The sequence below is a fragment of the Corvus hawaiiensis genome, chromosome 4 (assembly GCF_020740725.1).
Source record: "Corvus hawaiiensis isolate bCorHaw1 chromosome 4, bCorHaw1.pri.cur, whole genome shotgun sequence".
NCBI classification, from domain to species: Eukaryota; Metazoa; Chordata; class Aves; order Passeriformes; family Corvidae; genus Corvus; species Corvus hawaiiensis.
The window spans coordinates 44,160,014-44,281,909 of record NC_063216.1 but is presented as its reverse complement, the minus strand read 5'-3'; the positions used below and the strand labels follow the sequence as shown (position 1 = coordinate 44,281,909).

At 40.0% G+C, this 121,896-nt stretch overlaps 2 protein-coding genes across 3 annotated transcripts; both read left to right on the top strand.

Moving 5' to 3' along the window:
• The first annotated feature begins 415 nt into the window (after positions 1-415).
• CNOT2 (CCR4-NOT transcription complex subunit 2) lies at positions 416-82,534 on the top strand. 2 transcript variants are annotated; one of them, XM_048301818.1, is made up of 15 exons: positions 416-520; positions 48,608-48,730; positions 59,785-59,851; positions 63,219-63,366; positions 63,973-64,155; positions 66,536-66,615; positions 67,780-67,905; positions 70,434-70,558; positions 72,086-72,206; positions 72,318-72,474; positions 74,279-74,340; positions 74,437-74,486; positions 75,287-75,387; positions 75,964-76,108; positions 81,394-82,534. In XM_048301818.1, the coding sequence occupies exons 2-15, from the start codon at positions 48,620-48,622 to the stop codon at positions 81,478-81,480; spliced, it is 1,563 nt and encodes a 520-aa protein (XP_048157775.1). In that variant the 5' UTR covers positions 416-520; positions 48,608-48,619; the 3' UTR covers positions 81,481-82,534. The 2 variants fall into 2 exon arrangements, with proteins under 2 accessions (XP_048157775.1, XP_048157774.1); XM_048301817.1 differs by lacking the exon at positions 416-520 and adding an exon at positions 1,189-1,396.
• Positions 82,535-88,586: 6,052 nt separating this feature from the next.
• KCNMB4 (potassium calcium-activated channel subfamily M regulatory beta subunit 4) lies at positions 88,587-109,193 on the top strand. The gene is made up of 3 exons (XM_048302302.1): positions 88,587-89,023; positions 100,966-101,093; positions 108,782-109,193. The coding sequence occupies exons 1-3, from the start codon at positions 88,685-88,687 to the stop codon at positions 108,948-108,950; spliced, it is 636 nt and encodes a 211-aa protein (XP_048158259.1). The 5' UTR covers positions 88,587-88,684; the 3' UTR covers positions 108,951-109,193.
• Positions 109,194-121,896: the final 12,703 nt, after the last annotated feature.

The window sequence follows — 121,896 nt, the reverse complement described above, 5'->3', positions numbered from 1 at the left end:
AGGCCCCCGGCAGCCCTGGGGGTGCAGGGGTGAGGGGAGGATCGGGGAGCCCTGCTGCGCCCTGACCCTGCTCACCCCCGCGCCCCGGTCTGGCCCGGCGCTCCAGGCCTGCGCGCCGCCCTCTCCCCTCACAGAACGGGATCTGAGCCGGGCGCGTCCCAGGCCAGCAGCGTCTCAGTGGAGCCGCCAGAGCGCGGCGAGATCCGGCAGCCCCGCGGCCTGCGGGCCCTGCCCCCAGCACTGGGCCGCGTCTCCCGCGGGAGGCGGAGGGAGCGCAGCCGAGGGAGCCTCGCTGCTCCTTCCTCCTCCCCTTCCTCCCCGTCCCCCTCAGCCCCTCCGCAGGGCTGGGCCGTTGCGGGCGGTGCGGCGGCGCTGCCCCCGCCCCTCGGCGCTGGCGGCCGGGCCGAGCGGCGGCGGGGTCACGGCGGCGGCCGGGTCAGAGGGTAAAGGTTGCTCCCCCAGCATCCTCCGTGCTGGATACTCAGCCATCTTGGATTCGCGGGACAAGAAAATTCATGCGGTGAGTCCGGCCCCGGCCGCCCCTCCCCGGCCCCGCCGCCGACCCGGGCCTCGCCGCCGTCCCGGCCGCGGCCCGATGTGGGAGGCCCGGGCGGTGGCGCGGCCCTCGGCGGGGCTCGGCGGGCCTAGGGCCGCCCCGCCGGGTTTCCGTTTGCTTTTGTCTCCGAGGGGGAGCGGGGGGGACGCGCGGCGCCCGAGCCGGGGGCGCAGCCGCAGGCCCGGCCCGGCCCGCCACCCCCCGCCCTGCTCCGCGGCCGCGGGCGGCGGCAGCCCCCGGGCGCCGCTCCCGGGCCAGGCGAGGCCGCGGCCCGGCGGTGCCCGGGCCCCGCATCCCTGCGGCCGCCGTTGGCAGCTCGCCCTGCGGCCCGCTCGGCCCGCCCGGCCCGCCCGAACGGCTCCTTCCCGCCGCCGCCCCGCCGGCTGTTCCCGGGCCTCCCCCGTCCCTCCGAACCCGGCCCCGCGGGGCCGCCCGGCCCCCGCCCGCCGCGTTCCCCGGGCCCGGCGCCGGGGCAGCGGAACCTGCCGCCCACGGCCGGGGCTGCGCCGGCCCCGCGCCTCGCCGAGCAGCCGTGCGGCCTGCGCCGCGGGCCCCGGGCGGAGAAAGGGGGTGAGACGGGGGTGCTGCTGGCTGGCTTTCGGTTGAATTTTTTTTTTTTTTTTTGCTCGCGCCTGTTTCACTCTCCTCCTGGCGGCAGTTAAGGCGGTGTGTAAACAGGTTCTGGCTTTCCTTCGGACGTGTGTGTAAAACAAACTTGAAAGGGACCGAGCGCGGTCGCCGGAGTAAGGAGCCAGCCTTCCCCGGCCAGTTTGGGCGGCGATGACAAGCTCTGGCGTGAACCTGACCCGTGCTGGGAGAGGAGGTGGCACAGGGTGACAGGTTAGGGATAAGAGGGGGACAGTAGGGCGGTGGGGAAAGATGCAAGGGTCAGTGTTAGCAGTCTAGTTGGTGTATGTGTGCTCCTGGTGAAAACAAGGTACCAACTAATGGATATTCTCGGTTTTAGGGTGGGTTTTTCTTGGTGAAATTACAAGTAACTTTGTTTTGAAGGCTCTGTAATGTGAGAAAATGAAAATATGTTTGTGTAAGGTGTTAGTTGTATTCTGCTGCTTATTCACATCTAAGACAAGCATATTTTCATTGCTGCTGTCTTTTTTTATCAGGCAAAAAGTTGTTTCCAACTTTGCGCTGTTTTATCCCCAGGCGAGGATAAGAACTTTCTGTGTATCTTTCATGAATGTATATATGTGTGTGTGCGTGTGACTTGAGTGTGTGAAGGAGACACTCCTGTGTGCCTGCACAGCAGCAACATCTTGTGCTGGTGACTGGCTGCTAGTTTTAACTCTTCAGCTGGGGAAAGATTAAGATGATCAAACCTGCTGTCATATCTGTTACTGGAAAACTTTATGTTTTGGGAAGCTTGGATTTGTTTCAGACTGATAAGACTTGTGATGACTTGTAAGAGCAAAATAATTGTTGAAGTTTATATTGCAAAGGCATCTTTCTTTCAACCTAGAAGAATTGTTGTGTACGTGTTGATGTACTTTAAGTTCTCTTATAATAACATATTAATAGAATACAACTCACAGGATCAGGTTTTGTGATCGTAAACACGATGTATCTGTCCCATGCCTTTTTTTCTCTTCTTTTTGCCCCCAACTTCCACTGTTGTTTATGTTGAGTATTCAGCTGGTATGCTAAACCTCAAGGCGTTGACTGCTTCTCATTTTAGAAAGGGATTTGAATACTCACTTATCAAGAGCTGACTGACTTGTCTTGCAAGTGTATTTCCCGTTTCATTTTCAGGAAGCTGTTGATAAAGCTAAGAGTGTAGTAGTAGATAAACCTTGTCTACACATCTCTTCTAGACACTTAATATTGCTGTCAAAGTAGTCATTGTTATTGCAACCTGTTTGTGTGTCAGTTCTATCAACAAATGAAAGAAAAGCCCTTGGCTAAAAAGTGAAAATAAAGAAACCCCAGAAATTTATACTAAAAAAATTGATTTGAATTCTCTGTAACAGGATCTAATTTTAGATAATTGTTATTTAGTGGAGAAAATAGGGTAGTTAGTGTGTCCTGAAGTTTGATGCTAAAAAATTGTCCCATAAATGGCTGTTTCCACCTGAAAATCTCTTGGTCTTTACCTCAGTCACTTCATATGAAAATTCTGTGTGCCCGCAGCAGACTGGTAGATCTCAGAAACTATTTCTGTTATATTTTTTTATATTTCTAAATGCATTTCTGTCTAGATAGAGATTCGCTTTGAAATCAGGAACATTATTGCTTTTTTAGCCTGTGCTGTAGCTTTCTTAAAAATTACCCTAATATTAGTGTTGGTGCAAGGTCTGTTGTGTAGTAATTGCTAAGTTGTAACCTCATTATGGCTTTAAAGGGGCCTTGTATCATAACTCCATTTATTCAAAAATATCTTCCACCTCCTTCTTTTTATGGATTCAAGAAGTGAATAGAACTTAAAAATACACCCTAGTTGAATTAAAATAGAGGTTTCTATCACCTGGCTTTCTGACTTTGTCTGGAAACTGAAGAGAAATATTGAATGGCTTGTTTTCCCATGAGGTAGGATAGAAAGTGCCCCAAGTACAGAATTTTGTTCTAATGGAAGTAGACCCCTGTATCTAACTTTTTAAAATTATGTCTTCTTAAAAGCTCTAATGTGCTTGAATACAGATTTAAAAGGCACCTGAAAAAAATATGTTCTTAAAATAGAAGAAAAATTATTAAATTCTTGGCAGAATATTTGCCACATTTGTTATGTGTGTTTATAAATGTTAGCTTAAATAAAAAGCCCTGTACCAGTTTCTATAGGAATACAGTACCTTAGGAAGTCAAACTAATATTTTTTACGACATATTTAAATGATTGCTCTGTAAATTATACAATTTTTCTCATTTTAAAAATTACTGTAAGTACAGTGTGTACGTAAATTTCAGGGACTGACAGAAGCATAGAAGTTGAAGTTAGGTTTACTTTGCTTTATTTGAGCTTTTGAGACATAAATAAGTAAAAAAATGTATGTGAGCATTCTGCTATACAACAGAAATCTGTTAAATTTCAAGCAAATACATTATGTCCCACATGCACTATACTGAACAATTCAATACAACTTGTTTTAGTTATCTTTCCTGAATAGAATTGGCCTTCCTCCCCCCCGCCCCTTTTTTCCCAGGTCTGCAGTAGCACATTAGATGCAGTGTTTGTGTGCATTTCGTTGGTCTCCTGACCCAGGTTCCTGGAAAAGCATATGAGCACCTGAAAGTTTGTGTGCAGTCTCATTGGCTTAAAAGCACCTGCTCACGTGTTGATGGTTAACTTTGTGCATGAGAGTTTTCAGCATGGATAGCGTATTTTGACAGTTAACTGTGCTTTTATTGAGCATTACAATAGCGTAGGAAGAATTGTGTCAAATGAAAATACTGCACAGTGGGATATTTTAAATTGTCCTTGTGGAATTATTTTGGTTTTGGAGCAGATGTGTGTATACCAGCCGTGGTCTGTGCTAATCAGCAAGAGATTCTTACATAGGATTGAAAATATTTTTGTTTGTATATGCAAAAATGAAAAAAAAAACAACCCAAGAGACCAAAAATCCAACCATAAAATGTTCATATTGCTTATAATTTATATTTTATCTTTCATTTTTAATATTCTTATAAAATAGAATTTTTTTTGTTGTGGTGGTGTGCACTAGCTCATCTTCTGGTCTGGTTGTATTATAGGCCCTAAGTCAAGGTGTGAGTGGCTCTTGCCCAAAGGGGTTACTGAGAGCCCCTAATCTGTCTTGCTGTAGCATTGGTTATCAGTAGCATTACAGAAAAGTGTGCATTTATTTTTCCCCCTGATTTGGTTACTCTGCCATCTGATTGCTTTTTGCACTGCTAGTATGTATAATTTCACAACTCTACATTTCCTAGGAGGATTCCTTTCAGATTATGCTGGTAGTTTAAAATTTGATTGTAATGAAGACTTTTTTCAGACACATCCTTCTCTTGTTAAATTGCAATGCAAGAATTGTTAATCAAAAATTCAGTAGTAAGTAAAACCATTGTTTCTTCCTGTTCTCCTTTTGATTTGGGATAATTTGTGGGAGGATATTTTTAACTATTATTTTTTTACCCCATGTCACTTGGGATTTTTTTCCTGGGTTTTTTTGCTTTATTGAGCTTCAGAAGCATTTTTAAATCCTGCTTCCAGATTTTTTTTATGTGCTTGAGATCGATCAGTGATGTTTGAATGTAGCTCGCTGAGGTCAAGTTGTTTGTCAAAAGGTGTAGTTTATTTAAACTGAAAACTGGTATAAATGCTGCTGTATTTGTGGTACATAAAATGGAAACTCTTACTTTGCATTGCTCTCGCTGAGCAGACAGTAATCCAATGGATTGAGTTGGACCATGCTTTCTATCTGAGTTACTTACTGAAGTGATGGGTTACTCTGGGTAAGTCATTTAACCAATTTATAGCCACGTTCTAGTCTGTGGTAGGAGGATAATTGTTTTCTGTGTTTTACTTGCCTGGTTCAAGACTTCTGTGGAACCACATACCAGTAGCAGTTAATACATATAGTTAGCAAAAACAATGTTAACTCCCCCCCAAAATGGCCCTGTACCAAGTTTGGTAGGTGGCAGTTGTATTGTTTATCCTTACGTGTTTCAGAATGGCACGTCCACAATATTTTCATTACAATCTAAATATGTGTGCATTTGGAAACAATAGCAGGGAGTTTTCAGGCATCAAAAAGAGGCAGCCGGACTCATTACAGCCAACTATTTTGAATTATAAAATGTTAACATTTAGATTTGTAGGCAATAGCTTGGCAAACAAGTTCTTCTAAGGCTGTCTTTGTAACACAGACAATGATAATGTAATATGATATATTATCTTTTCTGTCAAAGGGTTGTAGGAAGATGCCTGTCTTGGTGTAAAGTGAGCAGCTAATGCTTGTGTCAGTGGACTGTGTGTTTGTCTTGCAGTCTGTATGACTGTGTGAGTTTTTGCTTTGAGCTTCAATGGAATAGTATTTTTCCCCTTCCAACTTACAAAAACCTTGCATTGTTTGGGGCAGAATGACTATTCCTTGTAAGGATTCTTAATGCATTTTTTATTCGAATTATGAAAACTATTCTTGCAAAGGAAATGTTGCCAGAGAATTATGATGATGGAAAAAATGTCTGCCAACCTTGCTTCTGTTGCTCTGCTGTGTAGGGGACTTGTTTGGGTATGTGCTTCAAGTCTTTTACCATTCAGTAGTGATGAGGTTTGTGAGAAAGCACTTGTTGCATATAAATACTTACTTTTTGAAAAAGTTAAAATACAGGAAAATAGCTGTGAAGCAGGTATTTTATGTAATGACCAAGTAGGCTAAAAAAATGTATAGAAGAAGGTCATCTCTTGAATGTTTGTAACATGTGATGTGGAGAAGTGGAAATCTGAAAGGTTTTCAAAGAAATCAGCTGTAAGCTATGTCAGCTTTTGAAAGACTGACAAGATAATGAGCAATTCTGAATGTTAAAGTACCTTGCGATACCGTGTCCACCTGTAAAACTGCTGGATGCAAAAAATATTTTCAATGACATGTTTGATTATTTATTGCAATGTTGGTACTGGTCTTGATACTTTGCTGCATGATGTACCTTTTCTAACATGTCAAAAGCACCATTGTAAAGTAGAAAGGTACCTTATGTTGAAATCTTAATTTGTTGGCTTATTTTCTAGATGTGGATGCACATTTCTAGTAAGTTGATCAAGATCATATTGATTAAGTTCAGCATTACACATGAGAGTAAGTCAGTATCACTTTTTATTTTGTGGTGGAAGTTGAAGTAAATTCAGGTCCCTTTGCTACTGTGGTATGGATTTAATTTTTTTTTTAAATTTTTTGGGTTTTTTTTAGGAAACTTTGACATTTTCAGGATGATATGTTTTGGACAATAAATCCATGTGTTGTTTCCCCCAGTTTCCCAGAAGTTTAGTTAGGCAAGAACATAAATATTGTGAGACATCTGTGTTGGGACAGGGAATATCCAAATTTCTTGCAGGGATAAAATTTAGTTTTCAGGAGTTCGGTGCTCTTCTGAGCTTGCCTTAGGTCAGTGTATGTTGTGAATAGCAGCAGTATATGGTTGACGGCAAGTAGTATTTTCATTGGCATTAGCATTTTAATTAGTGTTTTGCGAACTCTTAATATTAGCTGTGATCCTAATCTTTTATTGTCTCTGAAAGATATGTAACTAGTTTAAATGATTTTTTTTTTTTAATGCAGCTGGCAGTTCTTTCAAGGTCCACAGGGTAGATTCAGTTTCACACTAGTCTGAATTAGGTTTTATAGCAAGAGTTCAGCAAGTCTTGAAAACTGGGATGGCCAAGTGTAGGTCTGGTTGGTAACCAGGGGTGACTCACTAAGAGCAGGCATCTTTAACTCCCACTTAACAAAGTATTCCAGTGTACAGCTGCTGGCCTTTTCTATACTAATGAATACCTGCATCTGCCAAGTCCAATCATTAAAACAAAACCATTTTGAGCAGTGTATTTTAAAACTTAGTAGACTAAAGGTGCTTCACAGGTCCTGGTGTTGATGTACTTAGGAGAGAGCCTGGAGAGGAGTAACAGAGGCTGCAAATGAATAAATGGTGGTAGTAAAATCTGTTGATAGTAGAATGTACTTCATGGATTATTTTATGTTTGTAACTGCAAGAAACATGAGCATTTAAAATATATCAAGTATATATAGGTAACCCAATTTGTGAGTTAACTCAAAAGTTAAGTATTTAACTGAATTTATATTTTATATAAATATGCTTCTAAAGGAGAAGTTAAGTTTGGAATTATGGTCCTACAGACCTCTTAAAATTGCATCAGGTGAAAGAAGGAATTTCAAATTAGTGCACCCTCTTGGAAAAGAAATAGTCAGATGTGGTCTGGTATGTATTCGGTAGGATGGCAGCTGGTCAGGCATCCTGTAAGCACATGCAGACTTTCAGAGTGTCTGCACCACAACACTTTTCCCTGAAGTGGGGGGGAAAGTCACAAAGAGATGTGGAAAAGGAGGTTGAGGGTTATCATGGTTTAAGTGTTAAGAAACAGAACAAATCTAAGAAACTAGTTTTTTATTAATTCTGCTGCTCATGACAAAGGTCTTTATGATTAGTAGGGTTTTTGTGGTTTGGTTTGTTTTTTCTTTATCTGCTGAATGTAAATTAAATTTTATAGTCTCAGATGGTTCAGTATTTTTTGGGACTGTCAGGAGAGAACTTCAGTCTGAATCGAATCTAATATTCTGCTCCAACTGAGCAATTGTTCTTTGTGCATATTGATGTAACTGTCCATGGCTCTGCAACAGATTCCAGTGCAGTACTTAATTTTGTAATGTGCTTCTAAAAATAAGTGCATAGTCTTATGTAACACATCTTGTATTGTTAACACCTAGAGGCTTCATCTCCACTGGTATGAAGTGGAACACATCCTACATAATTTTTGATTGTGGGTATTTACATCTGAAATATTTTCTCTGTCAGTGTCTATGGGCAAAGAGTAGCTGTGTTTTAGGAATGAGTAGTAGTTTTAGGAATATCAGGTGTCTCATTTGCATGGTGAAGTATGTTAATCCTCTGCATATCTGAGCAAAACAACAGTTGGAAAAGTACTATATAGTTCAGTAGACATTTGTTTCCCTGAAGAAGCTTCGTGGATTCCTGCTCACAGGTATGTGCACTTTCTAAGAGAGCTCTCCCTTAATTTGGCTCTGCACTGCAACTGTAAGATTTCTAAAAGTCTGTGGATGCTTCAGACGTGAAAACAAGATGTTAATCATATTAATGCAGCTTTGAGGGCAAACTCAAAATCTTCTTGAAAAGAAGGGTGACATTTATGATCAAATTACACTGTTCTGTTAGTTCTTGTACACTTCTTGCTTTAGTCTTAGCAATGTTTTGATCTCTTTAATGTGGCTTTTCTTGTGCTTGTTGAATTCAGGCTGCAAATAACATGTCAAATTAGATGATAAAATGCATCATGTCTTGCTGATAGGATGACACCTGTACAGAACAAACTTGTCATATGTAAATAATTTAAGGGACAGAAATCAAATTTATCAAGAATTACAGCTTTATCTGAGTAACTTGGTTCTCATTTTTCACCACTTCTTGAAGTAGGTGCTATACTTTTATGTTAGGGGCACAGCTGGAATTTCAGAGTAGAGGATTGGAAGTTCATCTCGAAGTCTGAGGCCAAAACAGAGGCAAGCATTCTTTATTCTATTGGTGGCATTCTAAAAGTGAATTTTCTATAGTGTTGTTTACTGACACCCCAAATGCTTCACTTTACAAGGTCCTTCTCTTTCCCTGACAGTTCTGGTGCTTCAGTGAAGAATTTATTCAAAGGGATCTGAAGAAATAGATACTTGTAAAACTAAACAAACAGGTTGTCTCTTGATTAGGTTGCATCTTTAACAATAAGTGAGATTTTTGTAGATGCTTTTAATGATTGTTTTATTTGAACAATTCAAATTATTTAATTTTCTAGCAATGTCTAGGTCAGGTATCCATAACTTTGTGGCAGGGGAAGCACTGTCAGCCCTCAGACTTTCTTGTCAGCTGTGGAGGTAATCTGGAAAGATTGAAAATGTAAAGCTTGGTATTATGGCACCAGAAGCCCAAGCTTCAGTGTTATGGCAAAGTATGGGTTACCTTTGTCCTTCCTGGGGCCAAACAGCACATATACATGTTTGGGTAGTTAGATACGTGCCATTTCTACATGTATAGGTTTTGTTCTTTGCATAGAGAGTCTCGAGACTGTGCCCTAGCCCTGGTGGCGCAGGCATGCATCTCTGATAGGCAAGGCATGGAGAAGGTGGGCAAGGGGGGAGAAGCATCCCAGAGGGGAAGAGCCTGTGCAGACTATGCCATGTTGTTCTGGTCCCCGTGTGTCAGCCCAGACCTAGCCTGTCACTTAATACTGTGCTCGTAGAGAAGAAATGCAATATTCTTATAGCAAATATGTTCTTCTGTTCTGTCTGCTATTATTTCCTCTTTTTCTTGAGTAAGAGTCCAGGGAGCGAAATGCAAGAATAATGCATTGCTTGTGTATTTCAGCATTTTTGTGCCCAGTCCTTTTTTTTTAAGAGCGTATCCCAGAGTTTGCTCACTTTAGCTGTCTGTCATGTGTTCGTTCACTGGTAAGAGAAGACTGCTAATGTGAAGTAGGTCCTGCAGTTGGTATTTTATCACCTTCTTGGCCTGGTTTGAGCAGGGCTGTGTCAGGAAAATGTTGGTATCACCAGGTTCATGGGGGGTTGTTAGATGAGGGGAATTTAGTGAAAATAATGTACCTTTTATTTTTGTGTGGAGAATCGGTAGACACTTCTTACTTTAAACACTTAATTGTCCTGTTAATACAATTCATCTTTATGAAGTTAGTGTGTTTATCCCGCACTCGTCATATAACTTGCTATTTATGAAAAGCTTTAGAGTTTTGTGGAAGATGGCACAACCTCCTTTTCCTGTCTAATTAAGCAAAACTTTGAAGTTTTATGTGAGGTTTATTCAATGTCTACCTTTTTGACTTGCAGCTTATAGAATGAATGGGTAGTAGTCTATTTTATTGATTAACACAGGGTCAGAATGAGCTCACATCCCTCTACTGTTGCCCTTGCCATGGCATGCTATAAAATTGTGTGGATATGTTTTAATCCTTCTGAGATATGGACATTTTGGAGGCAAACATGTTTTCTGTGAAAACTTTTAGTCACTAATAATTGTAGTGACACTCTAAAGTATCTGTTACTGTTTTTACTGGAAAAGCAAAAAGTGCGTAAGACTACAAGAGAATGACAGATTTTGCTTAGAAGGTAAGTTTCTGAATTAGTTATGCATGATGTTATTCAAAATAATCCAGTTGTCAGTGTTAAACTAACACTGAAACAGGAAAAAAAGTGAAAATGGTCTTGCTTAATCAGTTGCCCTCATGCTTTGTAGTGTCAAACCCGGAAGACATACCAAATTCTGCTTCATTTGCAAAAGAAAGTTCCCTTTGGTGGTGTGTTTCTTCCGTATGACTGCAACTGCCATGGTTCTGCCCACATTATACTTCTTTCTTTTCTTTTTTTTTTCCTCTCTCCTCTTTATTTTCCTCTCAGAGGTGAGAGTCCGGTGGTGGTGAGGGTAAGGATGCTATCTTGGAACAAGACAGACAGCTGCTAGTAGAATGGGTTCCACAGCAAGGCCTTGTTATTTGTGGGAAATGTCACCAGGTCCTGCTCCTGTCAGCTGTCTGACTTCTGTGGAAACTGCCAAACTGGCAAAGTAAAATCGGCAAAAAATCAGAATTATGAATTGCAAGATTAGTAATGAAAATGTGTCCCTTGAGTAAGAATGGGACTCCTGGTGGTAACTTGTAATTACACATCTGTTATGAGTATCTAATCTAAATTTGAGGTTGATGTTTGAAGTGATAGAAATCTGTGCCACACTGCTGAAATGGTCATATTCTTCACGTATTTGTACTTTAATATCAAATATGCTTTAAAATCTTAGCTATTAGAAGTTAAATTTTTTTTTCCACTTAGTGTGAGAAGCTTTGAGTTGGGTTAGTACATAAACCTGGGGAGGAGCAGCTGTGTTCCATCAAGTGATGAAGGCTTTTCAGTGTTAATATAGGCACAGGATGCTGAGAACGAAAGCTTTGTCTGAAGACAGAGGTCTTCATTCAGAGCCAGAAGCCTGTCTTTTTCTACCTTACATATTCTTATGATTTGTTGGTTTGTTTTGGGTTTTTTTTGTGCTTTTCTAACTCTTTCATCACTTCTTTTCACTGAGGTTCATTTCTTCCCCAACAATTTAAGAATGAAAAGTGAAGTTTTGGATCACCTCATTGTTCTTCCTGATGCTTTATATTGCAGTGTCAGACTTCTCTCATTTTCAGTTCATAAACCAAGAGGCATTTAGGTCACTGTTTAAATGAGTGTTTGAAGTTTTCTTGCAAACAAACCCCTCCATCAGTACATAAAACCCTGCTTCAGTGGCTACTAAAATTGCAAACTCAGGGGAATCTGAACTCAAGGAATGCTGGAATGAAGGTTTTCTTTCCCATCTTAAGTCAGGTTCCATCTGCATGTCACTGTTACACAGGGGTTTTTTTTTGATCAAATAGTGTTTTCCCCAGAGCACTCTGGTCTCATTGGTTAGAGAGGACTCATGGTGTTCTCATACTGAGGTTTTTCTTTTTTAATCCCGTTGTTCAGATCATGCTATCCAAAAGTATAGGTAAATACAGGATTAATATTTTCTCTCCAATTTCTTCATTACAGATTCATGGAAATGCTTTATAATATGTTTTTGAAAAGTTATATTTTTATATTGCCTCACTGAAGTGATAGCCATGCATTACAAATACAGAAACTGAGACACTGGCTTAGTATTTCATAACAGAAATACCTTCATTTAATTTGCAGCTGTGAATAGTTAATGCTTCTCCATAGACTAATGAAATATTTCAAGCAGAAGGCACTTGTGAAAATCTTTGTGTGGCTCCCTCAGCATTACTAAAAAAAAAAAAAAAATACAAACCTTAATAGACAGGCCTAAAATCAGTTTAGATATGTAGCATTTAAATATCTTAGCTAGACACATTTTCTTTCTATAGTCTCTGTGTCGTTAATTAGAAGAGGATAGAAGTACATCTTGACAGTGGTCCCTAGTCCATTGGCCAAAAGAATGAGAAAATCCAGAAAGGGTGGGTCCAGGATCTGAAGCTCTGCATTCTGTAGTGTCGGGGTATTTGGGACTCTGCTTTCCCATCAGTATCTTACTCATCTGTCTCTTTCTTTCTGCAATTTCTTTTTCTGTTCCTGTTCTGAACTCTTAATTCCTCTTCTGGTTTCCTCCTCCCTTGTGTTCTAGCTATTCTGATAGTACCCAACTGGTATTTAAGACAAAGACAAGTATTTCTCAGTCCTAGGATGATGGGTCCTTAGCTATCTCATGGCTAAGCTTACATCCATGCCATTGTACAGTGCTTGTGTACAAGAAGATGAAACATGTTGTAGATCAGCAGAGAGCTTGCACGATGCCAGCATAGCATGTGAGCAGGGTGGTGCAGAGCCTTTCAGCTGAAGCAGATTTGAGCGGGTCTTCATTGTGATGGTACACAGTGGCTTCCTAAGACAAGAACATACTGTACTTGTCACTGTTGCACAGCATTCAAGTACTAGAGCATCCCAACAGACTAGATTTTAAAATGTGTTCAGCTGGGGGAGGGTATTTTTCTGTTGAAAAACATCAAACTGTCTTAGCTGGTCTAAAAAAGAATAAATTTGATCAGTTTGGCCTGAAAGATGGTTAAGGGTTGTGTTTGGTCCTAATAGGCTTGTGCATTCTGTAATTTGGCCAAGTGAATGAATATGGGGTCTTAATGACTAAAATGATACAACACAGTATTACTTGCCTGTGCTTTCTGTAACAATTTAAGTTGGTCTTAATTTAGTAAAACTGAATCAGTATGTTTTCATAGCTTTTTCTTCTTCCAAAGTAGTGCATTTGAAGGCAGTTTTAAACAAGGCCCAGATTAAAGTGCACTGCATGTGCATGCAATTTATTGTGCTGTTCTGAACATAAAGTATAAGAAGAGCTGTAGAAAATTTCTTGAAAATCCTTAGTTTAGAAGTGTTGGATAAAATTCAAATTACAGGATTTTATTCAGAATTCCCAACTTTAAAATACAATACAGTTTTCAAAGGGAGCTATCTGCCCAAGATTTCTTTTGAAAATGGCTCTGGAATTACATGCTTAGAAAAAGTATTTTTGTGCTCTTGTTTTTAATTTTATTTCTGAATGGGAGTGTCACTTAAAGAGATAAGTTGTATCCGTAGGAAGATTATTGATGTTTTTAGAAATGGATTGGAAAGTGGCTAGCTGTAACTTCATTGTTAAAGAATGACTACCATTGTTTGTGTTGTTAATGAAGATACTTTACAAGTAAGGGTATAGGAGGATTGTCATGAGAAAAAGGGTGAACCAATTAAAAGTGAAAGTGTTACAAGAGGAGTGAATGTTCTCAGGTGAGATGAAGGTTTTAGTTTTATTTGCTGTGTTCACCTGCATTAAAACTACTGTGAAAATAGTAAAGATGTTTATTTAAAGAATAAATGACTCATTTTCTCCACTTCTTTGTGTTTTACAAGTGAGGCTTAATACCCAGGCTCAGCTGTAAGTCTTTGGGTGTCAGCTGTAAGATCCAGATTTATCCCACATATCTTTCTCAACTTAGTTTTATTGCTTGAGATGAAATGGCTGTTTTCTGACTTCAGCTGGCTAAGAGGTAGGCATGTAGGCCTCTGGAAGTCCAGGTAAAGAAAGGCAAGAACTTAGGTGTCTCTGAAAACGCATGCATACAGCAGAAATGAGCGTTTGCTCTCTGAATGAACAAGCGTAACTGAGAGAGTACGTGTGTTATGGCAATGTGTATAACAGGTCACAGAGACATTGTAAATGTTGCTGTACCCATGTCCTCCTTTTCAGACTGGGTTTATGGCAAAACATGTATAGCCAGTCTTTATGTTGTGCAGATATACTGCAAGTAATAATCAGGGGTTTTCACTAGGATGGACTTAAATGTGGGAATTGCTGACATTGTCAGTTGCTGAACTAAAACTTCCCCTCTTTATGCTTTGATTTTCAGATAGGGATATTTTTTCTTATTATGCAGATCTTTTTTTCTGTGTGTAACCTGAGGTTTTGGTAAAAATTTTCCAATGTAAGTAGGCAGTAGAGCTGCTAGACCTGTGTTAAAACATAAGAACCCTAATAAACCTGTTATCATTATGGCAATTACAGTATAATAATGATTGAGAAACCTTTGAATAATCTTAAAAATCCCCCACAAAAACCCAAAACCAAACCCCGTGCGATCTGTAGTCAGTAGGATCCCTGTGGGATTGTGCATTTTTTTGAAGACTGCCTCTATGTGCCTGTGTGAGTAGTGATTATCGAGATCTCAAATGGGAATATGGTTAGCATATTTTCCTGTTAGGGATCAGTTCTGGACTCATATTTTCTTCTCCCTCACTCTGTCCTCCCTGTGTTATGGTGCTTGCCCTTCTTGGTGAAGGGCCTGTATTGAATTATGGTTTGTTTACTGGCTCTTCACGGGCTCCTTACTGCCTGCTTTTTAGGCACAGTGCCTCTGGGATCTTTCCTCTTCAACCTTCTTTGTCTGGCAAAGCCAGAATTTGTAGTTCATAAAACTTACTTTGATTCTTTCGATTGAGAGATGTGATAATTTTTTAATGTATAATTTTACAAGGATGTGTAGTGTTGCTTTTGCAGTCTCAATGCGTGCTTCCCCTTTCAGATGCATAGTTACCAGTTCTGACTAAAAAATGTGTTTGTTTCATGCCTTGGTTTTTTTTTTTTTTCCTTTTTTTTTTTCAGTGAATCAGAACAGTATAAATTGGATTAGGAGTAGAACATTCAGAATAAAAAGTTTGCAAACTGTAATTTTTACTCAGTCAATGACTCAGTGTCCTCTCTAGTTGTGCATGTCTCTTGAGATCTATTGTGAGAAAGTTCCTACTGGGCCAGTAAGCTGACAGTATGAAGTTAACCCAAGGTACAGACTTGGCTTGCAAAAACCTCCTTAAAATATGAGCCGTAGTTCCTGTCACCAGTTTGTGTCCTAACAAAGTTCAAAATCAGGCTACATTTCTTTCCAGTTTTTTCAATTTTTTTAATTGAAATTTTTTTTTCTCAAGTATGTAACATACTCAAGAATCTCTGAGTTTTACCAGTGTTAAAATTTGTCTTTCTGGTGTTTTTGTTGTTTAAAATGTCTATTAGGCTTTGTAACTGTAGAAATGTGCTTGATGCTGATGGGCTTATGTAAACTGGTGGACTTGCTTATAAACAATTACTTGAATTTTTCTTTAAAAAAAGAAAGAGTTCTGGATAATTAAGAAATGTAATGGAAAGAAATCAGATTTTCTGAAAAGAGGGCAGCAGACATACATTACTCCCATATACATCACGTAACTGACACGTTAATCATGGTGTGCTTCAAAAGAGTAAACTACTGAAACAATTTCTTTCATTTAGGCCTTTATCTAACTAAGCCAATTAGAAAAGATCGTGACACTCTTTCATACTTTATTTAAAACTTTTAACTTATGTTTCAAGTGTTTTGAAGATTCTTGAAGGATCAATTCTTTTAAAAGGTGAAATTTCTGTTGTATTACTTGTCAGCTTTGCTGGACTTAGTTTATTTTTTCAGAAACCAATAGTTTCTCAATATTGCAATTAATAAATTTAATGGTGAAGGTTCCTTTTGTGTGTGTGTGTATGTGTCTTCATCCTCTTACAGAGAAGTGTTGAGATTTCTGGATTTATTTTTTTTTATTTTTGCTAATTCTTTAGTGAAGAGTATGTGTTTACTCTTAATTTGCAAACATGAGTTGCAATCTTCAAACTGATATGCCATCAGATATATATTCTAGAATTGGACAGTTGGGTTTTTTTACCTATAGATTTGTTTTGAGGGATGATATAACTTGAGATTGTGGATATGGCACATTTTTCTTTTTTCCAGAATTAAGTAAGCAATTCTCAAGTGAATGTCTTCCTTATAGAGCCTTCCTATGGGAAATACACCAAAATGAAAAGCATGATATCCATTTAAAAATATTGTTAGCTTGTGTCCAGATAGGAGACAGAGAGTACTGTCTTCTATTTGTTTCAGAGAACACCTTTGTTAAGCGAACACTTCGGATTATTGGGATGCTTAAAATAACCTGATGGACTTTCTAAGTAAGGTCTTGTCTTTGATGTCTCTATTAACCCTTTAAGTAAATAAGGTCTCTGTTAAGGGGTTAACACACACATTACTTAGGCATAAAGTCTAGCTTTCCTCAGTTAACTCCAAGGAACTTGCCATAGGGTTGTTGTGAAAAGTAAATGTCCAGATCCAGGGATTCCACTGCTGCAGCTAAATTAGGAGTGGGAGAACAGATTCTGCATCTCCTGTTTTGGCTTTCAGTGTCCTGGAAGGTACTAGTAGTTGATAAACAGATTAAAGACTGGAAGGAGGGTGTCCCCTGAAAGCTGTTTAAGGGTTTATAAAGTGGAAGTTATTATTATTAAGCTGTTCTTCATTTATGTGATTTCTCTGATTCCTTGCAGCTGGTCTTGTAGCTCACCATTCCAAGGGCAGAAAGGAATAAGCTCTGTCTCTTAGAATTATTTTTACTTACCTGTCATTTCTTGAGAATGCTGGTGTTACCGTTTACAGCCTGCAAAGGTGTTTTCTATAGGACGTTGCAGTGGGTTTGGCTGAGATGAATTCATTTTCCCACAGCAGCCCTCACAGTGCTGTGCTTTGCATCAGTGGCCAGAAAAGGATTGATAACACAACAGTGTTTTGGCTACAGCTGAGCAGCACTGGCACAGCATCAGTGCTGTATCTCCTGACATTTCCCCCACGTCAGTAGGCTGGGGGTGGGCCAAATCCTGGAAGGGGACACAACTAGGCCAGCTGACCCAAAATAACCAAAGGGATATTCTTCATATGAAGTCAGCTCAGATGTAAAAGCTAAGACAAAGAGGAGGAAGGGGGGGGTCATTTCTTATTTTACAGAGTTTGCCTTCTGCAGCAATTGTTACACATGCTGAAGCCTGCTTCCTGAGAAGTGGCTTGCTGATGGGAAGTGGAGAATAAACTTTTTTTTTCCCTGTTTACTTCTGCACATGCTGACTTTTGGTTTTGCTTTAATAAACTGACCTAACTCTAGAGTCATTTTCCCTTTTATTTTCTCTCCCCTGTGCACGTGGGAAGGGAGAGTGATAGAGCAGCTTGGTGGGCACCTGGTGTGCAGCCAAGGTCAAACCATCACAGAAGTGAAAAGCATTAGATGAAGAGATTTTAGAAAAATTGTGGGAATTAAGGTTTTGAACAGTGTGGACTGTTCAGAACAGTGTCATGTTTTTGTCTTTTGGAAGCAAGACACAGAAACCATCTATGCAAGGTGCCATGTCTGAGCAAGCTATTTATGATTATTACCACCACAAAAAGATTTGTGCTTCCTTTTCTCCCTGCCTTCATAAATGCTTCCTGGCAAACAATGGTTGGCCAGCACAGGTACCTGTGTGACAGGGAAGTGAGCAACTAAACAAGCCCAGGAGATCCTGCCAGACAAAAAACTGGCTGGAAAGTTGCTGTGAGAACCAATGGAGAAGTTGGTTGGCAGAGTCTGCTCTGATAAATGAGGAAAGTAATTTTTAAAACTGTTCCTTGCTAGACAGGCTTGCAAGCTCTGCCTAAGGCTCTAACAATTATCTCTGATTTCCGGCAAGGCAGCTGAATTAAAGAGAACTGCTACATCAGGAAAAGAGGAACAAGTTTCTGAACAGATATTTCAGGTAGTTTGCTGTGTTTTTCTCCAGTTTAAGCATGATCTAGGAGGCTATTGCTGTTCTTGGTTTTGGATTAGGTTTTGGAGATCATAGGTAGGAGTATTTCATAGATGGAGAAAGATCTTGGCTTGGCAATTAATTTAAACGTGTCATTGAACTAAGATGTTTTTGGTCTGTTCGTGGTGTCACTGATGTGATATTTCAGAGTATCCAATGGAAATTGGCTGAGTCGAGGTGAAGTCCAAGATTCTATATAGGATGCCTTTTTCTGTAACTGTCTGTAGCAGGTATACTTCTTTTATACAACATTTCCAGAATAAGTTCAGCTTTTTACAAACATCACTTAGTAAGCTACTAACCCAAAATAGAACAGTTCAGTTGGGATGAATTTGCAAAATGAGTTATGGTAAAATTAGGCTTTATGGCGGAAAATCTTCAAATCTGCCATCTTACATGCCTCTCAGTGGTTTTTTCGGTTTGGTTTGTTCAGTTTTTATCTGTATGCATGTCTTATCCAAAGGTGATTTTCTGATAGTTATCCTAACAGTCAAATTCATTTTTAAGTGTGTCTGTTTCCAGGAGCCAGACCCACCCTTGTCTGTAGTGGCAAATCCTAAGTCTAGCACTTGGCTGCTGTAGGCTGAGTATCCATCATAATAGACTTACAGAATTTATTTTGCTAAGAGTAGCAGATTTTATAGTAAGTTCTGTTTGTCTCACTTCTCAGACTTTAAATGGAGACAGAAGCTGCATTCTTTGCATTCTATCCATAGTGAGGAAATGAAGGAGGGAACTCATGCCTTTCAGTAAAGGGTATAAACCTGGGGTTTGCTCTTCTGCATAGTTGCATAATATGCAACTATGTAACTTTCGTTTGTGCTACGACTCTCAGGTGTTTAAGATCTGTCCAGTACTAAAAAAAAAATCAGTGCAAGATTTCAGCTTTAGAAACTCTTTGATAACATACAAAGGAAGAAAAAATAACTCCTATCATGTTAATTCTCATTGCCAGTGTTAGGGACATTGGGGCTCTCAGTATTACCAATCTGCTGCTTTTGGTGTTTAAATGGTACCATCTGAGGCCTTCGGGGCTTTTTCCCTGGTCTCAGTTGCTTTTTATGCTCTTGTCAGAAGTGAGCAAAGATGAATATAGGCATGTTCAATTCAGCTAAAAGCAAACTCTAAAAGAGACCTATTATTTAATCATATTCTTAACTAAACATGAACTGTTATGTTAAACGTTTTTCAAATCTTTTGATTTGTTCTGTTATGCTTTTTTGTTTTAAGAGTGTGTTGAACTTTCAAAAAACGTTTTGCGTATTGATATTGTAATTTAAAACATACTCAGAGTCCAGATATGTATGAGAACAGAGATTATAACAGCATTATGTTTTAACTGATTTGCCATGGAAGGTTTTTGAGTACTTGTTTTGTTATCGTATTGTTACAGGAGCTATTTTTAAGGGACAAAAGGGTGACAGGTAGCAAGAAGTATTGGAATACAAGGTAGCCGGGGATGAAACTGTTGGGAAAACTTAATAAAAATACTATATATTTTATGTTTAAATCTACATAAATATCATGATCTGTAGCCTTGTCTTTGGAGCATTTTTTGAATGCTTTTGGATGATAAATATCTTTTAATCTTAATTACATATAGTCAGTCAGGATAATCTCTGGGTGCTCATTTCTAGTGCTTAATTAAATATTGCAGGAGAAGGATTTAGCATACATAGTAACACTTGTAATAAAGAAATTTGACTTAGTCTTAAGTGTTCTAGTGTATCTTCCCTTAAAAGAATGGTTCTTAATATATTGTAAAATAATCAAAGCAGTGCTCAGTAGAGTGCCTGTGTAATGACACAGTTTTAATTACAAGGTCATTGTGCTTTCAGATGTGCTTACATTAGAAAGTTTTTTTCTCTTTAGCTGCCATCTGATTACTAGTACCTTATGAACTGGTGAGTGGAATTACTGTTCTGGTCCATCAAGAATTTGAGTGTGGGATAGCATAGACAATACTGAAGCAATAATTTGACCCAAAGAGTTCTTGTATTGTCACCTGCAATACGTCAAAAGAAAAGTTTGCCATTTAGCTATTCCAATTTAAAGAGCAAAAGGCTGAATGGTTCACTGACTTGAGAAGGTTTGAGAGATGAAGTGAATAAACTTCACGTTGTTTCTAGGTACTTTGGATTTGCCAATCAGGAATAAAAAGGTGTTTCCTAATCAAAGGCAAAATAACCTGGACACTGATCAGCTGGAACAGATGTGGAGTTTGATTAATTGTCAGTACTACCTTGCTCCTTCTTATTAAATGAGTTGTTTGTTGCTCTTGTACACTGGTTGGTCTGGGCAGGTGGGAGTGCCACGAAGGGCCTGTAAGAGTGAAACCGGTGATCTGCAAAGTGCTCTCGAACCAAACAAGCAAAGAGAGTAATGATATTTTGAATTAAGTTTCCTCAATGATTTGGCATTTGTTTGCTAGCAGAGCTGACAAGAGCATAAACCACTGTTTCATGGTTTAATTAAGTCCACAAGAGGTGTTTAGTGAAGTCAGCGTGCTTTTGATTCTCTACAGAGTATGTGTATATTAAGGGTGAAGGCATATCTCTTTACCTTTGTATTACAGAGTCCTACTTATGTAGCTGTTTATAATGAATTACACTTTTATTTTGCTCTGTTATTGTTGCTGCATTACTGTAAAATTGCTCTGCTGACAAATAAAGGCATTTGGGAGTTATCTAATATACACTTAAACATCAGTAAATAAAATTCCTGAAACATGCATGGGATAACGTACTGTGGTGTTGAGTTAAATGGAGTGATTGGAGAAAAAAAAAAAAAATACGTCCATGTCTGGGCTGTGTTGTTTGAATAACTTAAACAAAACAGATCTGCATCAGTGCCTGATTGGGCTAGACTAGCACAGGTGTGTGCTTATAGCTCTACATAAATATATGAAATATAAATAATGCTTGAAGAATTAAGCTGAAGAAAACTTGGAGAAGTCAGAATCTATTAGATGTAATGGAACGAAATTCAGTTTCAGTGTGTGTATTCATTTAGCTGCAATGGTGTATATTGATCAACTTCAAACAAAAAAGCAGGAATATTGCAGATGTGCTCAGATGAGTGGCGTTGATGCGCGCTGAACTGCCATTGTCCAGAGGCTGGGTTGTTGCTATTGGGACTGTCTGCATGTGCTCTACAGCTGGACCTTGAATCCTGCATAGAACGGTTGGACAAATACTTAGTTAACCTGTTCACTTATTTGCTCAATCTAATTGAATGTAATACTCCTTTAACTATACTAAACAAACAAACAAAGCCATTATTTTTTCAGGTTTTTAACAGATGTGAAGGTTGCTTTACCTTTGAGGCATGAGTTACATAGGTGTTCACACAGAGATCCGTGTATGCTCACAGCTGTTTCAGTTAGAGACCTCTTCTATTTGTAAGTGGTATTTAGCTGGAGTATTCTTGGTGCCCTCCCCTGTTTGCTGACAACACTTGGCTATTTTTGGTTTTTCCCGAGCTGTGCAGTTTTTTACTTGGAGTTTCTGGCCTTTAAATCTACTTGCCCTACTTGTCATTGGCATCTGTGATAGTGGCTTTGTGGTCTCTTCAAGGTGTGTGTATCGTAGGGCAGGGCCAAAAGATGGTGGCTAGGTGCAAAACAGCATATGAGATTGATGTTTGTTTATTTAACCTGTGCAGGCATGTGCTTCAGGCTACGGATTTGTGGGGTACGTTAATGAGTCTCTGTCTTCTTCACATCATTTGGGAATGAAATAACTTCATAAACAATACAGGTCTGCAGCCATCTTTGTCCATCAGAGAGAGCACCATCCCCAGGTGTTAGTAAGGCCCTTAGGTTTGTTTTCATAATGGCTTTCTCCTTACAATGTAAAGTTTAATTAGGATTAGTTTTACTTAATCCAGGATGGGATGCACAGGTCATACACTTTAGAGTTGTTCATCCCAGAGAAAATGAAATGTCACATCGTCTTTCTGTAGCTGGTCAGTGAAGTGAAGGGACTGAGAGGTCGCTGTCTTTGCGTGACAATGATTGTGTATATCACTACAGTATAGCAATATTGAAGAAAATGCTGTAAAGTCACATGATGTTCACCAAGACAAAATAATTTAAGATATTAGGGATTGAGTTTGCCTTTTAGTTGTTCTCTGGGTGTTGTGAGCACCTTAGCAAAAGTCTCAGTCACTTCATGCCTTGGATCCTGAGTGGGAGATTTGGACCTGTGAGGTAGACATCTATAGATAGATATGTCATCTCTATTATGCATTCAGAGAATAATTCTTGAAGTAGCAGTTTGGTTTATGATTGTGTTGAAGTGGTGTATGTTGTGATTTGAACACCTTAGCACACCAGGTTCAAAATTTCCCTCAGACCAATGAGAAAGTTTGTTGCTCTTGTAATATCCATGCTCCTTGTTTAGACTTGCTTCTGCTTATTGTTGGAAGCCTGAAGATACTTTCCATTTTCCTTTTTCCGGCAGTAATGTCTTCCAGTTTTTAGGATAATATTAATCCAATATTTCTTGAATTAAAATAGTGATCACCTACAATAGATATTTTGGAATATCCTTATTGAGAAGAAAAACATTGTAAAACAGCTTAATGGTTTGGGTAGCTGTAATTTCCAAGTAACAGAAGAGATATGAGACGATAAAAGCAGGTAGTATCAACATGAAATTGTGTAGTTTCACTGACATTGTAAACAGTTAGTTACACTGGCCCAAATCAGATTACTGCTACCAAACCAGTTACTACTTTTTTTTGGACCATATACGTATGTGAAGTTGCTTTCATCTGCATGTTTATTCTCATTTTGGGTTATTTCAGCACTGGAAATGACTCGATATTACAGTGATGTCAATTTAGCCACTTTTCACACTTTTCCCTGTTTAGCATGTTAAGATTTTTTTGCTAGCTTCTTGTCTAAAAAGACTACTGGTATTCATTCTTACCATCCCTCCTTGTAGGGAACCTCTGTTACATCTGTGCAATGTGGACCAAGTCAGTGTCTTTGGAATTCTGTATTTTTATGTGTTTTTGTGGTGACATTTACTTGCCCCTTTTTATCCATTTAGCAATCTGAAATCTAATTAAATGAACGTTTTGTAATTTTTAGTTATCTTTATTAAAAATAAGTAGTCTTTCCATTGGAAACTCAGTCCCCAGATGAAATCTTCGGTGTATATGCTCTCCCAGATACTGAGAAAGACATGAGTTTGTGCACAGATAACTGAAATCAACATCTCTTATCTTGTCAGAGATGCAATATGTGGAGGAATTAAAAGTGAAAGATGAGAAGGAGTTGTCAAGTTATACAGGCTAATGAAGAATTTTGAAAGAAGCAGTTGAGAAATGCAGTTGAATGTGAATATGGTTAGCCAGAAACTGAATATTGTCTTAGGTTTTAGGGGTTTGAATACTCTTCCATTGCTCTTTGTGATCTTTTCAGGGCAGGAGGGATAAAAGAAAGCTTGCATTATAAGGGTTTCGTATTAACAAATTTAAAAAAAAAAAATCCTACCAGTTGGTAAAGCTTTTGAAATCTGTAGTCTGTAGGGAGACCTTTTTATTGAGATCTGCATGAACACACATTCATGTGTTTGTGTGTATGGTTTATATCTTTATATCTTGATCTGTGGATTGTTATACCCCTGTCCCCTAAGTCTGGTGAAATGAGAATCTTTGTTCTGCTGGGATTGTTTAGGTTGTCTGTGTGAACAAGAATGTGGTTGTAAGGCTGGTGCCTGGCGTAGATAGGTTTATTTTTGTTTACAAGTATACTTGACAGAAAAGTATACAGAAATGTGAGTTTTAGGATTATCTCTCTGTTAATTTATTAAAGCTAGTAGTTCATAATCCTGCATTATTTTTCTTCATAATTATCAGATGGTGACTCTTTCTGAATGGAAACTGTTATTTTAATTTGGATTTATGTATGCAAAAAAAAGACGATGGTGATGTTATTTCATGAAGTGGTTAAAGGGGAAACTTACACTAAAACAAGCTCCAAGTATTCCTTTTTCCCTACTTAATTTTACCTGGATAGTTAGAAGATTAACTTTGATATTTCTGTGCATCTGTACTCACTAAATGTGACACTCAAGTCTTGAAGGTGAGCTTGTCTGCAAAGCAGTGGTGATTCTGCTTTGAGAGCTGTCTCCCACTCAAGTTAATAGTGGTAGTATCTGTAGTAAAAGATGATTCAAGATTACTGGTCTTTTGTGCATAATGTTTGTTTTCTGTTAACTGTCTTTTGTGTAGTTGTTCTGTGCTCTTGCCAAAGCTCTGCATGTTTGGGCAGTTTATAAATAATTTTGATTCTCCTAAGTGCAGTTCATTGGTGCCTGTTCTACTTTAGGCTTTAAGTGCTGTGTCCTGAGATACTAATGTCAATGTAGAGCTGTCTTAGGCTAGTGTAAGATGCAGTTGAAATAGAATATGTGAGAGAATGAGTAAATGAGCTGCAGATAAATACAGTAAGTGGTAAACTTTGTTTTAGTTTGTGGTTGTTTAGTTATTAATTTTAGATGCTGGTTGCATATCTGTGTGACAAATAAAATGATCATATTCTCTTTAGCATGAGCCATTAGAATTCTGGTGTGACAAATTTAGGATTATTGGCTTTGTTCCAAGATCAGAGGAAATGTGAAGTATGCTCAGTTAGATGCAGTGACTTGGTCTGCCTCACTTATATTTAAGTACTACTAACAGTTTGAAATCTGATTCACCTGCCTCTTCAGACATCTCTTTTATAGGCAGTGGCTTGAGATCACTCCAGAAGCGATTCCTTCCCTGACACTTCTCTTGCCTGTTGGTAAGGCAAGCCTAAGTGTTGATTTTGAAAACAGGATTCTTAATGCAGCTGTTTCTGAGTTCTTCAATTACTGGCAAAAAACCTGTACTGCAGAATTGGTTGGTTTGGTGGAGCATACAAAAGGGCCTTATTACCTAGAGAAACTTTTTTTTTTTTTCAATTTATGCATTAGTGCGCACAGGAGAACAGTGCTATTTCTCTGTAAGGGGAAAAAAAAAGTTGTCTGGACAGTTTGTTCCTGAAAATGACCTGAGGTGATTTGGATTAGGATCACTGATCAGATGGAAGTTTTTCAGGTGTGTGAAATCAAAGCAGTATTAGAATATTTGAATTTAAAGAACAATGCTGGAATAAAATTAATACTCAACTATGACAAATGCAAATCAAAATTAAAAATAATGAAATTGTCCATCAGTCAAGACTATAGAGTCTGAGGCTACAGAAAAAAGGTCTTTCAAAGTAATTCTTCTACAGGGAAAAATGCAGGCAGTATTCAAAATGCAAATATTAAACTAATATATCACAAATAGAAGCAGACTATAAAAAGCTGTATCTGAGTTTAGCGTCAAGGAAATTTTGCAAAATTACATGCATATTTTAATGTGCTTCAGTATAAACAGTTTTGACTGTAACTTTTACTGGAATTTGAAAATTAAATAATGAAATCTTTCCAATAGTAAAATACTTCCTGTTGTGTTTGCTCTATGTGGCCTGAGGTTTCAATGTCAGAAGCATCTTTGTTTTAGCCTTGCATTAATCTGTATTAAAGATTGGAATTCTTGAAGAAATATTTTTCAGTTTTTCTGGCCCTTATAATGTATCTTTTGGGGTTTTTTTAACTAGGATTTCTTTGTATGGAGACAGTTGTCCAAGCTGTATGGTCTGAAATTCAAAGTGGGACTTGTCAGTGTGAATACTGCATAGTTTTTCTGAAAATCAGAGGGAGGAGGGAGGAAAAGAAGCTGTTGTTTGAGAAAATATAGATATTTTTATTCTGTCAAAACTAATATTAATAGCCCTTTTTTTTTAAAAAAAAAATTATTTTTCTGTGACCTCTGCTCTTACTTTCTTCTAAAATAAGATAGTTCTTAGTGTATGTTGTGCTTTTTTTGTTGGTTTTTTTTTTTTGTTTCTTTGTTTCTTCTTATAATGTTATTGTTAAGATTTTTAAACACCTAGCAATGTTTTTTCTCAGTTCCTTAGAACGGAGGGTGAGTCTCTTGGTTAGGGCTTGTAAAGCTGAAGCCTAAACTTAGGTTGCAGATGGAGTCTGATTGGGTGTTATTCTTCAAGCTTATTTTGAAAGGTTTTATGCAAAACCAAACTGTGCTGAAACAATTGTGTTCTCCAGTGGTGAAGCAGAATGTTTGAGTAGAGAAGGAGGAGTAGATCCTGTATATTTCAACAAGAGCTTTTGGCACACACTGGTGTGGTCTATATAACTTAGTTAAGGAGGTGTGTCATAGGCTAAAGTTTCTCTAAGTGGTCTGGAAAACTAGTATGTGTATTTCACTGTGAAGTTGTAGGGGAAATTACGGGTTTCATATGCATTTTCTTGAGCCTAGTACTTGTCAATACTTTCCTGAATTATTAGCTGAGAGAACAGAAAGTAAATATATGCACTTTGCATAAAAAAGCAAGTACAGAAATGCCAGACAGTACAAATCTGTGATGAGGAGTACTGCTCAATTAGCAGGGAAGGAGGTAGTCCTTGTAGTGAACAGTAAGACATTCAAACCTGCAGTATGTTGTTGAGGGAAAGAGGGAAGCTGACACTGTTCTGGGATGTATTCATAGGACTGCATGTGTCCAAACACTAGGGAAATACAGTGGCTGCGTTCAACGATGTTAGGACCTCACCTGGAACACTGTACTTACAGAAGTCTATTAACTGTTATGAGGACTGAAAAGGAATGGTTCTAGCAATTTGGACCAGAAAAGCAGAGGGGAAGAACTGGAGCTGTTCTCTGCTGGGAACAAGTACAATACTTAGCCTCACAAGTGCAAAAGGAAAGTGAGAGGAAAAGGGAAGGGACAAGATTGTTACGATGCTTTGTATGAAAGGGTTTTCAGGAGGTTGGAGAGAATTTGGGTTAAGTGTGATCAGATGCTGGGGATAGGTTCCTCAGGGAGATTGTATAAGGGCTCTCATGGGTTCATGAGCCATTTAACGGTGTTGCCCAGTAGATACTGGCTTCTACCTTCTGGAGAACTGAAAGCTCAGGAGCCAGAAACTACCATGCAGAATATGATAGCAACTGCTCCTCTTGAGTATGAGGTATCTGTTTGCTAGGGAGAATCTGATGTTTCCTGCAAAATTTTTAATAAGTTAACATATGATTGGGAAAAAAAGAACTCAGTTTGGTGCACAGCCTTTTGGCTGAAGAATTCTAATTTCCCATAAAACATGGAAAATGAGCCCTGTAATAATAAAGTGATTTTTATGAGAATAGCGTTTGTGTTTGTATGGGTGAACTAGACTAATATTTGGATTAGCATGTTATCTTAATATAACGTTATATACATATGTAACAAAATAATGAAGATTGGCGTTTTCTCATTCAAAATGTATTTATTTACTATTTGGTTTGGCTATAGTCTTCTCAAGTCTTAAATATTTTGTACTTGAGTAGGGTCCCACTCATGTTTTATCAATTGCTGTCCTAGGGATTATGGGACTGGAGTGTTGTGGAATTTCAGCAATAGTGTTTTAATTGGTCTGGTGAAGTTCGCATTGTAATGGTGTGAGATGCCTTTCTTCCATTGGAACTGAACAAAAGGCTGCTTTGGTGTAGTTGGTTGTTGCTGTAAAGAGAGGAGAGGGAGGAGCTGAGTGAAACCCAGCTCTTTCTGCAACACTGCCTAGAGAGGCTTTGCAACCCAAGCCCTTTCCCTTCCTGCAAGGCAAAGGAGCAGTCTAGTTCTGTGTTGAAATTGTGAAGCTTTAGTCATTATACCCTAATACCAGTTGCTTATGCTGTGATTAAGTTTGTTCAGGTAAAGCATATAACCCTTTCTCTTCAATTTCTCTTATGACTTCATTATTATTTGCATGCCAGCTATGATGCCTGCTTCCATCAATAGGTATATAAGACTCGTTGACAAGAGCCATTCCGTGTGTAGCAAGTTTGAACTTACATAATAAAATAAATCTAATACAGTTTTAATGATTACAGTGTTAGAAGAAATACTTAATATTGTCAAGTATAGGGATGCTAGAATTGAAATCGTAACATTTTAAGGCAAGTAAAGAAAGCAGCATTAGTGAGTGTGAGGTGAATTCAGAATCTATCCAGAAGGGAGTTGTGGAAGCTGAAAAGTTTTATGTCCTACATGTTGTAGCTCCTGAAGGATCCAGTCCCTTTCCAGACAGAAGGATTGTTCCTGTAAGACTTAGGTGGTATGATTTGTATTTTTCTACAGGTTATGAAGTCATTATAGAAATCTCTTCCTCAAAAAAAGAAACCTATGGGTTTGCCGCAGTATTTGATACCACCTTCCTTTTGTCAGATGGAGAGCCAGCTGTCAGACACATCCTTGTATCCAACAGTGCCAAGTCCTACTTGCTTTGGGCAGCAGTACTGCTCTGTGCTGGTGAAGGAAGAGTGTCTGGATTATCTGGTTACCTGACTTGAGAGGCCAGGTTTGTTGACAGAACCAGGGACATCTGAAACTTCCTGTTGGCTTTTTGGTGGTGTGTGTTGACTTTGTAAGTGGAAGGAGGAAGACATTTGCCTGCTGTCCTGCTGTTTCTTTGCTGGATGTGATGGGGCTGGGTGTGCTGTACAGTTGTGTAGCAGCATTGGAGACAGCAGCCTGTCCTGCTTTTCTTCCTCCCATTGCCTCACCATTGCCAGACTGGGTTGTGTTGCATGGTACACTGAACCTGAGGCTGCACTTGAATTGCTCAGGGACCATAGGACTAACTGCTGTGGACTTGGGCAACTTGGTTGCTTTCTTCAGGCTTTCTTTTAGGCTGTGTTTGGTGGTAGCCTCCTTGAATAGGTCCTCTAAAGTGTCAGTGCTTCAGGAATAATTTCACTGAAGTGTTTCGGTTGAATGGCTTAAAATTTTTTTACGGAATAAGCATATCCAAATTAGTTAGCAAATCTACTTTGAAATGTTGCCACTTTTCTGAGGTAAGGAACCCTAGGAAAGCATTGTGAGAAGGGCTGATGCAAAATGCTTGGTGTAGTTCAACCATGCAACTGCAGGACCCCACAGCTGGTTGTATGATGCCTCTTCTGGGCATCACTGTTACAATGTGGATGTGCTCTTTGGCTTTTTGGTGAAAAAAAAATTACAACTTTGTGATTGTGTGCAACAGCAGGTTCCTTTTCGAGACTCTGAAAGGTCACCATCTGCTTTCCCAATTGCTTTTTGGTGTTCTTTTTGTTTTGGGTTTTTTTTGTTTGTTTTTAATTATTTTTTTATTTTTCGTTCCATTATTTTCTCAGTAAACTAAGTTTTCTGTTGGGGGTGGTTTATCTTTTCCCTCTTCTCCTTTGGATTTGGAAATAGGGATTCTGTGCTTTCAGCTTCTGGTTTTGTCCTTCCAGTCATCTCTGAAAACTGTTGGTTCATGAATTTGAAGTTATTCTTTTGTTGTCCCAAGCACTGGGTTTGGAAGCATTTCTGTCTTCTTTGTAAGGTGGAAAAGTTCCCTATAAGGTGGGTAACAGAAAGAGTTGTCAGTATTCAAGTTCTGTTGGGGTTAGCAGAGAATAAATTATACACAGTTAAAAATAACTTTGGGGGCATTTGTGATTTCTTATGTGGCTTTCTTATGAGGCAAATCTGTATTACTAGAATAACTTGTCTTTACAGGATCAAGGCATCTATGGCTTTCTGTTTGGAGAAAGGATCTCTAGATGCTGTAGATCTAGATCTCTACAGCCTTTAATTTTTTTTTCTGGAAAAAAAGACCCCAGCACTTAACTTGCTGATCCATCTTTTTCCTAAATCTTCAAGCAAGTAATAATTTTGTTTTTAAAATGAAATTTCTCTAGTAAATGACTCCTGCTTTAGTTTGAGTGTGATAATTGTTTTTTACTGCATTTAGGTTTTGCTTTAAAACTACTCAGAACCTTTTTATTGTAAGTTCGTTTTCATTTTATTTTCAGTATGGATTTTTTCCTGTTTATGGAACAGTAGGAATTGTAAGAAGGTTGGAAGATAACAATATATTTTACTAATAATGGTTTATCGATCCACTTCATTTACGGGAAGTGGTCATCAGTCAAAATTTGCTTACCTGAGCAGAGACAAAAAATTAATGAACAAAAGTACAGTGTGTAGGTAGGTTGTGATTTTCAGTGAGCTTAAGGTTCTTTGAGGACAACCTTATTCTAAGGGAGGGGGATTAGCTCTCAGAATGTTAAGATTTTGTTCTTTAAAATATTTAGGTAGTATATTCCACAATGAGGTGTTGAAGGAACTGGCTTTGAAGTATATTAATGTGCCCCCTACCTTTTTGACTTTTTATTAAAAAGTGGCGTGGAATGATGCATACGTGCATTTGAGTGGTCAAGAGAAATTAAAACAAGTCTGTTTATTTTTACATGTGCTTTAAATTTCTTTGCAAATACTTTTCTTTAAGATTTGTAAACACAGCGTTCCCAAAAGTGGTAGTCTTCCCAAATTTGAGCATAACTATATAAAGCGGTTTGGCACAGGCATCTTTATCTGTGTTTTACTGCATTCAGTGCATTGAAACATGGTGCAATAATTGTTACACTTCAGTATCATTTACTGCAGTCTGTAATCATAACGAAAGTTAGTCAAGGCTCTGTGATTGTAAATTTGCAGCAGCTGTATCATACAGTGAGTGGATGAGTTCTGCATTTTGGAATATGGATAAGAAACATGTTTTGTTTATCCCCTTAAAAAAAGAAATAAATACTTCGTATTAACAGTCTGCTTTACACATAAACATTCTTTGGAATCCCTAGTGTTCCTTCGGCTGAAATGACAAAGGCTAAAAAGATCCACAAAAAAACCCCTTGGTTTTTCTCGTACAGATATGTGTGTTGTTAATAATTATATTAAATACTTTGGGATAGCATTGCATTTAATTCAATAAAATCATCTTTGAAGATGAAAGTTTCAATTTCAGGACTGTTTTGGTTTTTATTTTAACATCAATAAGTAGAAATTCCGTGGCTTTGTTTTTTATTGCAAGTCTCAAACTGTGGTGCTATGCAGTGTAGCCAGTTTTCGTATTTATGGCCTGAACATAGAGTAGAAAGGAGGTGACACTTCTAAATGGGTATTATGGCACTTTAAATGTAAAATTTGTTACGTACTTGTGAATTAGGGAGGAATTTGAGTGGACTGCAGTTCGTGGGTTAGGAAAAGCCAACAAATTATTGGGGAAAAAAAGTGAATATGATAAAGCATTAAGTTAAAAACAGATGAATTAGCTTTGGGGTCTTGCCAAACCCCAAAATACTGGATTTGAAAGTAGCATGGTCACGTTCCCAGGAACATGTCTTGACATGCTTAGGATTCATTAAGTTAAGATGAGCAGAAGAGTCAGTAAACCTCAAGAATAGCTTGCTTTTGTGATTACTCTGTTTTACATTTTGGCAATATGTGTTTGAATTTAATGATACACTGTGGAAAGTCCCAGAAGTAATTTTGAAGAGTTTTTCCTTTCTGTTGTCATGTATTGTTTGTTATGCTCAGTTAGAATTCAGTTTGAGGATTTAAATGCGAATGTGAACTTTCTCCTATGGGCTCCTAGCTCATGTCCCAGAATCCCAAATGACTGGGAAAAGTTACGCTTGGCACAGTTTGGTTTCTTGTTCCTCAGGGTAATTTATCAGTGTTGCTTTTGCATCCCAGATAGTTTCCAGATTGTTTTGGCTTTCCTAGAGCAAGGCTGGGTAGGTAGTTTGCCACTAGAGACTGTGGCTTTCACCAGTAGTTTCTGAAAATTACTTTTGTGGCAAAGTGTGTCTCTCTTCAATCTCCCATGTAGTGCTTAAAAGAAGCTGAGACTGGAGAAGCCTGTGGTATGGAATTGCAGTTTCCTGTGCAGGTGAGAGCCAGTGTTTAAAGTACAGCAGTGGAGCATGCAGACTGGTAACCAGGATTTTGAGAAGTTGTAGTTCCAGATACCCTTGGTATCAGGACAACAAAAGTTGTCCTGATTTAATTGCAGTGATCAGGAAGGCAGATGAGTGTTCTCATTCATGAATTTATGTATTCTAAACCAGGCAATAGGATCCCTTTTTAAAACCAGTAATGCTTGAGACATGTGCAGGTACCAGGGTAGGAGGAATAAGGACTGGTAGAGCTTGAGAGCCCCATGGGATGTGATTCAGCTAATTTAAATTTGGACTAGATCTGATACTTCATAAAGCAGTACCAGACAGACCTGTTTTGAAAAACGGGATCCACACATGAAAAGTCATTCATTTATTGAGAGTAATCTTCAGCTTTGTTCTTTTTGAAGTATTAAAATAGGTTTGCCTTGTAAAAGAAACCTTCTTTGGTTGTGCACTTCTATATCTATGTTGTCTCTCATTTCCAGTTTAGCACTTTTTGTAGCAAGAAATTTTACAGAAGCCTTTCATGCAAGACTGTATGTTTTGCTTCCTTTAAAAGTAGGTATTTTAGAACAGGACTTAGAACTGAGGGAGGCTTTTGTAAGAATGTCTTCAGATGCAGATTTTTGTTTGTATTAAATCCTTGCAAACAGATTTGTTGATTTGAACAAGAATGAGAAAGTTGTATTTCAGAGCCCCTGATTCGGAAGATACATCTGTCCCTACGAACATATATGGGAAGAGGAAGCAAATGATAAAGTTCCACTTTATATTAAAGTGCAAGGCCAATTATAGAATTTAGTGATCTTTACGGAAGGGGACTGGAAAATTGCTATAGAGAACTGCATGCATACTTTGCTCTTGATGAGAAGACATTCAGAAACATCAATCCGGAGTAGAAGATCAGGTAAGTATTGGAAGTCACAAAGTTCCCAGAGGGGCTCCTGTCCTTCTAACTAAGCTAAGTCACAGCTTTCTTCCTTGTTTGTTGGATCACTGTATATAATTGATATTTGAAATAATTTTTCCTCTGAAATTTATCAGCGTTTTGAGAAACAAGGCTGTTAAATTGGAGCCATGGTATACTGAAAGTCTTCATAGAATTAATTCTTCTGTAAATAACCTGAAATGTAGAAACTTGTAAGTCCTTTTTAAAAGAAAATTTACAGCCCCTTAATTTTATCTGCTTAATTAGGGCTATGCATTCCCAAACTAGCTATCTAAGCATTTAATCTAAAGTTTAGCAAATTTATTAACAAAAAAGGTGCTTCTTTTCTCTGTATGTTCTTCATGGCTTGCTGACAGATTATTTTTCTGTAGTGTTTTTGAATCATTAATTAACAGGCATCGGTCAATATTTTGTTCTTTTCAATTGAAATTTTAGACGGGGGGTTAATATTTGACATTACATGAGAAGCATGAAGCTAACAATGATTAAGATCTTTTAGTTCCTGTGGGTTTATTAGGGTTTTGTTGTCAGTCTTCGCCAGTGAAAAGACAGTTGAGCAAATTAAGAAAACCGTACGACTGGCATCTGCGCAAGGGAAGTGGGGTGGTGCGTGTGGTTACTCTCCTTGGCTGTGCTCTTGCTCCTGTCCCAGAGGTGTCTGTACTTGCTGTAGGGATGGTTGGACAAGGTATTGTAGCAAATCCTGTATGAACTTCAATATAACCTATCAGAAGTAAATTGGTGGTACCTCAGTTGCTGCTTGTGTTTGCAGCTTGTCAGCAGCCCCTGTGAACAGGCATGATGGAAAAACCTAGGATGGCAACTTCACTGGTCACCCCAGTTCAATTTTACCACCACAGGTGATCAGTTACTTACTATACTTGCTTAACAGTGTTTTCCATCATACAAGAATCCATCCTTTTGATAAAGTGAATATGGACAGTAGGGTGCTTGCCTTGATCTTCAGATACAGTTTCTTGGCTGTTAAGATACTGTAAAATGGGGCTGTGGCTATTACATTGTCCCACCTGCTATGGCACAGTGTAACCACAGCTGTAACCACACAGCACAGCTGGACCAAGAACCCAGCTGGCTGAAAACTTAAGGAGCCAGCCAGGAGCAGGACTGTGACAGTAGACTTCACTGCTCTGAAACATTATGCCTTGTGAAAATCCTGCTCAGTGGTGATGCACACTGTAGTGACTCTTCCATGATAAAAAAAAAATTAAAAAAAATCTTCCTGTTCAAACCCTTAGTACATGAATTATATTCTTAATGTAAGAATTGTCTACTGAATGTGTAGAAGGTTTCTCTCTGTCACTTCAAAATCCAGAAAGCTTGCTTACCATTAAAATTTTCTAGCTGCAGCCTGTAGTGGATCATGGTTATGTGTTTGTATTCCACCTTCCCTGTAACTGATTTACTGTCATTTTAAAAATAATTTTAAAGTATCCTAAACAACCTTATTGTCAAAGAATGCTTTGAGACTTAAGTAAATTGCATTCTACCAACTATCTGTTGTATATATGGTTTTCCTTGTTCTGCTTTCAAAGCTTTTGTTAGGTGTTTAATTTATTGAATCATCTGGGCCTTTCTTTAAAAGTTGTTTAAAAAAAATTCAGGTCAATACTTCAGAAGTAGTGGATCCTCCTTTCCAGGAATCTCCAGTATTAGAGGCAAATGGTTTGTGTGCAATAGAATTTGTTTGATAACTATTTAAGTCCAAATTATTTTTAAAAAAATCATGTGATTGTGACTTTTTTTTCCCCTGCATTTCACTTAAATGTGGGTGATATAGTCTTGTCAAGGTTTTTTTTCTGTTAATAAGCAAAAAGCTTTTGATGTGTAGTATATATCCAGTCACTATATGAAATATATATTTTTGGCTCTTTTATACTTACCTGTATACATTAATAGTATTACTGTTTCTGAACTAGTGTGAAGATAAATGCTGGTCAGAGCTAGGAAAACATCTTTTTTTTGTGGGTGGCTAGGTTTTGGGAGTTAGAAATTGTGCACCATGCTTGCTCTGTAGGCTGTTCATGTATGCTGCCTCCGGGAACATTATTCTTCACAGCAATAAGCATTTGGGTAAATTCCCTTTTAAAAAGGGGGAAAGGGTTAAAAAAAGCTGCAAGGGAAATATTTGTTTACCAGAAAAAGCTTATGGCACCACAGAGATACATAAACGATATTTTAAAAAATGACAGTAGTGAAGATCAAACACAAAGAATACTTCAATATTTGTAAACGCTTTTGACATTTGCAGTTTTTGAGAGCTAGTTACTGTACACTTCAGTCACTTAAAGAGAGCTGCAGTATCTGAGCAGTATTTTGTTTAAGAATAACTATAAATTTATGCAACATGTAGCTGCCTCCAGTTATCCAGTATATAGGTCCATGATTAAATGTATCACCCTCCATATTCTTGCCAGCCTGATGCTAAGAGAAAGACATATTCGTGACTTCAGAATATTCATTTAGATTTTGAAAATATGGCAAAGAAATTAGTCTTTATCTTTCTTGAACAAGATTTAATTCTGGAACGATGTTTCTTTTTAAAAGCAAAACTTTTAAGATTCTGCTTCAAAATTGTGCAGGCCAGGGGTGGGCAGGAAAAGGATTTTATCACTCAAGAAGCAAGAACTTCTTTCTGGACTTGGCTGACCCTGAGAATACTTCAAAGAATACTGGTAAAATGAATTGAAACTAAAATTCATTTTAGTGTTTTGCTATTGCAAGTTCAGATGAAAGCGAAGTAATGCTGCTGGTCAGGATGACCTCTGAATCTTGTGAAATCAGAAGCAGGAACTGTGAGCAAAGTGTGTACATTAGCTAAAGATTAAGTAGTCCCAATTTCAGTAAAAGTACTCTTTTTTTTTTTTTTTTTTTTATGAGACCAGAATAACAGGAAGCAATGCTCTGTTGCTTGTTTTACCAGGCTGTTGAGACATTAAACATTGCTGTGCTGTTTTGGAACTCTAAATGCAACTGTTTTCTGAGAAACTGTGAGGAAGGTATGAGATGGAGGGGACCAGCCCATGTTTGGGGCTTGGGCCAGGTCTCGGCAACATTTGCAGTCTGAGCTTAGACTGCCAGTTTGAGGTAGCTCTGTTTTAAAATGTTGTGGCGTAAAGTCTGTCCCTTCCAAGAAGAGTTGCTTTTAATTTAAAACTGCTGTATTATTTCAGTTTCTGATATTTGGGCAAAGTTTACAGTGTAAAGCCGAAGTTTTTACAATATGGGAGTCTGACTAAAGTCCATGTGCATAAATGAGAGGGTGCATAGCTAGTCTAATTCATTTTTTGACAACTTTAATGGACAACAGAGTGATTGGAGAGGTTTAAAATAAACGTGTGGAAGATTAGTACAGTAGAAGGGCATGATAGGTGCATTTACCACTTCCTTAATTTTACTTGTTGATTGCATTTGTGATAGTGTAGTAGAGAGCTCAGTCTATAATTTATCGTTTTCCAGTGTGGAGTAGTATCATTTAACACTTAAATAATGAAAAATAATGAGGAATTGGGGTTCAGAAATTTAAAGTCTTAAATAATTCTGGTACTTTTCCATTATCTTTTTTAAAAAAATCAGCAAATTTTTTTTTTGAGACTGGTTTGGCCTTGTACTTCAGATACGATGTAAAAACATTCAAAGTTGTTTTGTCAAACTTTATTTTATGTCTGAGCCTGGTACAGCTGTAATCATAATGTAGCCTGGCTGTGTAATCAGAAGGTTACAAGAAACAGGCCCTGGAATATTTAAGAAACATCTTAAGAGTTTCATTTTAAAAAAAACCCCCAGTAAATAAATAACTAAAGGGTAAAAGTCTATAATTTTGACTTGGAGCTTTGTATTTGCCCCAAAGAGTCACAGACTCATATGTATATTTTAGGAGGACACTCTAAAAAGCCATAAGTGAATTTAACCTGTCTGTGCTCCTGGGAAATGTTTCTGCTTTTGCACACTTAGTCTGGAGAAGGAGAGTCACTGAGAGGCAGGTATGCTGCCAGGAGGTTGTGGCTGCTCGTAACTATTTCTTTTCCTTAAAGGATTCAATATATTAAACATACTTAATGTTTTGAATTTTCCCGTTGTATTTTAAGGTAAGACAAGATGTTTGATGTGCTGTGTGTGCAGAATAAATTTTTTGGCTAGAATAGTCTCAGCTGTTTCTATTTTTAGAATACCTCTGGGAGAAAAAAAAAAGCCCAAACGAAAGGGAAGCCTGTATTTCTTAAAATTCAACTTAAATTAAAAATACTGTTACTACCTCTTTCTTGAGGTGCTTCAAACAAATGGTTAGCAGCTTACATTAAATACTGTATGTGTGAATGTACTGATAGAAGATAAAAAGTAGCTGCTGTCGTACTCAGGTAAAAGATTTATCTACCTTGTGCTTCTGTACAAAAAGCCCCCCCCCAAAACACCAACAACATACCTTCCCCCACCCCCCGCCCTGGCAGAAGCTGGAGTAGAAATGGGTCTAGTACTGATTTATTTAATATCAACTCTATCACAGTAATGAAAGAAAAAAATATTCTGTTGTTACACTATCAGTCATGCTGTGTATCTGACCGTACAGTGCTTAGCTGCAGGAAATGCTCGGGAAACCAGAGCTTATTTAAAATACAGTATTTTAGATTAACCAAACATGAAAGTTTTGACTCTATCCAGTAAGAAATAGGTAGGCAATGCAGCTGTCTTAAAAAGTCAGTGGAATTGGTGCTGTGCTTACAAAAAACCAAACCAAAACAAAAAAAACCAACCAACCAAAAAACCAAACAAACCCAAACAAACAAACAAAAACCAACCTGCAGTATTCCTGGAAAGAAGAACCTGTTCAAAATCATCATGGAAATGTCCCTGCTGGAGCAATGGTTGCTGTTTTAGCTGAAGCACAGATGCAGAAATCTAGCTTCCTGGCTGAGAGTCTCAGCTGTAGGCAAATAAAAAGTCAAATGAGCCCTATTCTTTAATTTTTAATCTTTTATTCTTCTCATACAATAAGAGATTTGACATGATGGAAACACCTAAATCGTGTGATTATGAACCAAAATTGAATTCACGCTTCAGAATTTGTTTTTTCCATTTGGTTTGCAAGCTTTTATCTGCCTGTCTGATATATAGTGCGAAAGACTTTAAACGGTAAATGAACCAACCAGGACTGTGTCCAGTGAACAGATGCAGACTACCTAATAGATATGGTGACATACATCATCTAATAAAACTTAATATTTTACAGAAATACAGATCTTAAAAGCTTATCAATCGGCATTTTTGGTTTCAACTGATTTGGGTGTGTTGGAAGTATTAAATATTGCTTGAACAGTATGTAAGGTAATGACTCTACAGAGATAGCTGGAGGCACTTAGCAGATGAAACTGTGTCAGCTTGGCTTAGGTGTGATGTAAGGGACCACAATAAGATTAAGCGAAATGGGGAAAAAACCACTCCCAGCAATAGAGCAGGCCTGTGGTCATCTTACTTGCTTACTGACAAGCATATCAACACTGTCCTTGCAACCATCTTTCCTTGCCTGTGAGGCCCAGCTGACCTTCATGTTTCCAAGTCATCTGCTTCCATCCCTGTGCTACCAGCTTCTGCCCTGACAGTGTCCTTGGTGCAGGCCATTTTCACTTTCGCACCCCCTGGAGGGATACAGCCTCCCTAAAATCTGAGAGCGTTGTTTCCTCTTTCCTCACCACCAGCTTATTCTTGTGAAAATTTCTGATTTGGCAGGTTCTGATTTCAGTGTAAATGTTTGCATGTTACTCCAGGGGTTTTCTTCTGTTTGATAGCTTCTTAGAGGACTCATCAACATAAAGGTTTTTGAGATGCTCCTTATAATGAAACCTTTGTATCATTTCTTTGATACTGGGAGCAGTTATCTCTGCTTCAGAAGTCAGACTGTAGTGCTGACTTGGACTAGACGAGGCCCAGGTTTGTTTTTCAGTTTAAGCTGTGTTGGTCCATTTGTACATCATCTGAGTTGTCTGTTGTTTGTGGAAAAAATTATTGAGCAGCTGGGAGCGATACCAAACATCAGAGGTGGCAAAGTATGTCATGCTGATATCGAAACTGATAGAGAAGAAATAATTTAGCACTGCAGCGCTCTTAATTGTGAAGCTGGAGTCCAAATTACTTAATCTTACTTAGTTAACTTCTGTTATAATTGCTATTAAAAATGTCTTTTTTTGAATATGTGATGACTGTTAAATACCAGTGATGAGTGAAAAGTCTTAGAAGCGTTTTTCTTCTCCCAGAACTGTTCTAAGCTTTTTAGCAAAAGTCATGCTGTATTTATTTATATTTTTTAACATATTTAACCTGTCTGGGGTTTCAAAGAGTTAAGATGCTAGAATTCCAAACCTGGCTTATGGCCTGTCTGATTATCGCTTAACCTGCTTAGCTCTCTTCATAGGAGTACATTTATGTCCCTTAAGAATCTGTTCTCCGCTGCATGCTCATACACGTGTTGCGAAACATATATTAAACAGCTGCCCTGTTCTGGTGCATTCTGGAAGAGGGGCAGTACTACCTGAAGAAAGGACCAGTACTCTGAGGTCAGAATGGTATGTCCCTGTTAAAATCCCATTTTCTGTTGCCAGTACAAATGACAACAAATTTTTTCAGACTCAAGCTTCTTATTCCCTGTATCTGCTTTGCCTTGTCTTGGCACCCTTCTTTTGAGTTTTCAGCTGATTTTACTTATAACCAGTTCTATGACTTATTTCGTGCAGAAATTAGTTTTTAGTGTAGGAAGTGCAAACTTCTTTGAACTGTTGGCTTTTTTTGGTCACCATTTCCTTTTTTGCTTCCATGAGAAATTTATAGAATCTGTCACATTTCTGAGAACTTCAGAACAATGTGCACGTGCTTAATGTGATTTTACTTTATGGGTTCCTTTCTCCAGTTACCTGATCCAGCTTTCAGACTGCACATCATGTGAGTTTGGCCATATGCACAGTTTGCTACACCAGAATTTTGCTGAACATGGAAGTTCCATTTTTATCAATTTGCTCTGAGGATTGCAATGTTTAAGAAAATGTCAAGTTCCGACTTCTTTCTCTGGGGCTTGGAGGGAATGGTAGGATTTTGTTATTTCTGAAGAACTTAGTGTAACAGGGATTTTCTGATCTTTTAAAGCTGGGCTTTACAATTGTATATGCTCTATTAAGGAATTCTCCAGAGGGCATCTGATTAGATCTAGAATTTCCAATTGGTTAAAGTGTATTTTTATTTATTTTATTAAAAGAACATGCCACAAACCAACAGAAGAGGCATGAAACTGGAAATAAAATTCAAGTAGATGAAGTTGCTGAATAAGAGGTTATCTTATTCTAATTTGTTATAGAAGGGTAATTTCTGAAAAACAGTGAAACTTGTTGTGTCAACAGTGAAATACTCAAAAGTAGTAATGCAGTTCATATGGCAAACTGCAATGTTTTTCAATTACAAAATCAATTTTTAGTTTAAACTGCAAGTAGTTTTCAACCAGTATGGTCTGAATTACATAATGGGATGAGTCAAAGGTTATTAAGCAAAAGAAGGTAGGAAGTTGCCATTCTGATACGTTCCAATGGCAGTTTTTTATTATGGCTGAGGTGTAAAATACTGGTTGAGAGAAACTCGCAAAATAAATTTTTGAGGAGCCAGGAGAAGTGACACTGCACTAATAAGTTTATTATGAGAGTATTTGAAGACATTTCATTATCTTTCTGGAATGGAATTTTGAGTGTTTTTGTTTATTTATTTACAAACTTTACAGCTGAATTTCTCCTCTCTAAGACTGACTCATTCCTACATTAACCAAGTACCAGTTTTTATAGGGAAAGTTTATTTTTATAATAACATCAGACAAGTAGTCTTTGTTCCCAGTGGACAAAATTCCTAAACCACGTCCTTGACAGAAAATACAGCTGTGTGTTTTACACTGTGTGTGGGTGTGCAGATGTGTGCAGTAGTCAGGACTCGTGACTTCTTTGCCACATCTACAAAGGAGACACACTTCTCTTTGTCAGGTCATTCAGTGACTAAGGTGGAGTGCATGTCTCATCATCTTGATTTCTCCCCAAGCTGCTCTAGATAGAGCACAAGTTAGTTTGCCCTTGTCACTTCTGCAAATCTCTTGCTGTCTTTCTTGTATTTGAAAAGTCTTCCTCACAGGTGTTCAGATTTCGTTGAATGGTCTGTCAGAAGATTATTTTCCTAATGAGTATAACTCAGTGATCAGACCCATAAAAGGCATCCAGCTTAACGAAAAGTCAAGTCCGCAACTACTGTTGGTTTCTAATATATTCCAAGTGTTCTGCCTGTGATTAATAGGAGGAGAACCTGCAGGACTCGGCCCCAGGATGGGCATAGTGTCAACCATGTTATGAGACCAAATGGAGTGTCTTGTAATCACAATTTCAAGTTCAGCTTTAGCAATTTCAATGTTGGTTTTATTATTTTAATGTAGGATAGTTTTTCCTGCTCCTGCTATGGTGTTCTGTTTCAGGAGTGCTTTATAATGTTTATTTTGTAAGAGTTAAAGATGGTTAAAAACAGCATGTCGATCTTGTTCAGGAGAATTCCTGTGGCTTCTTTGATGTTAGGGACTGCATTGCTTGGATATAGTTTGCATATGGCATACATTCATGGTTTTAGTGTAGCTTTTGAAGGCATTATTATACTTCATAGAATACTTGTAAAACTTTACCCTGTAGATGATTGTTCTTGAGAATAGGAGTGGAGGGTAGTCTAAAATCATAACTATATGTCCTTTATTTCCTTGATGCTCAAAATTTTTGTGTGGCATTCCTGCATGTAGGTTGCAGTACATCTTGTTTGTCATAGTTACTTTTTGAAAGGAAAGACTATGCAGTGTTTCAAGGAGATCAGCTGCATCTTCAACTACTCGGAGACTTGATTTTTTTTTTTTGTAATTGCTGTTATTTTCTACAATGCCGTGTGAATTTGGAAAATAATCAATTTATGTGTCATAAAACACAAGTACTGGAGTTTATTCTAAAGGCTATCCAACTTAAAAATTTTTTGACAGATTTGTCACTCATGGTTTGGTGGTGTTTTAGTCTTCCATGTTTCTGAGATTGAAACTTAAAGACTTATGTAACTTAAAAGAATATGAAGCCAGTTGTTAAAGATCACAGAATCATTAGGGTTGGAAGGAGCTTCTGGAAATCATCTAGTCCAACCCCCTGCCAAGGCAGGGTCACCTAGAGCAGGTCACACAGAAACAAAAGATGAACAAAATACCTATTATACTACTGTATTCTTACAATGGGTGCAAAACTGTGCCAGTATTAAGCTAATCAAGGACAAAAACCTTTTAACAAAAAGAGAAATATAGTGAAAGATTCCATTTGCTGTGATGATGTTCTTTTGGTACTACAAAGTTGTTGTTTGAGGGACTATTGTAGCATAATCATACAGTGCTAGTGGAGGTTATCATTCACCTTGGAGAAGTGGACAGACTGTGATTGTGAAGTGAAATGGGAGAACAAAGGATCTCAACTTCTAGTTTTGTTTTGTCTTTCGTGTAGAAAATTAAATGTATCTATTCGTACCAGTGTACTTTTTTTAATAGCTTTAATTTATCAGTGAGGGTTTGGGATTTGAAATATTTTTTGCATTTAGCAACTTGGTAATATATATATTCTATTGTGTATCAGTTTCACTTTGGGCTAAATAGGAATTATCTTTGATGCTGAGAAACAGGACCATAAACAGTAGTACTTTTTACTATTAATTGAATTTATGCTAGCTAACCAACTGATGGAATTCCAAATTCTGTATTTTGACTTAAATTGCAGGCTGATTTGGTGGTTCACATGATTTTTGACAGGCATTTTGAGAGACACTTATTTCTCACTGAAAGGCTCTTTAAGGGTCACTTTTGCTGATACTTCAGATGTGCAAGTATATTATCTTACATGAAAACAGTGATTTGTGACAGAAAAGAAATAGAGTAAATTATTGCCTTTGCTTATTAAGACCTAGGCAGCAAGATCAGAAGCAATAGTATATAAATGGGTAGAAGCTCTGTAACATCAGACTGAGATTACAACTTTTAATTGCTTCCATGTAATGAAAGCATGCATGTTGACAAACACCCTAGTCACTGGAGAGGCCGGAAAGGGAAGATATTGCTGGAATTCCTGAAATGGTTTGGTTTTTTTTTTTTTAACTTGTATTACTATATATAGTTTTCAGCTCTCATGAAGATGAGTTCAGTTGTAGTTCAACGTTGCTTTTTCTTTTTTTTTTCTCTATGGAAATTTGAAAGTGTTCATTCTCCTGTGAGATTTATCATCTTAGTTTAGATTTGGCTGTGTTAGTGGTGTGAGTGAGCTCTCTTTGGGCACTGCCTATAGTAATATGGCAAAACAAAAAATATAATTAGTTTTCATTTTTTAATAGTATAATTTGCTTCAGGCTGTTAAACTAACATATTAATATACAATCATAGTACCACTTTATAAGTAAATTTTGAAGATTTTCTTGCAGCTTAAGACAAAATTTTTAATAGTTTTTCCATACAAATTCAGTTTCACAAAGATATTTTCAGTTATTGGTGACAGATTTTTTTGTGCTGAAATACAGTATACTGCAGTGTTCCTCACAAATAAAAATATTTCTCTTTAATTCTTTTTAAAATAAGTGTTGTTTATTGTTTTGTGTTATGTTCTCAGCTGAAGGATAAAGGTCAATGACCACAGCAAACTGGTTATTAGATCCTTAAAGTTCGTAACATTTGTACAGCTCTTCTAGTTCTCCTGTAGTGGTTGTTAGGAAATGTTCCACAGAAGAATTTAAAGGTCTTACCAGGTTTCTGACTGCATTTTGCTTAATTAATGTTAGCTTGAAATTGTGAGTTTTAAACATAGAATCATAGAGTGGTCTGGACTGGAAGGGACCTTAAAGATTATCTAGTTCCAAACCCCTGCCATGGCAGAGATACCTTCCACTAGACCAGGTTGCTCACAGCCCCATCCAACCTGAAAACTCTGGGGATGGGGCATCCACAACTTCTCTGGGCAGCCTATGCCAGTGCCTCATCACCCTCACAATAAGGAATTTCTTCCTAACATTAATTTAAACCTACTCGCTGTCAGTATAAAGCTGTTCCCTCTTGTCCTGTCACTATATGATCCATATTTTGTCTAGGTTCCCTTCAGGTACTGGAAGGCCACAATTAAATCACCCCCAAACCTTTTCCAGGCTGAATAATCCCATTTCTCTCAGCCTTTCCTCATAGGAGAGGTGTTCATCCCTGTAATCATCTTGGTGGCCTCCTGTGGATTCATTCCATTAAGGCAATGTCCTTCCCATGCTGGGGACCCCAGAGCTGGGTGCAGCTCTCCAGGTGGGGTCTCACCAGAGCAGAGCAGAGGGGCAGAATCCCCTCCCTCCTGGCCACGCTGCTTTGGATGCCCAAGATCCAGTTGGCTCTCTGGTCTATGAGTGCACATTGCTGGCAGGTGTCCAGCCTCTCATTCATCAACACACCCAAGTCCTTCTCAGCAGGGCTGCTCTCGAGCTGTTCACCTCCCAGCTTGTGTTGATACCAAGGCTTGCCCTGACCCAGGTGCAGCTCATGCTTTGAAAGAAGCACACTTGATCAGAAGTGGATGTGGTTTGTGGCCACGTGGCTGGTTAGTTCTCTTAACATCTAGTTCCTTCCCTTTCTTTCCTGTGTCACCATGAATATTTTCTAATAATATTTTGCATGGGTCTACCAGTGGGAGTTGCAAGTACTTACGCAATATTATGCTAAAGGATGAACTGACCTAAATGCACCGTTTTTACATTTTTAATGAATGGTTACACTGCCAGTGTGTCTTGTGCAACAGAGAGCTGAGTTCCCACAGTAGAATAGGAAGAGTAGTTAGAGGATTAGGAGAGAGATCTGTGTGACATTAGTCTGAGAGGCAAGAATTCTTCGCTTAATAAAATTGCCACGCAGTTACCATACCATTTCTGTCAGATTGTGTTGGCCTCTGTGTGTGTGTGCGTGTATATGTATGAATGAGGAACTTATATAAGAGCTGATTTCTACCTTTCTTCACCTCACCAGTATAGACCCTGTACCTGAAGGTCCAAAACCTCAGGTCACTGTTACTTTCCAAAGGGTTTAAAATTTATTTGTAAGTGCTTCATGAACTTTGCTGTATTTACTTTCATAGCTGATTGGGCAGTGATCTATCAGTCTGTGAAAAGGGAACTGTGTGAGGTTTCCTGGTGGCTTCTTGTCCTAGGAAATAAGCAGCTAAGTTCCATCTGCAGATCTGCCTGCATTTGGTGCCGACCCAGTTATTCTCACACCTTCTTACAAAGAGTACCACAGCAGTGTTTTTCCAATATCTGTGCATATGCTTGTAGCATGAATGACTAATGAGTATGTTCATGAATACCGGAACAAGTTGACATGGATTGGAAGGTGCCTGCTGCTAACCTGGCATCAATATGACACTGTCATTGCACAAACCTGCTGTAATATAAAAGTCTGCATGGGGATAAGTGCTCTGATTCAGAAGTCTGCCAGCCATTTACTGTCACCAGTGACTATTGGGAAGTAGATAAATTGTCTGCTGGTTTCAGCTTCAGAATGAGCACAAAGTAAGCAACCTGGCTACAGCAGCTGCAGCTGAAGTCTCTAATCCCAGTTCCTCCTCTTCCTGTTACTGGTTTTTAGCAGCTCACCTCATGTTATTCTGCTGTTAGTTTTGTGACAGGGCTGGATAGCAGTGTGAATTGTGCCACCGCATTTCTCTGTTGTGATCTGTGCTGTGGTTCACCCTAAGAGCAGGTGACAACTCTTTCTAGTGGAGTGGAATCCTGTTAGGGGTAGGGGTGTAGGCAGTTGCCAGAATGCCTTCCAGTGCCTGTACCACTTCCCTCAGTGGGAGTTTGGATAGCTTGAACATTGCATGCGACTGCTTCACTTGGCAGAGTTGAACAACACAAAATCACTTATAATAATGCTGCTGTGAGGAAGTGTCAGTCTTGGCAAAAAGTTTTTGGCAGTCTTCAGGGTAGTTGGGTGCAGTGATGCAGCTGGGTAGTAGACAAGAGCACTGCAGGCTCCTCAGCCTTCCTCTCTTCCCCTACAGCTGCAGCCTGCTCTGTTTTCTGGAGTTCATCAGCACAGTTCTGTTAGGTGTCTTGTAGAAATATGGATTTCCAATAAAAATATCAATATTTATCTAATTATTAAGTTTTCTTCATTTCTTTCTTAATAACCATGCTCTTGTCAGACTCCATATTAATACCATTGTACTTCATCTGTCTTCAGGGTATAGCCTTGATTAGTTTTTTAGGCCACTGTCATATATGATTATCAGTATAGAAAATAATCTTTTGGAAAGTTTGAATTTAGTAGAGAATTTAAAATATCTGTCAGCTTTTCAGTAGAAAGACTTTATATTTGGACATATGAACTTTCTTGCAGCAGCTATCGACATATATTTTGAGAGCTCTGACCTGCTGACTCAGAAGTCTTTACAGTACATATGTAGCCAGCCACGTGTAGACCTTTGCAGAAATAAGATCAAAATCTGCAGGGTCAAAGACAGAATAGTTTTTTCCCCTTATATAGCTCCTGTATTGTAGCTCAGGGTTAGGTATTACATTAGTACAGTACCGTGCGTGTCAGTGTCAGTGACTTGCTTTCTATCACGAATCAGTTGTTACTCTGATGACGTATCACAAGAAAAGGTTATGTGGCAAAAGAATAATCCTTTTCTTATCCCAGGTATTGTTAAAGGAGCACCAAAGAATTCTTTGGGACTTGTGAGAAGCTGCTTTTCTGCTTCTCAGGAGCAGTAGCTGGATGAGACTCCACCTTCTCTTCATTGCTGAAGATAGCTTTGCCAAGGCATTTCACTATCCTTTTTACTGCAGTTAAAGGCAACTGCTCATCTCTCTGCGCTTTACTCAGGCAGAGCAAAGGACAAGATAATCCCTTAGCCTGTTAAATGCTCCATCCCATCTGGTAGGTGATAATTGCATTGTAAGGGGATTGACACAGTGGGATATGCTTACAGTGTAATGAAAGCTTCACTGTAAGTGTGAAAGTCAGCTGATCACATTCTAGCACTGTGGGACCTTATATTTGCACATCTTTTGTAAAAAACATAAAATACAAGTTCCATCTGGGGAGGGTATACAGTACCTTTACATGCCATCCTTCACCTATTTGTAACAGATTTTACATTTGTTCTGGAATATCAGTAGACTGAATATCTGAAATCCTCTTGTAGGAGTAGTGCAATAGACTTGTGTTTAGCCAAATGTTTTGAGACTATTCAGTGAGTATAGCTGTATTAAATGCATCCCAGGTGTTGACTGCTTTTACTAAAAAGTACTATGACTTTGAAATCATGGGGTTTAGTTCTTACCAGTATAGGAACAACCGTGTTATTTAAACACTGCCTAGAAATCTTCATCAGTAAAGGTGAAATTTGAATAAGCCACATGGTGAGGAATATCACAGTACTTTTGTGTCAGCAGGGATTTCCGTCAAGAGGATTTCTGGCTGAAAGTAACTCTTCTTGCAGCCAACCAAAAGAAATATCTTGAAATTTCAGTTTCAAGCATGAGCCTAAGGTAGTGCAAACCGACTTAAAAAAAAATGTTTAAAATCATGGTTTTTTAAATTTATCTAATGCTGTAGTGAAGATAGTAAATCTTAAGGTTCAGAACATTTCATAAGTTAACTGTACCTTAGCTTCCTTAACTTTGAAGATGATAAGGATCCTTGTGAAGATAAATTACGTAGGGCAATAGCTCAGGGTTGATTGTCATCCTGTTGGTTGCACTCTCTCCAGTCTCCCCATATGGTACAAGAAACTGGGCAGGTTGCTCTGTGCTGACCTGCATGTGCTGCTTCACTGGTTTGAATGTTAACCTGTTTGGTTAAAACAGTGCTTGGTTAGTGCGCACTGTGCTGGGCTGTAGCTTCATAGTCAGATGATTAAATGAGAGTCAGGTATATAAGTATGCACTGTGTGCAGTAGATGCTTTAGTGACATTGTATGACCTTGCTGCAGGATTAAATTTGCTAATGAATTAAGGTTCTGTGACCAGCTGTGTGGCTGCTGTTTCTTTAGTTTCCATTTCCTGACTTAGCAGCTCTGTGTGCGTGTGTGCTCCTGGGAGTAAGGATAAAATAAAATCTAGTGGGCTTTTATGGGCTGTCTGCCGTAACTTTGCCAGTCTGTGATGAGGTTGTTGAGTGTGGTTAAGCTCAACCTTCCCTTACTTAATCATGGATCTGAGTGGGGTTAAGTAGAAAGCTGGTGTTCCAAGTTCAGGTGATGAGACATGGAAGATTTCACGGATCTTTTTTTTTTTTTTTTTTTTTCCTCTCTTTTATTTTTGTTATTTCTTTTAAGGTGGCTGAGCTCTAAAGAATATTCCTTAATTATTTCCTTTTAGGTTGAAAATGTGTACCTGAGGAGAGGAAAACTAGGGAGGTTTGCTCTTTTGTTTTCTGACACATTGTAATTTTAAATAAGCTTGGGTGTAAGGTCATGGAACTCAAAAAACAATAAACGTAACATCACTCTTCCAGAAAATGAAACGTGTCCCCTCTCCCCACCCCAGTTGTTTCTGGAATATGAGTTTATGTCAGATGAAAATCCCTCTTGAAAGAACCATTACATTGGCAATATATGGGAAAGTATTTTTAAGCGGAATTTCCAGATATTTAGAGACAGGGGTTTTTAACAATCCTTACATATATATATTTAAAATATATACCAAGGATGTAGCAAACCAAATCATGCATGGTATATAATAAGTTTTCTTCTTATTTAGGTGACAAACAGCATGTTTGGTGCTTCAAGGAAGAAGTTTGTAGAGGGAGTTGATGGTGACTACCATGATGAGAACATGTACTACAGCCAATCATCGATGTTCCCACATCGGTCAGAAAAAGATGTAAGTTGAATAAACTTATTTTTTCTTCTTTCAGTACTGGGGTGGTATCAAGTATGTGAAATGTACGTGAGGAGAGGCTTCATTTAGCTTTAAGCTGTACATGGCTGTTTCCAGTGGCAAGTGCTTTAATTTTAGTGAATTTATTCATGTGAACTTCAGCCGTATGCTTGCCAGTGGCTGGTTTTTTTTTCATCTTGAAGAATTGTATTTGTAATTTAAATTGAGTTATTGATTATATCTTGTGCTTACATGCTGTGTCTACAAAGTTTTTTTTGTTGTGGTTTTGCGTTTTACATCTTCAGCCATTTTTAGTTTCTGAAAACGCCTAATGCAATTTGTTTGCTGAAGTAGTCTAAGTTAGGTATTTCTCCTATTTGTAGAGCCACAAAGTTACGAAACTAGTAATTCCTAAACATTTTTTCCTCTTTGTAATGACAAATTGTGTGTTTGAACTGCATTGGCATTACTGAAGCTCTGCTGCTTCTTACCAAAGCTAAATAAATTAGGCAGTAAAGTATTTCACTTTTATATGGAGTGGCGTGTAGAACTACATGGAGGACTTGAAAGTGTGGCTTGAAGTTCATGTCACTTGCAGCTCAGTAATACCATCTCATGGCAGGCTTGCATTTAATATGTGTAGGAAACATATTCTTTTTAATTTAAAAAAAAAATATATCTGTTCAAATTTTTGCAAAGGTGCAAATGCTTCAGGTATGCCTCCAAGACTGTCTAGAAATAAAGTTAATAGCAGTTGTGAACACAGTCTTGATAGACCTTGACCTGTATCAACATAAGCACTTCCTACAGACTCTTAGCTGAATTTTAATTTAGATTTTCAAAGAGAAGAAAATAGGTTTAGAGAGTAGAAGGCCTTTTCAGACAAAATGGAACAAAAAAGCATGAATGCGGCTTTCCAATTCAGTTCCATAAATTGATAAGAAATTTCAGGTGAACTAGCAAAGGATTAAAATGTAGTATAGTGTAAAGAAAACTAAATGGGCTGTTCTTTTCTCTTTATATTGATTACATGTGTGCATGTACCACAGATGCACATAGGCACAATGGAGTATTTATGATGTTGAATATACATCCTTTCACCATGAGGTGCAGCTAGCACTCTTAAAACCAATAGACAGTATTTCTCCAAAGTGATTTTTGTACATTAAATCCCCACTTTTAGACTTCATGCACTGAAGGAAAAATCACTATGGTGTAGTAAGAAAGGTAAAGTGAGATAAACGTTATGCTGCACAGTGTACACAGTGAAAGCTGATGGCTTGGCACACTGTTGACACAGTGAATGTTTTAGTTGCCTACTTTTTCTGTAGGCACAGTTGCAGAAGTGGATCTTAGAATGGAACTTCAAGACAAGGAAGGTGGGTGTTCCAGACACCAGGAATGACAAATGAGAAATCATGAAAGCTTGTGGGAGAAGTGGCCAAAATGGGGCATAGAAGCCTACTGTAGTTGGCAGAAGAGTGATGTCATTCCAACAAGAAATAGAAGAGTGGATTTGCAAAAGCTTTTAAAAATTTTATTTCCCAATCATTTTTAAGGTTCCCTGAGCTCCTGTAGCTTCACTATTGACCATTACAACTTTCTGAGTTTATGCTTATGAAATTTTAAACTGTTACATGCTATTCTTATTATTATCTTAATAAGTTTTTATCAAAATAAATTTACGGTGATAATACTGACTGTACACCTTTGATCACTCGTGTAGCTAAACGTATATAGTGTATTACATGTTCCATTTGCTGTTTCATTTGGTTCACCATAGATAAGAAGGTAGACATTCTCTTAGTTTCCAACTTCTTTTGCGGCTTTGAAAACCTTTTCCTGTTGAAAATAACCATGTTTTCAAATAGTCTTTAATCTAGAATTCTGCTAAAAATGTTGTATATGAAAATAAATATATTGACTCTGTTGTTTCGATAACAGTATTGACAGGCTAAAGTAAAATTGCTCAGTTTTCTCCTAGTAAGCTAATAAAGACTAATCTTTGAAAGCTAGATCGAATTTTATGAACACCTGGGAAAAATTCCAGCACTCTAGATCTTGAAGCACTTTGAATCCTTCTGTCTTCACATCTACTGTGTGAATAAAATAAAAGTAGAAGAAATATTGGGGAAAGAAGTAAATCACTCTTATATTATCTAAACAAGGTGCAGTTTTACTGCAATTTAAATTACTCCTCTTTTTTCATTTTCAGCTTCATTTATGTCTTTACTGAAAGCAGATAAAATTAATGTTGCAGGGTTTTGCAACTGACCTGTAAAAAAATTACTTAAATGTTAATTTTTTTTCTCTCCAGTGTATGATATGTACATATGAATGCAGAGTCCTTCATTTATGCTTCATTTATCTTCTAGAGTTCTTCAAACTGAAATAAAATGGTTTTGGTGGAGGCCTCTGTGAATGGCCTCCTTAAATTTTGTTCTTCAGGAAAGATTAAAGCTTGTTTAGTATTTACCCTTATACTGGATATAACTAGATGTTTCTGGTTTTCACTTTGTTGAAGTTGTACTTAGTCTGATCTTGAATGTTACTACTTTCCAAGGAACTGTTGCTGCTCGTGTGTGTATGTATACTCCAAATGGAGGAACATAGGGAATGGTGAAATCCTCCTGAGATTTGGAGTAAGGACTATTACTGCAAGCATATTTGTATAAACTTCAGAACTTACTTTTACAAAATTTATTTTTACAGTAAAGTCAAGCCAAGTCCTGTCTTAAACTTCAAAGGCTTTTGACGTGGGGAGAGAACTAGCAGCAAATAATTTTGGACCTGTTACTTTTGTTTCAGCCTCAAGTGTAGCTAAGAGCTAGAAGTTTTCTTTTAAATTACCTGTTTTTTCGTTAGAGAAAGGAGTTCTAGATAAACAGGACTAATATGGTAATAGAAATGGAAAAGTTGCATGTTACTCACATGCACAAGTGCTTCCAAGATCATACGGATACTGATTGGATAAGTTATTTTAGGCCCGCAATTATGATTCCTTAGATGAGATTACATTTTGCTCAAGCCATTTTATGCTTCTTTTTTACTAAGTAAGTTGCTTTGCCTTGAGTCATTACACGCTTGCTGAGCTAAGTAGGGAAGTGGAACAGAGTATATACATGAATGCTCTGTTTGTGAATTTTTCTGCACTTGGTCAGTGCATGATAACCAGGTCATAGTAATCCTTTAACAAAGAAATTAGGTGTTTTATAGTACTTTCAGAACACAGAACAGGTTAAGAAAATAGTTTACCTTTTGGCTGGAAACAAGTGGGGTCCTTGTAACATAAATTGACAAGATGATGCACTGTGTGCCCACAAAATAATTGCAGGGCTTACTTGTGGCTAATTTCACCAACTTAATTAAGCTGTCTGTGCACTCAGCAAAATAATTTTCAGGACATGAATACATGTATTTTTATTTGGATAGAGTGACAGTGGTAGAAATTAGTAACTCAAGGCCCTTCCTGTACTTTTGAAACTACAGTTTTTAAATGAACAAAACAAAAATGCAGATGAGCTTTGAGAAAAGATTGGAGCTATTCAGTCTGAACTTCTCTGATTTCTGATGTATGAGAATGTAAGAAGGGCTCCACAAGGTTTGACCAATCTAGCCCAATCTACTGAAAATGTGTACATGAGAGTGTAAGACCAGAGCATCTTCTGTTGCTCTGAACTGTCGTCATAAATCTGACAGTAGACAGACATGCATTTTAATGAAGGTCTGCCCAATCAGGAAAGTTAGGAGATTTTTTCAGTTAATGTTTTTTTCAAATCTTGGCCCAATGCTTTGCTGTTCATTTTCTTTCCCAGTTGCTCAACAGTTAGTAAAATGCTTGCTGTAAGGTAGTAGTAATACTTCTGATTTTTACCTTTAATTGTGGCAGGTGAGATCTAGCTTGAAGATTAGATTTGTCTCATTGCAATTGTTTATCTAGCTCCCTGGCACTAGGAAGTTCTCAGATTTGGATACTGAGTACAGAAAAATGGGTTGTTGATTCTGGGAGCCTGCTTTCCTGAAGTTTCTTCCATCCTGAGCTGAAGCATGTCTGTCGTGGATGAAATTCAGGAGTTCCTCTGTCATGAGACAGTTGCACGAAGGCAGATGTCAGTGGTGCTGGTACAATGAAAGGTGGTCAAAGGCCTTTTACTGTGATTCTATTAAACTGATTTATAGAACCTTTACTTTTACTGTGTTTTGAAATGCTTGGCCTTATAAGGAGTTGGTACTTCTACAAGAGAGAAAAACCTGAAGGCTTAGCTTGCCATTGTGATTGAGATCCAGAATCTTGCTAAGTTTTGGAAACTAAATGTTTAAGAGTTTAGTCAGTCTTCTGGAGACAACTTTGGCTTTAAGGTTGCTGAATCTCATTGTTTCAGATGAATTGCTGACTTTCTAATGCTATTATTTTAGGATTCTGAGGAAGTCTGATATCTTGTTTTCTAAGGTATCTTTCTTGCCTTAGTCATAATTTTACTTCAGATGCTTCATATGGAGTTGTATGTATTTAAGAATTCCCATGAAACCCCCTTGTGTCAGGAGCAGTTGTAGCATTCGCACCAGTGCTGGTTGGCTGAATGGAGATACTGTACATTAACCTAACTTGTAATTGTCTGAATAGTTTTGATCCATTTGTGGAGGGAGAAAAACCCCTGAAGTTTATTTTGAGAAATAAATAGATTAATGTCTTTAATTGTAAATGGCAAATTAATATTTTCACATGCATTACTTTGCACGTAAACATTCTTATAGATTTGACTGAGTAGTGAGTTGGTTTGCCCTGCTTTCTTTGTGAAACACATGGTTTAGGCTTCACTCTTTGAAGTGTGAGTTAAAAAGCAACAGTTACTTTTCACCTTCCAGAAGAGTGATTAAACATTCCTTGCATGTATTTCTGAGTACACAAAAGGGTTTTTTTTTTAAGAAACTCAACCAACAAAAGAAAAAAAAAACCAAAAAACCACAAAGCAAAAACCCTGATGGAAACAAACAAACTTTAGGAGTATGAAAATTGCAATGCCATTGATGAAAATAGTTGGAAGGACTTGCAGGAAATGAGATTGGTAAAAATTCAAGGAACTTTGTGTTTCATTGCAGTTCCCTTTCAGAGCCTATCGTCTTTCTGCCTATAGTGTGCATTTTCGTAAGAAAGATATACAGTATGCTGAAAGAACAAAAAAGTTTCAAATAGAAAATGTGCCCTTTACTGTGTCACCTGTAAGTTTACCTAAATGGATTTATCGAATGAAACAATACATCATAAAGTCATTTTGCTTAGGGTCAAAAGTGGTTTTTTATACTACTTCACACAGTATGCAGGTATGTATCTGACAAATAAATATTTGAATGTAAGTTAGTTCACATCCCTTTACAATTTGGAATTATGTCACAAGGACATTAATTTTACTATTGATGACTGTAGTATAACTTTCACTATGACTGAGTTTGTATTTAGGCTTTTAATAGAATAATTAAATTACTATGGTAGGTGTTCTATACTTTTCTGTGCTCCATCTTCATCTAGAAGCTTTATTTTGCTGCATCTCCAATTCACAATGTATAGTAATTTTTATATGTCAGCTTTAGCTTTTGAAGTGGTGCCTTGAACTAGCTTAATTCCATGCATAAAATCATGTGCATTTTCTAGAATGGGAAGGTTATGGTTTCTTACCCAATAACTCAGTTCATTGAACATGCTGGTTTGTAATATTGATGGTTTATGAGCTCAGTGGTGGGCATTTTGTTTGGGTTTTTTTGTATGCAGCTAGTTATTTAGTTGGTATAAAATACTTGCTTTGTTGTCCTAGTTCTTAATTGCTTTGGCAGTTTTTATAGCATTTGTCAATGAGCTTTCAGTAGTCATTTGGCTCATTGATAAACTGTACTATCAAATAATGTCTCTACACAGGGAGAACTTGTTTTTAGAGCTTTACTTCGGTAGCCATCTTAACCTCACATAAATAATGTCACTGTCATTCAAAAGCAGCATCTTGTCTCTAAGATCTTGAGATATTGCTGGCATCAACAGTGTGGTCCTACCTCCTTGTACTTCCCAAGTGCTGCTAGAGGCAGAAGATCACAACGAACCAGAAGTGATGAAATATGAAAGATAGAATAAAATTTCATTTATTTTCCAGTATTGTACTTGGATTTATATTTCACAAATCATTTACATCAGTAGTAATTTTCACTGGCAGATAATAACCTGTATTTATATATGTATACAAGGTTTTCATTGATTTGAGATACTGAGATTTGGAAATACTTTAATGTAAAATGGGAATTTTGTGAGTGCTGTATTAAAAGATGGTTTAAAGAGGAAGACTAATAACACTACTAAAAACTGTCAGTCTAGAAAAATACGTATTTTTATCTGTTATTTGTTGACTAGTTTTACTACTGTTTTTTACGTCAGTATAACGCTTTCTTCTTTTGAGGCTGTGGGTCAGACGTTGTTATTAAGTAGTGCAGCACAGATGGTAGATACCAGAAATAAAGTAGTGTAAATACAAAATTATGCTGATGTTTGCATCTGTGAGAAACCCATCATTTATCAGGCCTGATATTACTCACAAACTTGCTTATTCTAACATATTTTGCTTTTAGGGGTTGACTTTGTAGTGCTAGATCAATGTATTTTAGCTACAGCTTGCCTCATGTTTAAGAAAGTAGCTTTGGGCTATAACTACATAATGTAGCGGCCTTCACAGAATTGCTTTACTGAGTTTTCTTGGTGCCACCCTGCCAGTGTGTGCTACCACGGCAGTGATGGTGACAGGCAGCTGTCCCCACACTGAGTTGGGGCTTTGCTTGGAAGAGGCAGGATGCTGCAGTGCACGGGGAGGCAGGAGCCTGTTCAGCCAGCTCTGCCACTGGACCTCCCTCCTACCACCTCCCTCTGCTTTCAGGAGGGCTGCAGCCTATGTTCTCCACTCTGCTGAGAGGGTTGCAAAGTGCAGCAGTTTTTTCGCAGTTCTGGCAAATGTAAGCATTTCCTGGTGCTGGTTTTTCAAGATCTGTTGACACTCTCAAATGAACTTATTGCAGTAAACTGATCAAGAGTAATGAAAGCAGTTAAAGTAAAATCTTGTTCAGCACTAGGGATAGGAAATTGTCTGATAGCCCCTTACAGCTTATTGATTCTTGGTGTGGACCAGTCCAGAAAAATTGGGCCATCTACTTGGATCATCAGTTGGTTTGAGTTTAGATGCATAATCTTCCATGATCAAAATTGCCCTGTCACTGTTTGAGGCTCGTGAGTAAAATGATATCCATGTCTTAAGTTGACCGTCATCAACTTAGTCTTTCAGCCTGCCAGTACTGAGTGTTGGTCTTTCCAGTATGCTGGCAGAGTGCACCCTTCATGTTACACAACGTCGTTTTTGCTCACTTGTCGCCTTGTCCCATGGGAGAGGCAAGTCTTAGGCCTCCTCTGTCTCCTAATAACAACATAGGGAAAGCTAATTGAAAAAAAATCTGCCTAGTTTGGTGATACAAGGTTGGAAAAGAAGAAATCCCATGCTGGGTTTTGTGGTTGTTAACCACTAGCAAATTGATTTAGGTTGTTGCAACTATAATTCTGAGCATTTTTTCCCTAAGATTCTGACATAATTGTGTAAAACTTAGTAGGTCTTAACAACTGGAAGATGCTTTAGTCACCTTAAGTCTTAGCCTGCTTTGGTTTTTATTAAGGTTATGACCTTTGGCTGTTATAGACTAAAAAAAATTCAAGTGACTTCCAGTCACAGTGGCAAGCATGCTCATGGAGAGCTGTTTTATTTTCTGTGTCATGTAGCAAGTAGCCCAGTCAGATGAAATAATGATTGCAAAATGCCAGAAGGAATGTTTTTAGTAATACTAATGCCATTCATCTTGAATCTTCATTATCTTTGGTAGACCAAGTTTGAGTAGACTATCATAGTGGTGCGGAGGGTTTGAATGCAAATCAAGAAATTTTGGTAGAATAGGTTAAGGTTTTGCTGAATTTAATTTTTTTTTCTTGGTCTAAATTGTATGGAAATAATAGAAAAACAAGACAATTTTAAATTGTTCCTTACTTAGATATGACAGAAAAAGGTGTTTAATAAAGTAGAGATGGAATAAGTGAGATACCCATAAGACTGTATTTGTTCTCTATGAGATTTGAGAAACGCTGCATTTAATCTTCCTGTAACAGATCCACAGGATTTTTTATTGATTCCTTCTTGAGGCTTGTTGTCTTTTGTGTTCTAAGCATGTTATGACATGAAGTTATCAGACTTACTGAATTCAACGCTTGGCCTTTATTATGGTTTTCTATAAAGGTTTCTCTACAAGTCATTTTGCAATTAACTTTTCATGTAAAAGTAAGTGGCACAATAGATGTGACCTACTTTGCAATGTTTCAAAATAAGCAGTGTTCAATAAATATTATTTGCTACTGCTTTTAAATGAATTTTAAAAATCAAGTAGTATTCATTGTACAAGAGGTGGGATTCTTTTTTTTCCTCTCTTTAAAGTAATCTAGTGCCTCTTGGGGGTTTAATTATGGAGCTTTTTACTCCGAATTAACATTATAAATAAAAGATTTTTATGCTGAGGTCTGTACCATCTTCTGCTTATTACATCACATGCCATCACAGCAATTTTTGAATTCCCCGAGCAGCTGTGCTTCTGGGATGTTCTTTTTTGGCTTAACTGCTTTGCTTATCTGTCCCAAAGCTGGTAGTACTTTCTGACTGATGTTTCTATCTCAGTGTCTGGTTTGTTGGTTTTTATTTTCGAACTTGTGTGCCTTTATCATTGTCTGTGCCTTTATCATTGTCTTATAACTTTCTGCCTCTCATTTTTTCCCCATAGAATTACAATTTTTCACACCTTGCAACATGTTCTAGGATTTTCCAATATATCAAATTTGAATGCCGTTTTTTTAACTTCACCATTTTACTTTGTCTTTCCTTTCTTAAAAACTACTGTGTCAGCTTGTTTTATCAGTGTTTAATGAACATCAGTTGATTGGTTTGGGGGGGAAGTATGCTTTTGAAGTCTTGTCTCCCAAGTGTCCCCACTTCATCATGCATTGGTTCGTATTGCAGAGCAACATTAGTGTGAGTGAATTTTATTCCTTCTGAATAAAAACAGGTTGGAAGTGATGTTTCAGCAGTGCACCAGACATGTACTACTCACTAACTGGCTAGTCCACTCGTCCATGGCATCAAGTGTTTTAGTTAGGAAACCATACAGTAGCTGTTAGGCCCCCAGAGCCAACTTTTTTTTTTTTACAAATGTTCTTCCCTCTGGCTGCATCACTTGCTGATGCAGCTATGGCCTGTGAACTTGGTTATACGAATGCTGAGCTGAAGCCATTGGTTGTTACTTGAAGTGGGTTTTTGTTCACAGTGAGTTCTTCACTAAGAAAGAAGATCTTGTCTTGCTGTTTCAAATCGCCTATGTACACTAGTATGGATGTTTGTTCCTGTAGTTGCTTACTATCAAATATGTGCACTTTGTTCTTAATATGTGTGAGTATAATGTATGTTGAGGTAATATTACTGATTTATTTTCTGATGGTCTACAGTAATTGCCTGCTGTAATTTTTTTCGTGCCTTCTGTATATATTCAAAAAATCATAAATACTTTGTGACTTACAGATGTGAATGCTACTTTTGGTACTTAGTGACTTACCCTGCATGTCTTCTTTCTCATTTCTACCATCTGGATTTGGCCCCAGTATAGACAACTAGCAGATTCAGTTTATAAGGTTTGTTTGAATTTTTCGTCTGTCTAGATGATATCAACAAAGCAATTTGCCATTTATCACAGTAAAGTTATTTTGATTTGAATTCTTTACTCTCAAGTCAAAAAAGGTTGAAATTGCCTTATGTCTAAGAATCCAGACATTCCTTTCCATGAAACCATCCTAAAATTCAGTCCAAGTCCAGACTAATTCACTAAACAAGCAGCTATTTGCCCATGTGTTACTAAGCAGAAGTAGCATGTGCTGTTGTGGATGGAGGGATTAGGTCAGCTAATAACTCTTCTTGCTCCAGGGGGACAATCAGCTATACCTAGTGTTGGTGAACAGCTAATCAACAAAAAAAAGCATATGGGGATGGATGTTCCAATATTTAACTTCCCTCAAGATTGCAAAGGGGTTTTTTCCAAGTATTTAGACTGTTGTCTAAAAAGTTATTAATACTGTTTCTCAAATTAATTCATACTCTGCATTTCTTCAGAAGCATGGAGAACAGTTTTTTCTTTTCCCCTTACAACAGAGGTTGGAAATCTGGTGTCATGTGCCTACATTAGTTGCCTTCTTTCTGGGGTATGCAAACCCAAATCTCCATCTTTCTTCATAGATGGTGCTGGTGATTTTTAGTTAGATCTTACTCTTCCCAAGAGTCTCTAGAGTTTGTCACATTTCTGGTGTGGTGTCTGAAAGTTGATAAAGGGTTTAATGGAAATATTTAGTAATACATGATTTCTCTAAAGTGGGCATGGTAGAGCAAGAAATACTGCTTCTGACATTTGTGGGTCCTGTTCATATCTGTGTACAAGCATGAAGCTAGCTCTTAGGGCAGTGTATTGTAATTTTAACAATGGAATCTTATCTGAAGTTCATATCTGTTCATATAGACCTGCTGCTACCTATCCACTTATATTGTAAAGGATAATACAAAACTTTCACTTGTTGAGCAGGAAGTGATCTGGTTGTATGAGACATGGTTTGCAGAGGAAGATGATCTCTGATTTAAGTAAAGCAGTATTTCTTTTTCTGTAATGATGGGTCTTCTAGCTGTAAGGAAACCTGAAAGCTTGTAGATCTTCATGCTCTTTGTTGCAAGTAAAAGTCTGTGTTTATACAGGTGAAGTCATAAATTTTTATTGATGTGTAATACACTGCTACATGTGTTACTGTACAGATATTTTGGGGAGTTTCTAAAATTTTTCATGACTTTGAATGAGTTTTCAGTTGTTTTGGTTTTCTTGGCATAACATAGTGTTGTAAACTTCCAGATCAAGATAGCACAATATCTTTATGTCTTTAGTAACCTCTTAATCTTCTTACATTTTAGATGCTGGCATCACCATCAACATCAGGTCAGCTGTCTCAGTTTGGGGCAAGTTTATACGGGCAACAAAGTAAGAATTCTTTTTATCAATAATATTTTTATTTTATGCTAAATATATTACAGTTTGGCACTCTGCAACATGCAGATGGCTTTGTTTTCTGGTGATTGTAAAAATGAGAGTGTGTCTCTATATACAGTTATTTTAAGATACATTTTTGCTTTGCTTAATACGCATTTTTGCAGTGTTTAGTGTGCAAAATGTCATATATGTCACTTCATAACTGCTAAATGTCCAAATATAACCATACTATTATCTGTGATTTAATTACCTGTGATTTAACAGACTCTCTGAAGGAAAAACCTAAAGAAAGAAAGCTGGGCCAAAATGAGCCTAGTTCAGAAAACTATGTAAGGAATAGAAGGAACATATACCTTAAATATAACTGGTATTTCATGCTCTACAGGAGCACAATAAATCTTGTGTACATGCTTGGCAACTTGGATTTGACAAAGAGACATGCCTTTAGGATTAGGATTATTGCTTTCTGCATCGCTGTTTTTTTTTCTTTCCGGTACCTTGAAGATTTCATGTATCTGCCAGTCATATGGACACTGTTGCAATAGAAGAGCTATAGAGCAACAGTCTCAGTGTAATGCTGACTTAAGGACCACCTAACTTAGGGCCAGCAGTGAGAACTAAACCTTCTGGTAACCGAGAGGTGCACTCAGGCAGTGGCTCAGAATATCTGAGTTAGATACAGTTCCACAAGTAAAACTGGTTGTGAATATCATCTCTCCTTTGTCACTGTATGCTTTTAAATGTTTTCTGCTGTCTCGCTAAGTGCATTTGACTCAGATTCCAAGAAGAAGTGTCTTCAGAGAACTTTAGAGAGTCTGGACTTTTTTATCTGGACAAACTAAAAGCTTTATTTGCTAGATGCATGGCCTTCCCGACTTCTTTCGGCTTTCTTGAAATAGTTTTAAAAATACAGTGGGGTTTTGGGGTTTTTTTTTGTTTGTTTTTTGGTGGCAGTGGTTTTTTGGAAGTTTTTTTCCTATCTCAGTGGCTGTTGATGAGTGACCCTGTAATATAAACTGCCATTTTAATGCTACTGAGATTTATATGAGCAGCTTCTAGCCAGTGTGAGAGTCACGTTTGGCTCTTGTCTTCAAGGTGCTCATTCTGGCACTGTTGAACCTTTCAGACTTAACTGTATACAGATACTGAAATAGTTTATTCATTCTGTTTATCACAGTTATTTGTTGTTTATTTTTTAAGGTAAACTTTTTTTATCAACTTGGTTGTTCATTCAGTTGGTTCCTGTGCCTAGGATGTAATCGCTGTAACATGGAGAAATGTATGCCTAAAACCTTGAAAATAAATATTATCAGCTTTCAGTTTCTACCTGATCTTGAGAAAAAGGGGCAAGAAACTTTTGTGTTAAAGTCATGGTTATGATTAAAATATACTTTAGGAAAAACAAAGCTGATAGCACCTATGCACTTTTAATGATTGGTAGCTGTCAGTCATTAAGCAAGGTGTCATGTTACAGCATTAATGTAACTTAAACTCGACAAGTAGGAAGGAAATAAGCCATTTCATTGGTCTGCCTCCAACACAGTCTATGTAGATCTCTTGTGTCCATTAGAAAAGTGGAAAGTGTAAGAAAAAAGGGTTTGGGATTTTTTTTTCTTCATATGGTGAATATTTCAACTGCCCCTCCTTGCCAGGAATATGGTTCTACTTCACTGTGACAACTTTAATAGTTAAAACTTCAAGTTTAAAGAAAGCCAACAAGAAGAAATAACCATCTAAAACTGGCTTTGCTAAAACAAATGCTTGCACAAAATTAAGTTGAATATCCTAATCGGGTTTTTTGGTGTGCTGTATCTAGTTCAAAAGTGTATGTAATTCTTTTTGTACCATTTTATTTTTAAAATTCCATGTAATTGTTAATCAAGGGGAAATATTATTTATAATATATATTTATGCTCATTGAAATTATTCTGATGCAGCAAATTGCCAAAATATTTACAGTGAACGCTTTAATGTAATCAACTTTTAATGAAATGTTAGGATGCTTGTTATAGCAAGTCACACTACCTCTTAATCTGAACGTATAGAGATAAATCTGAATGTTTTAAACACTTGAGTTTTATTGCAAACTCCCTGGATTGCAAATTTTAGGGTATGACACAGACTGCAGTTCTTAAAGTGTAAAAGCTGGATGACTGGGAGATTTCTTCAGGCTTTGTCCATGATAATAATTTGAGCATATGCCATGTCTGTTCTTTGCATTCTTAGTATTTAACCATGTTATACACTGGCATATTCAGCTCTTCTGCAGGGGTGTTCTACCATGGGAGAGTGCTGATCCATCAGAATTTTCTTTTGTTTGGTCTGCAAGATAAGGTTTTGAGTTCTGTCAGTCTGCCTCAGTAGCCTTATGCCAAAGCAATAGGAGCTGTCACAGCCATTGTTTTTTGTATGCTAAATTTGTTATTATTGCCGTGTTGCACTAAATAACTTTTTCTTGTCTTTGAACATAATTCTGGAACTTCTTAAACACAGAAAAGTGATGTGAGAATGGTGAAAAACTTCATAAAGTTTTTGGACATTTTGAAACACAGAGCAGTAACTGGCTATTTTCTGCTGTTCTCAATGAAAGTAATTGAATTTTTTACCTCTCTGAAGTGCTTGCTTTATTCTGTCACACACAATTGTTTGTGTAGAAAATACTTTTGATCACATTGTTAAAACTCTTCTGTATGCTTTTAAATGCTAATAGAGGGCCATTAAAATTTTGCTTGCTTTCTGTTCTTAAAAGGCCAAACTTGATCACAGACACTGAAGTACTGTTGCCATAAAGAAGCTACTTAAACTGTAAAGAGAGAATTGGCCTCAAATGTTGTTTTCGCTGTCCTAAAAACAACGTTATTGTTAATTAAATATCTATCACTTGCTTTTTTTTATCAAAGATTTGCTTAATTTTTAGCAAGACAAATCAGTGTTCTAAGTACTCGTCAAATACATACTTATTTATTCAAAAGTAATTAGCATTTTTCTGAGTGAAGATACCGATTTTCCTAAAATGCTGTCTTCTTTTGAAATAATTTGTAGATTTCCATGTCCTGATCAAACACCTCAAAATTCAGCCCTTTACAGTATACGTCTCAGAGGAAACAAAATTTTGTTAGCGGCTTCAAATAGAAATTCCTTAAAGAGCCTTTCCAAAGTTAAACAGAAGTGGGGATAGATTTGATAATTGGGTTTCTACTATCCAAACGAGGACTTAGTTTTTACACTGTACTTTCCTTCAGTCTTTACACTTTTTTTGTACGTTGTCACCATAAATTGTTTCCATCTACACCTGATGGAAGAAGACCTTGTTCCTGATTGCTCTGTATCTCCACCCCTCTGAATTTTTTTTCAATAGGTGCACTAGGCCTTCCAATGAGGGGAATGAGCAACAATACCCCTCAGTTAAATCGCAGCTTATCACAAGGCACTCAGTTACCGAGCCACGTAACGCCAACAACAGGGGTACCAACAATGTCACTTCACACGCCTCCATCTCCGAGCAGGTATTTATCGATAGCCGATATTTCTGCGTGTCTTTCTGCAGAGCTCTTGTTAAATGTTCTGCATATTTTGTCTCATACTTTGCAGTTTGATAAATTAACAAAGAAGAGAAGTAGTTTCTAAGTTTCTATGGACCTCTGCCTGTGTTAGGGAAATAATACCATAAAAAAGTAAGGATTTACTGTAAGACAGTATTTTATTTTTGTATGTAAAGGACAAATTGCTGGCAAATTCTGCTTCAGAATGTAAGAGGTTGTTATTTGATTGTACAGTTAAAATTTTGGTGTGGTGTCATACACCATGTAAGAATACAAAGATAGTAGGTCTGAAGTGCTCATTAGAAAAGAGCTGTAACGCCTTTTCATATGCATAATACTTAAGTATTTATCTAAACCTGATGAAGGACTTGATTACTATGTACTGGGTCATTTGGTATTTCTGAAGAAATACAGAACTGCATTAATTATAGAGTAATCCAAACACAGTGTTTGGTCGCTAAGCACAAATTAAGTTGCAACAGCTCTGAGTCTATCCTGCATTAGTAATCTAAATGAGTAGCCAAATACTGTTGTACAGATTCATCTCTGTGGATGGTTTTTCTCTTTCAGGGGGATATTGCCTATGAATCCTAGGAATATGATGAACCACTCCCAGGTTGGTCAGGGCATTGGAATTCCCAGCAGGACAAACAGCATGAGCAGTTCAGGGTTAGGCAGCCCCAACAGAAGCTCTCCAAGCATAATATGTATGCCAAAGCAGCAACCCTCTCGACAACCTTTTACTGTGAACAGGTAAGGCTCTTTAATTGGACCATCCCTGTACAGCCATAGACATGCTGCTCTGGAAATGTAATTTTTATCCATTAGAATAAATCTTTAAACCTGCTTCCTGTATTCATGTCTGGGCAATAAACTTTGAAGCTCCTTGTAGTATTCTCGTAAGGTCTTTGAGGCCTTTAAGCTAAGTTCTTTTTCTGACTACTGAATTTCTACTGCATCTGTTCTAAAGTATGTGATGTTTCTCAGATATTCCCAAGTTTATTTTTGAAACATACCTTGAATTTTCAGCATGTGCATCTGTTTTAAAACTGTTCATCTATGACTTTGGGAAGAAGGAAAGCAAAATTTAAAAACACAGTAGTTATTCTGCAAGAGTAGTAAACTGATTCAGACACAGTAAGGATCTAGTATTTTACCTTTAAATTCTGGAATGATACAGAGAAGAGTGGCTTGCCATTCATTTAGGGATTTAGTGCTCATTTGGATGCCAAAGGTTCCTCAGTTTCTTCTTTTCCTTTTCTAATTCTGGGCAGGATACTAACATCATAAATCATTATGCTTTAACTGTTACAGTGCTGTGTTTATACTTCATTCATACTGATAAACTTGTAGTACGTAGTCTCTTAGTTCTAATAATTAAATGTGTGTAGTCACAGCTTAGCATGGCCGACTGCTTTTGAGGCTTGGTTCCATTACTTCATGATCCCTGTGCTCCCAGTTAAGTTCTTTTTCTCCCTTCAGGCTGTTCCTTAGAGGAGTGCCTCTTATACAGAGCACAAACAAGCTCATCGCAGTCAGGTGCCACCTCTAACCCAGTCTAGTATTTTACAAAATAGATAAAGGAATGTAAAAACTAATGTCACAGTTAATCTGAATTTTAATCAGGTTGTTTAGTTTTGTAGTTTCACAATGAAACAGGCATACAGATGCTGTTCTCAATCACAGCAAATAGTGATCCGGTACTAGCAGTTTGTGGTCTTGGAGCGTGAAAAGACTTTGTCTCTTCCCTCTGTTTAAGCAGAGTTTGTCTTTTCCGTCCTGTATAGTGGCAAGTAGAGGTATCATTTTAAAAGATAGTATATTTTAAAGTATTTTTGAAATGTGAGATCACAAAAGGATGAAATAGTAATATACTTAAAAACTTTGTGTGTAAAGGACAATGATACTGGATATTGATACATGTGTACAAAGTTCTTGTTTAAATATCATTCAGCTGTAGGGTGGATAATGAAATCCCTGTGTGTAGGAATATTTGAATTAAAATGCTTATCCTTCGCTGTTAGCATTTCTCATGTTCAATAAGCTACAAGTCTTAAAAATGGAGAAGGAAATATCTCTGAAACAATGACTGGCTCTTATTCCACAGCTTATTAGCCTATGGAAGTATAGTAGTACATATCCAATGGATAATTGATAGTTTCAAAATTTTGTTAAACATATTTTGGGAAAAAGAATTTATGTCATTGGCTTGTAAGGTGCATGCATTATGTGACTTTCAAGAAGCATTTTCTGAATAGTTGCTTCCTTGGAGCCATGAAAGTTTTTAGGTTAAATTTTTGAACATGAAGCATTTGAAGGTATTTCAAATTAGAGTTAAATGCTTCGGATTTGTAACTGTGTAAAAAGTTTGAATTGGTAAAATTTCCACTAGGGAAGCATTTCATATTTTTATTTATGGAAATTTCCAAAGTATCAGCTTCTATCCTCTTACAGGGGAAAACTGGATGTTGTGATTTCCACAGGGCAGACAGTCAAAATTTCACTCAGCTGGGGCCCTACCTTTGGGCTTCTTGAAATCTCCAGCTCTTGCGGGATGAAACGGATTGTTTGTGAAGGTGTCTGTGCAACCACAGTAGTCCAATGTGATATTTAGATGTTTTTAAATGTTTTTGCCTGACTATATGGAACTTGTAGCTCATCTCTTGACAGAGACCATCCCTCTGCTCACAGTAATGCCATATGTACAGGGTCGTGATTGCACATCGTAACTGTTTAGCTTATAAATGAGTCATGACAAGCTTGGTCATTTTCATGATTGAGCTTCCCACCTGCCAAATGATGGATTACAGCCTGATTTTTAACTACTGCATTTACTGCTGCTTCATTTTTGTATATGAAATATGTTTGTCATAACTTGTTTGTTGACAGATGTCTTAATACACAATGGCTATTAAAAAACTAAGATATTTTGAAGTCATTCCAGTTGACCTGATTGAGCAGTGCCTGTTGCTGCTGCTCAGTGTTTTCAGAAAATAATTGAAAACTGAGTTTAGGTTAATATGGGTTGCTTAGGCTTGAAATAATTTCAGGGTTTTTTCCCCCCATAATATCTTCCACTGGAAATACAAAGTATGTATGTCCTTTTATCTGACTTCCTGGATTTTTTTCACAGTATGTCTGGATTTGGGATGAACAGAAATCAGGCATTTGGAATGAATAACTCCTTATCAAGTAACATTTTTAATGGAACGGGTGAGTTTACTCTATGTAATACTGATCTTAAACTACAATAGAGATTTTTTTTAAGTCTAATTAAAAATACTTGGTTCTGTTGGAATGCAACTTTCTGATCATTTTCAGTTGTTCCATAAAAATGGTGCTCCAAGAGCAATGCTAGATAACTGGGTAGTACTTCATTAGCAGTGGATTTTACTAGTTCTGAAGACAAAGTGAAAGTAGTTCTGTAGTATATTTGCTGTACGTCACATGGCTGTAGATTATACCTGTTCGGTTAGAAATACGAAATAGCTCTTGAACCTGAAAAGGATATCGGAGAAGAAAAGATTTATCCATTTCCTATGAAAGCATTAGGTATGTGAAAGCAGTCAGAAAGCATTTTATTTTTTTTTTTTTTAAATCTCAAACTCCTTTTGAACAGCTGCTTTATCATATGATCCTTTCAGTCAGTTATTTAAGTTGTGATTTTTCTCTGGGAATTACTTCTTCACCTGAATTTAGTGAACTAGAGAGGGGAAAATATCTTTTTCCATAAATGATTTAGGTTCATTTGTGCTGATGCTTCTGTATGTGGCTGCATATATGAAGCAACCTGAGGTGCTGGTGACATCACAAGAGTAGAAGGGCTTGGGCATTCCCTAGGACATTGTGACATTTTTATGAGCTGCAGCTCTGGCCTCACCTATGTAGCATTTTCTGCTGCAAATCAAAAAGTGTTGCCATGTAACTTGCGCTGCATTGGCTTTTCAGCTGCTTAAGCTTTATCTTACCTTATCTAAGGACAATAGAGATGTTTGATGCTGCTGCTAATATGGGTTATTCTCTCAAATTTCTTCTTGATAGCTCTTAAAATTTAAAGCATATTTAAAAGAAATTTAAATACCTTTTCTAGAACTTAAATTTTGATAGTTTGCTTATATTTTATGTGTACAGTCTTTAATTCAAGAGGAGGCGACCTTACTAAATGCTGTTGACTAGCTATTGTTTGAAGGCGAACTTCAAACATCCTGATGCTCTTTAGGCTAGTCTTGTAACACAAAAGCTGTAGTTACTTGTAATAATTATAGAATGAGAAAAAAGATCAACTTGAAAGAAAATATGTCCTACATTTATCTTGCTCATAATTAAGTCTTTGAAAAAAATACATAAGGGATTTAAAAATACCTGTTTTTATTGTAGATGGAAGTGAAAATGTGACAGGACTGGACCTCTCAGATTTTCCAGCACTAGCAGACAGAAACAGAAGGGAAGGAAGTGGCAATCCAACTCCATTAATAAACCCTTTAGCTGGAAGGGCACCCTATGGTAAGACCATACTTCTGAAAGCTCTTTGAGTGAAATGAAATTTGCTTGATTCACCTCTTTCTGTTCATAAGACAATAGACAGTCTTTTCAAAAATGCCAGACACGTAAACTGCTAAGACTCATTTTAAAAAATGAGTAATCAGTATCTGTGGTTGGAGACTCGCTTTCATAAGTATTAGAACTAATCTGCTTTAGTTTCACTACCAGTAGGGATTGTTGGGGATTTTTGGTATGTATGGTATGATTGCTCTGAGGCTGCTCACTCTTGAAATTTCTTAGGTGATAGGTTTTATTCAAATTGCGTGTATACAAGAGCTGTCGATGTCTGAGTAGCAAATTACAGGATTAGTATTAGATTAGTAGAGATGTTACTGTGTAAAAAGTCATAAGCTGTAAACATATTGTAAACTTTTGCTGTTTATTGATAGTATTGGCTGCTGTACTGTTCACTGTCACCCTTATGATGAACATCAGATTTCAAAAAAATAACCTGTAAGCATCAATTATTATCAGTCAGATTCCAAGCATGTGTCATATAATTCTTGCTGTACAGGTTAAAAAATAATAAAAGGAAAAGCCTTTAGGTGGATACAAATCTTGTTATTTGGGTCTTGAAAAAATTCAGGTAAGCTAGTGTGAGGCACAAAACTTTCTTTTTGTTACTGCTTTAGTAGATTTTGTCACGCATGTTGCATCAGCTACTGTCAAAAGTTGCTTTTATAACCGTAAGTTATTTTTGTGACACTTGTCAATTTTGAACCAAAAATAACCTAGTGTTTTCTAACTATAAAAAGCTAGTGTTTTTCAGAGATAACTCCAACTTTAATTGGACATTATAGATACCACATTATCAAGAGCAAGTAGCCTCATGGATTTGGCATAACCAGGGCCCTCTGCATAAGATAGCTGTGAGAAAAAACTAAACAAGTTGAACTGAAATGTTAAACACAGGAAAAAAGTGACTTCCCCAGATGAAGACACTCAAAACTCACATCAAGCATGAGTGGAGACTTAATACAGCTAGAGGCTTATGTAAGATTTTGTCCATCATAGAATGGATTGGGTTGGAAGGAACCTTAAAGACCATCTAGTTCCAACTCTGAAAAAGAAGACAGTATGTGAAAAATTATTAGAAGATAGGAGGGAGATCCACACAGATGTACTTCAGCGTGAAGCTTGAGTTCAATATTAAACAGCACTGCAGCATAAAAAATATCTGTAATTGCTCTTGTGCTTACACCATTTCCCCATTTTGGTGCTAGCATAGCAGTTGGCATGACTGCATGGTGAACCACGAAACAAAGTTCTCTGAAGAGTTACCCTGAGCATCTGCTTAGTGCAGCAGATGAGTATGGAGGTGTAAACAATCAAAAAATGAAAATGTAAGATACACAGGATACTGTCTTCCAGCACAAAATGTGGAGAGCACTTTTGGTTGTGGACAAGAAAGAGAAGATTTGAAACAGAGCAGAGACCTACTTTCCTCATGCTTAGTTATTCAGGAAAATTATACTTCAAATAACTTTTAGATGGAATAAGAATATGCATTAAAGTTAATTCATTATCAGTTTTATTCATCCAGTGGAAGAAATTGTAATAACTCTGGATGAAAAGGCTGAACAGCAGAAACAAGATTAACTCAGTGTTGTTCTTTTTTCTTAAATAAAGGAACTTAGATCTCTAATTCCAGAATACTAAAGAAAGTCGTATGTTGTCATACTGAACCGTTTTACTCCTATCCATTTATTAAGAGTCTTTGAAGATTAGGACCTAGACTTCCTTCTGTCTTCTGTTCCTCTAGTGCAGTGTTCTTTGCAACCAAATCACTGTATTATTTCTCTGTGTCTCAGCAAAGTCTAGTCACTCTTGGGTGTGTGGTGTGGCTTGTTTGGTTTGGTTTGGTTTGAACTGGCATTAAAAAAAAAAAAATTCCTGTTCAGTTGTCCATGTTCCAATGTGACTGGCCTGCTTTTTTTTAAATTAGGGTCAGAGCACTAAGAGTTGCAAGCTAAATGCTTTCAGTTTTCATACTGAAAGTAGGAGTCATTTTTATGTCATAGGCAAGTATTTCATTGTTGACATGTTCTGCTGCAAGTTAGCTGGTTGTCCTTTGAGAATACGTGCTTCTGAAGAGATTATGCAAAAAAATTCTTCATGCAATTAGGGGACAGAGAAAAAACGTATCATACTTTTAAAAGCAGTGCATCCTTGATCAGTGGATTTACCTAAATACAGCTTTAATAATGCCTGAAAAGATTATTTGATTATTTAGATGTGTGAAACAGGTGCAGTGGATGTGTCGATGAATTTAACCCGGAGTGTTTCTCAGCTCACGCATAAATAAGAGGCTTTAGTCTAATATGTGTGGATGTTTTGAATGAATAGCTTTATTTTGCTTTACCTGGTTTTTTAAGTCATTGCTGTACAGCTTGCACGTAATGAAAATGGACATTAAGCAAGATCAGCAGAAGAGAAATTTTTTACTTAGCAGTCATTTAATGTTATTCCTGCTTTCATTTTGATGATAGTTGGAATGGTAACAAAACCAGCAAGTGAGCAGTCCCAGGACTTTTCAATACACAATGAAGATTTTCCAGCATTACCGGGCTCCAGCTACAAAGATCCAACATCGAGTAATGATGACAATAAATCCGTAAGCAAACCTTAAATCCTCTCTTATTTTCAGTGTTCATATTTCTTTTAATGATTATATTTTAAAATGGTCAGTGATGATATTTTTAGTAAGAGATTTTCAAATTTGCCCCTCTAAATTAATGAGAGATTTTGTAAAAGCAGCATTTGAAATGTAACTATGTAAATGGAATTTCTCAGGAAGTTTTTCGGTCCAAACAGTCACTCTTCTTGGAGATGTCAAAACTTATTTTTGAGAACTGATAATATTTTTTAAGTTCGCGATTTGTATTTTTCTTCTCTCAATTACAGCTCATTTTTTGCTACTAATGCCTCTCATCAGTAGTAATAATTTATACATTGTAATTTTTCTTCAAAGTTGTCAAATCCTTTAAAAGTTAGGTGGTACAATATTACTTTAAGGTAAAATTCTTAAGGGAGATGTGGAATCAGAGGGAACAAGCTCTTTTAATTGAGAGCATTGACAGCTATATTGTAGACTAGTGAGATACATTATATCTTAAGTATTGGTATAATTATTGTGCATTAGATATATATCTTAGATTATAAGATTATGGGCTTTTCTTCATTGTTTACTCTGAAAGATTTGTAATAAAAAATGCTATTTTATGCAAATGAAAGGTGAATAAAATGTAGTTGACAGAGGACAGTTTCCTGCAGGATTTGACAAAATATTCTAGTTTCTGATTGCTTTATTACTCCTAATTGCAAAAAGTATGTTAATGACAGTGGCATAAATACTGGGGAATAAGTAGTAGACATGACAACAAACTCATGTAAGAACTAAAAAATGAACTGTTCAAACAAAGGGAGATTAGGAAGTCTAGCCCCAAATGTTGTGGGCAGTTTTATCATGAGGAAAATGTTCTGATACAGTTAGTACTGAGTATAGTAAGGAGAGAGAGATAGTAAATATGTTTAATTGTATTACTGTAGAGTTGTAAATAATAATGAAGAGTAAGAAATTATACATATGGCAAATATATTTTGTCAGTATACAGGTTCCTGGAGCATAGTCTGTTTACATAGTCTATTGCCAGACATAGTGCAGCATAGTTTTTATATCAGACATAGTGTTTACATGTCTTTCCTGGTAGCTTCAAATGGGCCAATTGTATATTGCTTGCACCTGAAATTGGCTTGAGTATTACGTGTTACTGTGTCATGGAGTGTTATACAGGAGCAAGACTATGCGGAACATCCATTATGTGGTGAGTCCAAAAGAACCGCTAGTCACAGGCACTTGGGATATCCACTGTGTATTCCAACTCAAGTGTAAAATAAGTTAGTCTTTTAGACTGGAAACCTTTAGCCTATTAATAGTAATTACTGTATGACAGGTATACTTTGGAAAATGTTAAATAGTACATAAGGTTTGTCAACAGAATTCAGGAGCTTCAGCTTGATGCCATTTATTGGAGTAACTTGATGTACTGGCTTAGAGTGCTTGAATGAAAATATATGGTCAAAAGTATTTTCATTTTGGTTTGTTTTCATCCATACCAACTCTGCAAATTATTTTTAATAGAATTTGAGTACATCAGGCAAAACATCATCCAGCACAGATGGGCCCAAGTTTCCTGGAGATAAAAGTTCAACTACGCAAAACAACAACCAGCAGAAAAAAGGGATCCAGGTGTTACCTGATGGTATGTGTCATTCCACTTTTTCTGTTTTAAAAGTTTTGACAGTTATTTAGATCGCCTTGTTGATTGCTCCACTACTTAAAAGGAGAAAATTAATTTGTTCTTCTTGCCTAGGTCGGGTTACCAACATTCCTCAAGGGATGGTGACGGACCAGTTTGGAATGATTGGCTTGTTAACATTCATCAGGGCAGCAGAGACAGATCCAGGAATGGTACACCTTGCACTAGGAAGTGATTTAACAACACTAGGTCTCAATCTCAACTCTCCTGAGTAAGTTTCTGTGTTTTAATCTTGTCTTCAGTTTTGGTTTTATTATGCCGTCATTCGTAGTACGTTCACTTAGCTCACTTGACTGTCAAACCCACAAGCTATTTTGCCAAATAAAATTTGAAAACGTAATGACAGGAAAATAAAATTTTCATAATGAAGCTTCATGGCAAGCTTTCAGTAAACCTAGTGGCTTTGCTTATTCTCCTAGCTTCTTTAGGACTTTCTTCAAGGAATTGATAGTATATTGTTTATAAGTGTAATGTGTACATTCCTTTTCAAATAGTAATATTTCTTGGGGATATCTACACTTAACTCTGGGCAATTTGGGGATAATTCAATTTATATTAGTGTAATGATGAACGGAACACCTGCAGTGTTAGGCTGCACTGGATCAGTTTAAATGAAAGTGTAGTTTTATAGTTAACTTCCAGTGATTCAGTTCACCTAAGTGAACTAGTTTAGTCATCCAAGTTTGCTGTAGAGGCAATGGGGAGAAAAGTAGTTAGTGACTGCACTAATGGTAGGAGAAGTGCTTCCAACAGGTGAGATGAATAACCAACCAATACAGGGTGCTGCCTCTCTTTTTCCACTAGTTACAGAAGGAACTCAGATCAGTATGGACAAAACTGGTATATTTTAAGTGACTGTAACTGTAAGAAAAAATTAATTTCTGGTGCTCTGATTTTTGGCTGAGAATCTCACACCATTTTGTTTCAGCACACATTTATATAGTGTTAGCATTATAGACAGAGTAGTATATGTATTGCAAAGTTTGCACTTACTGATTAAAAAAACAAAGACCAGACAGCATACACATATAGTTTCCATCTTTCATAAATTTACGTGGAGTTGCATGTAATCAGGGAAGCTTGATGAATATGGATATCAAGCACAGGAAAAATGGTTCCTTATTATTCTGCTTTTTCTTAGCAGCTATGCTGTAAATAACTGTATTTTTAGTATTTAATTACTATATATAGTGTATTTAGATTCTTGGATGGAGAGGATAGGGTTAACATTTAATTCAGACAGTTCCTATATTATAATGCTGGCTTTACTTTATGCTGCAGAAAAGCTTTGCAAACAAAACAGCCCATGCAGACCTCAGTGTCTGGCCTGCGATCTTTCCTTGTGTTAAATGTTCTTTGCGTGCCCTCTGAATTGTTGTTTGAAAAACTAAAACTACGTCACATATGAAAAGGCAAATTTTTCTGCCCTCTGTGGTAGTTTGGTTGGTAAAAATACCTGTCTGACGTAAAAAATGAGCACAATAAATGTTCTTTAGAAACAAAATTGTAGAATTCTATATATATCGCTAGTGGTTTAAATTAACCCTTCTAACTCCTGTTTTGAAGAAGTGTAAAATCTTTACTGGTTAGTTTTAAAAAGCAACCTACCACTATAAATTTTTCTTTCCCTTTTAAATCATAGGCTAATAAATCAGAACCCACCAGGCTTGTGACAATTATTCCTAGTTAAATTGAAACCCTGGATAACATTGGATACCTGGAAAAGGTTGGGACCTCTGGCACCTAAGTTGAAGGAAAGATTTAAAAGGAAATCTTGACCCTGTCGTTTCCCATGGCAGTTTAAATGCAACCTTGCTGTGCATATTAAAAAGAAAATTAATAAATGTAGCTGCTTTAGGAAGGTTTCCTTCTTTCTTCTCACCCCAGCTAAGGATTTAGTTGTGAGATACAGCTTTTAAGTTTGCGACATTGGTGGTGGAGAACGATTGTTGGTTGGTTGGTTGGTTGGTTTGGGGGTTAATTTTTATAAATTTATGCTTTTCTCTTTTCTTCAGAAATCTTTATCCCAAATTTGCATCCCCGTGGGCATCATCACCTTGTCGACCTCAAGACATAGGTAAGAGAGAAGTAACTATTAAATTCAATATCAATATTTGCAAATTATATTCATTTACATGTCTTAATAGTTGCATCAATTCCGATTCTTTTTTAGACTTCCATGTTCCATCTGAATACTTAACTAACATTCACATTAGGGATAAGGTGAGTACGTGTGTGTGTGTGTGCATTTTTTGTTAATTTATTATCAGTAATTTTTGAAATTTTCTTTCAGATAGGTAAGGTTCAAAATCAGTGCATTTTGTGCATGTCCTCAGTCTTTATAGAAACACTGGTGTGTTAACAGGCTGATTGGATGCATCAAGCACCCATTATGTCGTACAAAAAGAGAATGGGCATGCAAAAGACTAGCTAAAAAGCACAGTATGTTTTTAAGAGTTTGCCCTTCACGTGAACATGAAGTTTTTTGTGATGCAATTCAAATGCCAAATTGAATGGAGGTATTTCTTCTTAAGATAAGCTCAGAATTGTGTTCTCATTTATCTGTTGTATTCCGTATCTACATGAAAGGGGATTTTTTTGAGATATATTTTCTTTCAGCTGTTTGTAGGCATCATTGAAAAATAGCATAAGAAATTTTAGTAATGTTACTTAATAGGGCGTGAAGGGAGCAAATACATGCAGAAGTTGTTTTGTTGGGTTTTTTCAAATCAAATAAGTTGATGAGGATACACAGATACAGGGAGAAAATTCTGTCTTGCTGATTTGTTACATCTGTATTTTTCCATTGTATGCTTTAACTTGGAAAGGTTAACTAAAAGTGAAGAAAAAATGATTGTTTTAATAACTATTACTCTTGTTGTATTAGAATATCATTTTCAACACACTTAAAATGGAAGGATGGAAGTTCTGAATGTATCCTTGTGTTATTTAAGTGGGGTAGTGTGTTTTAAAACATTTATCTGTTGTGATTTTTCATCCTCATTTTCTTCAATCTTTTGCAGCTGGCTGCAATAAAACTTGGCCGATATGGAGAAGATCTCCTGTTTTATCTCTATTACATGAATGGAGGAGATGTATTACAGCTATTAGCAGCAGTAGAGCTGTACGTTCAAACTATTTTGTCAGTCTTATATGAGTTAATCTATTGCAACAATAAAACAGCAGATGTTAAAAAAAAACCCAAACAGCAGAATACCCCAACAAGTTAGACATTGAAAGCAAGAAGCTTAGTCAATCTTGAACTGTAAATCTTTTTTTTAAATACCTCCTCCAACCTTGGTGTCATTTTGTACAGAGTTTTTTTACATTCATATAGTGGAAGTCAAAAGCCCGTCTCACGTATTTTTCATTATGAAGCACTGTGGAAAACATGGCAGGTGCCAGTCGTTATTGAATGTGTAACTTACCTATCATCAACAAAACAAGAACCAGTAAATAGTCATTAAAAGAGTTTGTTGTTTGAACATACCAGACTTGAAGATTCTCATGTGTTTTAGTTTGAGGTGTAGTAACTGTGTGGAAGAGGTATGAAATCACAGGTTTAACAATGTCATAGAAATTTTGTTTGGGATTTGAATGCATTGTACCGTTCTGATTGAAACCTTTAAAGTTAGTTTATTGAGTCAATTTCAGATAACTAACACTAAGAATTATTTTTCATTTCTATTACAAATGGAAGATTTAACCGGGATTGGAGATACCACAAAGAGGAACGAGTATGGATCACCAGGGCACCCGGCATGGAGCCAACAATGAAAACCAATACGTACGAGAGGGGAACATACTACTTCTTTGACTGTCTTAACTGGAGGAAAGTAGCTAAGGTATCTCTTTTCCCTTATGTAGCTGTTTTAAGTTCGTCAGCCATGTATTTTTACAAAGACAAAAGTAAAACACAAAAATCTTCTTCACAAAAATCTCAAACTTAACCTCCTGCTATTTCGGTTCATTACCTTAATTTCTGATGTCTGAGAGAATAAAGGTAGTCTGAAACACTGGCTTGCTTGCGGAAAATAAGGAGCTGTCTCTCTTATTTCCGGTTTTCTTTGGCAGATAGAAGGACATAAAACTTCTTTTAGGAGTTTTGTTAAAAGTGAAAGCTCTTCCCACAGTATACAGTTACGGAACGGAAGACATTATTTGGCATTTTAGAAGTTTTACTTCCAAACCTTTTATTACTTTGCTTTAGAAAACTAAATAGGATGCTACCACACCTCACTTTGGAATTTAAAATGGTTGTGGGATGGGTGCAGGGAATGCTTTTTTGGTTTTTGGGTACAGGCTCTCCTTACCCATACTTAGGAATTCCATGCTCTGTTGTTTGAAAGTCAGTGTTCTTTGAAATGAATAACTTCTTCTGAGCAGGAGGCATATTTCCATGATGCTTGTTTCTGTATTGTAGACCAAGAGGCATTAAAAAATCAGAAAGCTATAGCTTTTTCCCTTCCCAGCTGTCATAATCTCTGTCTCATTCTGTCCATTAATACTGTCAATAATATTCTATGTCCGACCATCTGTAGATACAGTATCACACTCTTCCTTTTCTCTAAAAAACACTTAGCAGATCAAATCAGATTAACCTTGAACTCAACAAATGTGATTCCAGCATGTTGGAACTATATTTTGTGATTCTACATGCTTAGGTATTTCATAGAAAATTCTTTTCACCTGCAGCCCAATTTATGAATTATTTGCTGAAAAGGCATTTCATTTCTGTGGGCGAGTTGTATCTATATACTTGGAGATTGAGACATTGCATTAAATAGTTACGTCTGTTGTGTTTTTAAACATCAGCTTTAAAGACAATAAAGTTCAGTGTCCTCCTCTGTCTATATTGAAGTTTTGCCATCTAGACATTAACTAGATACAGGCTATTTTTATTTCCTCCCCCACTCCCTCCACCCAGTAATTTTGCATAGCTTCTGCAAGCTCCCATCAGAAATTAACATTCCAGTTGCCCCGAAGGATATGGGAGGTTCTTTAGTCCAATGGCACGTGTGGCTCCTTGACTCTCCTGCCGCAGGAAAATGCAAGGGTCTGTAACTGACAGTTTCAATGGCGAGCCCTGCTTGTATGGTTTTTCCTAAGTGCAAGGTGATGCCAAAACTTCTAAACAAAAGTATCACTCCTCAAAAAGAAAACCCAAATAAAAGGAAAGTTTTTGTTTCTACTTGAGTTATTCGTTTGCGTAGTATGCTTCCTTACATTCCCCCAGGGTGCTGTTTAAAGCTATTTTATTATTGCCGAAGGTCATCAGAGGGGAAGTAATTACCTTTTGAAAGGATAGATTTCTTTTCTGGAGTCAACTGAACGTGTTCCATTTATTTATGAGTAATAAGAGCCTCATGTAGTTTCATATATCAATGGAATTGTGGTTTTAGCTTGTGTGGACACACAGCATTTCCTTTTACTAGGAGGAAGTGGTGCCCATTGTATAAGGAGAGTAACCTCTTCAGTGTCTCTTTTTTCTACCTGTAGTAAATGTATGCAGCTGCTATTTGATGCTTTAGCATTACTTCTTAAGATAATATTGTCTCTATTTGGAATCCTGAGTGCTATTCTGAAGCTCAGCATCCAGTGCTTGAGTGATGCACACTACATCCTCCTCTTAGGCACTCCTGAGGTGCTGGAAAGATAGGAGTCACTACTGTCCTCTGTATGGTTTTTCCCAAGATCTACATAGATTCGCTTCTTTTTATTTGCATGCTGAAAATAATTCCCCCAACATTAAGAAGCAATTGATAGCTAGTAAGGAGAGGGATAGTATTTTCTAAAGTTTTTCACTTGCAGTGGTATTTTCACCAGGAATGTGATTATTTTATTTATTCCCCCCCAATGTCCATAAGAAGCAGTAATATCTTTTATTCTAGGCTTGTGTATTCTTTAATGTAAAAAATTGAACTGGACTGTTATTTTGAAATTTTTATTTAACTTTGAGCAGGCAAATTGAGCATTGATCACAGGAAGCTAGAGAAAGATTTTGGGGAAAACTGAGATTTTTGTTGCGTGGAAAAGGAATTGCATACTAGAAATAATTCTTTGACATTTGCACCTTTGATAAATAAGAACTTAGATGTATGTCATGTGTGATCTTAGCATTCTGTGGTAATGTTGTTACCTCTGGTATTAATTTCTGGAGTTGAGGTTTCCTCTGAGGAAGACTAATACATACTCACCCAAACAAGAAGCAGCAATATTTGATAAATCTGTGTTGCTTTGAATGCAAGGAAAAGTATGGCCAAGTAATTTTTTTCTAACAAATGCAGAAGTAATTAATAAATACTTCAGGAAATTAGACCTATAAGGAGCTGGAAAAAAAAGGAATTCTGATAAATTTCAGTCTCTTATTATAACTGCTACGTTATTAGTGGATGTTGGGAATATCAGTTCCTTAGAAGGCCACAATAATAATTGCTGCTTAACAGTTTCACTAGTCCTTTTTGAAGCAGTCAGACAGTAATACTTGCTTGTAAATTGCTGTCTCTTATATGTGCATATTCAATTATTTTTCAAGGTGCTTTATAAATTTGGTTCTTGTTCTAGTGTAGATGCTCAAGTATAGGGCAGCGCATACTCTAAATGTGTTGTGCTTTGCAGATGTGTGTTTTGCATTATAAGCTTACATATTTATTGTCCCTATTTTAAATTACACTGCAGTGTGAAGTACTGCTGCAGTGAAATACAGCAGTTTACTTTAGATAACTAAGTTGTAAGACTTACGTTTGTAAAAACATAAACCAGTTGTGATTTAGTAGATTAGTGTTCTAGATCAGTTTTAACAAAAGTAAAGAAGGCTGAATAACTTCTTTCAAGAAAAATCAAATAATGTGGGACACAAAGGATTTATCAGCCTCTTGAGCATTTATTCCAGACACTTTGTTTACAGCTACCACTGCCAGTAGAGGCTTGCAACAACCGTAAGTTTGGAAAACCGTTTTTTAGGATACTGATACTGTCTGGTTTCTGATACTTAACTGTATCTTACCAGTTTATTTAGCAGTTTTCCATGGGTAATTTTGAAGGCATTTCAGAGCTTGTGGAAGTTCACTTAACTGATTGAAGCTGACCATAGATTAGATAGTATCTGCAGGTCCTTCCATGGTTATGTGCAAGATAGAAACCTTGACAGCCATGAAAGGCAGAGAAAGCTTGAGTGGTATCTTGTTATTATAAAATGACTGCAGAATTACTGGAGATCATGGAATCATAGAATGGTTCAAGTGGGAAGAGACCATGAAGACCATCTAGTTCAACCACCATGCCATGGGCAAGAACACCTTCCACTAGACCAGTTTGCTCAAAGCCCCATCCAACCTGGTTTTGAACACTTCCAGGGATGGGGCATCCACAACTTCTCTGGGTAGCCTGTTCCAGTGCCTCACCACCCTCCCTGTAAAGAATTTATTTCTAATATCCAATCTAAATCTTACTGTTCTTCAGCTTAAAGCCACTCCCCTTGTCATATACTACATGCCCTTGCAAAAAGTCCCTCTCCACCCTTGCCATAGGTCCTCTAAGATCCACCCAACCTAATCCAGCCTTTGACACCAAAGTACGTGCATGGACTTGCAGCCTTTGATCTTACTTCTTACCCAAGGAGGGAGCAGTATTTCTTCAGTCTCAGCATCTGCACAAAAAGAGAACGTAGACCAACTGGCATGCAGTTTTTAGTAGGAATGCCAGAAGCAATTCACTTGTGTATATATGACCTAAACCTAAATAAATAAACAACCCCCAACAACCAACCAGACAAAAAAAAAGCCCTAAAAAAGTCTTTGGTTGGAGTAGAGAGCCGGGAACTAGAAATGGAGCAGATGTGCAATGTTTCAGTGCAGATGGCTATAACCCCACATAGGTTTTGCTAGGGTTTTCCAGTTTTAGGGACAATATTCTTAGAGGAATCCAGAATGCTTCACATTTTCCACTACTTTGTTTCCTTACTATGCTGAATGTTCTTTCTGTGCTAAATGGACTTTGTTTTGCCTTGAAAGAAGAGAGTTCTGAAAGTTGGATTCCCTAGATTTTATTTCTGTTCTTGCATGGATTTAGTCTTTAATTTAGTACAGTTTTACGTGTACTGAATTTTACGCTATTTAATCATTTCAGAGAGTGTTCTAAAATAGTCTCTTCATTACTCTATGTTTTCATGTCTGTGTGAAAATAGTGGGGTAAGTTTGCTTTGCAGACACAGATGATGTTCTGCTGAGGTTCACCAAGTTAGGCAAAATAAATTATCTGTGTATGTCCAAGGTTGTTGTTGTTGAATTACCAAGAACCACACTTAAAAAACAGTTCTGAAACTTCTGCTTACCCTGTTCCTTGAATGAAGATAAAATAGGGATGAGACACAGTTAAAAACTACTGAAAGGGTCTGAAAAATACAAACTTTCAGGTTTGGTGGGTCAGGGACTTAAATATGAGTATGAAATGTGGTGGAATATTTTGATAAATTTTGGCTTAAGTGGGCCTCAGTATTTTGTCTCTAGCATTTTAGGTAATGTTTCCAAAGGTGAAACCGGGACATTTTCACAGAATCATTTAGTTTAGAAAAGACCTCTAAGATCAAATCCAGCCTTTGATTGGTCACCACCATGTCAAATAGACCTTAGTGCTAAGTCCAGTTGTTTCTTGAACACCTCCCTGATGTCCAACCTGAGCCTCCCCTGGTGCATCTTGAAGCTATTTGGTCTGGTAGTATGACACAAAAATATTCCCAAACTTTAGTTCATCCAAAATAAGCCTCTCCTGACATGTTGAAAGACATGTTTTGTTTATAGTTCAGCTCATGCTGTGATGGTGTTTTTTGTGTACGTGCATATATCAAATTGTTTGAGATTATAACAAGGGTTCTGAGGGTCGTGTAACATTGAAAAGAATAGGAGAGCCTACGTGTCGTGGGTGTAATGGCTTAGGATTGTTTTAATTTACTCCTTTTTTCTCCTTAAAATATGGAATCCAAGATAGCAAAGTCATGTGGTTTTGCCTTAGGATAAGTTAGTACTTGATCTCCTCTGTATTTGTGCTTTTCCAATATGGCTGGTAGACCAGGTCTTGACAGGTTAATGATACATTGTTTTATTTGGTTTTGTCTTTTTTTTTTTAACTGTAGGAGTTCCACCTGGAATATGACAAATTAGAAGAAAGGCCTCATCTGCCATCAACCTTCAACTACAACCCTGCTCAGCAAGCCTTCTAAAGACTTCCCTTTTCTTGGGGTATGGCTGTCTCAGCACAATACTCAACATAACTGCAGAACTGATGTGGCTCAGGCATCCTGGTTTTAATTCCTTGAGGATCTGGCAATTGGCTCATGTGAAGGGTCACCATTTGAGGTCCTGCCTTACTAATTATGTGCTGCCCAACAACTAAATTTGTAATTGTTTTTCTTTAGTTTGAGCAGGGTCTGAATTTTTGTTTCTGTTTTCTTTTTTGCCAGCAGACAAGCTTGGGTCTGTAAAGACAAGCGAGTACACTGACAAAAGTTTACCACTTAGTTTTCCAAAATGTAAAAACAAAAAAAAAGAAAAAAGACAAAAAATTAGACAACAAAATTTGCATTGTTCATTGTAGCACTATTGGTAATAAAAAATGTTTGTGCATTTTTATGTGAAGATCCTTCTCGTATTTCATTTGGAAAGATGAGCAAGGTTTGCTTCCTTCATTTTACTTCCCCTTCTGTTTTTGAAAGGCAGTTTTCGCCAAGCTTAATGCAAGAATATCTGACTGTTTAGAAGAAAGATATTGCCACAGTCTCTGGTTAGTTTCCAGAGTTGTGTATTACTGAGCTTCATCTTTCCAGAATGAGCAAAACACTGTCCAGTCTTTGTTACGATTTTGTAATAAATGTGTACATTTTTTTTAAATTTTTGGACATCACATGAATAAAGGTATGTATGTACGAATGTGTATATATTATATATATGACATCTATTTTGGAAAATGTTTGCCCTGCTGTACCTCATTTTTAGGAGGTGTGCATGGATGCAATATATGAAAACGGGACATTCTGGAACTGCTGGTCAGGGGACTACTTTGTCGCCCTGTGCACTAAAGGGCCAGATTTTCAGCAGCCAAGGACATCCATACCCAAGTGAATGTGATGGGACTTAAAGAAGTGAACTGAGACAATTCACTCTGGCTGTTTGAACAGCAGCGTTTCATAGGAAGAGAAAAAAAAAAAGATCAATCTTGTATTTTCTGACCACATAAAGGCTTCTTCTCTTTGTAATAAAGTAGAAAAGCTCTCCTCACTGCAGTGTTGACTTTGATTTGAGATTGTGAAATTATTTCTTCAACAATGAAAAATGGAAAAAAAAATTGAAGTATTAAAACTATTGAGCTGTACAGTGGTTAAGACACTTGAAGAGTCTTTTTGCTGCTGACAAGTAAATTTATGAGAGTTTCATATTCTTTTCCACAGTAAAGTTTCCATGGCCAAAAAGTTTGGTTAACCTTGGTTTCAGATCCCCTCTCTTTAATAGCAAATAATTTTTAGAAGAATGGGTGAGTAACGTGTCAAATGGTAGATGCTTCAAGAATTCATCGCTTGGGAGAAACTTGGATTAGAACTGATCACAGCTTAGTTCCATGTTGATGTCTTCCCACTTAAAACAGAAATACATTTCATTTGGTGATCGCTTCTACTTGAACTTCCAGATGCAAATAAACTGAATATAGACTGGTTCTGAAAACTGTAACTGTTCTGAGCAGAGGAAGAAAAACCTGAGCTGTTGGGATGGTTTTCTTTTTCTAGATACGGTTGCCACTTCTCATTGAGTTGCCTCTGGTGATGCAGATCATTGAAAAATACCTGAAATTGCCAAAGCAAGAAAAGATGTGTCAGTGAATCCTGGGATTTTGTTTTTATGTTTTGACCCATTTTTCTGTGTAGTGCAAAAGCAGCTTGTTTGCATGTATTGAATTATGCTCGGAAATTGGACCGTTAGTGGCCTTGCTGTGGTTCTGTATCAGGTGTATGGCAAATTTTAAATTCTAAACTTTTTTTAATATCTATTTTAGGATAGTAAATATAAGAATATAAGCTTGTTGATATTTTTTTCTATGATTAAAACAAAGTTTTTCCAGCTTGAAAGAAGGGGATGGTTATAATCCATATGATATCCATATGATAGCTAATACAGCTGAAAAAAATGGTGGCTTTCCCTTTTTCTCAAACCGAAGCAGATTCAAACACTTGTTTGGTTATCCAAACATAAATTTATAAATTTTCAGAACGATAACTTTCCAAAAGCATCTTGTTCCCTCCACAATTAATGTTACATTTTTTACTGTCAGAGGCTCACTATGACCTTTGCTCTTTTTTTTTTTTTATTTGGTAAGGATTGCTGAAGTAGTATTTCCATCTTCAAATCAAATGTAATTATTTCTTACTGTATTTGTGGAAATTAACTACATATGGTAGAGGGAGCAAGATCAGTTACATTAAAATACTAAATACCTGTGACACTTTAAAAACAAGCTGAAATTGGGAAACCTAAGTTCTCCCAAAAAATACTTGATGATGCAGTTGTATTCAACTGCCCAGTCTTTCAGAAATGTGAGATGCCTGATTTTGGGAAACTTCTCACCTGTGAGCATGGAACTGGTGCTTTGCTCCTTCCAGGTGGAAGAAGAGTCTGGCTCTCATTTATCAATTAAATAAGTGTATATGGAGACTTCAGAATCTGTGACTTAATTTCATATTACACTCTGGGTTGAAGCAAGAAAACAGAAGACAAGGTGTAAGAGTGAAACCACTTCTTAACTGATACCTTATTAATTTAAAAAATTGAAAAAAAGGTACTGCTTTTTTTACTCAAAGGAAGAAAACCTCAGCCCTCATTTACATGCTCATGTGGCAGGTAGGTGGCTGAATTGACCTGGAGATTTTCAGACCAACAGTTAAGGTCTGAGGCTTATTTAATATGTTTTCACATTCCACTAACTCTATGAATAGGGAGATACTAGAATACTGTTTTTAAAATACCTTTATTTGAGGTGGGTGTTTTTCCCCATAAATGTAGTTCTGTACAACAGTGTGCAAGGTAAGTTCTGAGTAGAAAACCCAATGTTCTTGGAAAGAAGTATTCCTATTTCTGGCCTGTCCACCATGCTCTCATAGTCCTATTGTGCATTGTTTACAAATCTTTATTGAGTAGTTAGCTCCACTTTCTCTGCTAATCCACTGCTTCCTACTTCCAGGGTTAACATGAGTTTCACTGATTTGATTATACATGGTATTGCAGAAAACACTTCCTATTTTAACAGTTGTTATTCAAACCATGCTGCTTGTGGAAAAATCAAGGGTGTAGCAGAGAGTCATGGCAGAAGGGGTTGAGGATGCTCCACTGGGGTGTTTAAACATGAACAAACAAAAAAACCACCCAGCACTCAATCTCCTCCACCTTAGTGTCTGGTGCCACAACTACATAAGTACATGAGAACCTTCAGGGTTTGATTAATTGAAGACCCAAGTAATCCAGGGAAGCCTGCAAATACATGGGTAAAAATATTTTTCACGTGTCTGTGACCTTCAATGAAGTGTCAACTGCACCTGTGTTGGGATTCATGACTGACCACACCACTCCCTCATGGGTGTGATGTTTATAATCATATCACTTGGTCATATGTCATGTCTGGAATCCTCGCTGTCCCCAAGCCAGTACTTCTTGTACTTGTCTGTTTCCATTTCACAGTTTCCATGAAAAAAATAGGGAGAATATACCCAAGTAAGAACTTGTGTATTGCAGTCAGGTGCAAGATTTTTTGCAGAGTCTTGAGGGACTCTTTCTGTTGACCATGAAGAGACCAGAAACAGTCTTTGGCATGATGTAGGCAGTGCTGGGAAACAGAGGTCTGTGGGGCCATCAGCTTGGTCCTGAGTGGCTCATAGGTGGCCAGGGCTCTGGAGGAAAGCTGTCTGTCTTCTTAGTAACACTGTTTAAAGTTACTAGACACCTAAAAGAAACTTCTCTCCCCCCTTCCCCCTCTCCCCCCCCCCCCCCCCCCCCCCCAGTTCCTGGTAACTTCCAATTGAAAATTTCCATGACTGGATATTGAATGAAACAAAAAGGAAAATTTGATTGCTATCTGTCACACTCAAGCTTCTAAATGCACAGCTTCCATCTTAAGCATGGGGTAGCTAGACAGTGCTTTGGTTTAAGATCCTAAATATAACAATTGCTTCTATGAAAGCAAAAATTCTGAATGTGCTTAGTTTTCAAGAGTCTTTTCATTGTGTTCCTCAAAATTTGCCACTGCCCAAAATTTATGGTAGTAGAAGTTGAATTCTGGTAATGCATTAATTTGGACTAAGCAGTTAGTCTGGATTGACAACTTATGCTTTTATTTTCATATGTAGTATGCAAATTAAAAAGTTTTTGTTTCTCTATGATAAGCATGCATGCTCTCATTTCCATAAATCTGAAAGCTTTCAGTAGATTAAAAAGACCTGAGGAAATGCAGCTGGATTGATTACTTTGAAATTTTGGCTTTAATTGTTTCAGTAGCTTTATCACTTAAAACCACTTTACTGTTAGAGGTAAACTTTATTTTTTTTAAAGTAATGTTAAAGCACATTGAACAATAGTTTTCACTGTTACTGGTTCAACTCACTTCTGGATTAGCAGTGCTAACCCAGTTTGTGTATTATTTTCCTAGGCTTCAATTTATCATTTGCATTTCATATTATTTTCTTGATATTATGTGAGTGTATGTCAAGTTTTTCCTGCTGAAACTACCAAAAATAATTTTCTGTAAAATGACTTGTTTAAACTCCGTTTGGTTTAGCAAACAATCCAGTGAAGTAGCCAGTTTTCATGATTAGACCATCCTGCATCGGCTGTAAACAGTCCTGATGAGGAGTGAAAGGAAGCCAGATGTCCCAAAGCTGCTCTGGTGCAGACATTAATGAACCTCTGTGGAAACTCTTCAGTGTTCTCTAAGCTCTTATTCTTGACTAAAGGGCTGGTTTGGTTGTTCCCTAGGGATCTTCCCTTGGAAGGCCGGTTCACTTCCTGATGGGCATCACAGGATTGATTTTAAAAAGGCATTCTGTTGTTTGTATAGTCATTTGCTTTTGGAAAAGGCAGGTCATTACTGACACTTTCCTGGAAGAGGTGCAGTCAGAATCCCAAGGACCGCCACTAGGCTTGTGCCAGGAAACAGGTGTGAGCCCAGTCCGGAGGAGCGGCCTGGGTCATGTGGTGTCGGAGCCACACCATGGGCAGCCCAGCCTCCGGGTGCCTGACCAAGGCAGAGGTGTTCTCAGCCCTGGCTGTACCAGGTGGGTCATCTGCAGTTGGTCACAGGTAAGGCTGTCCCTTGGTTGTGGGGCAAGGACAGGCCCAGAAGAGCTGGCAGCAACCAGTTGTCCTGCTGTTGAGATTTTCATACAGACATTGAATGTATGCCGGCTTTCTCAGCCCTGGTGGTTCGTGCTGCAGCCCGTGGTCCTGGAGCCAGCATCCTGACTCCTGCCCTCAGCAGGTGACAGCAGAGCTAAAATCTTCACAACAGGCCCATGGAACTTAGCTTTACTCTGCTACATTGATCAGGCATTGATTATCATTTTTCACTTCCGATTGACCCAAATAGACTTTGAATCTTGACTGAGTCATTTGTGCAGATGTTCAAAATCAATGAGATCACCTGGTGAACGCTAAGGGCCATTCCCAGTTAAAATACAGCTTCAGCATCTCCTTCAGCTGTGGATGATGTAGGGGTTGGATGCACACAGGAGGACTAACTCAAGGATGCTCTGTCACCCAGTGAGCTGTTGCCTTAATTTTCATCTGACAGCACTTTATGTACAAAGGATTGCAGGGAGTTGAACCAAGTATGGAAAGCCAGCTGTTCAGGAGGTAAGACAGAAAGAAGTCACAGCCCATCTACACCGAGAAAGCAGAGCTGGAGCTTCCCTTCAGGTGGTAAGTGACCAATCAACGTGATTATAATTTTATTTTTTATGTTACGAAAGCTATATGCAACAAGCCTCCACCATTGGAGTGCTGTCACCACAAATGCTGGCAGTAAAGCCTGATGATCGGAATGGATGAACAGAGCCAAGGAGTAACCAAGATGAGTTCAGTTTCCAGTGTAAACATCTATGACAGGTTTAAGTAAAAAAAACATAGTCCAGGCTCAGAGCTGACACACTTTTTCAGAGAACCCTTGATATCAGGGCAGGCTACTGCAAAGCTGCTGGCCTGAGAGCGGTGTGGTGGTGCACTGGTACAGACAAGGACAGTATTTACATCCATCTATATTCATGGCACAGGGTGGACTCCTAATAGCCTTCCTGCCAAACCTTGCTCAATAGTTCATTTGGAGAACCATGGGTCAGCTTCATTTATAAATGTTCAGTGTTGCACTCTGCAGTGGGAAAGTGATTGAAACAGCAAAGTGCTATTTCCCGAACTTCTGTGCTTCTATACTTTCTTGTCTGCTGTGTCATCAAGTTCAGCTACCAGCTCTGAGGCTCAGGTTTTGTTCTACCTAATTGCCTGTGATAAGGACTACAGAATACAAATATAAGTATTGCTTATGGTACTTTGGCACCGAAGAGCTTGCTGTGTTGCCACAGTGGGAAATGCTGGGTAATAACCAAACTTTATTTGCCAAATAAATGTATTTTGTTGAATCAGCTGCTTTTCTTGCAGCTGCTTGGAAGAGAGCACTTCCTAGGGTGAACCTTCAAAGGTCAATATCTTCCTGTTCAAAACAATTCCTGTGTGTGATGGCTATCATCTTCCTTATCTGTTATCTCTGTCCCTGCTCTGCAGATGCTGGATTTGGGGCTGGCCAGAACACTTAACCCTGCACCCCAAAAAGGTTAATATTTAGCCAATCCCCATTATGTCCCTTCTCAATTAATAAGGTGAAAATAGAAGCTGCCTTCTCACTTGAAGATTTAATTTCTTTAATTTCAGATCAGTTTCCTCCTCTATACATAGAGACCTTGCAGACTTTGATGCCTGGGGGTTCTAAAGAGGACTTTACACAGGCTCTCCAGGATTTAACTCCAAGCCAGTGGTGAGATGTTGCCTTAGAGGGGGGCCACAATGCAGTCAGAGGACCCCACCCACCCACCCACCCTCTTCTAGATATTATATATTGCATGATGGTACCTAGTATTAATCCGGACTAGCCCTCCGCACAGCAAATCTCCAGGGTCAGATAATCCCGTTGCAAGCTGTCCCTTTCCACCCCCGGAGGGCCCTGAATTAGGTCAGACGGGATTAAATTTGCGGTTTATTTATTTATCTAATTTTTTTTTTTTTTGTGCTGGTTACACGCACACTCAGCCTCGGAGGAGGCGGGGAGGGAGGCGGGGAGCGGCGGGAGCTTTAGCCGATGGCAGTGGCTGATGCCCGGCGGCGGATGCCAGCGGCAGCCGCGCGATGGCGAGGAGCCGGGCGGCTTACGAGTACACGGAGGCGGAGGACAAGAGCATGCGGCTGGGTTTCCTCCTCATCGCCGCCGGCTTGCTTTCCCTCTTGGGTCTGGGTTGTTGCTGGCTTCGCCCGGCGCTGCAGGAGCGGGGCGGCGGCGGCTCCGCCAACTGCACGGTGCTGGCGGTGCGGCAGCTGGGGGAGCGCTTCGCCTGCACCTTCTCCTGCGGGGCCGCCTGCCGCGGCACCGCCCGCTACCCCTGCCTCCAGGTCCTGGTCCGCACCTCCCGCTCCTCCGCGCCCGCCCTGCTCCATGAGGACGAGCGGCAGCTGCGCACCAACCCCAAGGTGAGACCCTCTTCTCCCCAAATGCGGGGCGGTGGTCCCGCCGCGGCGGTCGGTGCCCTTTCACCGCCCCTGGCGCCCGCCCTCTGTTCGGTGCGGGTTTTTCTCTTTGGGGAGGTGGGGGGTGGTAAGTGAAGTGGGGGAACATCCGTCCAAAATGCTGCTCTGCTTGTTGCTCAGCAAAAAGTAGTATATCTCTATAGTGCATATCTATAAACATAATATACATTGTACCTCTATATTTATATGTTGTGTTCATATATATATATAGCATCTCAGGGAAGGTTTAGGCTCGATAACAGGAAAAGGTTGTTCACCCAGAGAGTGGTTGAGCACTGGAACAGGCTCCCCAGGGCAGTGGTCACAGCACTAAAGCTGACAGAGTTCAAGAAGCGTTCGCTCTCAAACACATGGTGTGATTCTTGGAGCTGTCCTGTGCAGGTCCAGGAGTTGGACTTGATGATCCATGTGGGTGCCTTCCAATTCGGGGTATTTTGTGATTCTACATAGTATAATGTAACATACCCTATATGTATATTGTATAGTATGCTATATAGTGTATTACACTATCCTGTATACCAAGTATGATTCATGCACGCACACTATACACACACAGACACACTCACAATTCTTCGCGACCAGCCCCATTTCCAGTCCGTCCCGCCCGCGTCCGGAGCGCAGCCCCCGGGCGGCAGCGCAAGGAGAGCAGCGGAGGCTCCGCTGCCGTTCCCCGGCCGCTCCCCCCGGAGCCCCGGGACGCCGGTGGGGAGACGAGGAGAGACTCCTGCTGCCGGCGGGGAGCTCTGCTCCAGCCGTGCCCGGTGCCGCTGGGTTGCGCGTCCCGGAGGGTGGGGTGCTTCTCAGGGCCGCTTCCCAAAGCACACGGAGAAATGTTAATGGAGCCACTGCTGGCGGGGCGCTGGAGAAGGGGCTGCACCGAAACAGAAGTTTCCTCTATGCTGTTTTGATTCTTAAACTTCTCCATCACCCACATGAAAAACGACCAAATGAAGAAGTTGTGAAAGTTGCATCTTCCAGCAAACTGGGGAAGTCTGAAGGCAATGTGTGACTTGTGCTTTCTCTAAAGGCAGTTATCCTGCCTTCTCCTTTTTCTTTTTATGCTGGGTAAAGATGGCCTTGACAGCATGTACCTGAGTGGAGGAGATCTTATTAAGTAGTTTGCAGAAGGAAAAAAAAAGCTGTTGGAATCCTCCTACCCCTGAAAGAACTTGAAATTGGGAGTGTACTGGAGAAGGAAATTTCAGCTCTTTGACTGAGGTGTGGGTGTAAAATAGTGCCAAGGGTTGTGCTAAGCATGATGCAGGGGTCTGCTGGCAGGGGCCAGGAAGCGTGCTTGGGTGTCCAGTTGGGATGTACAGCCTTGCATCTTCCCAGTCATACCTGCACTCGTGCTCTGTCCCTTGGATGGCAGGTTAAGTTTCACACACGGGGTTTGAGGGTTGTTTTTTTCCCCTTGGCAGCTTGGAAGGGTGGTTGGGGCAAAAATCAGCAGAGTAAGTAGCAGGATGGTAAATCTGACAGGATTTGGATTAAATTGTTGGCACCACTCAGACGTTATGAGTGATGATGAAGATGCAGTGCTGGATGGTGCTTGATTGCAAAGAAGATGAAATGTTGGCCTGTGAGGGAGCTTTGCAAACCTTTCCCTGGGAGTGCTGCTGCCAGGCACCCTGTGGAGAGGGCTGTGGTGGCAGAGGTGTGCTGCGAGTGCCCCAGCTGTCTGAGCTCCAGGACTTCTCTATACATCTCTCCATTTTCAGGTGGGCAGGGAGGAGTTGGTAAAATGCAGGAGACAAGCTACCCATTTGATACGGGGTGAAGAGGATGTGGCCCTGCAGAGGGTGCAGCATGGCTCTCCCTGAGCATGGCCCTATGGCTCTATTGTGGCCTCCTCCAGCAGTGATGGGAGGTGGGAGATAGGAGGCAAGAGCTGAGCCCTGCCACCAGAATGCCTGGACTCAGCAACTCTGGCAGCATCCACAGGTTCAGCAGCGGCTTTCAAATTGGACTACAACCACAATACCTTTCTGCCTAGTCCAAGTGTTTTGTTTTGGTTTTACTTCTTGATCCTATTTTCTTCTGCCTTTCTGAAAGTGTGGTGAGAGAATTGCACCTGCCCAAGGGCTGAATTGCAATTGCAGAGAGGCAACCCATGCTTCGGAAGTAATGCCTGTATATGTCACTCAGAAAACTATTTTTATTTACCAATTAACTTTATGTTAACTATTAATAAGGAAACAGGGCTGTGTGTTGGCAGTGTGTGGTGCTTTCCTGCTTTTACAAATATAAGCTGTTTTCTTTACCTTCCAGCTTGCATCTCTAGGTGTGAGCTGTTTACCCTGGGATATTGATTGCTGAGGATTAAATCTGATTTACCAGATGAGACCAAGCAGAAAGGATGCATTTTTTTGATGTAGCTGTTTTCTTTGGTAGAAATTGAATTTACCTTAGTAGAAAACTATGTAGAAAAAAATGTGCTCTAGTTGTTTTCCCTACTTTAAGAAGCTTATGTAAAACAAATACAAAGTAAGAAGAAAAGTTGGTTAGGTCTCATCAAGAAAACGCACCTTTGTAAGGAACTGACGTCTGTATCTGTTGCTTTGGTTTTCCCTTTTTTCCCTGTTTCAGTGTCTGTGAAGGCAAACAGTCATACTCTCCTTGAATTTTTGTTTTAAAGTCTCACTGTCTTTAAAAACTTTCAGGATTTTATGCTGAAATATCTTCGTTAGAGCAACAGAGTAGAAATCTGCTGGATTTAATGCTCAGGATCCAGTATGCATTTGTGAAGATGGGAGCTTAGGGAGCTGTTTAACCCTTCCTGTTCCCATCATGGTTTTGCCCTATGTTTCCTTGTGTTCATGCACTTAGACAAACATGCAACATGCTAATCAGTTCCAACCAGCTAGAAGGGGAAAAAAAGACCAATTTTGTTTTCAACAGTCTTTAAATTTTACTTTCTGCTTAGCTGCTTCTCTTTGTAGGGTAGCAATTTTCCCCTGTAAATCAATAGTGTGGAAAAGGCATAGTTCAGGCTCCTTACAACACACAACAGTACTAAATCAGTTGGTAGCTTCACTCCCCCCAAAAATCCCCTGTCTTTGAGTAAAAGTCTTCTGCTTTCTGTAGTAGAGTGGGCTGACATATAAACATATCACAGCGATGAATCTGTCTGTTCTAGTGAGGAAAAACCTTTTTCTAGATGTGGGGGAAAGAATTTTTTTCTTCTCTTTCTTTCTAAGATAATCACATCATTGTACAGCCCAGGACTCATTTTAGCTCTTAAAAGATTATATAGCTGGGTCAGAGTTAATCCAGGAATGTATATATAAAGCACCGGACACGATTACATTTGTGTTCAGTCTGAGTGATCTGTGGATTTCTTTTTTTTTTTTTTTGATTGCTGTCTCAGAGGAAGAAATTTCATTGGAGTGACAGTAGCCTTTCTTCAGCTGCCTTGATAGCAATAATAATCTCTGAGATAAAGCTTAAGCAGGATTAATTCCAAAGTCAATTTGTTGCTCTCACTCTCTGGCCATCAGGTACGTTGGTGGCACATACAGCCAGCGCAGGGACCAGGCCATGAGTCTGGCTGGGGAAAATGACAGGGGAGTCTGTCAGCTGCTAAAAGGTCTGATTTGTGGGTTTTTAGACATTTCCCTTCCTACATTGCAGTTAAGTGTAGGGTTGGAAGAAGTTGTCCACTGTTTTGCCCAAGAAACTTTTAGGGGAGTGACTGGTAAGACAGATGTTAGCAGCTGAGCAGCAGGACCTAGTTCTCCCCATCCTTGTCCGTGGGCAGGGGACCAAACCAGCTGCTGCTCCTTGTCTGCACTTCACACCTGCCCGTGCTCCTGTCACACTTCTGTCTGTAACAGCTCCACCTGACAAGATGATGTGCAGTCATGTCTTCTGTGCACTTGTAAATAGGATTTGGCTTAATTTTTGGACTCTCTTAAATATGACCCATGACAGAGGAGGTTTCATAACAAAATATAACTTCACGATAATTTTGTGAGAGTCTGGTGCATTTGGTGAAGCATTCAGATCCGTGTTTGGGCTGGTGCCTGTGACAGGCAAACTGTGCAGATGCTGCCTAGCAATTCCTCTGGAAGCAGCACCAGGGGCCATGGATAAACCCTACCACCCACTTGTCTCACCGGGGGCACCATTCCCAGCCTTAAGCCTCTGTGAGGGGTCATGGATTTGGTCACTCCCAGTGGGTTGTGCTGCTGCTGATCATCTGCGCTGACAGATGCAGGTGGAAGCTAGACATGGTGCTCAGCTCCAATTCCCTCAGTACACTCAGCCCCCCTCAGGAGGGGGCAATTTTTTGTACTAATGGAGCGAGCCCACCTGCTCATGTCCTGCCCCAGTGGGATGGTTGTGGCAGTGCTTCCGGCCTTCCATGCCATGAAGGTAACCCAGTAGTGAATGGAAACACTCACTCACAAAGTTAGGAGAAGCTCACATATTGCTTGGTGTGGTGGGTTCACCCTGGCTGGACTTCAGGTCCTCACCAAAGCTGCTGTATCACTCCCATCCTCAGGTGGACAGGAGAGAGAAAATGTTATGAAAGGCTTGAGGTTGAGATAAGGACAGGGAGAGATCACTCACCCTTTACCGTCATGGGAAAAATGGACTTGACTCAGGGAAATTAATCTGCTTTATTGCCAATTAAATCAGAGAAGGGTACTGCATAAATAAAATCAAATCTAAAAATGCCTTTCCGCTACCCATCCCTTCTTCCTGAGCTTAACTTCACTCCTGACTTTCTTTACCTCCTCCTTCCCACCAGGACAAAGGGACAGGGAATATGTGCTGTGGTCAGTTCATCACGCATTGGCACTCCTTCCTCTTCACACTCTTTCCCTGCTCCAGTGTTGGGTCTCTCACACAGGAGACAGTCCTCCATTACCTGCTCCAGTGTGGGTCCTTCCCACGGGCTGTAGTTCCTTACAACGTGCTCCAGCATCGGTCCCCCACAGGATCACAGGTCATGCCAGGACCCTGCTCCCACGTGGACTTCCCTCAGAGTCACAACCTCCTTTGGGCATCCCTTTGTTGTGGTGTGGGGTCCACCATGGGCTGCAGGTGGATCTGTACTCCAGCTCATGTTGTGGGTCTTTGCTGCACCAAACAGATGGTACGTGCTCTGTCCCATAGCTCACCAGGAGCCAGGAGAATGGTCCTCAACATGTCACTTGGAAACTGAGTTTGAAGTCTTGCTCCTGAATGACTTTGGTTTGTCTTCTGTTGGGCTGACTTGCTTCTACTTTGGGCCCTGATGTCTCTTTGCATTTGAAACTTTCTTGGACTTGTCTTGTAGTCTGCAAAGTCTGTCTTTTTTAAAATTAAAAACGTGACTGAATTAGGCAAGAATTAATCTTTGAAAAGCATGAAATGCAGCCTGGAACTTAAACCATAGTCAAGAGTTCATGCATATGTTCTTTCTCTGTGATATGGAAGAATATCTGCCCTCATGAAGTGTTCAGAAGGACCAGAAATCTTCCCAGGCATCTGCTGAGACACTGAATTGGGATCATCCAGAAGCAAACACAGATACAAATCCTACAAAACGCTGGTGTAAAGATGTATTAGCTGTTCACTGACATTTTTACTGGTGTCCTAGCTTGCTTTCAGTTGGCATTCGTTTATGTTTTGATGCCAATATTTCATGCCATGTCTTGCAAGGGAGGACAGCAGAATTAATGTCTCAGGAACTGCTTATTGCCAAAGTGGAAGTTATTTCATGTTCCTCCATCAACTCACAGCAGCAAAATTTGTGAGGTTATGATTCCCTTTTATCTGCCTGCTGACTCTTTGGAGGGTGATACAGCTGGTCAAGCAAAGTGCCCTAGAAGTGTAGAGATCCACTCCCTGTGAATCTGAAAGGGACAAAGTGCACCTTGGATTGGTGGGACTATGCTGGCATCCTGGGGAGGCGAACAAGCTCCAGTGCTTGTGCAGCAGCTGATATGTTCACACTGGGATTGCTCCTTGGGTGTTCTCTGTGGCTCAAGACCTTTGTCACATTGAGGTGATGTTTCAGGGCGGCCCCTGGGATTCATATTTGGACAGGGACCACTCCTCTCTTCAAGACTGTTAATCCTTAACAGGCCGAAGCAGAGAGGTCACATCAATTTAAGGCAAGACCCCAGGTGTCTCCTTTGCATTTTTCACATGAAGATAAAGAGGAAGAGGTAGAAATACATCCAGCATTCTTTCTGTCAGCTGGGATTACTTGTGCAGAGAATGATGTGAAGTTTGAGTTATGGAAAATATTCACTGTTGTGCCCAACTTCCAGGTGTCCCTCCTGTAGGTACTGGCAATACTCCCATACACTTTGGCATGCTTTGGCATGCCAAAATACAGAAGCGTTGCCTGGAGAAACTGTCTTTGGGCCCTTTTACATCTTCCATACCAAGAAAAATCCCTGCCTTGAAAAACTCAATGTTTTAGTATCTTCATATTGAGCTAACAGCATGGGGACTGATGGGAAAAATATGTGAAGTACTCTGTGATTAAATGTCCTGGGAGACTGTTAAAGCTTGATACTTGTCTGTTCAGAGAGACATCTCTTGGGAAAAGAGATCTCTCTGTTTTTTTCTAAGCCTGAAACTCAGGGTGGGGCTAAACAACAGTTCACTAGGTTATGAACTTTGTGAAGGATTCAAGAATATTTTGTGGGGGTGGAAGGTCTCTGAAGGATCCAGAGAAAGTTTAGCCAGGAGTGGTGGGGTGGTTGCACTTTCATAGCAGAGGACAGCAGTAGGCTCAGCCAGGAGGAAGAAACATTTCAGAGGATAGAGGAAATACTGGAGCCAGTATCACAGGAATAGGAGTTTTGAGATAGCTGAGTGAATTTAGGCAAAATAATGTATATTGGTACTTAGCTGTTTTGTCTAGTTCTGCATTTTGTGTGCTGGGTAAATAGTGGCTGGTTTGGGGGCTACCTACAAGCTGGGGGCTTGGGATGAGCAGGGTGGCGACTACAGTCGGACGTAGGCAGTGAGTGCACAACTGATGGGATATGGTGCCATTTCCAAAGCAGGACATGCTCCATAAAGGAAAACATCAGGGTGGAGAATGTTGGAAGTGCTGGACCCTGGGCCAAGCAATGAGGAGGGGACCAGCTGGGATGGTGCAGCACGTTGGTGCTCTCACGGGGACAGAGCAGAGCCAGCAGTGCTCTCAGGTGTCTTCGTGCCAAATTTGCTGACTCTGCCCAGCTGCTGCAGAGATTTATGTGAGTGTGGAGGAGAAAGAGGCATGTTTGATGCTTCCAAAGTAGACAACCAAACCAAAACCACTGCTGAACAAGGAATACTATCTGTGATAAATCCTGCATTCTGGTTTCTGAAGTAGACTGGTGGTACTGCTCATTTCTGTCCTTCATCATCATCAGTGGGACAACCCTTGTTAAGGATCATGTAAACAGGGAACTAAAGGGAGCTCTGTGCCATGGCAACACCATGTGAAAATGGGGATCCTTGCATGTGGAAAAGGTAGGTTTCAGTTTGGAAGCAACAAGGAAGACCTTGCAGATTCTTTCAGTCTGAAGCCTGCAAGACACTGGCAGCAATGGCAGGTGTTGACAGAAGTGGTCAGATTTTACATGATCAGGGAAATAAAATCCTGAGATTTCTCCCTTGCCCTTGGAACGGCAAATCTTCAAGCTGTTGTATGGTGGACATGGACTTGTAGGTCTGTACGTCTTAGGTATAGCGTGCAGCTGGGGACAAGGTAGGCCCCTGTGAAACCTCAGCAGAAGGAGAAGCAGCACTCACTGGGCACAGTGAGTGATCTTTATTCTCATGTTAGAGAGGGTATCCCTCTCCTGGTTGTTACTGCCTTCAGGATACTGTGGAGAAATTAATGTTGTGATCACATGTATGCATGCCCTTAGGGGTTTCCCACACCCTTCACCTCCTGCTTCCTCATCCTTCCTAAGTAGGAGTGTGTTGGGTTGACCCTGAGTTGATGGACAGTCTTTAAGACCAATTACGCTTCTCACAATTTACATATTTAAACGGCACGGAAAGGCGGGACTTCCCTTTTGGTCGGAGCTCGCCTGCTGGAAGGTGGGGGGGCTCCGAGCCTCCCGGCCCCGCTGGGCCGGGCCGGGCCCACTGCCCCTTTCCCCCTTTCCCAACGCTGCGGCACGGACCCTGGGTCACTGAGGGGGACTGTCCCAGAGCCGCAGGCAGCTAAAACCAGCCATGGACTGCTCACAGCTAAACCCATCCAGCGCGGCTTCTGGGGACAGGCGGGTCCCTCTCCTCTCCATGCGGAGCCGGCGGGAGCCGGCAGAGCCTCCTGTCTGCAGCCAGCACACTCCGTGCTGAACTGAAGAGGACACCACGCAGCCAGCAGCACAGAGGGAGCGAGGCTTTCCCCACCGTAAAGCCCGAACAAGAACACGCTTCAACATGGCGGCTTCAGAGTCAGAGAGAAAGAGAAGTGAGTCCCGTGGGACGGAGCTGAGCATGGCGATGGGAGAAAAGAGGGCGGTGCCGCGATTCTGGCGCGCAGCTTAAAAGAAACCTTCTTGCATGCCGTGGTAAGAAACTGTAATACCACAAACTGTTTGTCTCTTTAATCCATTTGAAGAACATGGGGGGGGGGGAGTGGAGAATCAACGTGTGCCTATGAAGTTTGTGAAGAGTGCCTATGCCAGGCTATATAGAAGCAGTGAGAGGCTGTTAGAGACTTGTGGCGAAGAAAAGCCTCTGTGTGCAGGCCAAAATAACTTATCCTTAAAAAGATGAATAACCCCATGTGATGGCCCATGTTCTGTAGTGTGAAAGAACTGTGAAATTCTTCATGGGAGAGATGTCTACACGTAGCAGACTGTTTGTTTCCGGGCGGGTCTGCTATTGGTGGCAGTTTGGGAACCACGTGCAACTGAAGGAAAACCCTTTTTTTTCCTTAAGCATAAGAGAGAGACTTTTCAAGAACTACAACACTGACTAACATCCCATGTTCTGTTATCCCTTGTGTGAGGTGGATAAAAGGAGAGAAGTGCTGGAAAGGGGGGGGGGGGGGGGGGGGGAGAATTTACTTTAATTTTGTTTTGTTGTTTTCTCTTTACTTTTAATTCTGTTAGTAATAAAGCTCTTTCATTGTACTGCAACTGTTTAAGGTTTGTGGCCTGCTTTGCTTTTCTCCTAATTCTTATCTCACAGAAGGAAAATAAGTAAATAATGAATATTTTGAATCAAAACCACTACATTTAATTGGTGTTTCTGCCCGGTTTCAAACTCAACCCGCTACATTTATGGTGGAGAATGCGGGCAATTAATGAGCGCTGTGAGATGAAGATTAATTAGGAGAAAATAATAAGCAAAGCAAGTAGAAAGTTATAAAATTAAGTAGAATAATAGAAGAAATTTGCTTTGTAGTAGTGGTAAAAATTCTAGGGGTGGAGGTTTATGTAATTTGTTTTCTTTTAGCTCTGGTTTTGCTATTTTAAGTAACTTTTGGATATGTAAATTTTGAGAAGCGAGGGGTGGAATGTGTTGGGTTGACCCTGAGTTGATGGACAGTCTTTAAGACCAATTACGCTTCTCACAATTTACATATTTAAACCGCACGGAAAGGCGGGACTTCCCCTTTTGGTCGGAGCTCGCCTGCTGGAAGGTGGGGGGGCTCCGAGCCTCCCGGCCCCGCTGGGCCGGGCCGGGCCCACTGCCCCTTTCCCCCTTTCCCATCGCTGCAGCACGGACCCTGGGTCACTGAGGGGGACTGTCCCAGAGCCGCAGGCAGCTAAAACCAGCCATGGACTGCTCACAGCTAAACCCATCCAGCGCGGCTTCTGGGGACAGGCGGGTCCCTCTCCTCTCCATGCGGAGCCGGCGGAGCCAGCGGGAGCCGGCAGAGCCTCCTGTCTGCAGCCAGCACACTCCGTGCTGAACTGAAGAGGACACCACGCAGCCAGCAGCACAGAGGGAGCGAGGCTTTCCCCACCGTAAAGCCCGAACAAGAACACTCTTCAACATGGCGGCTTCAGAGTCAGAGAGAAAGAGAAGTGAGTCCCGTGGGACGGAGCTGAGCATGGCGACAGGAGAAAAGAGGGCGGTGCCGCGATTCTGGCGCGCAGCTTAAAAGAAACCTTCTTGCATGCCGTGGTAAGAAACTGTAATACCACAAACTGTTTGTCTCTTTAATCCATTTGAAGAACATGGGGGGGGGGGGAGTGGAGAATCAACGTGTGCCTATGAAGTTTGTGAAGAGTGCCTATGCCAGGCTATATGGAAGCAGTGAGAGGCTGTTAGAGACTTGTGGCGAAGAAAAGCCTCTGTGTGCAGGCCAAAATAACTTATCCTTAAAAAGATGAATAACCCCATGTGATGGCCCATGTTCTGTAGTGTGAAAGAACTGTGAAATTCTTCATGGGAGAGATGTCTACACGTAGCAGACTGTTTGTTTCCGGGCGGGTCTGCTATTGGTGGCAGTTTGGGAACCACGTGCAACTGAAGGAAAACCTTTTTTTTTCCTTAAGCATAAGAGAGAGACTTTTCAAGAACTACAACACTGACTAACATCCCATGTTCTGTTATCCCTTGTGTGAGGTGGATAAAAGGAGAGAAGTGCTGGAAAGGGGGGGGGGGGGGGGGGGGTGGAATTTACTTTAATTTTGTTTTGTTGTTTTCTCTTTACTTTTAATTCTGTTAGTAATAAAGCTCTTTCATTGTACTGCAACTGTTTAAGGTTTGTGGCCTGCTTTGCTTTTCTCCTAATTCTTATCTCACAGAAGGAAAATAAGTAAATAATGAATATTTTGAATCAAAACCACTACATTTAATTGGTGTTTCTGCCCGGTTTCAAACTCAACCCGCTACAAGGAGGCTTTTTAGCTACCTTCCCAGTCACACTTTTTTTCTGTTTGCAGCTCCCAATTTTAAAGGAATTAAAATTCTGTGTGTGCACCTGGAGCCTTGGTGTCCATACATCCTGCAGGGGGAAAAGCCTTTGTGCTACCAGAGGGTCAGTTAAGCTGTGTTACTCAGTGTGGTTCAACATCTCCTAGAATGATTTCCTGTATGGATGCCTGGTAAAAATGGGAGGGATTGTGCTTGGACACTGGACTCTGATAGTGCTGACGCTTGATTCAGTGCACTACTTGTTTTCTATTGTTTAGCTGCCTGTGGCTAGGAGGTAAGGGTGGTGTGTCAAAGACTTGGAAACAAGGTATGTGTGTGTGTGATCCAAAGGAGAGCCTCTGAAAGCCCAGTCCCAAGGGCACCAAGCTGGGGAAGGAATTTCACTTGATCTCTGGGCTTTGAAGCAGATGTCTGAGGGTGAGATCTGCAGATAGCTCAGCTGCATGCTCAGCTCTCCTTGACTTCTGTACAGCAGAAGCAGATGCTGAACCTTTCTGCTGAAGCAGGGCTGTGAACCTTTTTGCTTGTTTGCCTGGGTTGTAACAGTGGGAGAATACCTTCTTTTGTAAGAGGACATCAGCCAGATACCCCATCACCTGGGAAAGCTTGCTGGACTCTTCGTGCTATTTATTAGAATGATACTTAAAAAACTTGTGATTATGTGCCTCACTGAAAATAGGAAGTTATTCAAACCCAATCCATGCAGCCGGCTAGAAATATATCAAAAAGAAATGATTATATTCACATTAATCATGCCAAACCCCAAGATGTTATGAGGTGGTTTGGTTTAACAGTGGAACAAACATGACAAAGCCTTTGTTTTCTTTCTGAATGCTGTTATATTCTTTTCCAGTACCTGCACAGTATAACTAGCATTTGAAGTGAAGTTTAGCTAATATTTCTTTTTTGTTTCTTTGGAGCTTTTGTTTATTATTCTCTGTCCATTTCAGTCATGCTGGTATCATGAGGAAAATGCAGAGCAGTGATGCCCTGTGTTCTTGAGCACAGAAATAACTCTGTTTTGCAATGTGTCTTGGCAGTGTTCATACATCCCTCCCTGTGCAAGAGACGATCAGGAGAACTCTGAGAACGTCACGTACAAGCAGAAATACTGGAAAGAGAAAGTGGGTTCTCAACCATTTACATGCTATTTTAATCAGCACTTGAGGTGAGTAATCTCCCTTTGGCTAGGCAGGAGTGCTTATGTATCTGCTTAACAGCTGTCCATTGGTTCTATTTGAAATTATATATAAATGCATGCATATGTATATACACATGTGCAGACCCCCTCCAGAGTGATGTGGTTTATCACACAGAGCTCAGTGCAGAACTTTGCAAGACAGTTCTGTTGATGAAAAGCTATATGGAAAGGAAAGGAGTATTTTTACCACTTGAAGTAAAAATAAAAACTCTGAGAAAAGTTTTCCTTAAAACGTGCAAGTTTTATGGCAAAAAGCATCTTGGCTTTTAAGACTCAGATGGCAGATTTCTGGTGTGCGTAGTAACGTTCCTTTCGTCCACAGAAAATAAACCCTACTGTGTTCATGGAAGAAAAGGGAACATCAGTAAATACTACAAACTAATTCAGGAATTGTGTTCATAGAGGATTAATGGATCAGATACGCGTAATAAACAGCCACAGAACTGCCAGGTTTCATACATGCTTGCAGAGCAGAAAGTCATAACCTAACGCATCTCCCCTTCTGTTTCAGTTCTTACTTTTACTGCCAATGTTGATGTGACTTCCATGTGTATGAGAGTGACATGTGGTTTCCTTCCTTCAGTAAACAAAAAGAGGAGGGATTCCTTTTTCCTGTCCCTTTCTGGTGGTGATATGCCAGGAAATAAAAGGAAATGTGGTGGCAGGATGAGGTTAGTCCTATCCCACAAACACTTGGAAGTTAAATAGATGAAGGAATAGCTCGTGACTTGCAGGTGCAATTCAGGGCTCAGTGTGGGAGTGTTGGCACCAGATATTTAAGTTCAGAAAGACAAACAGGAGGAAAGTGGATGCCAGTGTGCTCGGGCCTCGAATGAACCAGGGAGCTGGAGCAGGGTGGCAGGCAGAGAAATGCCTGACTGTCCTGTGGGTGTCTTGCTGAGTGCCTCAGGGCTTCAGGTTTGTCCTAGGCTGGCTGTAATTGTTGTCTCCCAGGAGAGACTGTAGACCTGGTCAGCATGCATAGGGTGTGTTTGTTGTTCCTGGTTAACTCTTCGCAGAGGGACACCATCAAAGCTTTGTAGCAACATTTTTTCCTTTAGAGGGGAAAAAAACATTATTTACAGCATGCAGAGGTTAAAACTTAGGGCACCCTGTGTGATGACATCAGCCCTGTCAGGCACCTTCTTGGGTGTCCTCTGATCCACAAGGTGCCAATGCTTGGATCTGCTAACCAGGAGCCGAGTTATGATTTTGATTTTTCTGGGCAGGCAGGTGTTGCCAGTTCCTTGTGCTCCTGGGAACTGGGACTTGCAACAGCCACTGTCCGAGTGAGCAGGAGAGTCAGAAACATGGGATTGTCTGCAGGAGAAGTCATGGCTAGGATACATCTAACCTGGTGTGGAAAGGATGATGTGAAAGTTAACTTTTTTAGTCAGTGGAGAGAAACTGGAGCCTTATATCTTACCCCATAGTAAATGCCTGATACAGGTCAGATGCCCAGAGGTGCTTATTTCTGTCCTGTAAAGGAGCGTAGGGTGGTACGTGTCCAGAGCTATGTGAGCTGATTCTCACATCACATTTAGGCGAAGCAAAGACAAAGTTTTTCTGAGACTGCATGCTACCTAGCGTCTGCCGTTTATGTAAGCCGGCGCTGAGGATTTGTGCAGCGCTCAGGCAGAGTTTTTCCTTAAAGATGCTGAATCCTATACTGCTAAAAGTTCTTGCCAGCACAATGGCTGCATTGAAACACTGCCTTTTGCTGATCCTACAACAATTCATACACAGCATAAGAGTGGCTCGCTGCCAGAGATACTAGAAGATAGTCTAAGCCGAAGTGTGTAGCCCATCTATTTTCTTCTGAAGATAGCAATGAGCTTTGGGAGATAAGTTCTGCTGACTAGGAATGTGCTTGCTTGGCTATACTTTTAGAGCAATGATGACTAAGCAGCCTGTGAAGCCGTAAAAAGGAACCATAACAAACTGAGGGAAAAGTCTGTTCCCTTCAAAACAGAAGTGTGCATACTTTCTGACAGTATTTTTTTCACTGTGTGGATAAGCTAACTGTTCTCTGCCAGTCTGTATAAAACATATTATAACCCCATGTCTGTCCCCTCAGGGCCCCTCTCCCAGGGCTACATGGCAGGGGGGAAGGGACCCCTACACATCATCTCCTCTTCATTGAATTTAGTTCAGTTTCGTTGTCAAAATTGTTGCTGCATGCAGAGTGTACTGTTGAGTAACATCTCCCTTCAGTTTGGTGGTGCATGTTTCAACAAGTTACTTTGAAAAGACAAAAAAGGGGATGCCATTGCAGTTCAAAGTTATACAAGAGCATCGAGAAGCAGACTCGGCAATTTCAACCATTCTTAGTTTCTGTAAATCAAACTGCCCAGCAAAACCAGCTGCCTGAGATTTATCTTAGGGAGCCAAAGTGCAGCTTAGCTTAGAGCTCAGTGCTTCACTGAAGAGCAAGGTTTTGCTTTGCCACTGTGGGCACCTACCTTTAGTGTCCCACGCTTCTCTGACAAGCTTTGGGACAACGGGTTCAAGTTGCATGGGGAAGTTGCTTTTCTGGATCTCTGGTGAAGGTGCCTGTCTGTTGACATGATGATACCCCAGTCTGAAGGAAGCCCTGCACAGCAGAAACCAACCTCCAGTGCTTCAGACCCCCAAATAAAAGACAAATTCAGATAAAGTTCTCAGGCTGTTGCCAAACGTTTGAGAAGGCACTGAGCTCTTGGGCTTCAGTGTTCTGGATCTCACACCAAGTGTCCCGGCGGTCCGCAGTCATGACCTCAGCCAAACAAGGGCCACAGCTCTATGCCCTAAAGTGGGACAGGTGCAGGAACAGGCAGGATGGGGGAGATCTTGTTACTTTATTTCTTCATATTCCTGGTCTCATTGACATCCACAACAAGAAAAAAAGAGAGAAACTAAGATTGCCATGAGCTCAGACCTACTGTCTCATGCCATGCAGAGACAAGCAGAGCAACCTGTGTCAAGTAATTTCTTATTAGTGGCTGATCTATGGGGCTTTATTGCATTTTAGTTCTGGGTTTGTCCTGTACACAAGAACACTCTGTGTTTCCTTTGCTGTGGCACAGCAGATGAGCCAGCCACACTTTAACCTCCCCCGTGTTTGCTGCAGGATGCTGTACACAAATTCATCAGATATTTGAAGAGCAAACCCTCTCAAGTGACTAATGACAACCTGTATGTTGTTGGGGTACCCTGCAGGGTTCCCACTTATCTCAGAATAATTATGTGTATAAGCCAAGGGTGCTCAGGTAGGAGGGCTGCTCATCCATTAATGTTGGAACATAAATCTTAGTTTTCTCTGTTACTTCACAGTTTTCTAAATTAATTCCCTGCACCTGTGGAGCAGTGCTTGGGCCCGAGGGGGAAAGGACTTTACTGTCAGTAAGACAGTGTGCTGCCTCTGTGTGCAGCCATCCAGCTGAGGATTTGTGCATCTTGCAACAATGAGGGAAAAAATGACTGCTTGTCAGAGCGAAGGGATGGGAATATCTGGGGGAAAAAATCAGTGTATTACAAACGTCATTAAATCCAGATTGTTTGAATACAAAAATATTTGTAAGGTTTCCCTATCCTGCACCTCCACCTCTGTCAGCTTTTGTTGTGCAACATAAGGTACACAGTGTGGTTCGTAAGTGATGACTGAAATGTTTATGAGCCTGTAACCTTTTGGTCCTACATGACTTCTTGGTAATCCCTGCACTGCAATTCTTCCCATGATGTTCAGTAATTGCTCTGAAGGCTCTGATAGAGGCCTGTTTTATCTGATGTCTGTTTGAACTACTTGGCAGAACCTAACAGGGATGTGTTGTATAATGCAATAACTAAGCCAGTTAGCCCTGCTCAGAGCTCCACAAGGGTTTAGCCTGGAGCTCTAAGTCCTGCTACTAATAAGTCCTGGTCTCACCTTTTAGCAATGAAAACAAAATTCCTCCCTCCTTTTCTGTTCAGTGAAAGGGAAAGCTGTGTTTTCAGGGTTAAGGCAGAGACATCTTCAGGGACTTTTTTTCCCAGTTTGTTTGTTCTTTCACCCTGGGACCACTGCTGGGCACTAATGGTGTTGCACAGTGCCCACCACTGCTTACAGCAAGAACCAGGTCTGAATGCCTGAGCGTGGCTTGACATTATTGGGGGGTTTCCCCCTTTTTCCCCCTAGGTGTCTTTCTTGCTTCTGCTGCTGTTTTGTGCATGGGTAACTATTGCAGCTGGTGTGGCCCCACAGATGGGGTGCATCCCCTCAAGAGGCTTTGCATTTACTGGAAACCTGAATGGCAGCACTGCTAGAAAGAAGAGATTGCCAATAACCAAGCTTAGGGGGAATATGTGCAACCCCTCTGCCAACACCTTTGAACTGAAGTACTATATGAAAGTCGCAGAGCAAAGACAGGTTTATTAAAGACACTGTACTTACAGGAACAAGGCAACAAATTTAATTACATCTGCTGATTTTCACAGGGAAAAGAAAGGTGTTTCTAGGCATGATGTACCTCCTCTGTGCTCAACATCACTGCCTCAGTACCAGGGGAGTGATGCTTTTAGGCTTTCCAGCAAAGACAGATCTTTACCACGAGAAGTCTTCCCCGGGGACAGAGCACCTTTCCTTTTCTGGTTCCGAGTAAAACAACAAGCCCTCAGACTGTGGGAGCAGGCAAGTCACCTTAAAAAAAGTAGTCAAAACTGGTAGCTTTGCCAAGCAAACCCAAAGAAGTTACATTACTGTGTTTTGAGTGCCACAGAATCACAGAATACTCTGAATTGGTAGGCATCCACAAGGATCATTGAATCCAGGTCTTGACCCTGCACAGGACCATCCCCAAGAGTCACACCATGTGCCTGAGTGCATTGTCCAAATGCTTCTTGACACTGTCAGGCTTAGTGCTGTGGCCACTTCCCTGGGGAGCCTGTTCCAGTGCCAAACCACCCTCTGGGAGAAGAACCTTTTCCTGATACCCAACCTAAACCTCCCCTGACACAACTTCAGGCCATTCCCTTGGGTCCTGTCACTGGTCACCACAGAGAAGAGATCAGTGCTTGCCCCTCCTCTTCTCCTTGTGAGGGAGTAACTGCAATTAAGTCTCCCCTCAATATGCTCTTCTCCAGACTGAACAAACTAAGTGACCTCAGCCACTACTCATACGGCTTCCCCTCAAGGCCCTTCACCATCCTCATGTCCCTTCTTTGGATGCTCTCCAACAGCTTAACATCTTTCCTATATTGTGGCACCCAAAACTGCACACAGGAATCAAGGTGAGGCCACACCAGTGCACAGGGACTCTTGCTGTACCTAAGAATAGCAGTAATACCCATCTAAACTCAAACCTCATCCCAAGACTTAATTAAACGCTCTATCTTTGACTCTTTTCCAAAAGGGAAAATCTTTTAAATTACTAAGTCACAGTCACACCTGTAATGAGTGTTTGACATCCATTGCTGCTACCTTTGGTACCTATGTTTTTCAAAACATTTAAGATTCAGTCAAAAGGATATCTTGCTTTCCCCAATCACATTTTCTTTCCTTTAATTGAATTCAATTTTCTAGTTTTTTTGCTTGCCCCTTGTTTTTGAAGTAACATCTGCTTAAAAAAATACTTAAAATTCAATGTCACTAATAAGTTCAGAGCTGTGAAGATTGAGTGTTGCCTGCTTATGTCCTCCTTGCCAACTAGCACTCTGTTATTCACAGGTGGTGGTACAATAACTATGAGGGGGCAGTATTATACCTCTTGTGAAAGGATTTTTCTGTTCAGGTGCACAGATTGGTGACTTTGCACCCATAAAGTTAATAGTACTTTATTCAATTTATAGTCTCCACCTGTGCCTGCTTATATATTTGGAGGATTTTGGATGTGCAGATTCATGCGCTCCACTATTAAATACACCTGGGATTCTTTTGATATTTTTTATGCTGCTGCCGTTCAAATTTTATAGCTGAGCTGCTCACAATCTGAGTTTTATTCTGCTCCTTACTACAGAACCAAAGAGAGATCTATGGTGCCAGCCTTGGGCACTTTCAGGCTGGCACAGTGCAAAGGATTGTCCATACAGAAATTTTGGGTGAGAGAAACCCCCAAATGCAAATGGAGGTGTAATTAAATCTGGCCTCAGGTGTAGTGTGGCAGTCTGGCTCCAGTAGCTCCTCAAGGATGGATAAAACTGCAGATTTGCAAACATCTCCATTCAATCTCTCAGTGAAAGAAAAAGAGTTCCTTCTTTTTCCCCTACAGAGAATTCTTTCTTAGTGCTGCTTTCTGATCAGGACAAAGCTATAGTGGGAGAGACAGCAGAGCCATTGAACAGGTATCTGCTCCCATGTGCCACTGGGTTAGGAGACCTTCCCTCCCAGGACACCCCTGGAGGAGGCTGGGTTGCCAGGATTTTAGGCTGTGAGGTTTGTTGCTCCAAGAAGTGTCAGGTGGAGCTGATGAAGCAACATGAGATGGGAGTGTTCGATGTAAGTGAGGACCAGCATGAGTCAAGACTACAGGTATTTTTCTAATTGGAGAAAGTTCTGTTTCTCTCCTTTGCAGATAGTTTTCCAGCAGACTGCATGTCTCTGGCTGTAGATGGGAAAGCAACAGCAAAGTGCAAATACCACAAGACTGATTTAATAACTGTTAAACTGCAAGGGAGAACAGAAAGAGCCAGAGATGAGGAAAACCTGCCATCACATTTCCCAAACAAGATCCCAGACTTGGAAGAGGCAGATGGACAACAGATCTTTCAGACATGTGGCACAGCTAAATATCCAAATGTCTTGAGATGCTTTCTCCTGCTATTCTCCTCCTCTGTTTCCCTTTGGAAATGCATACACCTGTCACAGACCCAGCCATGACTGTGTATTAGATGATGCTGGTGGAGGCGTGGAGGTTCAGACCTTTGTGGGATTCTTGCCAAAGTGTTCCCGTAGGAGCCTACTCAAGTCTACTGAGGCACTGCTGTCTGCTGCACCAAATCACAGCTTATTGCTGAAACAGCCACCGCTGGGAAGGAGATGAGGCCACCCTGGGGCAGGCTGTAGTCCTCTTGGGGATAGATTTCGTGCAGGCTGCTGCCTGCCAGTGCAGCTGGGCTAGCCCGGGCCACCAGCAGTCCAGGGCTGACCAGTTGGATTTGTCTCTGCCAGACCCAAATCACAGCCAGGGCTTCTGTCATCAGGAGCCTCCATGTAGCCCCACGGACACACCAGTGCTCAAAGCTAAAAGCAAAGTTTTAATTACTGTTTAAATCCATCTCACAGGGCCTGATAACATTTAAGGTAGATAAGTATAAATGCTGCCTGGTGTTATGTTTCTGCCAGAGTGGTTTTGCATTCCACAGTCACAATCTACTGTATCTCTCATGGCTGTTTGTGATTACCACATTCCCTGGAAGACATAAAGCACCAACACTTTCTTTCTTTCTTTTTTTTCTTTTTTAATCCAAATGAACTCGTTAGCCTGTAAACACTGCAAGTGGAATGCTCTCACAGTCTGTCATGAGTGCTGGTGATAAAAACACAAATGAAAGCAGTGAATGAAGTGGTCCACTTAATCATTTTCTAACACTTTGGCAAATAAAGCACCTTTACTCTTACCATGTTAGATGACTTCCACTTATGATGAATTGATCGTATCATGCTGATTTATATTTTCTCCATCTTCTGTTCCTCCTCTACACAGGCCAGATGATGTGATGCTGAAGCGCACCCATGACGAGACTGTTCTCTTGCACTGCTTCCTCTGGCCCGTGGTGACATTCCTGGTCGGAGTCCTCATTGTGGTCCTGACCATCTGTGCCAAGAGCTTGGCTGTCAGGGCAGAGGCAATAAAAAAGAAGAAACATTTGTGAATGGCAAGGCTGCTCATGGAAAAGAAAAACCTGCAAGAAGATGTCAAGTGGGGCAACCTGACACACCTGCAGGTCTGCGGGGCACCCAGCTGCGTCTCCTTCCAGTGTCTGATCTGTGGTGGAGTTGCTCTTGTCTCAGGATTGTTCTTGGGAGATTGCCCCATGAAATGCCAGCTAATTGCTTCTTCTGCTATGGCACTAAATAAGTAAAAAAAAAAAAAAAAAAGAAAATCTACACTGCACCAAATATGCTGTGTCAGAAATTGAGACCGTTTATAAAACTCCCTGATGATGTTAATTTCATCTCCACAAAGTGATCTTTGTTAATGTTTAATACTAAATATTTAAAATATTTACTTTAGTTAGAACATATTTCCAAATGAATAAAGTTTGATTCCTTTGGGGGTTTTAACTTCCGGGGGTTTTATTTTTTTGTTTTTCTTTTTTTATTTCTTTTTCTTTTTCTTTTTAAGACAAACATAGCATTGTGCTGATTTGGTTTTTATTCCACTGTGTAGAATAATTTTAAAATTCAAACTTTACCTTCTGTCTAGACAAAATCTTTCATCATCACCCATTCACTGTGATGAAATGTAGAAGTCTCTCTGAAATACTTTAAAAAAAAATGAAACCGCTATTGGAAAAGATGATTAAATACTGGATCTCACATTATTGCCTCAGTGGTATTCAGTCCCTACAGTTTTTCTTGTCCCTTCTCAGGTACCCTCTTCATGAATGCTCCAGGCTCTAAGGAGCAAGGATTTTACAGTAGTGGTTTTACATTAATATGTTTTACCAGCATCTTCCCCCAACAGTGTAGTACCTGAGTGTCTGCTGAGGAGAGCCTGTGTGTCATGGTGTGACTCACATCACCAGAGAAGGACATCAACTCCTTGCAGGGCTGTGGATGTTTGCTGCTGAACTGCCTATCCCAATCACACCAGCTCAATGAAGGCCCCCTCAGAGGGGATGCTCCAGAAAACACAAGGCACTCTGGGCATGGAATCTTGCTGGGTCTGGTTTCTCTGCTTGCCCCAGCTCCTTGCTGTGTGTGATGGGAGTACCAGCTCTAGTCCACTTGCTCAGCACAGAGAGTTCCATATTTCTGGCAGTTTCCCAGGGCACATTTTTGCATACCACAGTCAGGAGCTGAGGCCAGAGCAGTTTCATGGCACTCGTTGATGCCCCTGCAGGGCTGGCCCCCCCTGGGACCAGCTGTGCAGCTTGGCAGCGCTGGAGTGCAGCAAAGAAGAAAAGCCATGTGGCTGGGTCAGGAAAGTGAGTGATTACTGACAAAGCATTTTAATCTACATTAACAATTCTGCAATTCTAAACACACTGTGCATTGTACTAATCTCTGATATTCTTAGTATTATGTGTCAATACCCTGGGTTTCGTTGTGATTTTAACACATAGCAGAAATATTTCCTCAGGATGAGAAAAGTGCTAGATTTGAAAGCCTGAAAGCTTAGTTGGCACAAGGTGCAATGACAAACTTGCTTTAATTGCCCAGTGTCTTTTTCAGATTAATTGTGTTGTGTGTTTTAGAAGTGATTTCCATAAGACCTCTTGTGCACACTGTGGTGCCCAGTGATGAGGGTGATGCACAGCAAGGGCAACAGAGTGACTGGAAGTCATTTCCCGCTCCCCTTCTTACTTGCTATGTGACTTTTTGAATGTTATCTGGTCCCAGTCCACACTGGGATAGTTGTTCCTTCAAAGCAAGTTAAGGAAATATGTTTGTAGAGGCAGGAACTTGATGCCTCCTGGCACATTACTCTGTATGAAAGATCCAGTTGGCATTGGCTGCCCATGTTCAGGCACCTCCAGTCCTGTAGATGAAAAATACCTCTTGTGAGAAAAATTTCCAATTCTGTGTGTTAAACATCACTCCTTTGAAGGTGGCTGCTGTCCAGCTCACACTGGTACCTTCTGTCAGCCTACTGAAAAGAGTAGTGCTGGATATACTGGGTGCAGAGAGGTTGTGAGCTCTCAGCCTCTCAGAAGAAAGCCTGCCAGCTTCTGAGAGAGCTGTCCTGCAAAGGACACTGTGTTTTGTTTCACTTGTGTCTCACTGCTGCAGCCTTGCTTGCATCCACTGCGGTTCTCTTGCCTCAGCAACCCATGAAACGTTGCATTGTGTGTCTGATTTGGGGGCTTGGTTGCTATTTTTATATATATATATGTTACTTCTTCACACTCTGCAAATCACATAAAGCTGCCAGTGTGGGGTGGTTTGGTTTTCTGGGTAAGGTAATGCCAAATTCTCCTCATTTATTTCTCTTTGGTAACTTCTTACAGTTAAGAGGAATAAGCCTGATTTTCTACATCCATCCATCCTTTGTTTTCCCAAGGGAGAAGGAAATACACAGTGACACAGATTCATCATCAAATTTTAAGCCAGTACCTTGGGGCTCACAAATCCAGATTAACAAAATCCTCTCTTGCTTTGCTTCAGAAGCTTTTGTGAGTGAATCGTTCAGCTGGTTCTCTGAGCAAAAGGCAAGAAGCAAATTGAGCGGACGCAGCTCACTTGATTGGCAATCATATATTTAAATCTGTTGGAAATGCCATTTGCAAAGGCCTCTGGAAGAAAGTAATGGCTACAGAGATGATATTAAATTATTTTGCTGGGAGATTAACACCCCAAGTTAAATATCTAAATCGGCATGCAAGGACCAGCAGTAGGTATATGCCTGGCATGGCAGTGTGTGATGCTAAGGGGAAAACTCAAAATCCTGAAATTCACTCTTCTGTCCCATCCCGTCCCTCACTGATTTAGAAATGTCTGTGCAAACCCTGTACTTGATTGTGGAAGCTGGGGATTTCCATCTAGCGGATTATTCACTGATTTCCTCCTTGGCTTTGCAGATTTCTAGGTTTTGTGTTGTATTCTCTGAAACATATTTGCAGCCAGAGTGGCTGCTTTTCCCAAAGCCATCTGCAGAGTTGGCTTTTGCATTTTGTTCAATATTTATATGCCATTGCTTTGAGGAATTTTGTTCTGGCATGCTGTCTGCTGCTCTGCTTCAGTAAGACCTGCCTTCTCTTTCATGTAGTGCAATTAAATCAATTTGTTTATACAGTATCATTCTCTGTTAGTTTCTAAGGCTCATTTTAAAAGTTGCAGTAATAGGAGCATTTTTTTGTTGCATTTTTCCTGCTTGTGTGTTTCTGTGTTGCCAGTAACAGACAAGATTGTTATTAACAAAGTCAGAAAATTTAACTGCTGAATGAACAGCTTAATTCTAACTCGGAGCAGATGAGGGATGTCATGGGAGAATCCAGGGGCATTTTAGAAGATCATTTCCCATAATCTCTGCTATAAACATAGCCCTTTGACAGGGGTCCAGCACAGACTGCTGGATTTGAAGGACTGTTTTCAACGGAGCTCTTCAGTAGGTGCTGCAGGATGCAGGTTGGGAAGTACAGTGAGGAGGTAGTGCAGGTCTCAGTTTCCAGACTTGCACTTCCAGGTGTGTTTTGAGGGATTTGTCCTAGAACAGAACAAAGATGTCTGTGAGGCGTGAGAGTTTAGAGCTCTCTGTGCATCTGCTGCTGCAGCTCAGCCTGCCTCTGCCCCCCCCAGCCCTGGTGCTGAATCTGTGGGGTTCCCTGTCTGCAGTTTGCTTCTGGGAACCCTCGTTGCTGGGCCAGGCTGTGGGGTCATGCCCACAGGAGCAGGTATGTCTACAGAGGGCTGCCACACAGCTCAGCTCAATTCACAAGCAACATGAGAGCCTCCATCAAGCGTATGTTATCCCGTCAGAGTGCAGCTGGGAAATGTGGGGGAAACACTGGTCAATGTTTAAAACCTTTTAATAGATAAAGTGATAGGGCTTAAGTATTCTTGAGGAGGTGTCTAATGCAATTTGCTAAGGCTTACTTGAAAAATGAATACTGTTAAAAATTGGCAGTGGGTCTGGTCTGACAGTGGGAGCGTGTGGATTGCCTGTGAACAGAAGGGAAGTGCTGTGCAAGCAGCTTTGCTCAGCACTGCAAATATGGAAGCTGCCTGCCAAATCAGGGTTTCTGCAAACTTTAGTCTAAATGGACAAAGTATCTTAAAGCCAAGAACAAACACGTGAAAGAGGAGACACCTAGAACAGTGTTTAATAAGAAAAGAAAAGCACTAAGGCCATGGTTTATATTTCAATAATCAGATGAAAGGAAGCACAGCTGAATTTCTAATTATGATGCTTATTATATCATGCAAATATAGTCTTTCAATCCCTGACAGAAATCCCATAGCCAGAGTTATTGAAAAATCAGCTTATTCCTGTGTGTGGTTTCTCTGAGAATCAAAACCTCTTTGTTTGGGTTTTTTTTACCTCAGCATGGAACAGCTGCTATTCCTCCATTAACTTTCAATCAGAAACCAGCCGCTTCCCTTTCTGGCATCTTAAGAGGCTGCTATGCTGATCCGTCAAGCTCACAATATTTGCTGCAGGAAGCATGAGCAGGAAAACCTCGGAGGGAATATGTGTGCAATTAATCATCCTGCCTTGTCAGGTCACAGACCCACTGAATGAATCAGCCCCAAAGTTGGATATTTGAGAGGCTGTGCAATCCTCGTTCTGGTTTGATACGTGAGCGTGAATGCTGCCATTGCTTGCACTGCATTTAATTCACAGCTCTTTGGTGGTCTAATGGTTTGAAGTCTTGTAAGCCAGAAAATTGTTCTGTGTGTATTGGCTGCATGGCTGGAGATGCTATAAAAAGAGAAAAGAATAGCTCATTACACTATATAGCTGTAATTTTCAGGTAAAATTTTATTGTAAAATAAATGTTGGCATAGCTGTAAAATTGCATACACACCTACAGTACACAATCTCCAAACAGCACATACAGCAATCAATCCAAAATAACTCTCCCAGAAATGCAGTACTACTTCTGACACTGCATTAAAAAAAAAAAAAAAAAGCAAACTCTCTGTAATTTAATTTAATGAGCTAATGGAGCATCAAACTTTACTTTTGGTAATATAACTTTTCCCATAACATTTCAGCTAGCATAAGTTCTATATTTTTATTTGCATGCCAATTGTCATTCACTAAAAGCAGTTGGAAAAAAAACCAGCCAGTAAGCTCTTTCACATAATTGTTTGTTCAGCACCTGAGGGTTTCTGGACAAAATACTTCAGCTATTTGGACCCCATACAGCAGGATCAGTTCCTTTTGCCCTCTTGCAGTAGGCTGGTTTGTCTCGTGGAACCCACAGGAGAGGGAGCAGAGCAGCCACCCACTCTCCGCTGCTGTGTCCATCCAACAGCATCTCTAGGATGTAATATCTGGCTTTTGCCAGGGGCCTGGATATCAGGAGCACTGCCAGGGTGTGGGGCTGTGTGGTGGGAGCATGACCCAGGGGCATCAGGGAGAGGACTCCTACCTAAGGGCGAATGTGAAACGTTGGAAGGGGCATGGGTTTGGCATAGAATTCAATATTCATTCCATAGAATTCAAAGGGCTGAGCTATATTTTCCTGCACTATTCCTCTGAAGAATAAGGTTTGAGAAGACTAAAAAATTATTGTGAAATATTTGGGAAATCAGTTCTTAGGCAGGGGGAGAGTAGTTTGGAAGGGCCAAATATATGACGGTCAGTACACCTAAATAGCAGGTAGCCTATTTTTTTCTGAAAAATCATGAAAAATGGGTCTGATACAAAAGGCAAAAAAAAAAAAAAGGAAATTATGGAGTAAGCTAATGTCTCTTGCTTTTGATGGATTAATTTTCAATCCTTATCAAAAATATAGAGCATATGTTATGAATCTGCGAGTATCTGGACAAGTGAATCACAGGCAGTAAATGATTCTGCTGTATTAAACATAAATAGTGTCCTGTGAACTTTCCTGCTTTTTTACTAATGGAGACCTATACGGGAAGCAATACATCATAAGGAACATTTTAAATAATGCCCCAAGATCTTATTGAAAAAATTAATTGAGATCAGGCTGACAGTGAGAGAGAGGAGACTGAAAATGGGCTGCAGAATTGTCAACACAAAGCGATAATGAAGAGTGAGCTACCAAGCACAGGTGTGGGATGAGGTGTCTCACTAACTTTATTCATGATATTAAATAGCAAGGTAAAGGGCAAATTAATTGAATTTTTTAAGATATGCCAGATCAGGAGATTTATGAGCTCCAGTTTGATGGGCAGGTTATTCAATAACAAATACAAGGAACTAAGAATATTAGCAGAAGAATAAAATGTCTTGTCTATTCTTGGAAAATATAAGGTAATAAATAAAGATAAAAGGTACAGACCAAATGTTTTGGTGGGAGGAAACATCTCAGCAGGCAAAACTGTGACTGTAAAGCCTTCAGATAGCTGCTAAAAACCACACTGGTGCTAGCTAACCCGGGATTTTGATGGCATTTAGCTGATGTTTTGGGGCTGAAACTGTAGCCTTTTCTCCAGTAGCTGTCACTAGGTGACATTTTGGGGACATGTGGGGGTACCATATTCTTTTAACCTGTTTCAACCTATTTTTTTCATCTGTTTTGCTCAGAGCAATATATTTCTCATTCTTTTTTGTGTTGAAATTTCTGGGAAGTTGAGAGCAGTGTTGCATGGGATTGTTTACAGCAATTTGGGCAGTTTTTGTTGCCTGAGGAGGGATCTGAAGCAGGCAGAACCCAATGGAAATAGCCCCATCCTGTCTGGGTCCAGTAAAGCAGAGTAGTGACTTTTGCTGCCAGCTTTAGGCTCTGCCATTGCAACATCAGAACCACCACACCGATTTTTGCTTCCAAAAAGCAGCTCAGCTCTGCTGCAAACCCATGCATGACCAGAGGACCCCTGCCTAAACTCTTCCCCGGGGAAGGAAGCTTGCACAACTGGATGCAGCAAGCAGGACATCGCTGGGGGTGAACAAATCAATGTCCACTGGTGTCAGTGTCAATAGGTTTGAGGCTAGGTGGGGTTTTCCTCAAGAGTTATTTTGGGCATAAGCCATATATTCATGCACACAAGTTATTTGATGGTAACCTGTCTTCCTCACTGACAGGACATGCATGTGTGCCCACAGAATTCTTGCTGTGCCAAGCAAAGCAAACTAAAAAGATTTAGGCAAATCTCCATATTTCAAGTCAGTTTTAAAATTATGCCTTGACCTATCTTGAAACATTGTGGGAATTGTTTTTGTGATAATACCTATACAGATTTACAGCCCATTTTGTAGGAATAGAACAGCTGATGTATGGCTGCATAGTGGAAGCTCATTGCAGTGCTAATTGTGCCTCAAAGTAAGATGGATTGGAAGTTCTTCCTTCCCTGCTTCCTGCTATTGGAGTGGTGCACACATGCTTTGATTTCCCTCTGTTGCTTCCTTGTTAAGCACCCTCTCTCCAGGCACACAAATACATATGTATTGTGCAGTAAGTGTTTACCAAACTCATCATTATTCTGTATTCATGCACACTGAGCTGTCTTTCTCAATAATTAGCTTTGTAATGATCAAAGACATTCTGTACTGACTTGCATTCCTCCTCATTTTATTGTTCCTCCATCACTCCTCTCTAACTCTTCTTATGTTACATTTTCAAGGTTGCTTTTATTGATAGCCAAAACAAAAAGGCAAAATAAAAAATGAAAAGCCAAATTGATTACTTTTATATTTACTTTGCAAAGACATATTAAAATTAATTTCTTATTTTGTCTGATGTACATTCTGTGCTTTGCTAAATAACCTTGAACACTGCTGCCAAGTCAAGCATTGCTATTAGCAATACTCATTATGTAGTTCAAAAGTGCTCTGATAATTTGTCCCTCTACCTTTAAACACTACCTTTTATACCCTATGACATTTGAGAAAAAAAAACCACATAAGAAGTGTTGCAGTCTTGTTGACAGTGAAGCATTTGGTTCCTCTTTCACAAGAGTAAATTCCTGGCAAGTGCATCATATTAAAATGTACTCCGTCCTTGGATGAGGAAGAAGAGGGCTGGCAGTAGAGTCATTAATTGGAGTTATGTCTCCTCACAACCCTGGGAAGCAAAAATTTCTTTTACAGGAAGCTGATCTGCTGCCTGCAGAGGTTATATTTTATACGAAAGGCTGGTGTACTAGTTTGAAAACAAACCAGTGGGAGACACCAAGTCAGAATAACAATTTAATGGAAATTAAAGAAAAGGGGAAAAAAGGTAAAAGAAAAACACTGTCAAACTGACAGAGTCAAGGTACAACCTGACACCCTGTTAGGCAGGGTGGTGGTAGCAGTCTGGTAGAAATGGTGGCTGCAGTCCTCTGAAGCAGTGATCCTGTAGTAAAACAGTCTGCTCTTCCTCAGGAAGTCCAGTGGTGGCTGTGTAGCTCCTGTCCTCTGGAAATCCAGTGGGAAGCCCGGTGTCTCTGGTGTTCAGCCTCAGATTATATCCACGATGGGATGCTTGGTTCCTCCCTCTGGGTGGAGCATCTCACAATGGGGTAACGAGTCATGAGGCCAAGTGTTGATTAGGCTCATTAACAGAAGATAGTCCGGAGGGAGTTATCTCTGAGTCAGGCGGCAGGACAATGATGGGCAATTAACAGAAAGATAGTCTGGGGGGAGGAGGCAAGGAAACACTGCCCCACCTGATTTCAACGGCTGATGGGGATGGTAATAGAATACACTGCAACCCAGGACATTATCCACCCCTTATTCTATTACCATCTACATTATCCCAAATCAATACCTTCTTAAACTCTAAAACACACATACATATATATATATATATATATATATATATATATATATACACAGTGAAATCTACACACCGTTCTCACCTAAGATTAGGTCTCCTTGTGGTACACAACGGGTTTCCCCATCTTTCTGCATTACCCACCAAGTGCAACCAGGTCCTTGAGCAAAGACAATCCCACGGATGGGTTTGCCTTTGCCTGAGGTGGGATTGATCCAAACAGTCTTTCCTAAAATACCTCTCAGGTGTACCACAGGGACTCTATCTCCATCCACTGTGTGCAAGGGTTCAGACTCGGCAGGACCAGCTCGATTGATGGACCCTCGGGTATTGACTATCCAGGTGGCCTTTGCTAAGTTCACTTCCCAATTTTTGAAGGTCCCCCCACCAAGTGCCTTTAGGGTAGTTTTAAGTAGTCCATTGCAGCGTTCAACTTTTCCAGCAGCTGGTGCATGATAAGGAATATGATATATCCATTCGATACCGTGTTCTCTGGCCCAGGTGTTGATGAGGCTGTTCTTAAAATGAGTCCCGTTGTCTGACTCGATCCTATCAGGGGTGCCATGTCTCCACAGGACTTGCTTTTCCAGGCCCAGGATGGTGTTCCGGGCTGTAGCATGAGGCACAGGGTAGGTCTCCAGCCATCCAGTGGTTGCTTCAACCATGGTCAACACGTAGTGCTTGCCTTGGCGGGTTTGGGGAAGGGTGATGTAGTCAACTTGCCAGGCTTCACCATACCTGTACTTTGACCATCGTCCACCATACCACAGAGGCTTCACCCGCTTGGCCTGTTTGATTGCAGCACAGGTCTCACAACTGTGGATGACCTGTGAGATGCTGTCCATGGAAAGGTCCACCCCTCGGTCACGGGCCCATCGGTATGTTGCATCTCTCCCCTGATGACCGGAGGCATCATGGGCCCAACGAGCTAGGAATAATTCTCCCTTGTGCTGCCAGTCCAGATCCACCTGTGATACAAGGTGAAAACCTTGGCAGCTCGGTCCACCTGCTCGTTGTTGCGATGTTCTTCATTAGCCCGACTCTTGGGTACGTGCGCATCCACGTGTCGAACCTTCACGGTCAGCTTCTCTACTCGGGCGGCGATGTCCTGCCAAATCTCAGCGGCCCAGATGGGCTTCCCTCTGCGCTGCCAGTTGGCCTTTCTCCAGCGATCCAGCCATCCCCACAGAGCATTAGCTACCATCCATGAGTCGGTGTAGAGATAGAGCCTCGGCCACTTCTCTCGTTCAGCAATATCCAAAGCCAGCTGGACGGCTTTAAGCTCTGCAACCTGACTCGATCCACCTTGTCCCTCGGTAGCTTGTGCAACTCGTCGTGTGGGGCTCCATACTGCAGCTTTCCACTTTCGGTTAGCGCCTACAATTCGGCAGGAACCATCAGTGAAGAGGGCATAACGTCTTTCAGTCTCCGGTAGCTCATTATATGGTGGGGCTTCCTCAGCACGAGTCACTTGCTCTTCCTCTTCTTCAGAAGATAATCCAAAAGTCTCACCTTCAGGCCAGTTTGTTATAATTTCTAGAATCCCAGGGCGATTCGGGTTTCCAATACGGGCACGCTGTGTGATGAGGGCGATCCACTTGCTCCATGTGGTGTCGGTGGCATGATGCGTGGAAGGAACCTTTCCCTTGAACATCCAACCCAGCACCGGTAGTCGGGGTGCCAGAAGCAACTGTGCTTCAGTGCCAATTACCTCTGAGGCAGCCTGGACTCCTTCATAGGCTGCCAAGATTTCCTTCTCTGTGGGAGTGTAGTTGGCTTCAGACCCTCTGTAGCTTCGGCTCCAGAATCCCAGTGGTCGGCCCCGAGTCTCACCAGGCACCTTCTGCCAGAGGCTCCAGGACAGACCATTGTTCCCGGCTGCAGAGTAGAGCACATTCTTCACCTCTGGTCCTGTCCTGACTGGGCCAAGGGCTACCGCAAGAGCGATTTCCTGCTTGATCTGGGCAAAGGCTTGCTGCTGTTCAGGGCCCCAGTGGAAATCATTCTTCTTGCGGGTAACCAGGTAGAGAGGGCTCACGATCTGGCTGTACTCGGGAATGTGCATCCTCCAGAAACCTATGGCGCCTAGGAAAGCTTGTGTTTCCTTCTTGCTGGTCGGTGGAGACATCGCAGTGATCTTATTGATGACCTCGGTGGGAATCTGACGTCGTCCATCTTGCCACTTTACTCCCAGGAACTGGATCTCTTGGGCAGGTCCCTTGACTTTGCTCCTTTTGATGGCAAAGCCAGCTTCCAGGAGAATCTGGATGATTTTCTCTCCTTTCTCAAACACTTCCTTTGCTGTGTTTCCCCACATGATGATGTCATCGATGTATTGCAGATGTTCTGGAGCCTCACCCTTTTCCAATGCAGTCTGGATCAGTCCGTGGCAAATGGTGGGACTGTGCTTCCACCCCTGGGGCAGTCGGTTCCAGGTGTATTGCACACCCTTCCAGGTAAAAGCAAACTGGGGCCTGCATTCTGCTGCCAAAGGAATGGAGAAGAAGGCATTGGCAATGTCAATAGTGACGTACCACTTCGCTGCTTTGGACTCCAGCTCGTACTGAAGTTCCAACATGTCCGGCACAGCGGCGCTCAATGGTGGCGTGACCTCATTCAGGCCACGGTAGTCCACCGTCAGCCTCCATTCTCCACTGGACTTACGCACTGGCCATATAGGGCTGTTGAAAGGTGAATGGGCCTTGCTGACCACCCCCTGGCTCTCCAGTTTGCGAATCATCTCATGGATGGGAACCACAGAGTCTCTGTCAGTGCGGTATTGCCGGCGGTGCACTGTTGCTGTGGCGATTGGCACCTGTTGTTCTGCAACTCTTAGCAGTCCCACGGCAGAGGGGTCATCTGAGAGGCCAGGCAATGTACTCAGTTGTCTGATATCTTCTGTCTCCACAGCAGCTATCCCAAAAGCCCAACGATGTCCTTTTGGGTCCTTGAAATATCCATTTCTGAGATAGTCTATGCCGAGAATGCACGGGGCCTCCGGGCCAGTCACGATGGGGTGTTTCTGCCACTCGTTCCCAGTTAAACTCACTTCAGCTTCCAGTACAGTCAGCTGCTGGGATCCTCCTGTCACCCCAGAAATAGAAATGGGTTCTGCTCCCACATACCTTGATGGCATCAGAGTACATTGAGCACCGGTGTCAACCAAAGCCGTGTATCTTTGTGGGTCAGATGTGCCAGGCCATCGGACCCACACAGTCCAAAAGACCCGATTCTCCCTTTCCTCTACCTGGCTAGAGGCAGGGCCCCTCTACTCCTGGTCATGTTGCATGTTGCTCCCTTCCGGTGAATACGTTCCTGAGGTCCCTTCAAGAGGATCGGTCATATTATCATTCCTGTACCGTCTGGAGTTCTGTGTGCGGGAGACCGGAGCAATGTTGACTCTAGATGCGCTTCTTGTGGTAGTTGTCCCTCTTTTTAGTTCACGTACCCGAGCTGCTAAGGAGGAGGTGGGTTTTCCATCCCACTTACTCATGTCTTCTCCATGTTCCTGAAGGAAAAACCAGAGGTTACCTCATGGGGTGTATCCTCTCTCCCTGGTTGGGGGTCGCCGGCTCCTAATGGCAGAGACTCTTGTTGGTTCTGGTGAGATCTGGTAAATCTCTTCCTTAAGTTCCTTTTTCAATTTCTGATGGCCTTCTTCAATCAAGCTCCGGACTTGCTCAGCCAAAAGACTTGTTTCCACGGATGAGACATGGGTGCGAAACGGGGCTGTGACGGTGTCCTCGTAAATTCTCAGTTTGTTCACCAAGACGCCCACCCTGTCCTCGCCTTCCCTCCATTGCAGCGTTGCCAGGTAACGGGAGTATATCTCTGGTCCAAGGCGTGCGAACCTCAACCACATCTGTGACGTGCACTGGACACCATCTGGGCTCTTAGGAAATCTCTCATCTTCTGAGAAAATGATCTCCAGCACAGCCAATTCCCTCAGGCACCGGATACCTTGTTCCATTGTGCTCCATTTTCCTTGGTGCACCTGGAGGTCTTCTTTACAAAGGTACCTGTCCCTTACACTTGTAAGCAGTCGCCGCCAGAGGCTAAGGGTTTCTTGGGTTCTCCCGATCCCCTGGTCAATGACCACATCTCGGGACAGAGATCCCAGTTGCCTGGCCTCACTTCCGTCCAGAATGGTGTCATTGGCTGCAGCGTCCCAGATGCGGAGCAGCCAGGTCAGGATAGACTCGTTCGTCTGGCGGGTGAATTCCCTCCGCAGGTCTCGCAGCTCACCCAGGGATAGCGACCGAGT

Coding starts and splice junctions, on each gene's coding strand:
- CNOT2 (XM_048301818.1), top strand. CDS start 48,620: ATGTTTGGTGCTTCAAGGAAGAAGTTTGTAGAGGGAGTTGATGGTGAC. Junction 59,852..63,218: donor AAGTTTATACGGGCAACAAA/GTAAGAATTCTT, acceptor TTTTTTCAATAG/GTGCACTAGGCCTTCCAATG. Junction 72,207..72,317: donor GATCCAGGTGTTACCTGATG/GTATGTGTCATT, acceptor CTTCTTGCCTAG/GTCGGGTTACCAACATTCCT.
- KCNMB4 (XM_048302302.1), top strand. CDS start 88,685: ATGGCGAGGAGCCGGGCGGCTTACGAGTACACGGAGGCGGAGGACAAG. Junction 89,024..100,965: donor AGCTGCGCACCAACCCCAAG/GTGAGACCCTCT, acceptor GTGTCTTGGCAG/TGTTCATACATCCCTCCCTG. Junction 101,094..108,781: donor TATTTTAATCAGCACTTGAG/GTGAGTAATCTC, acceptor TCCTCTACACAG/GCCAGATGATGTGATGCTGA.